This window comes from Botryllus schlosseri, chromosome 7, assembly GCF_051294905.1.
Source record: "Botryllus schlosseri isolate E-star chromosome 7, Bs_hap1, whole genome shotgun sequence".
NCBI lineage: Eukaryota > Metazoa > Chordata > Ascidiacea > Stolidobranchia > Styelidae > Botryllus > Botryllus schlosseri.
The window spans coordinates 6,536,612-6,665,669 of NC_137242.1; the positions used below are offsets into that span (position 1 = coordinate 6,536,612).

The window sequence follows — 129,058 nt, forward strand, 5'->3', positions numbered from 1 at the left end:
AATGCTTGGAATGCTGATCAATTTGTAGTGGTGCTGTTTCGTTGCTCTTGCGTTTGAAATATACGTGGCCAAACATCGCTTATTGAGGTATCTCTAATATTGCTTTCAAAACTGCATTCACTGCAGTATAATTTATTAACTTGCAGGAATTTCGTATGCCCCTTAGACCCCCCCTTCCGATACCTTTTCACCGCTACTTCTCGGCGAAATTTTTGTACCGTTCATTTAGTCGTTTGGTTTCGAATAAACCGCGCGAAGCGCGAAAATATTCCATAATTCATGATTGAATCGGTCAACATGATCGGGAGTTGCATATATATATATATATATAATATAGCTGTATATTTTTTATGCTATCTCTGCTCATGCATTCAGATTTATCGGTCGAGCTGAGTGAGGCGTTTCGGAATATGATATAATGTTTCTAAAAAGTTGCATAAATTTTCAAAAAATACTCTATAATTTATGTTAATTCACGAATAGTTTTGGCCCCCCTTCGAGCTCCCCCCTCAATTATGGTGGTTTGGTGTACGGCAGTTACAGTCCTGCATACGTGTGTATAAAGAGCTGTCCCAGGGGTTGTTTATGCCTGGCATATTCGGTATATGTGAATTGTGAATAGTGAACACGCAGCATTAAATTCCGAGTCCATTCGTACTAAATTCATGTCAATCCGACCAAAATTGTAGAGTTTATGACCGTGATAGAATTGCTTATGACAATTTTAGCAATTAGGCTACCTCGAAAATAAATGTAGGGCATTTTGAAACACTCCAGTTGGCGATAATAGGGGTTTTATACCTGGCGTGATTGGTATCAAACCAGGATGATGCGACAGATGTGAAAAGCATACCCGTTTTGCCTGTGATACTTGCAACCAATTGGTTTGCCCAAGACACAGAAAATCTCAGGAGAACCAATAATGCTTGGAATGCTGATCAATTTGTAGTGGTGCTGTTTCGTTGTTCTTGCGTTTGAAATATACGTGGCCAAACAACGCTTATTGAGGTATCTCTAATATTGCTTTCAAAACTGCATTCACTGCAGTATAATTTATTAACTTGCAGGAATTTCGTATGCCCCTTATCAACAAGAGGTAACGGCACAATATGAAGCATATAGAAAGAGATTCAAACGAAATCCAAATTGGCAAAATTTGACGTAACAATGCAATGATAAAAAGGAACAGTAGCTGGCCAAACTCAGCTGTACCGGTACTCCGGTAGTCATAATATAGCAGTGGTTCCCAAATGGTGGGGAATTCCCCACCAGTGGGGAATTCAATGGTTTCTGGTGGGGAATAGACGCATTTGTTCAAAATTATATGCAGGACAGTCTACATATTAACGGAGACACATGCGCAATTACCGTTACCAGTTAACTGCTCTGGAATGTATATATCGAAAATTATATTGCGTGTTGCTCATAAAACCTCATATTTAACTATGGATGGCCAATGATGGCGTCACAAACGCATCCAGCATAATGGCGTCGGCCATTACTGCGCCACGACGCACAAAGAGTTATAAAGTTATAGGCCATGTAACATACGACACAGAGAAGTGTGCCAGAACGATCAGCGGCGAGAAGACCTTGGCCGAGAAGGAATGCCCTTCTGGTGACCGAAAACTTCGATATATTACAATATACATTATACATATATGTTTAATTGTCCATATGCGGCTAAATGGCTGCCGCCGAATGTTCCTGTCTTGACGATCTCAATCCCAGAGGACAATTGCCATCCTGCAGGAAAAATTTATTTGCCAGTAAAGCAATAACAATTTGAAATCGTGTGTGCCTTTTAGTTTTGGTGATTTCCATATCTTTTGACATAGCAGGTGTAGGATGTCACGAAATGCCCGAAAATGTTTAATTCTTATTTACGAGCCCTACCTTTTCCCACACAACTCACTCAGCTCTACCGGTAAATATGATTACGTGAGCAGAGAGGTGGTAAAAATTGATAGCAAAATATATGCATTTCCCGATCATATTGACCGATTCAAACATTAATTATATAAATTTTTCGCGCTTCGCGCGTTTAGTCGAAATAAGGCGACAATGTAGCTGATAAGTAGCGGGAAAAAAAGCGTACAGGCCCAGGGGGCTTTGCCCTCTAGAAGTTGGGTTTATCACCCTATGGGGAGCCCAAGACCAACGTTTTTTTGGGGGAGAGGGGTACACGAAGTGCTGTTACGGACCCGGTGGGGAATGACGGCTCGGAATAAATCTGAAGTGGGGAATGAAGACAAAAAGGTTGGGAACCACTGTAATAAAGGGATAATAGAGAATCAAATTATACAATACTCAGAAGACGTTACACAGACAATCAGCGGAATATATTAATGGAATATTTAAAGATTGTATACAAACTCTTTATCCTTTTTATGGTGCCGTTAATTCTTGATAAGGGAAACCCGAAAAGTCACCGAGGTAATAAATTCTACTGCAATGAATGTAGTTCTGAAAGCACTATTGAAGTTGAGTGCCGCCAGTCACATAATTGAGGTATCTTTAGGGATGGTGTGAACCTCTGAAAGGTTCAGGTTCGTGTGAACACGAACCTTTTTGAAAGGTTCTGTGTGAACACGAACGTGAACCTCATGACGTCACGTTACGTCATACTGCCAATTCAAACCCTATCTTTCAATGAAGTGATAGCCTCTATCAATGTACGCGATACCTAGCGACCACTCGGGCCACATAATGCCACGATGCCGAAATACATATTGGCGTCTTAAACGTCGCTAAATGTATCAACTGAGCAATCAAAGGACATAATACTCCCTTTAAAATCAATATCTTTCGCGCTTTGCCAACAATTTCGACCCCATTAACGAGTTATATAGAAGTAGCCAACACCTCAATCGCACGGATTAGGTTATAATGATGCAGTAAAGATTCACCACGTAACGCCTGCTAGATTTTTTGCATCAGAAAACGATATCAATCTCATTGATTGGTTGAACATTGAACAAGAATCATTCGCTGACTACGTATCCCGTTCGTGATGTCGGGTGATTGCGGGTCAAACTCACAGCAGACAGTCACTAAATATTTGCAAATGGAAAGCTGGATATTCTGAGCAAACTTTTGTGACAAAGTAAGTAAAACTTTTGAGATTGTCAAGGTGCATGCTCGTTTAGTGTTGATTTATAATGCCGCCAGCGCCTTGCATAGAGTGGTCCGCAATTGAAATGCAATAAATTTGAACCAAAGAAAGATGTTATAATGAAGTGAAAATTGCAATATATGAAAAAAGTTCACAGTGCAGAACCTACCAAGGTTCTGTTGTGAACGCGAACCTCTAAATTTCCGAGGTTCACATACAGAACGCGAACGTGAACCTCACGTTCACACCATCCCTAGACTATCTATGCATTTTTTATGACAGCTATTAAGGTTACTAATATTTAAAAATAGGTATTTTGCGAATCATGCAGCCTAATCTCAAATCGGAATTTGACGAAACCGGACCAGGACGGGGCCCATTCACTTTCGGACCAAAAAGCTATTTTCTCCGTAAGGCTGCAATGACTTTGGTCCGAAAGTGAACGAGCCCCGTAGGTCTGTCAATTACATGTTCCGAAATCATATCTGAAGTGGAAGAAAAAGTTGAAAATCTTGACATTTTCGTGGATTTTCGATTTTTCAATATAAAACTAAGTCCGTAGACCCCTAAATTTGGATCCATGATCGATTCTTGAAGTTTTATCGATATAAAATTACCTAAAATATTAAACTCACTATGAGACTGGCGTCTTTTCATTGAAAAACCCGACGAAATTCCAGGTTGACAATCTGTCAACGTGCGTGCCGAGCCGATTAAGTTACTTAAAATTCCTGTGCTCGCGGACTCACCAAGGCCAAAGAATGACCAAGGCCATTCCGCGGACTCAAATGAGTCCGCGGACTCGGGGTTGAGAAACACTGCCCTATAGTGTGGGCTCAAAATTATTTTTCATTTGAGCTGGAGGGAGCTGAAAACATGTGCTTTCGGTCCCGGTTACACAACCACACAGCCCACATACTCCTGAACCGGATCGTGACCACCCCTGGTCTAGGAGCAACGCTTTGCTAGTGTGACGTCATGACTCATTTTTAAATCCACTAGTGGGCGCTAAAGAGTGTCCGGAATTTGGGTTGCTGAAATATGGTAACCCTAGTCTATACCCGACGAGAAATCCCTGAATTACCCACCGGTTCGAAACCTCTGCATTAGAATATATCTTATAATATAAATTTACATCACTACAATCATTTTGGTACAGCGGATCGAATGTTTATTTTTCCCGCCAATCTGTGGGCCACACATTGGATTCATTAGCCAAGATCAGGGTGTCTATTCTTTTATCAGAGATAACCCAATTTCAAGAAGTTTGCTGCGTGTTGGAGGCCGGCATATCGTAACGTAGCTCCAAGACAAGCTACATATTTTGGAATTACAATGATGGTTATGTGAAATAGATATTGCGTGATGATCAACCTACCAAAGCGCAGACAATTATTTCCAAGTTCAACAAATTGATATAAATAATCATGTAACTTTTAAATTCTCAGAACCTACGATTTTAAAACTACCAAGGGAGTTTACGGAGTGGAAGTTATGATAAGAGAAATGCCAGTTATAACGCGACAGCGGTCGAATATCGTTCGTTTTTATATTTATATTTGAATTGATTTGAATATTCATTATTAATATTATTTTCGTTCATATGCGCGTAGCTCTACTTTGTTGTCTTCAAATAGACGTCAACCGGGGTGGGTGAGTAATAAATCGCAATTTGAGATATGAGCATATACACTGAGCGATTTTCTGAGGTGTGCAATCAATTTGAAAAATTGAAAGTAGGATCATTGTCATGATTCTGGTAAAACTGCCAAAGTATGGAAAAAGTATGGAAGTATGGAAATAACATTCCATACCATACCATACTTGGGCAATTTCCATACCATACCATACTTGGGCAATTTCCATACCATACCATACTTGCACTCTTCCATATTCCATACCGAAATTTCGTTCCATACAATACCATACTTCCATACCATACCATACCAAGCCCTGGTCAGGGGTAATAGTCAGCAACTAGCAGATAATTGAAAAGAACATAGTGATCGCATCACCCAAATATGACGTCACAGACAGGTTGTCATTAACGAAGTGCTTCTACTTAGTCAGAGTAAACAAGTAGTTACCACTACTCGGAGTACATTTAATCTTCTATTTCGACAAATTTTGTGACTTACTTTCCATTATTTACAGTTTGTCAAATAGAAGTTAAGTGTACTTCCGATATAAGAGGAAGGATATAAGGAAATTGAGAGTGTTTTCACGGAGAGCCAGGAACTTTCGTCGTACTTCGCGCGAAATATATTTGGAGTGACCAATATATATCCACGAAAGTCTCTATCAATAAATTTATGTAGCGGTTGCTCTATTGATAGTACGCATATAACAAAACATGATTGATCGTAATTTAGACCTCGATTGGGTCACAGAAATTACTGATCGTCGATGATGAGTTGGTATATATAACGCAGAGCGAATGTTTGTAGATGTTATACTTGTGTAATCTGACTCCAGAAGGTTACGTTTACAATTCGTTGCGTGTTTCTTTCCGTTCGACGGACCGGCAATCCACACCAGTGGATTGACTCGCTGGCTGATGTACCACAAAGCCTGTCTATTGCGCACGTATTCGATGATCACACAGTCGAATGTTTTGTTTCTGTCTCCACGACTTGTAAGTTTATTGAATCAACGTACGACGACGTAACAGTACTTCCGAATTTGTCAATTGAATAGAATGAAAAATGACCCTCTCTACGTGGTATTACAGGCGTATATATAGTATAGCCACGAGAGATTATATGCACCAAAACATCGTACGATTTATTTCTCTTATCTTTATTCACAACAACTCACAAAGGTCTTATTGGGTTTTCGCTTCAGGGAATTAAGTAAGGTTCACAACACTCCCTATTGCTCAAATCTTAAAATGGCGTTAAGAATATATTTCGTTAAAGTATATTATATTACGACCGCACATTAAATTTATTTTCACTCTTGAAAGTATTATTCGCTTGCTCAAAAACAGTTCAAGGTGGTTGGTATCGACCGAAAATCCAATATCGGTCGGGCTGTAGAATATACCAAAGATTATTTGCTGCTATCTTTGCGCTCGAATGTCCTGCAGCGATAAAGTGCTTTAAAATCCCATTGGAAGTCGGATCAATATCAATAATCGTTGGATTATGATTTTCATCTGAAGAAGTTGCACACGATGTACAATGCGATAAGACACAATGCGATGTAATGAACAGACAGGAGGATATCGAACGATACGCAGTTGCGATCCTTTTTAGACTGACATTCACCTCGGCCTAGAGTGCCCGATGTAACAGTTCTTCCAATGTTGATCTTTTAAACCTGCGGCCCTTTCTAGTTCTTTCCATTCCCTGTGAGTGCTTTCGTCGGGTCTTTTTCTGGGCTTTTTTTTATCGCCGTAAGAACGGCAACGGCGGGGGAAGACGAGCCCAGATGAACCTCCGACGGGAATCGAACCGGGCCGCCGTTTCGCAGGCGCTTCGCGTTACCACTACGCTATCTACCCCACCTATAATGTGTCCGTCGTAGATGTCCGTGGCACTAACATAATAACAGAAAGGGAAGTCAAATTGATGGATGAACTTTACCAGAAGTGCAAAAGGACATATATTTGAATATTTAATGTGTAGCAAAGAATAGCCTACATTGGCATTGTAAATTTTTCTATATTTGGACCAGTGTCGAAAATTAAAGTTAGTTTGTGCGGTACATTTTTTTCGATTTGATCAAAACGATTATAATTTATAATTATATAATTATAATCGTTTATAATATAATTTATAATTATATAATTTATAACAAAATGTTCATTAATTCCTATAGCTGCTACAATCAAACAAAAAAATTGTAGTCATAACCCTACTGTACACTGCACAGGTAAAAAATTGTTTGTTGCTGCACATTGCACAACCTTTTACTCGTTGAAAACCGTATTAGTCTTTTCTCCTTTGTGTAACTGACGGCTATGTCGTGCCTGGAGCAATAGGTAACTGAACTGGCGACTGGCTGTCTTTAGGTTGGCGACTTCTTAACCCACAGTTTTACTCGGTACGGCTGTATTGCAGAAGAGATAGGTACGTCAGGTAGCGTGGTAAAATGAGTCTAAAGATATTCGAAATAGATCGGGTGTTTATACCTGATGGATACGAAAAAGGGTGTTGTGGTTTGCGTGAAAAAGGGTAGCCATGCGCAGTGCGCGACAGGATAGGGAAGCTGGCGCAATGCGCAAGGGGTGATTAATATTGCGTAATAAGCAAAAGGATTGTAATGGTAATTAGGCAATACGCGACAAGAGGATTACGAAGCCAGGATATGGTGCAATCGTATGTGGGTCACATGGTAATCCCAGTACTACGAGCAAAGTATAGTTCCCTCGTAACAGATACCTGACGACATTGCACTAAGGACCAGCGGTCTGCTACATCGGTCATCTCATGGAACAGTGTCGGGGGTTCTCACAGAGCCTGAATTTATTGATGTGGCAATATCATTTGTATCGTAATTTTTGCACTTTGTCATTATCAGTGACCTTGAGCATTTTTCAAATGATTATATTTGTTCAATAAATGAAATTTCCAATCATACATGGATACCAGCTGAAGCCGGCATTAGACTATCGAGCATACGTTGTATTGTAGCCATAGTTGCAGTTGCCTAAAAAAGGCATCCTTGATTTTCTCTTGTTTGGGCAGTCGACCAAGGGTGCACTCCACTCGCAAATTTATTTAGTTTGGTACGAGATTAATTTTAGTGTATTTATTCATTTAGTATGTTATATTTTCGTTCAGGTCTGCATGCCGGGAATTATCATGCTACAGCAACGAAATTCATTACTTCTATGAAACGGATGACGGTAGCTCATTTCCATATCCCATGCTAACCTCAATTTGATGACTCGGAATATGAATGCATGGAATCACTCTCAGACTCAGAAGTGGCTTATACTTAGGGCTGGGCAAAAGGATTCGAGTACTCGAATCTGAATCGAGTATTAATATTTGAATGATTCAAGTCGAGTGGTAAAAGACGATATGTTTGAGTACTAAAATCGTACGCTCCTCACAACTGAAAGTTATTTTATCAACGAGAATTAGTTTCGATCCTAATATTGACTGTTAAAGCCTTGAAACCTTGATAGGCCGTATCGTAACATACGAAACATATAGTACAAAGCTTCGAATATAATTTAGATACCGGGTTTCATGGTTCCGTTCACACCGCATTGTCCACTATATAAAATATTTCATCACAGTAAGTATGGCCCCAAAAACGTTTGAAACTACCGTTCCGCAATCTAGCAATTACCTTTTATACCAAGCAGTCCATGACGTGTCCTAATCTGGAAAAGTGGACTTTGACTTTTTATTAACGTTAGACCTGTTTTAGCAGACCACAGTTGAAACTTTCTCGCAAAGGGCATGAAATACATATTCCGCTTTTGAGAAGTAGTATTTGTATTTTTCTTTCAATTGCGGGTATTATACGTTGAGTTCTGATTATATAGTTTCAGTTCTTTTGTCTGGAGAACATAGGCCCTACACGTGGAAGTATAAAAGCAAGTGTAGCAATGCCTTATATTTTCCGAAAATAAATCTATACACTATATGGCATTTTTACGGCCAGTTATATTTTTAATATACGTATACTAATCTCGCAAAGTGTTAAAGCCGTATCCGACACATCTCCGTATTGCTCTTCGACTGAAGTAGGAGCCTTATAATATGGGGGATGGCGCCATGCCATGATATTCTTTAAAACGGGGTGTTCGAGTAAACAAAGGTTTAGTATCGAAATTCCATATACTATCATTTATATCGCATGATGTGGACGATTGCTTATGCTGTCAAAAATTGACACCTCCCGGAGATGCATCAATATGAATAAAGCTCTCTACACCTTCCGCATAGCTCCATTTGCAGCTTTTGACAGTTCATGCGAACGAATTACGATCGTTTTCAAAACTACTTCCTTACTTGAGTAGATTTAAAGTCAGTCAATTCTACTTCGACTTCAAGTAGTTTTAGGTTGCTTATGAAAGAATTACTTCTACTCGTACTAGAGTAGCTTTCTTGACTATAGTCTGACCACCTCTGGAAATTATAAATCCGCTAATATCTGCTACCTGGCCCTGGCGGGTTGGAAAATTTCACCAATCGTTCATTTTGTCGTGGTGCACTGGTTAATGCTCGTGCAGACAGCCCATAATGAACCAGATGCGACATTGATGAATATTTAGTCATAAACACCAGATAAAAATCGGAGCAATGAAAGCACTGTACCTCAGAACCAAAAGCGTATAAATACAACACATACACGTCTATCATTGCTCTATCAAGTATGATGGACCACACCTGTGGAACAGTATCTCGACAGTCGTCAAACATTTCTAGGTCACATACAAGCAGTTTCTACTGAATGAATACTATTCAGCCTACAGGACTGTGTTCTGATATTTCGATCTCTCCAACTGACACTTTCATTTTATGTAGCCTCGATGTTGATGATTGGAATTTGGAAGAATCTGATGCTGGCGTCAATATTGCTGTTTTGAGGTTTGGTTTCATTTATACCTCCTCCTTCAAACCTAAAAACAGCAACATTGACACTAGCATCAGATTCTTCCAAATTCCAATTATCAGCATCGAGGCTACGTCTTTCCACCAAATTGTCAACTTAAACATCAAACATATTGAACAGCCGCCTGCAATCAAGACCTAGTCAGATCTCGAGCTAGAAAACCAAAGATCATCACCAGCATTATGACTTGGTCATCCTTGCCACAACCAGGCAGTGGAAAGACATGTCACAGTGGTGACTGAAGCATCTGTCCATGTTTCAGGATTCAAACGTAGAGATGGCCTCATCAGACAAAAACTGAAATCTAGAAAGCGTATGAAATCTTTCAATACCAAACATGATTGTAATGTTTGTGCAGCCTGATAACCTGTGATACTACAAAAAAATTCTGTTTCCAATATAGAATTGATATCTGTGTTTTGAAAGTGGATTTCCAATTTTTGTGTTTTCAATCTGACGTTTTGTGATACATGCGATACAAACCTTGCAACAGCATGCAACAGCATGCTGGTAAGAAATCTCTTGACAATCACTGTTTTAAACTTATCGATATCGCGAGGCCACACTACAGATGAACGCCGTTTTAAATACAATTTTAGAAGTCACTATATCCCATGCCCGAGCCCTATTTATACTTGTAGGGGGCTTCATTTGTTAGAGCATGTTTTGAAAAGCAGTTCTAATTGATGGGGTATGCTGCTCACCGCTCAGACATAAAATCAATCACTACATGCTTTTGACATCATACCCACTGCTTCAGTACTTAATTTTACCTATAAAATCAGTAATTTGCCTGTAACTTTTTTCTGTTCATTTTTAAGAGTAAGTTATATGGAAGCAAAATAGAATCATGTTGCTTCTGCGTCTTTTAAACTCCAAAACTAGCTTTCTAGTGTAAGCGGTTATCAAGATATGGCTATTTTCGGCTCGTTCGGTGAAAATGCACTACCACTAGAGGGTGTACGAACCCAAAATTATGATAGAATTAATTTATTTGCTATTTGGCACCATATATCAAGACACTTTTTCGAAATTTTTATTTTTTATTTTCCACTCCACTCTAATTTACATGATCTTGGTCAAGGGGGGGGTCTGATCATGAGGCTCCTAAGGTGGGCGATTTTGAGAAACAAGGGGGCGAAAATACCAAAGGAGGCGACAGGGGGCGATGGGGGGCGAAAATGTTAGAGCGACCAGTGAGATGTGTTTAACTATCATGGCAAAAAATGCACTTGAAGACGGTTTATTCTGCATATGACGCGACGAAAGGTCAACTCAACGACAAGTAGACGCGAGAAAGGGTAGAGGGCGTAGTTTATTTTTGTCCATGGTGTTTTTTTGCGGCATCTACACCGACTCATGATACACATACACACGATCTGGGGATAAGTACACCATGAGTGGATGATGTGCATATGCCGCATGACAAGGAAGGTGCAGATAGCCTTGTACGGCTTTTTAAAATCATGCTATCCCAGTAATGCATGATCGCCAACCGAGGAAGACATGGATACCAGCGTTACTAATCAGGTCTTTGGTCTGACCTGGCCGGGGATAAAACTCACGACCTACCGATCAAGAAGCCAGACGCTTCACCATTTCCTAATCTGAAAAATGATCTGTTTTTTAGTATATTCAAAAGCGATCAGAGTTAGTTGAATAAATGTCCCGTTTCTGTGTCCTCATTTTCGGATCAATGATTGGGAATCACTCAGGGTTCCATACTATTACCGAGAATGCTATTACCGAGATGGGCATTACCGAGAATGCTACTACCGAGAATGGACATTACCGAGAAAGGACATTACCGAGAACAGACATTACTGAGAACGGACATTACCGAGAATGGACATTACCGAGAATTACCAATGTCAAGAATCTGGTTTACTGGGACGGACGTTGTCGAGAAATTTATACCTCAGAATCGATAACGAATGTGGCCACGCCGTCATGCACAGGCATGTTCATATACATAACATGCCTGCATTGCATATATTGCGTTCTCGGTAACGTCCTTTCTCGGTGGTGTCCATTCTCGGTAATGTCCATTCTCGGTATTGTCCATTCTCGGTCATGTCCATTCTCGGTATTGTCCTTCTCGGTAATAGCATTCTCGGTTATAGTATTCTCGGTATTGACCGGACACCGACCACCACGAAGTCATATTTTCACGGCGGAATACACAATTGTGGCGTCATTCAGACGATTAAAATTGCGTACACCCCTTGCCCCACCACCCTATATTGTCACAAGCCGCCGCTGGAACCACTGCCCTATATTAAAATGACTGCATGCTACAAATCAATTAGACACCGTTCGATCTTTTTCCTTATATCACGATCTTGTGATGTTTTGATCCGATGAAAATTTCAATAGGATGACTCTGACCATCTATATTTCGAGTCATCCAAATACATAGATCTATCACAGAAATCAATTGTAAATTTATTGCCAGTTTGTGAATTGGTGAAGAGGAAACGAAGAGTCATCAGAGAGAGAAAGCAGTATGCTTGCGGATGTGCTGCAAGCAAGGCCGTAACAGCACTTCGTCAGCCCCCCCCCCAAAAAAAACGTTGGTCTTGGGCCCCCCGTTCTGGCCCACTTATTGGAGTCGCGTGTTGCATGGCCTAAAACTTTATATGTCTTGGTGCATCGCGGCGCGGTAATGGCGAACGCTGATATGCCAATTTCTATAAATCTTGCGTATTTTTTCTTGGGGGAAGGGTACCCATTAATCCATATATCTGGCAACTTGAAATCGCGCACAGCGCGAAAAAGTTTTGCAAAAGTTGAATCAATTTAAAAAAAAATACTCTATAATTTGTGGTAATTCACGAAATAATTTTGGGCCCCCTACGAGCTCGCCTCCCCGCAATTGGGGGGTTTGGGGTGCGGCAGTTACGGCCCTGCCTGCAAGGTCCTGCATAAGACGACAACAATAAAAAAAACTATTTCACATCGGTGGACTTTTAATATAAGGTTTCTGCATGTTTAGTCTAGTCTATTGAATAAAAGTTGCTGCAGACACGCGTTTAGACTTGAAGGCTACTGGGAAATCCCGTATCGCAGAGTGGTAGTTACCTGCTTGCCGGTTGTTTCTTCACTCTGTGAGTACTTGTGTTCCATTGGGCAATGACAGCATGTCATCGCATTCGTGCGACTATGGCGGACTGAACTGCAAGGTCATGACCAGCAATAACCCTGTATCGCGACTAGTAATATTTTCGCTCCAAGCCGAAATTTATATTGCATCACATATAAGAGACATTTCGTTCGTTTATAAATATTTCGTTTCAATGTAGTTGAAATACATACTACATTCCTTGAAATCACACACAGCCAAATAATTCTTGAGAAATAACCGATAAACGTCGAAATATATGGTCAGTAAGCAAGGATTTCCATAACGGCAGGTTAGAGCCGACGGACTTTTGTGCAACATTTTGCGCTCCAGTACTATCCTAACATTGTGCTTATTAGTCGAACGACTTGTCATAGTTGAGTGAATTTGATCTCCACATGAGGCAGGCCCACTGAGCAGGCCGCATCAAAACATTTTATGCCTCGAGGTGTGGCGTAGGCGTAGGCGTATACTATGGGTCTCTCTGCATGCTAGTTTTCAGTGAGTGTTCTAGTAATGCGTAAGGCGGAACGCGCGTTGAGGTCAATGGGCAAAACATCAAGATCATGTTGGTTATATTTGCACATTTAGAACAATGGAAGCATAGACCGGATAAACCACGAAGGGAACAGTAGTTTAGACATAATCGGCACTGTCATCCGTTACATCTGGATGATTTGCTTGGTAGGCTACCGCTTGGTCCATTCTGCCTCCCTTTAGTTCTGCGCTTTGTTTCTTGCATAAGATAAATCACAGATACATAAGGCAAATTAAAGCTTCACTGTACCGTATTATCCGAGGTGAGTAATCTAACGTTATACAATTCTCACTGAAGTGAAAGAAATATGGCATATTTCGAATGGGATATTCTAAAACTCCACCCCAGTGCCGGACAACACTCGCTTCAAGTGGTCATGAGTTGGATATTTTTTGAATTAATGACCCAATTGTTGAAGCCTTACAACAAGTTCCTGTTGCCTCCTGGTAGATCATACTCTTCTGCTGAAAAAGACGCACTGATCGCAAGGTATTAGCGCAATTGTTGTATTTCCGAAACACGGTCCGTATACTGTTACAGAGTGATTTCATCTATCCATTCTGCAATCGTTTGCACTATCTGCGTATACTGTTTCCTATATGATGATGCATCAAAGCAGGATGTCTTTTGGTAACTTACCTATACCGCTTACCTACATGAATTTGCGTAGCTGTAATTGTTTTCTATATCTTCAGGGGCGATTCGTGGTATATCAGAACTAACTTGTCCATCTCTATTGGATTCTTTCTGTCAGGTATGTATACCTTTAGTTAGAAATCCCAATTTCTGCGGTGACTTATTGCATTATACACTTTGAATGTACTTCATGTCTTATATTTTGGCGTGAATAGTTCAATGGTTGTATATCAAGTTTTATTGCTGACCGAGCCGTACTGCGTCGTTACCAAATCGCCGTCACTGTGATATGAATGACACTGTGACATGACTCTGTCGCTTGACTTCAATAAAATAACTTCAGTAAAATATTCTTGCATGATATGCAATCTAATGATATGTGGACTATTCATCTGATTAATGAAAGTGTTGTGTGATTTACTTAGTACGTGTCTCAGGCTCGTCCACCGTTGCGATGGAGCAAACAATAAGGACCTGGCTATTGTTTTAGGGATGTTTGCATAAGGCCATTCTACGTCTATGGTGTCAATATGGATTTATGTATCCTATCGTGCTTTATAATGCCTAGAACCTAGCAATTACATAATATTTATGTTGGAGATTATATTATGATATATGTTTTCACAATTAGGCGAATTATTTCCGAACCGGTTCATATATTTATAATAAAACTGTAATTCAAATTCACTGCTCTCTGTATTTATTGTCGAATTTAAATCACCAGACCTCCGATACGTTCTCAGTCACATGGACGAAGATGGGGGTTGGGATTACGTGGCCCATCATTTGAGTGCCCTGTGGCCTTTTTCGATGGTCGCTGTGAGTATGTATACCTTTAGTAACACCCCGATTCTTTGTAATTTACGAATTCCCAATTTCAGTTTGTTGGATGCTTGTCGTATTTCGCCAATTTTCGCGTTCTAGCTGAATTTTCGTCGCCGTTATTGGCTATCCGGTAATCATAGAATATATTTTGACCTGACGACCGTTTTATAAACCCTAATTTTTCCATTCCTAAGGTGGTACTTGTCGCTTATTGGCAAGAAGGATTCGAAGGTCTATATTTATAATGGTCTCGTCATGATGGGTGTGTTTTTTCTCTGTCGGATCGCTAGTCTGCCGTTTTATTGGTATCAAGTGTATCAAGCAGCGTTGACGGATGAATTTTTCAGGTAGGCCTGCATAGGCATACCGAATTCAGTTTTCTGACCCGCGTTCCATTGTGTGTTATGTGATGGTATACTTAGCGAGTAGGCTCCTACTGAAGTCTTGCCCACCGAAAGCTACACGAAGTGTTTTGGGTAAAAATATTTGCATAATTAGAAGTTGAGTAGTATATTCATATTGAAATGAACCCGAATATTTTCGGCTGACACTCGCCAGGGGTAACCGTCAGCAACTAGTGGAGATCGGCAATCGGCAAACATCTGTTGGATAATCCGATTTGTGCGAATAATTATCGAGACGACAAATTTCGGGTTATTGGGAGGGGCCGTTCACACTTCCGCTTGTGTGCCCTGGAGTCGACTTTTATCAAAATACACCAACCAAAACTCTGTCAACAGAAGGAGTTCGTGTACCGCCTAACAATGGTGCACTGAACGCTCTCTCTTTCATGCTGGTGACGTCATATTTTTTGATACGACTGTTGATATACAATGTTCTTTCTTATTCTCTACGAGTAGGGCTGGGCAAAATCGAGTACCTGAGTGATTCGATTCTGAATCACCTAATATGCTTCGAGTCGAGTCGAGTAATCGAGTATCACTCATTATGACGTCACAACATATTGTACTATGTCGAAGTTCAAATATGTACCTTTTATGCCACCACAAAGAACATTATGGCTGTTATCCGTCACATTAAAGATGCTTTGGTATTTCTTCGACCATACCCATTTCATTGCACTTTTTGACAATGTTGTGGGATGATCATGACTTGGGAAATGTGCTATTTCCAGTAGGCCTAACGTTTGTAGCTTTTGTACTATGTCTGGTATGCTGCGACACGGCCAATCAAGGTTTCAAGGCTTCCTCTCGTTAGTAAATTAACTATCAGTTGCGAGGAGCATATAATTTCAGTACTCGAAAAATCGTCTTTTACTACTCGACTCGAATCATTAAAATTAATACTCGATTCAGATTCGAGTACTCGAATCATTGTGCCCAGCCCTATCTACGAGTTGGTGACGATTACCCCTGACGAGTGTCAGCCGAAAATATTCGGGTTCATTTCAATATGAATATACTATTCAATTGTATATTGAAGTTCTGCACTTCCAAGAATCTCTTCAAATAATTAGGAATGAAATTGTTGGAATGTCGGTAACACGTGGGAATTATATTTCGGTAATGGCAGCCTCGCAAATGACTGTTTTAAATATTCAGTTTAGTTTGGGTGCTCATAAGTTTTTCATCAATCCTACACCTCAAAATCATGATGCCATCAAAAGATGCCATCGCCCATCCCTGTAGCGCTGTACCGTTTGAGGTAATGCATTTTCTGATATCGAAGATGTCCGCGGATGCCGTAGGCTATTGGCAAAACATATTTGCAGCTATTGATCGATCCACTTATACTTCAAACCATTCCAACTGTAACCGAAGTTTATAGTCAGGGCCTCAGGGGCCGCAAAGAAACGCGCTACCACTATTTCGGATTGATGAGAACGCCATCTAAATAAATCACCAGTGACGGATGTTACTTATCGCTTCTCGTATCAAGTTATTTCCGATGCATTTGTCTAAATTAAAATGTAGTCACGTGGGATTACTCTCGAGGTTAGCAAACGACATTTGTTTGTATAGAAACAATAAACAACTCAATCGGGTCTTTACAACTTGAGGAAATAACGTGAAGTTTGCCTGTTCGGCGCGAAATGTATAATGTATAGTACCTATATCACACAGATAGGGCGTGTAGTTTAGTGCGTGCATGTCAACACCGCGCGACCTTTGGTCACGAAAAATATTCCATCGCCGAACTCGCGTCTCTTACCTGTGATTGTGAATCGACCGCAAAAGGAGACACACGTCTGAACTCAAAACTACCATACATTCGATCTAACAAGGGTTTGCCGCGCAGAATACCAACTGGCAGCGATATGTCTTTGTCTAGCCAACCTAATTACTCCAAATCGCCGCATTATTAGTCGCCTCCTAGTCTTCGGAATAACTCCAATACTCGTGGTTTTATCAAGAATCACCCTTGTCGCATAATTACCAGCTTGAATTCCGTATATAGTTTGATTGATATGGCCCATTCTCTCTACGAAAACACGTACAAATGCGGCTGTTAGATACTAGGTCACGCTGTGACGTGTTTCCGCGGCCCAAAGCGTCCATAAATAAATCGATAAGATAAATAGCATTATTGCAAGTTTATACTTAGTTAGAGCTCGCCCTGCTGTTCAGCCATAGTTTGTGTCAAGATCTGAACAAGCTTGGACTGATGGATTGTCATTTGTCGTAGGAATATAGCCATTAATCACATATCCATTATACACGCTAATGAATACTCGACATAATTTTACATAACCGCAAGCTTACAATTCGAAATCCAAAACGAAGCTATACTACCTCACACTCGTGGCAGTGTAATCGCTAACGCACCTTTCACGTATCATACCGCGTACCGAGTTATTGTTAACCGCAGATAAGATAAGTATTGGCGAGTAGCCTATATATGATAATGTAATGGAATATAACTCTGATCTCGGAATAAAAATATGCTCCTGTCAAATTTACTCCGTGAAAACGTTCCGTAACGACTCAACAGTTGATATAGGCTATCAACCCGATTCCGCTATGGAATCTAGATAAAAAATAACCGAATGCATGTCTTCCTGTATTAAATAATATATATTAGGTGTGAAACGCATTTTCGCTGTCTGCGACTGCGATATACTCCGATTTCATTGTTTTTCAGGCTGGGGCTGCCGGTTCTGGTTTCGTGGTTACTGCCATGCGTAGTGCTGGACGTCCTGAACATACTCTGGCTACGTAAAATGGTTCTGGGGGCGTGGAAAGTGCTTGGAACGCCTAAAGTGGAATTAGAAGCGCGGCCTGCGAACTTTCAGCATGCAAACGACAAGAAAGCAGAATAACGTACGGAAAGCGCTGTTATGCGATATGTGGGCGCCTTTCGAAGCTCGCGTCGCAAGCTCCGATATCCGTACCGGTGTTTTCTAAATTTAACTTAAGCCGAAAGAGCCTCATGAACCTTGAAGCGAGTGTTACCAGAATGGTAATGCAATTGTCAATTACGGATTTTACAATTTTGTGTACGCAATTATGTATGTACCTATTGATATGCTTCAACCTTCACCGTGCAATATTCTATCAAGTTTTAAAAGCATCTTCTTGCATCAGCGTTTATGTGCGTTGTGCACTGTGCGGCGGTAGAGTGTATTGTAACCATGACGTACTACCGGCAGCGTGCGGCCAGGGGAGAAAAGTGAGGCAGTGCCGTGCCTGTCGCCAGCAAAAGTAAAAGAAAATTGTGAAACCTACAATGATTACGTAGGTATTTTATGTCTATGTTGACGACTCACCAATTTTGTACATTTTTACACCCAGCACGGACAGCTGATGCAGGATTATATATGAGTGCCAATGTACGATATACGTTGGTCTTTGATTAAATACTGTGCATGAATATCACGTTATATGACATTGTTTTGTGACTATGTGCGATAGGGATATGAGAGAGAGTCAGGGCTCAACACCGAAGTCTTCTTAGCTTTCAGATACTGGTCTTACAACGAGTTGTTAACAATTTGAGATAACACTTGCAGAATTGTGATGTAGGCTACGCTAAGTCCGAAGTAGAACATGAAGTCTCTATACTACACGATGTAGAAAATTTCCAGATCACTTTATAATATAATGTTTCATTTCCCTAAATGATGAAAAACGGCCGAGAAACCCTGTTCTATACTATTCAATTTGCATCAGTGCTTCTAAAATCTAGACTGGATCTTGAATTGCGGCACGATTCTCTGCTATCTTTTATGCCAGTCGTTCGCGAATTTCATAATAGGGTCCTTTCCCTAACAACGTCCCCTCTAAGCTGCGCGCACTGCGGACAAAGACCGTGCGCACAGAAAAATCTGCGCCGGGCACAAAAAGATTATCACTATATCTTTCGCAGAAGGCACTGATTATCACCAGGCCAAACTGAAGATCATTTTCTATGTAAAAATGTAGTAAAATGCGATGAAAAACTCGACTCCGACGCGGCGAACGTCAAAGTTTCGGAAAAAATCGTGGAATTTGGGAGTTTAGTCAAAGTAATGACCCTTTTTTATCCCAAAATGTTACGCGCTGCTGTGCACAATGTGCAAAGGTACCGCGCAGTGAGTTGGTGAGTGCGCGCAGACTAGTGAACATTAGAGGGAACATTCACAGGGACCTACACAATTATTACAACTATTCCTGGACTATATATTCCCATCGACCAACCATCGTGGCAGCTTCGTACTAACGTCAAGGGATGACAATCCGCCAGCTACTCAGCTACAGCCAGTGAGGCTCGTCGCATTTGCGACAACTGATTAAAAACAGCAGTTGAATTACTCGTTAGCGCCACCGCACGCATCCACATCTCGGCAGCACCCAGCCTGTGTCGCGACTCCAACTTCAGTCCAGGAATCGGCGACAATGTAGGTTCGTCAGTCGCAGTGGCGGCTCGTCCTATAGGGCAAGTGGGGCATCGCCCCACCTAAAATTCGGTTCAATAACAATAATTTATCATTTATAGACGCACAGCAATCAATATATACCGACATCCCAACGCAAATCGCATTGTGCTTTCGCTTGTTAATGCCCATTAGGGCGGTTCAAAAATAACCTTTTTTCCTTAATCTTGCGGGCTACGTGATTAAATCGTTAGGTTGCCTTAAAAAACGACGCATACCAAATTTGAATTCATTTCAACCAATATTCGCGGTTTACGTAGAGTTTGAAAATTTTGAATTTGCCCTGAAACGCAAAAAAAAAAATTTTTCAAATTTTTCTGCCAACCCCATGAAATTGTTCGGCTGTCTTCAAAGACTATGCAAAACAAATTTTACTCAATTCCAAGCCGTAGAAGCGGAGTTATTCCAGTTTTTCGATGAAAATTATTGGATTATCCACCGATCAAGGATAGTCCCAGAATTATCAAGGAAAAACTGATATAACTCCACTTCTACGGCTTGGAATTGAGTCAAATTTGTTTTGCATAGTTTTTGAAGACAGCCCAACATTTTCATGGGGTTGGCAGAAAAATTTGAAAAATTTTTTTTTTGCGTTTCTGGGCAAATTCAAAATTTTCAAACTCTACGTAAACCGCGAATATTGGTTGCAATGAATTCAAATTTGGTGTGCGTCGTTTTTTAAGGCAACCTAACGATTTAATCACGTAGCCCGCAAGATTAAGGATAAAAGGTTATTTTTGAACCGCCCTAATGCCCATATATAGCGAAGTCTCCGCGAAAATCGAATTCTCTTCTGTGTTTTCGCTTTGCGAATGGCTAGCCGGGGCATGCCCCGGTAGCGCTCAAAACAAGCTTTCACTGTCTATTATCTCAAAGCTATTGCGAAGAGAAAAGAAAAAAAACAATGATTTATTCTCTCCTATTCATAAAATTACCGAGCAGGTAGGACAACATAGCCTCGTTGCCCCTAAGGTGTGATGTAACAATCGTATCTATATCTGAACTCGGTTACCGTCATATGCGTGGAGTCGGTCTTTGCTGGTATAGGTCCATTTTGACGGTGTTTCACACCATGATAATTCTTGAAACTTGGTGTGTTCTGTCGTGATGGTGGTATTTAACACTGCCCCAAGTTTCAGGGTTGGTACTTGAAGATAAGGGCAGTAATTCCGTTTCCGAAATTGAGTGTGTGCTGACCCGTCATGTATCGCAAACAGATTTTACTCATAAGCCGGTATTGGTGTCCGTCCATTGATTTTGACGACGTTCCATACCGAGATCGGTAATGACATTCGGCACGGTAAGTCTTAATGATAGTATCGAACGCTGTACCAAGTTTTAAGTTTGTCACTGAACTGTGTTAGTGGTAATTTCGTTTCCTAAGTCGAGTGAGAGCTGACTCGTCATTTATCGCTAACAGATTTTACGCAAAGCCGGTATTGGTCTCTATTGATTTTAACGATGCTCCTTACCTAGATCCGTCATGAGCTTTTGCACGGTATGTCTTGATTTTAGTATCGAACGCTGTGCCAAGTCTCAAGGTTGACACTCAATGATTAGGGCAGTAATTTGGTTATCGATGCCGAGTATGGTAGAGATGTGCGCCGATCTGACACTAAGCCTACCTAACACATTGCGGATTTCACGCAAAAGCCGGTAACGTTAACTGTGTTCCATACTGAGATAGGTGACGAGACGATGATATCATGAAACATTTTACTAACATTCTCGTTTTGCATTCAAATACTTACTTTTATTTTATATTCTCCAATGTCAATTTCACCGTGAAATTGTGGTCTTCAAGCCATTTGCTTACAACCCCCTGTCATGCGCGATATTTCGTTTTCGATGACGGCTAACAGCTGATCTGATCACTTGATCAGCCTTTTCCTCAGTAAATTTTACACAAAATTCGGTGTTGGTCTGTTCCAAACAGGCTGTTCGTATTAATTTTGACAGTACCATACCGAAAAGGGTCATGAGGCTACTTCTCGATGATGTCATGTAACAGTGTACTAAGTTTACAGCTTTCATTCACTTATTTATTCGGTAATATATTTTCCAATGCCGATTTAGCAGCACTGCAGCAGGCTTCTAGACAGTAAGCCATTTGTGTTGGCCTATGTCACAGTCTCCAGTTTTAAGGCCAAAATCTCCTATGTTGTTCCGAGACCGAAATTCCGAGGCTGCTTTCGTCTTACTTTTTCAAATTTAAAATGATGTGTTGGATTCAATTTGGCAGGTCCAATCTATGAGATAACAATGGCGTTTGTGTCTGAACTCGTTGACCTTTGCGGTTAGGCTATAAAGGTTATAGTCTTATGTCTGCAGATTGTTAGCCAGCGGTCAATTGCGAACATGAATCGTGTTGAATTTCTGCTCCTTACGCCGTTTATGCAGTTTCCTTCAGAGCAATAATTAGAGGTAAAGAGACACGGTCCTTATCAGCCTAAAAATTGTCCATTGATCTAATTGTACGCGGGAGGAAAGCGCACTCTTACCTTTTTCCCAACATATTTCGATAAAAATGAAGTACTGAGGTCACTGGCGTAGCAGCATGTGCTGCCGCCCCTGGCTCTCGCTTAAAATGCCGCCCCCCTAAGTAGACCGCAGCATATTTCGACATATAGATTTACGATCAAGCAATCTTATCAATGAAAATAAATACAAATAATATGCCGCGTCTCAGCCTCACCGTCTCAACGTTAATAAGGCCAAAAATAATATTGACAAGAAATAGCGAACGAATGTATTGTGCAAATAGAAAATCAATAGCCGCCTCAAAGCAAAATCAGCAATAATATCCTCAAATTCACGTTTTTGAACGTAGTCTCTTTCTATAGACAAAATGAATAAAGCTGATAGCCGATCATCATTCATGGTAGAACATAAATAAGACTTAATCAGTTTGAGCTTTGAGAAGCTTCTCACACAGTTCGTTATTGAAACACCAATGGTCAGATAAAGTTTCAGACTCGAGCATAAATAAGGTGTCGAATCAAGTAGCTTTGCATTAACTAACCACTGTAAAACTTCAAGCGCTGTTGCACCACGATCAAACCTGATTTCACTGCTCCGCACCAACTTCTTAACCCTTTTAAAATCTCAATTTGAACAACTTCATATGATCATAGCTTAATTTGTGTTCGTCCTAGAGGCCTCATATTGGTTTGTACGAAAAGCTAGCAATCTTCTGATTTATACGAACCCAAATTCAAAGGTAGGCCTATAAGGCATGACAATTTTCGCAGCTAACTCCAAAAAGTCCACCTCGTCGTCATAGGTGCTTCTAAAAACGCTGGTGAATAAATTGTGACTTTCGCTTTGCAGCAGTGCGTGGGAATTCAAAAATCCAAACATATCATTTTAGTGGTGTATGCCGGTAAACCTAGTTTCAGCTTCAAGTTTAAATCTGTCCGAAGCTTGAAACATGCATCGTCTAACTTCTTCAACAACACTGATGAGGCCAGCATCTTCTGATTGTTCGCCAGGCATTCTCCTTTTTTTGCGAACTCTCCGAACAATCGGCCTTGACGGCTATATCGGAGTGGCTCCGACGTCATGTTAACATATTAATTCGTGTTTTTGGAATCAGCGCGACACTAGCTTTCGATTGAGAGCTGTTTGATTGAATTTCAGCTCACGGGACGCCAGCTATAGGTCTACCAATTAGACTTCTTTAAGCCGGCTGTGCACACTGTGCTGAGCGAGATATAGTGTGATGCGTCCGGTTTCTTTATCGGTAGGTCGTGGGTTCGATCCCCGGCCGGGTCAGACCAAATACTCGAAAACTGGTATCCGCGGTTATCCCGCTAGGCGCTCAGCAATCACGGAGGAGAAAAAAACGGGGGTGCAGTCTAGATGCCCTTACTGTAAAGTCCGTATCGCATCTCCGTCGTCAACGCATCTCGATGATGCAGGCGAAAAAGAATACCATCTCTCTCTCTCTCTCTCTCTCACTGTACAGCCTGATTTTGCCGCCCCCTTGGAGCCTGCCGCCCCTGGCGCAGAGCCAGAACCGCCAAGTGGCTGCTACGCCACTGGCTGAGGTATAAGCGAGGATAAGGACGCCTTGTTATACACTTTTACACTGCTGGTGCCAGAGGCAGTTTATCTAGTTGGAACAAAATTGGGTATCGTGATCAGAATCATGAGGTCTCTACTGCAAACGGTGTCTCGATATTACCCGATCGTCGACATTACTCGGTTAGAGTTGACTGGCTTATATTCCAATGCATCTTTTTTTTCGAAGTAGTAACCTGTGGTGAACTTTCAAAATTCCTATAGTTGAAAAATCGCTTTCTATCAACTTTGCTGCAGTAACTGGCTTTTTTAATATCATATTGGCCACTCCGATTTCATCCGAAGAATCCAAGCGTGGTTTCAGCACATTATAACGCATCGAGACTTCTCTTAGAATCGGGATGTGAAAAGATATAGGCTCGATGAGTTATAGTAGATGTGCTCAGGATTATCAGCGCTGTCATTATGGGTATTCCAGATTTCAATGAATTCGTCATTGAACATCTTGCAACTATGAAATCACGCCGCGCGCAATACGCCTACTGATACAAACGTTAAAATATGCAGGTATGAACTACTGTACTTCATATTTTCTTCCGAATAATTTGAAGAGTGTCAGCTCGAAAAGCTTCGGGTTTTAATATATTTCTGTCATGAATATATTATTAAAATTTGAAATGCGTAAGCCTAGTTAACCATGCCTAATATCTATACACCATACAAACTGTGTGTGACGACCACGAAGTCACATTTTCACGTCGGAGTACACTATTGTGACGTCATTTAGATTATTAACATCGCATGTACCCCTTGCCCCACCACCCGATATTGTCACGAGCCGCCACTGGTCAGTCGTATATTATTTTACTGTTGAAACAATTTTTCGATGTGAACCAGGAAAATGAGCCTGTTTTTCGATTCGCATTCCATTAGTCCCCAGAGTCGTCCAAACACATAAAGTTGTAGACGGTTGGGGTACAACGAACACGGGAGCCTCACACGTAGAGGTGCAATTGATTTGTTACGATGATAGGGGTCGAGGTATACCTGATAGAGCGACTCGATCAGCCGACTCAGCGGTTTAGATATGCTGAACGTTCAAACTTGATGCTTGTAAGCTTGATGCCACCGCTATATATTACGACAATCCCAAACAATTTGCAAAACACAAATGCCCATACCCATACATCCATGTTGAACAAAATTTTTGCTTTCGCAATGTTCAGTATCATTAAAAGAGCAACAGTCACAATTTTCATTCGTCAAACAGTTAAATCCGTTCGATTGTGTCAAAATCACGCAAAATGGGCCTATCGCCCTATCTTGGATGAGAAATTGTCGTTTTTATCCTATTGCCGTTGCTAATATCAGCGGAATCAGAAAACGCGACCTATTAACATTCGTCACATTCCTCGATAATTCTATATTATGGGTTTCTATATATTATAATTTAATTGTATTAGTATGTAAATAAATCGCGGTAATGTGCTGGGGTTGCACCGAAGTAGCAAGCTGATATTTTTCAAATGATAAAATGACACGAAAGTGTATCTATGGTTGTTAGTAATTGAAATCGGGCATAATCAAGTAATGTCAAAAATCAACAAGCATCATTCACGTGAGATGAGTCACGGTCTTGTTGCTACAAATTTCTCTGCCTGAAGCGTTCACTAGTTTTAGGCTTGCATAAAACAACAATTATATGTCCTCCGGAAGAATATCCTATCCATATTGATATCATTAGATTGCTTGATTGTATAACATTTAATAGTAAAGTTATAAATTTAATTCTTAGTCGGTAAGTCTAGGTCGCTGCCCAAAGATAAGGAATTGTACGTATAGCCTATATATGTACAATGCAAATATCCATAAGTGATATTAGTGTCGTCTTACTCATTTAAAATCGTTGTTCTCATCATATTTCGCTAACCATGTTCTTATTTTCTGTGGTAGGCAATCACAGCATGTTGAAGGCTTTGCTCTGTTTTATCATAACAACTGTGGTGTCGATTCAAAGATGCACGGGCTACACGCGAGCAGGTGTACCTGACGACTTCATGCTATGTCGCAAAGTCCCCGATATTTTCGGCTCAACTGAGGACGACGATGAGACAGATGTAGAGGTTGCGAAACGGGGACCGGTAGGAATTAACGGTCCGACTGGTAGGCAGGGCCTTCCTGGGCCGAGAGGCGAGCCTGATTATGCAGAAGTGTGGGAAATTCTCAACAAACAATCCAACATCCTCAAAGGTATGATCCATATCGTAGTATAATTGCTTCCACTACATGTCCCGTCTAACGCGCAATGTATTTTATGACAGCTCGACTGGATAAAATGGAAAAAGAACTGGAATATTTAAAAGGTAGGATCATTTACAATCTGCATGAGTACTTATAGCCCCAACTAAGTTAGCCATCTTATATGGCTAGAACCTCCAACAAGATAACCCAGTTAAGGCGATGTGTCATTAGCGTACACACGGCTTTTACCAGATTCAACCATAAATAGGAATACAAAGTTGGGATTAGACAAGTGGTTCCCAACGTGGGAGATTTTGGGAAACAAGGGGGCGACTGGCGGCGATAAGGGGCGAAAATGTTAGAATACCCAATGAGATTTCTTTAAGTAACACGATCAAAAATGCGCGTAAAGACGGCTTATTCTGCATATGACGCGAAAAAAAGATCAACTCAATGGCAAGTAGACGCGGTAACCGGGTTTTCCGAGCACATACCATCTCGGAAAATGGTCTTTTTTAATGAATTCACCAACGATCATAGTTTAGTGAATAAAGTTCCCGCTTACATGTCCTCTTTTTCGGATATGTATACATGTGGGGCGAAAATTTGTGTCGAAATTGATAAGGGGGCGATGAGTCGGAAAGGGTGGGAACCACTGGTTTAGACGATTGTTCAACAAAGATAGGTTAAATATATCTCCCACCCATTGCTGCCTGCAGCGGCGTGTATATGGTATCATGCGCTTTCATATTTTTATTCTGCAATAGCGAATCCGCCTACAGTCTCTGGATCCGTCTACACCGGACCTACTGAATCGCCGGAACAGATAAAAAATAGTAAGATACGTCATATTCGTCGGATATTGCGTGGTGCTTCAACACGGACCATAATATTTCTGTTTCACAGATAGAAGATGCATGAATAAATTCCTAGCTCCTATTAGCATCGGAAATAGATGCTATGCATTCCATGGGAGCGATGGAGTATCATTGACCTACGAATATGCCCAGGTGAATATAATTCGTATATGAGGGGTTATGAAAAGTTAGTTTATTACATTACACGTCCTATCTCTGCTAGGGTTACTTCAAATTGTGCAGTTGCATTTAAATTATGTAACGATAAGGGGGTTTGCGCAACGTTTAGCTTTTTGGTTCAGTCAAACTGTTCAAAGAACGGAGGAAGGCTTGCAAATCCCGATTCCAGGGAATTGTATCACAAGATCTATGATTTCGCGGATAAAACATTCCACAATGTCGTCCAGGCATGGGTCGGACTAAAATATGAGGTACTGTATATTTTCTTTCCATTAATTGCTGCATCAATCAGTTATCAGATACCTACTGCACCCAACAGTCAGCTGGACTCGCGGGTGTAGCCGCAGAGAGCCGTTCCTTGCCACCCTCATCTTGTACCGCCGACATATTGACGTCAGATTTACTCACTATAGTCACTACGACAGTCACAGTACTTCCGCGATTTACGTCCTTGTTAAAGATTACTCTCCACGTCAAATTTCAATCCGAGCAATGTCACAAGAAAAGTTTATTGGAGTTGTCCTTCATATACTTAGAAATTCACTATTCTCGTTGGTCGGTATGGCTATTAGTAGAAATCAGGTCACATTGAGCGCTTGTTTCAATTATTTCGCCTTTCCGCATTACGTAACGCTAAACGTGCTTCACAGGAAGACAAACTCATACACAGCGACAACAGCAATTCCACGTTCATGAAATGGATGCCCTACTACCCCAAAAAGGGAAACAGCTATTCATTCTACCGACAGTACACCGGCGTAATCATGTACATCGACACCAGTTCTTTCGTCATCGGGCTTCAGAATCTGCGACCGGAACGAAGGAAGTACTCGCACGCCATTTGCGAATACGACCTGGAAGGAACACTGCCGACTCCAACTAGCTTGACAACTACGACAACGGAAGATCCAGATGATTATTACGAATATTAAATCGTCAAATTGAATGAAACGATGTACAAAAAGATATTGTTTGCACAATATAACTGTAGTTTGCGTTGCGTCTGTTGCTGAGTAAAATTGTTGCGAGCTCATCTGCAACCGAAGCAAACCATCACTTCTCGGCCTAAAAGAACCAAATCATGATACAAAAGCACTGCGCTCACTTTTGAGTGGATATCGACTTGATAGCAATGACAGTTTCACACGAGTGAACGTTGAACGGTACACAGAACATAAAACTTGACATAAATAACACCATCTTAGCCCCGAATATTTCAATGACTTCTTTACCTCTGAATCAAAAGCGCACAAGTACAACACACGCGCGTCCACGTCGTCCAAATATCATATGATCGACCGAAAAGATCATCGCTCCATCAAATATGCCGGACCTGATGTGTGGAACAGTATCCCGCCGGCCATCCGACAGTCGACGAGCATGTCCACATTTAAGTCGAAATACAAGCAATTACTACTAAATAAATACAGTCCATCCTCAAGATTACCGGACCACGACTGACCTATCGATCTCGCTTCCCATGACATGCCGCCCTATTTCTTGTCGCTTTCTTTTTCTATACTGTATTCTTTACTTTCATTCAGTGTGCATGCCTCCTCTTTACTACGCCTAGGCCAAGGTGGGTGTCCGATTCCATTGACAAATCCAAGTCGCTTCGACATCTTCCTGTCTATTCATTGTATCGCATTTTTTGTGGTGTATTGAACTGATAAAATTGCTAATAAACCAATGATGAATGATGATGACAAAGGTATTTGCATTTCAATTTCTCATTGTTCGCTGCTTCACTTCGGTCTTATGATAAGATCACTGAACCAGATACACCCGTAATTATTATTTTGCGTAAAACCGTTGCATGGACGGTTCTGGTAAAATACCATGATTTGGAAATCACACTTGTTATACTAGTGCCGTTCCGAATTATTCATCAGCGGAATTGGTAAACGCAACATACGAAGATTCGTAACATGATTCGTAACAATAAATTAAGTTAGGGTGATAAGCAGGCTCTCACCAAACTCGCAAGCTGATATTTTTCAAGTGAAGATGATACGAGACTCAGAGAATATATCTATCTATATATTCTATAGTAATTCAAATCGTTTATAATAAAGTGTCATCGACATGACATGGAAATTAAGAAAGAATCGTTTGCGTAAGTAACGAACAGGAAGTCACGGTCTTGTTGCTTTTACAAATTTCTCTGCCTGAAGCGTTTGCTCGTTTTAGGCTTGCGTAGAAATAACTATTATTGCCCCGGGAAAAACATTCCTTCCATACATAGAAGAGTCGAATTTCTATCGTTGAAGTGTTTGGTTGTGAAAATATTTTTAGTAAATCCTGTAAAACTCTTTATATTAAAATTAACAGTAAGTAGGTCTGTGTCTATGAATAAGCCTAAGAACTAAAGTAAAGAAAATGCATGTTCGTATCTAGAACTAAGATTAGTGAGTGTCGCAATCGTTGTTCGTAACATATTTCGCTAACAAGATTTTTATTCTCTGTGGTATAGGCAATAGGTAATCGCAGCATGTTGAAGGCTTTGCTGTGTTTCATAGCAACAATTGTGTTGTCGGTTCAGCGATGCTACGGATATACGCAAACAATCGTACCTAACGATTTCATGATCTGCCGTAAACTCCCTGACATATTCGGCTCAACTGAGGACGACGATGAGGAGGAGGATGTAGAGGTAGGGAAACAGGGACCGGTGGGTGTTAACGGTCCCACAGGCAGGCAGGGCCTTCCTGGACCAAGAGGCGAGCCCGATTATACAGAAGTGCAGCAAATTATCAAGACGCAATCCAGAATCCTCGCAGGTCTGATCCATTTCGTAGTAGAATTGATTTTACTTCGTACCTCAATTTAACGCCTTACACATTTAATGACAGCTCGACTCGATAAGATGGAAAAAGAGCTGGAATATTTGAAAGGTATTAGGACTATTAACACATTGAAGGCATGTATATAGTCCTTACGAAGTTATAGCAATATCTTATACCTAAAGAACAGCCAACAAGGTAACGTCGGTAGAGCCCGTTCCTAAGTAAATGATACATTGGTCTGAGTATATAGATAACTAACATACGGTGGTTAGTTATCTATAGTCAGAGGCAGGACTGTGGAGTCGGTAAACTATACCACCGACTCCAGACAGTTTCAATAGACCGACTTCAACTCCGACTCCCGAATCTTTCAACGCACCGATTCCAACTCCAGCTTCGACTCCCACCATTAATTTTTCACCGAACTCCGACTCCAACAGTACTACAAATCTACTACGAAAATTATAGGCCATAGTGACGGTTAAATGGTTTTAATATAACCATGAAACGTATGAACACATACTAATCATGATGGCACCGTAAATAGTTTCATTTTGGCGCCAGTTGAAATCCTCACTGTGCAATTAGCATGGCTGTATTCATGTCACAATATCCATCCTTGTTTCATACAGTATGAGAGACAAGCCAGGAATACTTTAATGTTTATGATTCATTGAAGATGAAAAAATATATTCCATCCTGTATAATTAGAATGTGGATAAAAAATAACAATCAAATTGTAGCTGTAATGTAGGCTACGAGTAATACTAATACAGAAATTTCCAAATTCTCATACCACACACTACACTGATGCCAAGCGCATGCACACTCTCTCCCTACGAATAAATGGTGTTGGTCACAAACAAAATTTAAGGAGTAGTCGAATAGTCTTTATCTGCATGTATTGCTGAGTCAAGTTTTCATGAACTACTCACAATATTTGTTCGACCCAAGCGGCCGAGCTACTTCCAGAAATGTTTTTGATTTTGACTAGGAAGCACTGTCCGGTTATATTTGCACCAATTTTATGATGTTGCTACTTACAAAACTGGACGATGGATTTAATATTTCACAGTATCAAGGTATAATTCCAAAAGTTCCATCAATTTGTGAGTCATCAGTAATTTTGTGTTGGTCACGAAAATGCATCTAACAATTTTCTTTCTCTGTGCAACTGAAATCCAATTTACAATAAATAATTTATGTGTAAGTTTTTCAATAATGTCAATAATATCGATAATAATGGTTGGTACATACAAATGGTATTATTTACTATTGGCAATTTTCAGCGACCTTAAAAAGTATTTAACTTATAGTGAAGTACATGTAGTTGGAATGAGTCGGAGTCAGGAACATTTTTACAAGCTCCGACCCCGAGACCCCAGCCATTATTTTTTCCCGACTCAGACTCCAATCCCGATTCAAATGAGCGCTAATACATTTTAGTGACTACATTGTGGTATAAATTAGCGAAACTCGGACTCGGATTCACAGTCCTGGTCAGAGGTGATATGACTATAAGTCAAGGCTAATCGACTATATTACACACAAAATCAGCTTCCAAGCTCCTGTCTATTACTGCATTGGGGTGTATGGTATCATGCGCTTTCATATTGCGCTTTTGTAACAGCGAACCCGCCTACAATTTCTGGATCCATCTATACAGGACCTACCGAATCGACAGAACAGTTAAAAAATAGTAAGATGCGTGATATTCGCTGAATATCTCTTGCTTCAGTTAACGCCATTATATTTCTGTTGTATAGATAGAAGATGTATGAGTAAATACCTGGCTCCTATTAGCATCGGAACTAGATGTTATGCAATTCATGGAAACGAAGGAATATCATTGACCTACGAATATGCCCAGGTGAATATATCTAGCAGAGATGAGCATGGATTAGGATTAGAATTCGAAAAAATCGTATTTGTGAAATTTTTTCGGATTAGGATTAGAGATTTTTCTGAACGTATTAGGATTGGATATACCAATTTTCTGGAAGATTGATATGTCGTGTGGCGAATGGCGCAAACTTTATTCAGATCAGTTATTAATGTACGTATGACACATCAGCACTACACTATGGTACACTCGGTGCCAACGAACACGAGAGGTGCAGTCCTATGCTAAGTTATCATAAATCAGGGGAATTGTTGGTTGTGAAAATTCCAATTCCTCCATTGCATAAAATAGCATTTTTTCTGAAATTCAAGTTCGAATCGGATTAGGATTAGACACGGAGTTGAATATACAAAAGTTTTGGATTAGGATTGGATCAGGACATAGAAATTCCAAATCCGCTCATTTCTGATACTTAGTACATGGCGAATTAGCGGGTTTATGAAAAGTGGCGTGTTAGAGATCGTAGCTATTTTATCTTTTAGTTAATTTTTAATATAAATAGTTCCTGTATATGATATGGCGGCAATTAGCGTAACGTATTGATTATTCGTTCAGTCAAACTGTTCAAAGAACGGAGGGAGGCTGGCAAACCCGGATTCCAGAGCATTGTATCAGCAGCTCTACGATTTCGCGGACAAAACTTTCCACAGTCTCGTCCGGGCCTGGGTCGGCCTCAAATATGAGGTACTACAATTCTTTTATCATTACTTGCTGTACCACTCCCGTCACAATATTATCGTATTCAAGCTGCGGTTACAGCAATACTCTCGTGAATCAAATACCTGCGTCAATGGCCCCCGAAAGTAGGACATGGCGAGCAGGCACATTTTTCAACTTGATATGTCGGTGTAGCCAGATTTGCATTATTTGCCACTCAAATTCTATAATGACGCCACCGTGACGTCGCAATTGCTTGCTGAGTCATCGTATACCCGTGCCTTGTCTACACATCAGTGTTTAAAATTCGTTTACGTCTTATAATTTCCATCCTGGCTATGTCACAGGGTTTGGCTTTTCGGCCACGGTATTTTAAGCTTGACTACTTCACAGGATGACAAACTTGTGCACAGCGACAACAACAATTCCACGTTCATGAAATGGATGTCCTACTACCCCAAAAAAGGAAAGAGCTATTCATTCTACGCAGCGTACACATACGTAATCATGTATATCGATACCAGTTCATTTATCATCGGACTTCAAAACGTGCCAGCGAGACGGAAGTACTCGCACGCCATTTGCGAATACGACCTGGAAGGAACACTGCCGACGCCAACTAGCCTGACTAGTACTACAACGGAAGACCCAGATGACTATTACGAATATTAAATAAATTGATTGAATGAATTGATGTACAACGAGACCACCTTTACACTATATACCTAATAGTTTGCATCGCGGCTACCTAGGTATGCCAAATTTAATGTGAGCAAATGATCGCAGCCACAATCTCCGTTCATATACTAGTCATACAAAGCCATTAAACAAACCCAATACAATTAACTTCCCCGTATTGCCAATCGCAGAGGCGAATTCGGGGTGTGTACATAAGGCTCGAACTAGATAGTAAGAGCCCGTTCACGATGGTTGTTATGACAACTTTGATTCAAGGGCGTAGCCAGCAAAAATATTTGGGGGGGGGGCGAAAATTCCATGACGTAAATGAACATTAAAGATAAAGAAAAATAGGCAAAAAACGATGGACTTGGGCCCTTATTGGATGATTAACATAACATCTGGGGTGATCGTTATATATATATTCCATTCACAGAAATGATGTGATAGTATGATGATTGTGGAAAACCCCGACGACAACATCTTCGCGCGAAGCGCGAAAATTTTTCTTGGTTAATGAATGAAATTGGTTCATTATATTGTTATTTGCATATTGCAAATACGTTTTCATTAACAGATTTACCGGCAGGGCTGATAGAAGTGGTGTCATCAAACATTCGGGGGGCGCTTAGTTATACATCTTGAACTATATATGTTCCATATGAACTATATATGAATGTTGATAAACTTTTTTTACTCTTCCGATAGGAGCGTACCGGATAATAGGTAACGGTGAAAAGTTGCCGGAGCTAATAGTCCCCAACCCCCATACTGAACTGACACTCCTATAGACTCAATCAACCCAACGACCTCGGGCTACTCTAGTGTATCTACTGGTACTGTTGTATTTTCATAATAGAGAATGCAACTAAATTCTATAATGGGTATTGGCGGAAAGAGTTCGTGATACCGATAATAAAATCAAGACATTAATGGACAATAAATCGCGCGAGGCGCGAAGAAAATTTTTAGGTTACATACATCTGCCCCAAAATACTGTAATATCTATTGATTTTACGAAAATTTTCTAAAAATTGGGGGAGGGGCGACCGCCCCTTTCGCCCCTCCCTGGCTACGCCAGTGCTTTGATTTGATCCCGAGTATAGCACATACAATTATCATATCGTTAATTAGTCGAGCGGACCTCGGGCGCGAAACATTTCCAATAGTAAAGTCCCAACCCGAAAAGACCGACCGGACTTCGTCTTCGTCACATGACTCTATTTCTATAACTTGTGATAATTCTATCGGGGGTCGCCAACCCCTGGCACGCGGGATGATTTTTCATGGCACGTCAAATGATTTGACGTGAACGACATATCATAATCATGTTTTAGCAAAAAGCTCGTAGGCGACCCAAACTTATTTCGAAAATGTACATAGAGTCTTTTGAGACAGATTTTATTTATCTTGAAATTTTTTTCCGCGCTTCGCTCGATATATTGGAACCTGATTTTTTTATTATAATGTGGGAACCAAAGTTCCCTCTAATTTTTGACGGGTCTGCGGCCCAGGGCTTTGGAGCAGCCGTAAATTTAAACTGCTCCAGCTCCGGAGCTTTGTTTTATCATACATTAGCTCCGGAGCAGCATTATTACCACTGCTCCGGCTCTAAAATTATTGAATGGGCCTGTCTATATCAGGGGTGGCTAACCCGCGTGCCAAAGGTGGCCCGCGCGAGAGGGTTTTGCGTGGCCCGCGATGTAATTTCCTTCCTATTATATTATCGAAAATGAATTGCTCAGATTGCGAACTTGCAATGCCAACCAAAATTACAAGTCTGGCTGCGACACTTGGGATGTTGATGACTAAAAGATCAGTTCCGACGCATTGGCAGGTCCAGGGTCGGTCCAGTCAAATTTTCAGTAAATCGTCGTACATTACAATAAACTAAAATAGTAGCGAAATTTTTCTTCACGCTTCGCGTGCTTAATTGTCACACGATTTCTTGCTTGGTAGCCTACCCCCTACTGAAAATGAAAAAAACGACTAATTTACCCGATTGAGTCTATCTGTATTCTCAATTACGGGAGAAAGTCTTTTCGCGTTTGCGCTCGCATAAAGATCGTCGACGGTGAAATTTAGGCAAAAAATGATTGCCGCATATCATCGGAGACCTTGGATATCGATGTGGCCAGACGCCGAATAGTAGTGTCCTTGCAAACTGAGCCTAGCATGCGGTATACGTTACAGTAGACCCGCAATATACTCTAGTAATAATATTATTGACCTAGTTTATATTTAAACTTCGTAAATTTTACCTGCTTGGCGCGGCTAGTGGACCGCGCACTCGATCGTCAATTGCATGTGCCCTTATAGAGCAGAAGGTTGGCCGTAGGTTAGTTATCTATAGAATCTAGAGTCTGTCAGCCGTCAGTAACATCTGATGTATTAACAAAGACATAGGTGCCGCCGTGCCGGCTTGTGACGTCATAATGGATACTTGCCAATTGTCGATAACATCATAGTTGCACTATAGAGTACTCTATAGTTGCACAGAACGCACTTTACTCTATGCTATTGCTGCGCAGAGCATTAAAATTCAGGCCTGCTCTTCAATTTTGATAAATCAACAGATGTGGTTGTTGCATATATAATAGCATCTTATGAAATACGTCGGAGCCGGAGCTACTCCTCAAATAACGGGCTCCAGCTCCGGCTCCGGCTGAATTTTATGTAGAGCTCCTGCTCCAGCTCCGGTGAAAATGCACGGCTCCGGGGCTCCGGCTCCAAAGTCCTGGTCCGCGCACACTCACCAACTCACTGCGCATACCCTTGGACGACAGTGCGTAACGACTAAAAAGTAAGGTCATCACTTCGGATATTTTGTGCGCAACTTAGATTATCTGTACGCAGAGACCGTGTCAGCACTGCGCATTTGCGCACGTGCGCAGCTTAAATGGAACATTGATGGGGACCCCCACGAAATATGCATAATGTACAGTACATGTACATAAATTAGTCCAACCGTATTAGCAATTATGAAAGGAGGGCAACTTAATATCGTATGAAACCGTTTGGATGATTTAGTGTAGGAAGTGTGCACTGTGCAACGTGCGGGACAGCGACTACGATATGAACTGGCGCTGGACATTTTCACCCTATAGAAGACACGACCTAGACAATGTTTCTGGCGACATGCGACTCCGTGCTGTGAGTGCGCTGCCAGAATGATTGGCGGAGATAAAACCTTGAAGTAAAATTGATATGTCCATGTTCCGAAATGACCAGCGCCCGCAGCTTGAGCCATACGTATCAAAGGAGTAATAAGATTACCGGGCAGGAATGCTCCGAACTCCTTTGACGTCATATCAGCCTTATTCCAATACCACCTTGCAGCCAGGTGGAGACGCGCACCGTATCACCACACAAGAATAGACTTCATGAGATGGCCTACATTTATGGCGGAAAGTATTCGTATTTTTGAATTATTTTGTAGTGGCTTTTTAAAACTAAGATTTTTGGTATGCGGCTCGCGCATGAAAGCAGGTCTACCCACCCCTAGTCTATAATTATCATTCAGAATAGAATGCGAAACCTCGGAAATTTGATATAAATTGATGCAATACACCCCCACATCAGACATGGGGTAATCGCGATTAGTAATCGTAATCGATTACGACGATTACAGCATTTTCAAGTAATCGTAATCGCAATCGATTACTTTCGAAAAAAATCCGAAGTAATCGTAATCGTAATCGACTACTTCCCATATCTAATCGATTTCTTTGTGAAATAACGATTACTTTTTAGTTGTACAAGGACTATGACATACACTGAACATTCGTGAACAAGGAAGATGTATTATACCAGGTTCATGATAGCACAAACGTCTGATTTTTAAATGCCATTGCTCATTATTACGTCAGAAGTAGCCTATTAGCTTTGCTAGTCATTGCGTAAGAAGTATCCATAGTAAATAGATATTCGATATAGGCCTACTTCAGGTACATTCGTGTGATTGTAAGAACACCCGCCGTGCTGTATATCATGTTATCAACACGTTTCACACGCCAGTACCCCGCAGCAGGATAATTAATCACCACTCTACCTAGTAACTTGTGTATTGATGTATGGGTATTGGGTATGCAAAGGCAGTTTGACCGTTGCTGCTTGGCGAGCAGTAGGCCTATGTATTACGTACGTACACAGGACAAAGATTTGAAATTTTGTACTCGTCAAATAAAACATTACGGTTTTCACAACGAAGCAATAAAAATCAACAGTCGCTGATATATATCACAACCGAGCCGTTTTTGCCGTTTCTCGTAGCGGCAGCTTAGAGTACATTATCTGTATTAAGTTGAAGGCAGAATTTTATGTTCTCTTCATCTTATTCTCATATGACTCTACTTTAAACATCCGCTAATCGTTCTTTCATAATTCTTTACTCAACATTGGGATCTGCCGACGTATCCATGAGCTTATATATCATGTTAGCGTGGGTTGTAGCTAGAATCAGGACCGAAACAGCTATTCGACCCCCAGTCTAAACGTTAGTCTTTGGTACCCATAGGGTGGTAATTTCAAGTTGAAGACTGAATTTCGTCAATAAGATTCGTAATCGCATTACATTATTATTAATTTTTTATCCTCTCTCTCTCTCTGCCCCCGATGGTCAGATTTACCTGTAGAGCTGGGGGCACGTAATTCATAATTATACCGTATGTTATCTTGTCATAATTACTTTAGTGTGTGTTGGTAATTCGTGACTTCCGGTATGTTATATAATCAAAAGATATTGTTGTATCCCTAACGTAGCAGACTAAAAGAAAAACTTTCGTGAGACGCACACACAAATTGTCATGTCTTTAATGCTCTGTGGGTGTCCGGGTGGCATTTGCATTGTGGGCTCGGATTGGAAGGACCGGACTATTAGTCACGCCCACCCAGCGCGGCTATTGACAATGGACACATACCCTAAGTTTCGGCCAAGGTCTTTCTTCAGTAGCACACTTCGTGAAGTTGCGCGTTGGTCGAAATTGCATATGCCTTTTGGTGTGTCGTGGCACTGTATTGACTGGAACTTAAATGCCTATTGCTATAAATTAGGGTTGCATTCAAAACAAAACTAAATTTAAAGCGATCATGTTTGCAACAAGGCCTTCGTTTAAAACATGTTTTTATTCTTTTTGTTGTTATTGTTTTTTAAGCCTTGACGTCACGAATGTGGATTGGCATTGAAAATTGAAAATATAGGCTAAATATAGCTCCTTTGACGAAATATCTGTACTATAACTATTGAACCGACTATTTTGAGGGGTTCCAACCATCCCATATCGATATATGTCGGCCAAACCGGGTGGTAATTGTGGAATTATGGCATAATTTTACAACTTAAAAAACTCTACTTAGTTTTTTTTAAAGCCTTTGTTTAAAACACTGTTCAAAACATGTTTTAAACAATGTGTTTTAAACAACAATTTGTTTTAAATGCAAGCCTACAATAAATTATGTAGGCCTATGCTTTTTTTTTGTTGGGGGGGACGTATGCATTCAAAAATCAAGCTTATCTATAGAGAGAATTGTCAAGTTAATTAAATCTCTTGAGAATACTCTATAATTTATGTTGGTTTACGAAATACTCTTGAGTCCCCTCCAAGCTCGCTCCCCACTCTATTGGGAAATTTGGGGTGCGGCAGTCATGCACGTGGCAAGAATGCAATTCGTTGGGTGCGATAAATCGTCCTCTATAAATATGGGCAATGGGTACATTATGACGTAACAAGCCAATGACGCATCTTTTTTTAAAGGAAGTTTGTTATCTCATTAGGCCTTTTCAGCGCAATCCATGTATTGTCTGCCAATATAACTTCTAAAATGCAAAATAAATGTAATCGTGAGTAATCGTGATTACTTTTCCAATGTAATCGTAATCGTAATCGACTACTTCCTGATTTTGCTGTAATCGTAATCGCAATCGATTACATTCATGAAGTAATCACCCCATGTCTGCCCCACATAACACATCCATGATATACAATGTTAGCCTGCTTGTTGACGAGTAATATAAATAAAGCTGGTTGGTCGAAGGTGAGCGCTGCGACCGATCTATAGAACAGAGATACATTGCAATTAGATTATACATACTGCAAGAACAAGCCATCTGTGGTATAGAGCTTCATAATAACGCGCAACAATAACTTCATATGGATAACTACTTACTGCAAGGTAACTGAAATCTCTGTTCACTTCGTTTGCGGTCAATTTCTAGGTGACATAACAATGCGGGATTAATAAAACGCAGTCAATAGTCATTGAATGACCGACTGCTCTCACAGGTCACAACACTGCGAAATGCAATGGTCAACAGAACGCTGATGCTAGCTAGTATAACCAGGTACGAATGTAATCTGGAGCCGAACACGATTAGGTTCGATCAAGAATCGCTGTGAAACGTTAGCGGCAGCGTCAGTTCCAATTCCGACCGCCTCTTCACGTCCCACAAAACAAAACTACACCCTCAACAGCTCAAAAACCACGTCCGTGCATTGAGATATTTATTGCAAAAATAATAAGACGTGTGCGACACGACAGACTCGTGATAATTCTGTAGCAGCAACATGAAAAATGCGAAAACATGGACGTAGGCGCTCGTCAATATTCCAAAGACGGCAATACATGATAGATACGATAGTTCGCAAATGCGCCACCGATTCCCACTGAGACATTCCCAATACGCTAATAGTCGAAAACTGAGTGTAGCGAGGAAGATGGCAGAGTGGCAAAAGAAAAATATGCCGCTGATCTGGCGTAATAGTCATAATCTCCTACTGATTATGTCACAACCGGTACAGCACACATGCTTTCAAACCCTGTAACAGACAATGTTATATACCAGTACACAGGACGATGTTTTGTGCAATTTTGAGAAGACTAAACAATTGGCGAGAGTGCTACCCGTGGAGGCTACATCCACGGATGCCAGGCCGGGTCCATTCTGCATAGATTTTCAAGCGAGCTGGCTTCAGTCACGAGAGAGTTCACCCGGCTTTCGCCATCGTCAAACTGCGCCAGGGTCTGCAGACGGTCCATAATCTGGTCTACCGCGCAGTTCACAAGTCCGGATAACTGTTCGCTGTAGATAGTATTGATATCGGAGTTAAATATGTTGGAGCTAAGCAAGGATTCAGTAAATGGACAAGGTAGGTGTTTACATAGAGCCCTTTCCATTCTACCATTTAGAAGTGGAATTTCCTATTTGACTTCGTGGACCTAATGGTTATTATCACTCGAAAAGAGACAATTGATAAGAAACACTACGGGAAACCTAGATTTTATTCTATTTACTCCATTAAAATCTTTTGGAAGGTTAATAATAATAAATTGGTTTGAAATGGAACTGAAAATTTCTCTTATCTCGGGTATCCGGACATTGATATAGCGCTCACCTGGCTATGTCCGGCAGCTGAGAGTTGGGGGCAGTGTTAGACGCCTGCGATGTATCGTCGCGTTTCTTCTTGTGCCAGGCAATCATTTCGTCTCGAAGAAGAGCTTTTAAAATTCCGTCGACCTGCGGAATCAGGCGAAAATGATTTATACAAGAGACCAAATGTTAGGTACACTGAATATGATGTGGTCTCAAAATAAAGTTGAAGGTGTAAGTTTTTCGAGCCTTTTTCCTCGTATTCGCATTGCAACTAAAAGATTTTCACTAGTGGTTCTATTGCACTCTATCAATCACTGGGCCCATCGAATCTTAACGATTTGCAAACTTCTGGGACACATTTCTTCACTGTTGCACTTTCTCGACGCAATCAAGCAGTCAGGCAGATATTATCCAGAAAAGATGCTGCACCTTGGTACCACAGAGATTGATATGCCACAGTAGGCCCCACTCGTACAAACCTTTTAGCTACAGTTTGTGTAACTAACTTCCTGATTTAATCTGAGACCTCATTATACTTAGAGTGCAGTGACCCCTTAATGATAACTCGGAAGCACACGAATACCTTGAAACTTGGTTGCATGAAACACCGTGCCGTAGCTACCATTGCCGCCGTCAAGACGCTTGCGACACCGAGAGGCGAAATGAAATTGACGATATTCGGAGTCAATCGGAACGGGATCGGCCTGTTGGACTCCAGCTCCCCGGAAGTGTCACCGACATCGAACCTGCCAAACAAGTCAACGTTAGCTAGTGATATAAGCAGGGGTGTCAAACATACCGCCCTCGGAGCAATTTTGAGTAGATTGGAAAATTGTTTGCATTATCCTGCACATATCTAACAAATGTTTAGAATTTTAGTACGAAAAGTTATATAATCCCACAAAACAACAAATGTCGAGTGTTCATTGTTCATATGCCTCCATATGACTATCCGACAGCGGTATTATGGTTTGACTCTAGTCACCATTAGGAACCAAGTCGCTAACATTGCACCCAATTCCGGAAATACAAAATCTGCACACTGAGTTCAGAGGTTCATTAAACATGGACCCTAAAGTAGTTCTTCACAGAAGCGAATATTGTACATGCGAAACAGTAGATGAAGCTAGTATGGAGAATAAACGTCACAAAAATAGAATTCAAACATCTGATGTCGCAACCTGCCAATCGTCGGACTTTTGCCAATTCCATTGTTTGCGAATCAAGGTGTTACTAAAAGAGAACCCTATGATCCGGAATTATATCATCATGCATCCAGGCTTGTGACCAACGAGGGCGCGGATTACGAGGTAACATTTTTGATCAATTTGGCCCGCGACCGATCTGAAATTTTGAATCCGGCCCGTGACGCAAGTTGAGTTTGACACCCCTGATCTACAGGCTTGCCTCGGTAAACGAAAATATCTATTTTTCCCCCTACCTGATAGCAACAGATAGGATATATATTGACTACCCAGGAGGACCTATCATTAGGAATGCATTACCACAGTTTATCCGTTAATTCGCGTGTAGTAGGTGTGGCGAAAAAAACTACAAATTATCTTTACTTGGTGTCGAAATGACGTCATTTTCTTAGCGGTCGCAAAAAGAGCACGTTACTTGAACTCTCCACATCATCCATACTCTTATGACGCCATACTAAGTGCTACAGGAATACCCGACTAGACCCAAAGCCTAATTATCGATTCATTATGTACAATCATGTACTCTGTTTTGCCTAGCCTTAGATACTGGCTAGACTGTAATATACAGGAAACAAAACAAAAGCCGCACACCAAAATGATCGGTGTAACCGAATCAACAAAAAACCACCGACAGTCACCTGAAATAAGCGGCGTGAAGATGGCCGGAGTCCTGCGCGATCTGCAGCATTTCCGGGTTGAGCCTGGTGAGATGCAGCACGAACTCGGCGAAACCCAGCAGCGCCAGCTGGAGGGTGACCGTCTTTCGGAAGGTCCAGTAATCGGTGGCGCCGGGGAATGTGTGAATCGCCCATTCTTTCAGCATGCCGCGCGGGACCATGTTGGTTTGGACCTCGGTCAGGATGTTTTTGAGGGCTTGGTGGTCGACCTGGTCGGGCAAAACATGAATGACTGTGTAGAAGACATGCCAAAAATACTTCAAATATGTGTGAAATTTTCTACGGTTTATTGAATTAACAGCTGCAGGGAGACGGATACAGAAGGTAGCAGGAAGGATGGATAGATATAAATATCAATTTTTTTTGCTACCAAAATTAAATTGCTAGTCATTAACATAGTCTACCACTAATCACGGATTTTGAGCCACAGACCTGTGTTCCTCGGGCTTGAACCGATGTCAACCTTTCGTAAAACCGTCCGATGGGAGCGTCGTACTCGATGTTTTTCTTGGAACATCTTAAAAAATGGTCCACCGTTAATTCACAACGCGACCTGTGATTAGCTATTTATGAAAAACTTTTTGGACTCGAGTCGGCAAGGTGCTAATGCTACACAGTCTCACTGCTTCCGTAGTCGTATTGAAGGAATGAGAGTGTAGTCTGATTTATTCTTCCCCATCATGTTCGACTTCATTGTGATGACATAACATTTGTGATACTTATTGATTTTTCATGGTCGAATTTTGAAATTTTATGTAAGAATGCACACGGCAAGTCAATACGCTCCAACACACCACTATGTTGTTATTAATAAATTGTAATATTCAGTTGTTGAAAACAGCGGCTCTCGAGTTGAAGTAGTTGCGTCTATGTCTTGTGTACGAATGTTGACAAAATTGCAGCGACGCGACCAAACGGCCATACAATGTTTGCGCAACATACGTTCACAACCCAAGACAAGAAACCAGAACTCGGCACGGATTCACGAAACATTGCTCGGACGAGGGCCGACATGCTTAAGACCCACGAATGAAACAGCAGTGGTCGTACTTGTATTTTGTCCTGTAAACAACGCCAGCTATTCCGTCGCTACTAAACTTGGTCATTTAGAGTTCTAACCCAGATATTGAATCCACCATTGGTCGTATTAAGCTACATACGGATGATTTATATCAGAAGCCATGAGCTACCACAACTGTATCTATAAGACATAAATGTTTGTTTACACGAGAAAGTAGGTCTAGGTCACCTTGACATGAGTCTTACTCCGGCTAAAACAACATCTGTCTAACAATAGAAACCCCTGAGTCAATTGAGTTTGATTTCGATTTAAATCGTACTTTGCTTGACACCGAAAGTAGCATTTCATATGAGTACGATTGGCTAATATCCTACCTCTGTTTGTAGATATGCAGTAGGGACAGCGACGAGGGATTGTCTTCGACCAGTCGCATCTGAGGCGACACGGCCACGACACGCGGTACCGTGAACAGCAATTGCCTTTTCGCAGTTTCCTTCCGCTTCTCCAGTCCCGGATTCAGCAGCCTTAGCAGTTGCAGGACGCGTTCTTCGCGACGCGACTCGATCAGACAGCCATCGTTCATTACCTAAAACAGCAGAGAATGGCTGTTTCATCGGAGAACCATGATGTGACTGGAAAATTTCAAAACGGGTGACAGTAGTTTAAAAAAATGATAAAGCTTCTGGTTCGCAATTGATTGTATTTCCTGGCCTAGAGCACTTACTTATTCATATCGAGAAGCGTTTTCCATGACCAGCACAAATAACTGCTCCCCATGAACACACTAAAATTTAGTTTCACGTGATCATCAAATTATTCTTGCTCTCCATGTTACAGTAACATTAGAACCCCCTTGCAGCGCTGACTCGGCATTGTTTGAATAAGTCTTCCTCTAATTACGACAGAATATATCGCTAACCATAATCATCCTTTTTGAGCCCGTTTTCCGAATAGGTTGCACGCAGGTGGTCAATTTTGTTGATGAACCTTCCGTCTGTCAGAACTTATCATTCACGCGTCGTAAGTATTGGTCTATCGTCTCACAACCACATTCTATATACATGGACTGCTACTTTCAAGGGCTACTCTCTTGCATTTAATATCCAGGGGTTAGCAGCAGGGCTGTGGAGTCGGTAAATTTTACCACCGACTCCGGCTCCGACTCCACACATTTTCAATATACCGACTCCGACTCCAGCAATATTACCAATTTACTTTGAAAATGATATGCCAAATTGTCGGTTGACTGACTATCATACAACCATTAAACATATTCAAACATATGAATAACGGTGGCATGCTAAATTGTTTCATTGTAGAACAGCTAGAATTATCCACTATGCAATTAACATGAAAGAAAGATTTGCTAAGTATCCTTCCTTTTTCAAGTTTTTATAACATGGACTCTCTAATATCCTGAAATGTATGAATCATTCAAATATGGCAGATAACCAATCCTGTATGATAAAAATGTAGATAAAAAATCCAAGTGTAGCTCTTGTGTATGAGGTAGCAACCAATAAAAGAGATTGAACTTACTAATTTTGTCATTGCACACTATCCTGATTACAAGCACACACACTCTAACTACTAATAGACATTGGTCATAAATGGAATTTAGTCAAGTAGTCAAAGACCATAGCCTATGTCTAGTCTACATGTACTTAATCAAGTATTCAAGGATTGGGACTTGCAGTCTTTCTTAATCATTTGTTCGACCCAAACAGCTAAGCTACACTACAAATATTTTCAATTTTGTCAAGCGGGAAGCATCGTTTGGTCATATTTACATCATTTTTACAATTTTACAAAACCAGCCGACGCATTTGCTCTGTCACAGTATCATGGTATAATTCCCAAAATTGCATCAATTTTGACTGCATCGCGAAAACGCATTTTGTGATTTTCTTCCCCTGTGCAACTGAGTTGTAATTTGCAAGTAATGTCTAATTTTATCTATATCAGGGGTGGGCAACTTTTTCGGCCAAAGGGACACATGATATTTACGAACCATTGCGCGGGCAACTGGAATGTTGATAACCTTGTTTTAGTCGTCCGATAGGAGCAAACCGGAATAGGTAACATTGCAAACAATACTTATATTAATACGCTCTAAAATTGATAACAATATGTCATGCAACTGCGCAGTGCGCAATGAGGCCCTTGGCGTATAAAGCGCGAAAATTTTTTGCAATATAATGACTGAATTATATCAATAAATATGTTGCTACCATACATTGGGGGTCGCATTTGTACACCACTGGGCTCATTTAGCAAGGACAGGATTATTCGATGTTCAGACATAGCAAAATCGACGGTATCAGTGAACATGCCTCTATCATTTTGTGCAAATGTTTTGTCGACGATCTCGCTGCGAGTGCACAAGCGAAGTCGCATGTTGGACAAAACATTATCTCCTAATTGCGAATATAGTTAGACTCAATTCTGTGAATAATATGTATTTATAATTTTCAGAAGGGGGCTCAAATACTGAATGCAAGAAATCTAGTGACAATGAATCATGCGAAGTACCGAGAAAAATTTCAAGTCAAATAAATCAGCAATGAAACATTCTACTTTATGGTCATATACGAAGATCTGGGATAAATGTGGCTGGCCTCTGGATACGTCAATGCGTCAGAACTGTTGTTTTAGTCATCATCAAATTTCGCGGTCATGCTAATCAAATTTTGGTTGGCCTTGCAATTGTACCTGATGTCATAAATAATTTCAAGAATTTCCTCACAGGCCACACCTAACCTTCTCGTGTGCCAAATTTGGCCTGCGTGCCACGGGCTTGCCGCACCTGATCTGTATGGTTATTAATAACAGTGATTGGTGGTACATAAAAATTCTATTGAAAACTCTTTGAAAGCAAATGTTTTCATGATAGAGAAGTTGGAGTCGGAGTCGAAGTCAGGGTCATTCTCACAAACTCCGACTCCAGCTATTATAGTTTTCACGACTCCGACTCCATCAAGCGAAAATTACCCAGACGCCGACTCCACAGCCCTGGTTAGCAGTACACCATAACAAATTATGGAACAGAATTTTTCTGACTAACACCGAGCTATTTTTACATTTTGCTACTGGTCCTTTCAGCCGGTCTTGTCATTTTTGGCTGGTAAACGAGATTAGGGACAAAGCCCGTATTGGAAAATACGGATAGAATCCACAGGTCGAAACGATTACCATAGAATTTGGCATGTTGAATTCGGCATTAGAAATGTAATAGCTATTTATGTATTAATATATTCAACAATGTCAAATTGACTGGTAACCGTATCAACGCCCCAAAATGGAAATTTTCACCATAAAAATAGTATAGAAAACAGCATCTACCAGGTACGGATAAATCTTCCCGTTGTGACCACGGATGTACAATCGCCGCGCGGCAGTGTTGTGTTTCTGCACGATTTCGACTTTGGGCATAAACCGAGCGATCTTCACGTTGTAATTTGTCGTTTTCGGCATCAGATACTCGCCGGGTATCTCCACGTCTGCCGTGCTGGCCGAAAAATTGCTCAGAAACCGACATTTCTCCTCGATGAGGAAAGATTTCGGCAAAACCTGAAAGATGACGGGAATGCGATTGGATTTGAGAAAAATTCACGAAAACAGAGGAGACAGGGGAGTACAGAATTTCAATATAAAATTACTAGAGCTTTTAAAAGAACTTTGTATATCAACACAGCTATAAAAAGACAGAGGAGGAGGAATACAAACCTTTGTGCGCGCCTCTAAGATTTTGATCCACTTTTTCAACTTCTGTATCACGTTGTGGAGCTTCATCGAGCCTGGGATCGCAAAGTCAAAATCGGTGGTGAACTGCGTCTTCATCTTTTGGAACACAGGGTCCTGCGCTGTGGCCTGGAAAAGGAAATGTGCAATGTTGACGAAATGAGAGTGTAAACACACTGCAGGATTCCGAAGCACGAGTCGCTGTGGGCAATTCGATAATCTAGTAATTACGATCCCCACCCACGACATGGATAGAAATAATACAAAATATTTGCATGCAAGATGTATCTGAATAGGTGACATCGGTCACTTTCGGCACAAGATCTAATGAGAAATAATGAGAATGTTTCAAAGTATTTGTGGCGAACAATGTGTGAAAATAATATAAAAAGGCTAAAATATCGATTTCCTACAGACAAGACAACGCAAAGTTGCGCGAGAAAAACAGTTACAGAAGTCTGAATAACAGAGATGAGTGGATGAATATCTTCATATCAAATTCAAGTTCAAATTCGGCATTGGCTGAAATTTATTCAAAAGTAGCATCGAAATTGAAAATAAGTAGAAATTTCGCGTCCGAGCCCATATCCAACTACAAAATACTCAGAAATTCAAAGCTGACCCAAAAGAAATTTCGCAAGTCCAAATTCAAATCCAGCCAGGGTTGTAATGACTCGAGTCATGACTCCAGTCATTTTCTCAAAATACCGAAATCTGTGTATTGACTCGACTTGGACTCGAGTCATTGGGCATGACTCGAACCAAGTCATATGACTCGAGACTCAGACGACCAAGACCGACATTTGATTGTAATTTTGAAGAATAGTAAGTAACCGCACTATTGGGATTTCGTCTATAGGTACAGGTACTTGAAAATGCGACCAGAAACTGCTAAAAGTGAGGAAAATTTGTATGTTATAAATGCGAACCATTCGATATCACCTAACAGAGTTATAAAAAGTGGGTTTAACAAGACTTTAACTGGAAACTGAGCAGACAACACCATGTCTTGGACTCGGACTCGAGTCATAATAACATGACTCGGACTCGTGGTGAATTGAAAATGACTCGAGTCAAAACTATAAAAGTGAGATTGACTTGTGACTCGGAGCTTTGTGACTTGGTTAAAACTCTGAATCCAGCATCAAAATACTCGACATCAACATCCCGCCAAAATCATGCTCATCTTTCATTTGCAGGGAAAAGCGCTCTATACTACAAATTTTCAGACTCGGCATACCTGCACCCTTCTTGCCAGCGACTCGGAAGCGGCACTCGAGAAAGTCTGAGTCACGTTCGACACATTTTCGATCCCGACACCGAACGTGGACACCATCTTCCTGACGAAATTCAGCGTGTGCGGCGTGATCTTGGCCTGCGACACGGCGGCCCTGTTCTCAAACGCCACCGAGTAGCATTTCGTCAGACCCTGACAGAGCTGACGCAAGACCTGAACGAATGGAATGCTAAATTAAAAAAAAATTGCTGTGATCGCGAAATTTTAGAAATTGAATTTTGGAGATGAGTGGAATATGCAGACCAGATCAGAGGTCGTTAAAGTAGTTATCCTAGTAGAAAACAAGGTAAATATTAACGCACATGTAGCAATCTAGAAGTACAAGCAACATATCAAGAATCGTAGGTCCCATTTTGCTTAAAAACCGAAAATTGTCAAGTATTTTTGGTAAAATGCCCAGACTCCGACTCAAACTGTTTTAAAATCTCGAAATTACTTCAAATATTGGCAGAGTTTCACTGATTTAATTTCCTTCTGCAAGCAAAGCGATTTTTTCAAATTAAAAAAAAAACGTTTGATTCACTTGGTGATAATAATAATAACTAAAAATGTAATCAAAGTATGATTTTCTGAAAAGATTTACAAGAATGTTGGACTATTAGGGGTCGTTGGCGGTGTGCTTAAAGTTTCCAAATTAGGAGTTCGAGTCGGTATATTGAAAATGTCGGGAGTCGGACTTGTTGTCGCTGGTAAAGTGAACAGACTTCACAGTCCTGCCTAGCACAGGCCGGCCCAGGAAAGGTAAAAAATGATGAGAAAGTGTGAGAAAAACGATTCAAAAATTCAGAATGTGATCCCGCACATTTGCGTGACACTACATTTGTGTGGCTGGAAGTGAACTGAAATTTATCGTGGTTTATACGAATTAAATACCTCTTCGTGCCAGTTCTCTCGGAACCAAACCATCTGGTCCACGATGCCCTCCAGAGACGAGAGAAGCGTAGGGTGCAGGTCGCGCTGCATGTGCATGATCCTGCTGCAACGCCACATCGACGGGGTGGCCCGTATCGGCCCCGCCTCTGCCCCGGTTGTCTGCTGCGACTGAGCCGGCTGGTTGGCGGGTTTCTTGTCGTTGGCGTCCTGAGACTGGTCGGTTGCCGTCGAGACCTGGACATGGGTAAGCAATGCTTACTAAGCGTAGCCGTGCAATTAATTATACAATAGGGTTGTTTCTAAATTTCATTGGCTACACGAAATAATTGTTCGGCTGCATATAAAAACCATGCGCACCAAATTTGGCCCAATTCCAACCAGTAGATACGAAGTTACAACTTCAATTACGAAACTTTGAAATTGTAACGCATATCCCAGGGGTTTCATTTTGAAATGGGCCTGTGATAGCGCTTGGATAAATCATTGCGAATAAATTGAAAATATTACGACGCCGAGTTGCTGGAAATTAACTCAGAGAGAAACGGTAGTGATGGAATTCGCAATGAAGAGGAAACAAACTAGTAAGCATATATTATTCCCAAGTGATGGTCAATATCTGGAAGCAGCTTGTAGATTTCACTTATTAATGTGACAACCTCTGCTGAAATGAGACAACGAGTTCAATTCTACGTACGATCCAGCTTTGCAGAGTTGGCAGATTCACTCGGACACTATCACAAACAGATTCTAAAGGTAAGGGCACCGCAAAGCTTCAAAAATCTCTAAAATTCGTGTAAAATTTGGTCCAAAAATATAAAATAAAGCACCATTGTCTGGCGACATTTCAACTGTAGCAATATCAACGACAAAAACAGTTGGTGACTACAAAATTTGACAGGCCGGCTAAGGCCGACGCTACTTAAGTCAGCAGACACTCACCGCGGCCTGAGCCTCCGTGCTCTTGTACCGTTCTCGTTGCTCTATCTTCAAAGTCAGGTACAGCGTCCTGATCGGGAAGTAAACCGCCTGTGGATGCACTCTCGCCACCTGGAAGCACGCAGAACGTTACGAGTCGTCATTTTTACGCAGAGACGCCCGTGAGACTCACGTGACTCAGCAAATTCAACATCTTGGCCCCATTGCTGCAGACGAGACAGGTGAGAAGCTGCGGCACCCACGCCAGCCACTGGATAGGCGGCACTCCGACGGAATACTGCTGAAAGAGCGAAGGTAAACTAGAGTCGCGGGGGGAATGGGGTCGAAAACCCCGAAATTTGGATTTGGAGTTTTTGAAAATATCGGAATAATTTCCTATCTGAACGGGAATTTTTGAAAAATTCGAATCACGCCCGGTACAAAAAAAAAGTTAATTCTGGAATTTGAGTATGATTTCGGGCAGATTTTCGAATATAAAATCTTGAATTTGCGTAAAATCATGAACCAGGCTGTATACGAGCAAAAATCAAAATCCTTCCAGATTTCAAATATGATTGTAAGCGGTTTTCGATTATAAAATAGAAATTCTGCGTAAACCGCAGCTAAGGGGGTGAACATGGGAAAGCTAGACTGCCCTTTGAATAAGAAGAATCGGTACTAGCGATGTCCCTCGATATTGTAGTCAAGTACAGAAATGCAAGCAAAATCGAGCACCATTTAAAAAATACAATAGTTGAACAGCTTCTTGGAGGTACAGAACTTCAATATACAATTGAATAGTATATTCATATTGAAATGAACCCGTCAGGGGTTGCTGACAACCAGTTGCTGACGATTACCCCTGACGAGTGTCAGCCGAAAATATCCGGGTTCATCTCAATATGAATATACTATTCAAATACAATAGTACAGTTTATTCCAGAGTGCAATGACTTGCCTTGTCCACTGCGTCGGCCAGGGCGCATTCGCCGTCGTCGTAGCTCAACAGCCATATGACTTTCGCCAGATACTTCCTAGACTTGTGCTCGTTCTGGTGACGGCAGGCGTGGAGGTAGCAAGTAATAGCGGAGACTCCGGTTTTGAATTGAGTCGGTTGCTGAAAGGGAGAACGTGTTACTTGGCGAGCATGGTCAGGGGCGAACTTTCAAAGATCCTAATCAACCCATAAGAAAATTACAACACGTAAGTATCCAACTCGCAATAAAGAATCAATAATTTAATGAGATGCTTGTTGCTGTCAATTTCATAATTACATCTGTTACGCTTGGTTCTATTGATGTTTACGAGAGGTAAAAGTCCAGTTAAAACCACCATCTAGTTTTTGACAGTTAGCTTCCTTGTCAATGAAACGCAACTTCGCTGTTTGGTAGACTCCATTATACTCTCAAATGTCGTTAAACCGTACTGTTGAATTTCATAAAATTTCGTTTAAAATGTCATCTTAGCTTTCAAACATTATTGTCTTAAAACAACTTTTAGGCTACTTTTATACAGTTTGACACGACACTTGAAGCGCTGTAGCGTAGCATAACTCGAAGATAGACCAGAGAGTATTCTAAATGACATTCTAAATTTCTAAATCTGTTTTAAATTAATGTTTCATCAATCTAATTATTACGAGTCTCCTATGTTTTGGAATTGGAAATTAAATAGAAATAGATTTGGAGGTCTTCCCGTTAATATCGTAAAAATCTATCTGTATTTATTGCGTTTACTCACTTGCACAAACACATTTTCGAGGTAATCGCCCCACAGAGCCCACGCTTTCACGAGCACGTCGTGCATCTGTACGGCCGCCGAAAAAGCCTTGTTCGCTTCCTCCGACTTCCCGATTTCCGCCAAGAACATCCCTTTCAACGCGTAGAACTCGGCGATCATCTCTTTCGTGAAGTATTTGAGATTCGTCGACTCAATCACTTCCAAACCCTGGAAAAACGCACACCGGGAAAAGTTATCACAATATCAATGCAACATTAAAACAAAGCGTCAGACAGAAAAACAACATTATTACAGCAGTAAAACAAAGAGTGAACAGAAAAAACAACACCGATAAAACGATATTATAACATTAAAACGAAGATCTCGCTTGTGAGAAATAACGCGACGCTTGAGTTTTAAACTATAGAGGGCCGAACGTACTTTGCTACTACACTCGATTTGAGTACTGTAATTTTCCATGTATAACGTACCCCGTAATTGTTATTATAGAGTGTAACGCGCTGCCAAATACAGAAGCGTGTTGCCAATTAACGAAAAGCGTGTTGCCAGCTGCACAGCACGCGATCTCTTGCTGAGTTAGTTTGCCGTTTGTACGCTAGCGAAATTAGGTCGCCGATTGCTACAAGCGTGCGCGGCAATCCTTGTTGATTCATCGCGTAAACGACATGCCTTAACAATCGCATACACAAGAGGCCATGTGCGTAACTATAATCGCTTGCGTAATCAGTCGCATCTCCAACAGGACTGGTGCGACCGACATAACCGTAGGCATGAGCCATCGCATCTGTAATTGTAATAGGCCTCGTGTGCAAGATGTCGTGTGTCGCTAGCCTGAACTATCGTGTCGCCGGCCTCGCAGGCTTTGGCTACTATCTACTCTCATTTAGAGACAATGCCGTACATTGTATTATGATTAGCGATGGTTATGTCATCATTGTTCGACAGTGACATCGCAAAACAGAACAACATCGTGTACTAAAACACAACTATTCATGTTCTGCGAATGCAGGGTGCGTACTATACATGGGTACAGGCTTTTTCCCAGAATCTACACGCCATTTTAAGGGTGTGTATTATACATGGGGGCGCACTATATTCGGTAAATTACGGTATGTTTTTCTCAAATTGCGGGAAAAGTTTGTACACATCTGATGTGGAATGTTAATTGTTACACAAAACAATACAATAGAATGAGAAACAGTTCATATCCACGCACTGCCTATCGTACTGCTGTAACTTAAAAAAATATTCATTTTCATTAAAACGGAGCCCCCCATATATTACCGTCATCGGGTAAATAACAAGTGTATCATATTTGTGCTCGAAGATCGTTGAGTCAAATATCGTACTGCACCAATGAGCGAGCACAATGAATGAAACCACAACGCATCCAAAACCACCGCCTCACTCTCAAGGCAGGCACAGCAACGTGCAAGTGTTTCCGAACGCTCGAAAATATCCACAAAACCACAAAACCAACTCCCGGTCAAACGAAATGAATTCAAACAGAACTCCCGACTCACATGCATGCATTCACTCTTTCCAATTACCCCGGCCATTTGCAGATAGCACTTGACCTGCTGCCGTATCTTCTGGAAGCAGTCCACGATCGGCACGGACGGAATGGCGTGGATACGGGACAGGCAGTCCAGGGCCGAGTTGATCTGGCCGTGCTTGCGGGCTATCTTGCCGTAGTGTATGATGGCGGAGGCTGACGCGTGGACGCCGAGCATGGCGTGGTTGGCGTTTGGGTCTACGGTGATGGGGGACACGTCTTTGTAGGCTTGGACGATCGCCTGAATAAGGAAAATACGTTATTATTAGGGCGGTTTTTTTTTGACCTAAAAAAAAGTAAATTTTGACCTAAAAAAACTGAATTTTGACCAAATTTTGACCTAACGTATGCAAATTAGGCGTTTTCCCATATAATGTCAAAATTGTACCAGTTATCTACATTTCCGGTTGTAACTGGCTGTCCCAATATAGTAGTTTGGCCTGAAAAAACGTTTTTGGCATAGAAACAGGCAACTTTGTACATATAAAAAACAATATTTTAACGAAATCTGGCCCTATGAAGAATTCCAGTTGTTGCAATACGTATTATGGTGGAAATAATTTTTAAAAAATTTTTAGTACAACGAGAGATACTTTCCTATATTCGTGGGTAAAAAGTGCATGTCCTTACTTGCCAAGGACGTTCAACAGCAGCAGCTGTTGGCTGACAACACCTAAGTTGTGCATACACTACTGGTGAAACACCATGTTGCTTCATTCTGACAATGTTATCTATTACAATTTTTCATCATGCGCTACTCAATATAAGAATGATGTTCCAGTTAGGATATTGCGGTACGTTGACCATAATACCATGTCCACCTATTTGTTTTATTTGACCGTTGATGATTCAGTATGAGCAGACAATTAGCCGTTTACAACAGTAGGCCTATAAAGTAGGCTGCAAGCTGTAAAATATCAAATGATACGTTCACCGACAGTGCAAAATCTACGATACAAACGAAATAAACACGTCAAAAAAATGTTGACTTTATGAACAATTTTGACAAATTTTGACCTAACGCTACAATTTTGACAAAATTTTGACAAATTTTGACATGTCAAAAAAAAACCGCCCTAGTTATTATGTTGTCTGTGGTCAGACGAAACACGGGTGCACCTACTTTTCAAGAGTAGTGAAGTAGTTCTGCCTGTATACTAGGGTTGTTCAAAAATAACTTCTTTCCCGGAATCCAGAGATTCACTGATTAAATTGTTAGTTTGCCTAAAAAAACGATGCACAACAAATTTGGCTCAATTCTAAACAGTAGAAGCGACCGCATGGCCAACTAAAATTTTTGAATTTACTTTAAAAAAATTTTTTCTTCAAATTCTACCGTCAACCCCACGAAATTGTCAAGTCGCCTAAATGAACGATGCATAACAATTCCAGCTCACTATCGACCCGTAGAAGAGAAGTTATCGCAGTTGAAACTTGCGGATATGCAAAAAATACCATTGACGGCGGGATATCCCATCTAATTATTAATTAAAAACTCAAATAACTTCGCATCTACGGGTTGAAATTGCATCAAATTTGTTTGGCATCGTTTTTGTAAACAATTAAACAATTTAATGGGATTGGCATAAAAATTTGAAAAAATTTGAATATTTCTATAGTAAATTCAAAAATTTCAATTCTACTTCTACTTATGCTACTATACTGTGTAGAATTGACCCAAATTTGTTGTGCAGCGTTCTTTTACGCAACCTAACAATTTATTCAGTGAATCCGGGAATAATACTTATTTTTGAACAACCCTACTGTATATAGATTGCAAACGCACGGACAACCGTCACATAATCACGATGCCCACACGCCCAGCAACGAACCACAGTTTAGCACCCCTTTAAAACTGCTACAAGACGAACCATTCCGAACCTGGTAATGGTGGTGCCTCCAGGTGAAGATATCGCTCCAGTGCGACAAATCGTCGGACGTCATCGGCAGTCGGTTTCTCCACGTCTTCACAATCGCCTTCATGTCGTGGAGAGAATTGTTCCGGCCGAGATTGGTAGGCTGCAGGCTCTGATGTACCTGAGCATTTATGGGAAAGGGCTCAGTGTCGTATAGGATATGGGGATGATATCCAAATCCAGATTTTCAGACAGTTCAACAGTTTTTCACTTCTATTGTGGTAAATCATTGGAAAGAATACATACAGAATCGAACACAGTAACTCTTGGTTTGCGAGATAAAAATTACCGAATACCTGCGCAGCCTCTTGAAGCTCGATAATCTGTTGCGCGGCCTGCAGCAGAGGAGTGTGAATATGAGACACTACTCTCGGCAGTCTCTTCCATTCCTGAAATAGCAGGGTGGTGTAAAACATTTAGCGAGAAGATACACAAATGAAAGCGTCGCATTTGCGGCCGTACCTTGATCGCCTGCGAGCTGGCCATTTCCACCAGCCGCTCGATCAGATGCAAGTGATGTTCGTCCGGGTGGCAGATGGCCAGGAAGCCCCGGTACATGTTCACTTTCCACGCCATCTCCTTCGGGCAGGACAGCTCGACCAACGCTAATGCGCCTGCGATAACACAAATTTTACGTGACTGGACTTGAAATACGGCGAATTACAACATTGACAATGGTGTTCCGGGGCAGTGTTGTGCCGAAAATTGATTTGCCGCATGCTATGATATAAATATGAAATGAATTTTTAGAAAGACTCGACTTGAATCGAGTCACTATCTTAAAACGATTAATACGAAAAATCGTGTTTCCCCAAATTCTTGTCCTGGTTACACCTATACATTGCACACGTCCGACAATACATCTCCATTTCTTATCAAACTTCGTCATAACGTTAGAGTTCGCTAGTACCTTTCATAATGCCCCAATCGGGTAGGCGCCAGGCGCAGTCCAGTACTAGATGCGGGTTGACCACGACGTCACAGTTTCCATACTCTGTCAATATTTCCCACTGAAAAAAAGAAGATAATCATAGAACAAATGATAGCCATTTTCCCTGTCGAGTGAACCAACGCTAGTATCGGATCGAACCGGTGTATTTTAGTAGTAATGCGAGATTATTATTCCTTACATAATTTCCAGATCTGGACTTCAGGACATGAGGCAATACAGCACATGGAGAAAGAGAGATTTTGTTCATCATATCACAAACACATACATAATATATAGGTAAGGTAATTGTGTGATGAAGCTCCGGCAAAATGATCTGGCGATCATCAAGTACTATTGCAGCTGTTAGGAGCAATTGGATCTATAACAGTGAATATGGCTTAATACAGAGAGTACTGCAAAAATCGATTCAATTATTTAAGAAAAAGACATATTTCTTTAGATCAAAACACAGAAATATGTTGGTTAAAGCTACACTAGTGTAGTCTAGTGAAAACGACATCAAGGTATATGAGAAAACGCGTTTTTCGGTCACCTGGTTCAGTTCCTTGCAGCACCGAATCCAATGCTCTTCCCAGAGCTTGCTTTCTGGAAGGCTGCTGATTGAGCCGTTGCCTTTGTTCAGGTCCTGCCTGCTCTGTTCCATTAGGCTTTCGTAGCAAGCCTAAAACAACAGCCCATGCTATGATAAGAGTTTGTGTACCAATATGTTGTGAATTCTTCTCAGGGACAATCTGCTACAGTAACTGTAAGGATAACGCCATTCAGATTGAATATCATGAGCAATAATTAACGCAGATTTTCGTGCTTACAGATCGAATAGCACATAACTGGTCGGTGCAGAGTAGTTACCTGTGCCTGTTCGAAAAATCCTTGTTGCTCAAACGCGATGGCTTTTGCCGTGTCGGGATACTGGCATCTCTTCTGCCACAGACCGGCCCACATGTCTTCCTCGCGCATGAGAGAGTACAGGTTGCAGAGTGCGTTCATAATCTAAACCGAAAGCAGAGGCCACTATGACTCGGTCAAAGGCAAAGTCTAATGAAGGGATTGTAGCAGTAGACCACTTCCTAGTTATTATGTCAAGACGTAATCAGCTCCCATGAAACTACCGCTGATAGGACTCTCACGATATACTGTGCTTGCCATTAACGCATAGATAAGGAGTGTTTTGTAGTTAATAATCTTGTATTTGAGTGATACAATATACATACATATTTAAATTACGGTAACACAACAGGCCACACTGTGAGGACCGTAAACAGCAAAGTATGTGTGGACTCGATGTCTGTGTCTACGAGACAAGGCGTTGACACACGCGAAGCCCGGTGAATAATATGCAGTAACCTTCTTGGGTCAGATCATTAGAAGATAATACACACACTACATTCGCTATCCTAAGAATATACAAAATTAGGTGATGTTCACCTCTTGCTGGTCTGGCGTTATATTCTCCGGCAGATAGTTGGTTCCGCGCTGTTGTTGGTTGGTAGAACCAAAGTCGAGTCCTTTCTCCAGAGACACGTTCTCCAACATCAGAGCGCTTCTCAGCCAAACATTGTGTGTTCTGGAGAGATTGATGTTTGTTGAGTGAAAAAGAATTCCATCAGTTACAAAGTAATAATTTCAATACTTTCTTTCCACCATTGAAGCAACCTAGATTGGCTTCATCACACCATAGAATATGTAACATGCAGCATGAGGCTACGCATGTACAGTGTACATCAGGGGTTCTCAACCTGGGGGGCGCGAGAAATTTTTGTCAATTTTGTCAATGTCTGTATAAATTGTTACTAAACATGTGCTTCACAACCATTCTGAAGAGCGATTATTGAAAATTAAACTTAATTTGTATTCTAGAAAGCTTGCCAAACTCAAACTACAGCAATCGCGCTCAACGGAGAATAGGCTGACTTCAACTTCATTTGAGAAAATTTTTGATATTCTTTGAAGATTTAGAAAAATTCCTACATGCAAGTCATTCATTACTTTATAGCTTTGGCAGTAGCCTAAATCTCTTTGCGCTAGGTAGCTGTTGTTGATAGCTGGCGAACTGCACTGCCTAAGACAGACTTAGATGCAATATCGGTTGCCCGGTTTCGCCCTCAATTTGGCTATAAATCAACACAATTTAATTCATTTCCAAAACTGATCAAATTTAGTATGGCAGGACAGAACGACGCCGTGGTCTCTGTAGTCATTACCAGCATCAGGATTAGTCTCAGTGCAACCTACCTTGAAATTAATTGATGTCCTTTTCAATGTTTTTTGGTTATTTTCAAACAAGTTTGGGGAAGTTTGTCAGCAAGGCAAAAGACTAAACAACTGGAATGTGGATTCAAAATTGGCGTAAGATATACCTCATGTATACTATTAGATCAGGGGTGGGCAGCCCGTACGGCCGCCTGCGGCCGTAGAAGGGAATTTGTGGGGCCGTCGACGCCTAATTTAATTAGTATGTGTCGGCAGCCGTGAACATGCAAATTGCAATTACGAATTTACTCCCGAATTTTCGAGAGATTTTATTTTCATCTTGAAATTTTCTTCGCGCTCCGCCCAATTCAACAAGACTTCATTTTTCGATTTTAATGCAGTAGCGCCCTTCTTACTTGGAGCAGGAATGGGAATCCTCAACAAATAACAATTAATTCGCCGCTCTGAAAAATTTTCGCGACAATATGCACTCCCAGCAACTATTCATAACATTCCCACTCGCAATTTCTGTGCGTACAATAGGCCGCTGTGAAAAGTAGAATAGTTCGGAGTTCACCGATAATGGATATGGACAGTAGGTATTTTGCGTCCAGATCGTTCATTGCGGCTATGCCCTGGAATGCGGCCTTAGGCTACATAAGAAATCGAAATGCGGCCATGATTAGCAAGAAGGTTGCCCACCTCTGTATTAGATGAGGTTCTCTTTTTGACATGACGATAAATGTAACGCGGGTCAGGGGGGGCGCGATTTTTATGACCATCGCCAAGGTGGGCGCGTGTCAAAAAAGGTTGAGAACCGCTGGTGTACATGGAAACAAACTCTTTGTGTAATGACATTGTAAAGAACTGCTATGGTCGTAGGTATGGTTTATAAATGTGAAGATATCGATTTTGGTAATTGTAACATGCAATATATTCTTATCATGTATGATTGCATAATGAATGGTGCTGGAATACTTTACACGAATCTTGATACATGATTTGTCCCAGCCCACGTTATAACACAGGTTCTCGTTTTGAGATTGCGAGCGTTCTTTTTTTCAATGTGAATGTTACAGACAATTTCCATGTAATCAGAACTCACTTTCCAAGGTACTGTATAACGCACGGGCGCAATTTGATCGGCGGTATGCATTGCGACACGGCTTCCACGAAAGTGTGCAGCGCCGACGGCTGGCAGTCTTTCTGCACCAGATGAGCCCCGCTACAGAAAAATGGACCGATTTCCCCTCGGACCACCTGTACGAAAGGGCAACAGCGGTCGCACAAGTCCATAGTGAAAGGCGAGATGCCTACAGTAGGTTTTCTTCGCTACAGCAAGCCTGATTCAATTTTTAATCACTTTTTCACTGGCGGCAACAGTTTTATTTATTCAGTATCATAAAATAAAGTCAGTGACACGCAAGCATTAGATGTTGTCAACTGTCAAAGCAATTACTACTAATTACTAGGCATGTCAAAACTACATCAGGCAGAAATAGATCATGAGGGCGAGAGGTCTGAGTAGAACTAGGGTAATAATTTTGTTGAAGCAGCATATTGGGACGACGACTCACATACTTTCTTTGAAAAGTTCACAAAATTATAAAACGAATCTTTGCGAATAACAAGTGGCGATGGAAATAGTTGAGATTTTTGGCGTTATAATCTATTTCTGTCATCTTTACGGTCAGCATTGCCCGATTTTCATGGCCATATTTCACTGATGAACGTGATAAGACTATGAACAAACAAAGCTTTCCACTTGACAAACACCAGAAGCGAAAAAAGTAAGGGGTTCGACTTCAAAACTCATCGAAGTGGCCCCAAAAGCATAACCACGCGAGTCAATAGTGGGAGTAGACCAAAGCAACATGAATACCTTGAAGATGTAGAAGTGTTTCATAACCGATTGCCTCTGGTTGTCATCAGGTAAAATGTTAGCATGTGTGAAATTTTCAACGCTTTTTTTAGCCTACACAGCAGGCGAGTTGTTACAGTAGGCCTACTCACGTCTTGCTGTTTTTCGGTGAGCACTTTCCACAGTCTTGGGAAGATCTGTATCCAAATGGTGCTGGCAAGCTCAGTATCGTTATGGCAGAGCTGGGCGACCGCGCTCAGAAAGGTGTGAGTCTTCACCTCCCGTATGGACCGGAGGAAGCCAGTGTGTCTGCAAAGAACAGTGAAAATTCCAAATGCGGTAGATCAAGTCAGAGGGTAACGCTTTACAAATTAAATCCAGCGCCGTGAAGGGTCCCGTGAGCTAGTTTTAGAGGATATGTGAAAGGGCAATGTTCAACGACTGGCTCAAGAAACAACAAACCCAGATTATTATCCTTTGGCAACAATGCCATAAATGGGGCTGTGACCACATTGTTTAGTCATTAGTAGGGCAAGTTTTTGTTGCAGTTGAATCCGTGGAAAGTTGCATTTATTCACTTGTTTTCGAAAAAAGTTGCAGAAGTTGCATTTTGACCACATTTTGCTCGGTTGATTAAAAAGAAAAGGTCAATTTTCCGGCTCAGCTCCCGAAATACCCGTAAAAGCGTTACTTCGGTGCTGATTTACGATGTTTCGGTCGAATTTGGCCGTGTAACTCACCAACATCGAGAATACTTTCATGAAAAATCGAAAAAGTTGCATGAAAAATAAGGACAAAAGTTGTAAAAAGTTGCACTATACGATTCCTTCAAACTGCTTAAAACAGCATTCTACATATCTTACGAGTATTTAGGAAGCTGTAAAAAAAAGTAGAAAAAGTTGCAAAAACTTGCCCTAGTCATTAGTTAGCCTATTTTAGGCATAAAGAAAAGCCTGAATAAAGTTGCACTTGATGTGATGTCGTCGGCTTCTGAATTTGAAATTGAAAGGGTTTGTGATCAAAAAGTTTACCAACGCCGCACTAATGCAATCATTTTTATTTGCTACATTTTTCACGTTATCATAATTTTTCGTGTAAAATCGATTAAAAATCGAAGTTATTACCACAGAAAAATAAATTTCAGAGAACCGAAGTTAACATCGGATAAATGTAGCTTATATGCGATACGCAACACTGCCATCACTCACCTGGTCAGTAAAGTGGTTAAGATTTGGCTTTGATCTTTCGGTTTGCCCGATTGCTGCATTCCGACAGACCTCGGCCTTGGAATGCCGTTCGAAGAATCAGTGTCCATACCGTCGTCCTGCAAAATTTTTTGTGTCGACTAGACTGGCGTTTCGGAATACTCGACCTGGCCACACACCGTGTTCCCGAGATGTAATGTGTGTCAGTGGTTCTCAACTGATAAATACACTACAATTTTATATCTAACTGCGAATTGCACGAAGTTGGACTCTTGTCCATTAATAGAACAAATGAAACATCAAATTTTGAATCAATTGGGCCGTAACATAAGAGTATATGGTCCACTAAAGACTTAACGTATGTAACACTGCTGCAAGTAAACCGTCTAAAAGTTACCTAAAACTCGTCTAACGCCAGTTACATGTGAATTCTAAAAAGACTTTTAAAACTGCACTCGTAAGATTCCAACAATATAATTTCACGGTTTAATGAAGTCCAGCCAACAGCAAAGTCACAGTTCATTCAGAAAGTAAAGGAAAGGACGTAGCTTATTTTTGTCCTTGATGTTTTTGCGGCATATACACCGACTCATGATACACATACACACGATCTGTGCATATGCCTACCATGAGTGCATGATGTGCATATGCCGCTGGACAAGGAAGTGCAGATATAGCCGTTACGGCTTCCTAAGTCATGCACCACCCCTCCATGCTATCCCAGTAATGCATGAGCGACAAGCAGGGAAGTCATGGATACCAGTGTTACTAATCAGGTCTTTGGTCTGACCCGGCCAGGGATTGAACCCACGACCTACCGATCAAGAAGCCGGACGCTTCACCATTACACTATCTTGTCGGCAAGTTGCATGAATTTGTTGCTACTACATTTAGAGTTCATTTCCATTTGTAAGGTTCACCGGTCTGCAAATTTTGTTTCAATATTTCACCGGTCTCACGAGCGAAAAAGTTTGAGGACAACTGGCGTGCGTGATTTACTTGAAACAGTAACGCTAAAATGCAAACCTCGTCCTTGCAGTCCGCTTCGACGTCCATTGGCTCGCTTTTTATTCGGCTCAGCATGAAAAATTTCTCGCGTTCTTGATTGTCGGCGAGGTTTATGACTTGGGTCACTGTGGGCAGCAGGTAGGGCGTACCAAGACTGTGTATCGGGGTGCTGCGGTCGCACACCAAGAAAAACAACTGGAATACAGTCGTAAAAAATTAGAGAAGATGTTGAATATTGTTCACAAGGTGTTTCGCGTCATGAGGAACGATCAGTAGATCAACAAATGTTTTGTAAGTATTATGTGAGTTTCCACCCACTCAATAGCCAACTCAACATAGGTAGTCAGTTTTAGTAGGCCTACTCTATCGAAACTATAAGTAACACCATAGATTTCTACACAATTAGAGGCAGAAGTTCCTATTTCCAAGACACGCCTAAGGTATGTTGAGTGGGAGTACAAAAATTAAGGTCACAGATGCACCCAAGCCACTCAACATTGGAGGCAACACTAGTATCAGAAGCAAACATATCCCAAATCAACGTTCTGCTTTCCTTTACATTTCTTCAGATTACTTGTGAAGCAATTTGCCTTCGTTCCCTACTTGAACGGTTGTACCATTGAATAACATATTCATATTATTCGATTGTATATTGAAGTTCTATACCTCCAAAGTCTCTTGAGCGGCTATGGTTTCCGATCACTTCCAGTGTTTTAGGCATAACTACTCACTTTTCACACATTGGATTTTCTAAATTAAAAAGTAGTTTTGCCTGAAACACGTTGGAAATAGTGTGAAAACGTAACCACTCAAGTACTGTAACTAGCCAAATCTCACTAGAATACTCCAAAACAAGAAGAAGGAAGTGCTTGAATATCGCGCGGAAATGAGCGAAACAAAATTCCTCACCTCGACGCACTGCTTAATCCAAAAGTGGCTACCCATCGCCTCCCAGTTTTGCGAGCACAGAACATACAAGAGCCGGTCGTAGACTTTACGCTTTATGCTCTGGTCGAAGACCTCCATAAACTTTTGCCGGATTGTCGGCTGCTTGCACCGCAGGCCCGCAAGAAACGCGGGCTCCAGCTTGCTGGTCAGGTCGCTGCCGACGTACATCTCGTCTCTGAAAAAAGTCTAACTGAAAAATCGCCCAACACACGTGACAATACCAGATAACATCAAGCGTTCATGGTCGAACGTGCAAATTGTAAGGCTGTATTGATACTAGAGGTGGTATACTATTAATATCATGAAATGGTGAATGAGAATTAGTGCATATATGTTACAATAACTTATAACCGAATTTATAAAGAGAATTATAAGTTTGTAGCGACACTGCCAGTTTAGGCTTAGCTATTGCCAGAAGTAATAGCAGGAATAAGAACTAATAATATTATTGAAAAATGAATGACCATTGGTTCATATACATTACAATAACTAAAGGCTGCATTCACAAAGAGAATGGTAAGTCTGTATCGATACTGCTGGTTTAGACTTAGGTTTTGCTCGGAGTAGTGGCAATCTATTATTATTATGTGATAGTGAATGAGCATCAGTGTGTATATGCGTTATGGTAACTCACAAATGGCGTTTACTCATTGATATAGTATATAATCTGTGTGTAATATTGCCGGACAATTTGGCTGTGATGCCTATTTATTCCAATCTTAATCATGGACAACCATTGGATAATAGGGCCATTTTTAACAATTTAGCTGTGAAATGGCTGCAGCGGAGATCAGAAAATATATAGATATGGAAAAGACGATACGAAGACTGCGTTCGGGCGGACCATAGCCTTGCTTGCAAGGACAATTGAGAAAAGCTACCTGTAGATGAAGTTGACCAGCTCCAGAAAACTGGCCTGCAGTTCGTTGTCGTCCGGGAACCGTTTCTCGATGGAAGTCATCATTTTCAGGAGCATCAGCGATTTCTCGCGTAAGTTAGGCAGCTGGTTCGGTTCCCTGGGCATCGTTGTCTGCAAGACAAGAATCGTTACGCCTACTCGTATTGAGCGTGCAATGATTACTGCTAACATATCTGATATCATGTTAAAATATTTGATCCCCAACATGGTTGAACGATATTTGAGCATGAGGAAGCAACACAATGAAAAATTGCCGTTGAGCAAGTGACAATGTAGCGCGCGACCCAAATAATCACAAACTAACCGTGACATTGATTTTAATAATAGGCATTGAGCCTCCATAAAAGCAGTAGCGGTTCGACTGAATACTGGAATATGTATTTATTTTCATTTGTTATATTTTTATCATTCCTATTATCTCTCTCCAGTCATAACCCTGACATCAACCAACATGTTCGCGCGTCCCTGACCCCTGCAACATACCGTCAGCCAGTCTTCCAGCAGTCTCGTGATAGTTTTCAAGACCTTGGCCTCCTGCGACTTCTCGATGAGCTGCGCCAGGATATTCTGAATGAGCGTTTTCCGCAATTCCGCAGACAACACCGCCAGCCTCGACTTCACCAGCTCCACGCATATGACAATCAGGTCGCCAGACGCTAAAACATACAAAAATCGGGTGAACATCCGAAAATCGCATTTTCACAGACGGGCGGCAAATGTACCTGGATTGGGTTCAGGGGTCGACTGTCCACTGGACTGTGACGAGGACAAATGATCCTTGACCAGCTTCAAGAAAGTCTTCATGAAAATTCCAATCAGCCTGTCTATGTAGCCGGGGTTGTGAGTACACGCAGACTTGAGAATCAGCAACGTCGGGAACAGGTCTGAGCGGAAATTCATCACTCATAAAATACACAAAAAGGCATAAAAAAATTTTTCAATAACTTTTATATAATAAATAGAAACCTTTTTCTCCTGTAGCAATGCGGCTACTGGTTGGAATTGAACCAAGTTTGGTGTGTAGGCTTAAATTAGGTAATCTAACAATTTTATCAAGTAACCAGTACAATTCAAGAAAAAAAGCCATTTTTCAAACACCCCTGCTGGATATTCTTTTACTATTCACCGATGGGATTTGAGCTCGGGCCTGTTGATCGCTCGGCTAGTGCCTTCATCATTGATTTCGCAATCGTAAAATATCAAGAATTGCTTCACAAGAGTAGGTATCCATCTCGAATCGGTTAGAAATGACTGATTATGAGTTTCTAGAGTCTAGACAGTACATTTTATTAGGCGACCCAACTGTGTTCATGAGTTGACTATTTGGTATTTATGTAATCCTGAAGCATTCATGACCATTGCCACCAAAATATCACTGGCTGAACCTGAAGTTAACAAGTGGCACTACAATATCAGTTATCGGCATCGCACTGAAAACAGAGCAAGCATCGAAATTTGTAATCGCTACCCAAGTAGGATACGCGAATATCTCACTCGCGGTCGTGGCGCTGGCCGTTTTTTCGTAATTCGAAAGTCCCTCTTGAATATTCTTGCCGACAGCAGCGTACAGAATCTCCAACTGCTCGTATTTTGACGCCACAGTAGACGGCGCCTTTTCCGTCGGAAAAATCGACATGAGACGCGACAGGAGCATTTGAACGGAGCGAATAATCTGCAACAGCAAATAGGTGCGATGTCATTGGAGATAGGGTGAATTTATTTACCAACGCAAATAATTCAATTGCGGAATACAAAATTTTGTAAGACATGCAGTATGCTGTATGCTATTGGCTATTGACAATCGAATACTGTGATTAAAAGAATAGTAAACCTTAGTCACATATATTCATCATCTTTACCTTAGTCGTGGTGCAACTGATGCATGCCGCGATTCCCGCTTGAAGGGGTTTGAACAGGTTTAGGATGGATTCTTTCGGTAGGTGTTGGAGTAGAAGCGCTAACAGCTCAAGTCCCGTACAGATATTCGCAGTGTTGCTCTGAAAACGACAAGACAATTACAATAACAACCGAAAATTACCATGATATGTCCTGAGCAATTCATCCAGGTCCAGGACATCAGCCGCTATTAAGGTTATCAAGGCTTTTGCCGTCAATAATTTATAATGCAGAACAAATAACGAACACAAAGAGAAAACAATCTGCAAATGAAGTGCACCAAATACATTTAGTAGTGCATCACTACATTGACAGTTCTCAGATCTCTATAAATACCGAGGATTTTTGACAATATACATCGAGTGTACTATGTGCATAGTACTGCTGATTTAACGGAGTGAAAGCCTGAGATACCATATCAAATCAATGATTGAAACAATATATTAATAATATCGCAGTCTTCAAGCATATTCATGACATATTTAAATACGCGTAATATACTACACAAAGACAAAGATTAATCAGCAAAACGAACACTAGAAGAAACCGCTTATCGGCAACGGAAGAGCATACCTGTTGGTACGTCTCGACCGTGGCGAACAGTTTTTCCAACCACGATAAATTGATGTCGGCGTACAGCCACACCTCCACCCGTAAAGCTTTCTTCAACAAAGCGATGCAGCGACGCGCCAGAATTTCACTGGCAGTCGCACCCGCAGAGTCGCTACCCTTTGAATAGCAAGCAGAATATTGTGTCACAACCTCCGACTGTGAACACTTGACGGATATGATATTTTCGGGTCACAGCAACCCTTCAATGCGTTTAGGTATCCAATGAACATTCTGTTACCGCGATGAAGGGATCTTTTGACCATAAAAAAGATGCAAACACATCACAAAACGAATTCTACCTTTGCAAAGCCAAAGTGTAAATATTACCACAAGTAGGTTCGTGTAAGAAATTTAGAGACATAACGTGGAAATGGTGTAAAAACAAAACCATTGAAGTAAATAGCGCAGGCATTAACCTACTTGAGTGCTCTAAAAAGCAGAGCTACTTCGTTACTGAGCGTGCAGCCGATTATTCTCAGCAATTTTCACAGTTGATCAGAAAAAAAAAATACCTGGCAAGTCATTCTCAGCAAAAAGTTGACCACGGTATCCGAATGCTTCTTGTTGACGGGCATCACAGTTTTTTTGCTCTGTTGAAAATCGCCCATCGGGCTCTTCGTGGCGGACGGCCCTGCTTGTTTTGCTGCGTACACAAGACGTGTTGGGGTCGCGACCTTTGACGGATGCATTATTTCGAATTCGCACTTACAGTTGTCTTCAGACGAGTCCAGAATTCCGGCCTCGTGAAGCCGGCGCAGCTCCCATTTCAGCAACACTTCGGCCACGTCAACGGCAAGCCTGATAAAGGCACAAAAAGTGGTAAAGTCTCGTATTTTAGAAATAGGACGCTATATATTTTTGCGGCATACACACTGCCTCATGATATACAAAGTACATACACACAATCTGTGCATATTCCACCATGATTCCACGATATACATGTGCTGCTGGACAAGGAATGTGCAAGAAATAGCCTTGTAAGGGATTGCACCACCCCTCCATCTCATCCGATAATGTCAGGCACCAAGCACTTTTACTAATCTGGTCTTTGGTCAAACCCCCGGGCGGGGATTGAACCCACGACATACCGATCAAGAAGACGAACGCTCCACCATTAGTCCTATATTGTATTAATTCACGGAAGGTGACAATACAGCCGAGACGAGCATGGATTTGAAGATTTGACGAATTCGGATTGGATATGGATTAATGCTTTTAATGCTCAATTGTGATTTCAACACAATGGAATTAGAGTAGCTTAGGTGCACTAACATATTGGGAAAACCATAAAATGTGACGAACATAACCATGGTTAATGTATTTGGCCGATAGAAAATGGAACATTCTACTATCCAAGAAGGACTACAATCGGATCCTAACTTTGGGTATCTGAATAATAAATATCAGATCTGCAATTTATGTTCCAAGACACCTCCCCAATACGCTACTAATGTTCAGCTGTACCAAATGAAATTTTGAATTCTGCGACAACAATTCAGATCTCGTCTGAAAGACTATGATCTGCTGGTCATAAATTAGAGTTGAATGGTAAGAGCTACATAGTGTATGCAAGTATCAGTATAATTTCCATTCCACATTACTTTCTGTGATCGGCGTTGATGTTGGGAGCCAGTCCCAGTCTTTGCATTGACGCCACCATTTGCTGAATCAGGCCGTTGTTGACGGGATAGTACACCTTTGAAGAAAAAAATGGTCGGCATTGCAGAAGAGACGCAAAGGGAAGCCAACGCTATTACGTGAGATAAAGAAATAACGAAAAAGCAACAATTGATTGGGAAGAATAATAATGCCGCTACTCAAACTAAATTCGAATTTAGGATGTGCGGTTCCTATAAGTCAATAACACTGAGGGATATATCCAAATTTACAACAATTCCAACCAACCAAGACAAGCCACAGGAAATACATGACAACACAGGTACTTATAAGAGATCCGATACTCGACCCCAACGTGCGCTTGACCCTATATTGTACACCAAAGGTTATAAAAGTCCCAGATGCGCATTGGTATCGCCGTTTTAATACACATTCATACACGGTCACAATTTGATGGAATTTTCAAAAATAGTGCAACGATATATAGTGTGAAATTTCACATCTGCCCAACATGCAGCCTTACCGAGTGGTGTCGTACGATCAGCTGCAAGACGTGCATCAGTTGCGCCAGCGTATGCCCCTCCTCGACGATGATCTTCCGAGTCCAGTGGGTCAACAGATGGTTTCCGTCCTCCATACGTGAAGGCATGGAGGGCGTCAAAATATCCAATGCTTGCCGGACCACAAAGCGCGCTTCAACAGCGTGAGCCTGAAGCGTGGAAAGCTCTTATAATAGTAAAATAATAATGCACACAGCGCCGCGTATAGAAAAATACCATCCCTAAACCGTCGAGCTCTGTACACAAGTCTCAGTAAAGATATAAAGACACATATAACATTTGTAAGCAAAGAATGAGCAGACTCTCGTAGGTACAGAACTTCAATATACAGTTGAATAATAAATTCATTCTGAAATAGACCCGAATGTTTTCGGCTGAAACATGTCAGGGGTAAAGGTAAGCAGCTAGTAGAGAACAGAGCATTGTATATCAACAATCGTATCACCAAAAATGATGCCAAGGGTATGAAAGTTTGAATAACCGAGGCAAACAGATGGCTTCAAGCTCAACAAGTCAACATACTATTACGTAAGGCGAATAGCGTAAATGGAGCATGAATATAATAATACACAGTATAATTGAAAATTCATAAACACAACCCACCTTGAGCAGCGAATAGAAAGTCTGCAGCACGATACGCTTGTGAATCGCAAACTTCGCGATGATATGCGACAGCAGCAGGTGTCCGTGGTACTTGGTGGCCGGGTCGATGCAGTTCTTCGACAGCAGGCAGGGCCAGGCGAACGTCATGATGCGACGCAGCTTGCTGCCGTGCCGCTTGTGGGTCGGGTCGTGAATGTGGGTCGAGGCGTTTTCCACTAGCAGGGCCAGGAAACGGAGCAACTGGATGCGTACTGCGTCCGAGACCCCGTACGGCTTCTCGGGGTCAATTACACTGCAAAACGGAAGTTCTTAAGCAAGTCTCGATACCATCTTACAAAATTAGGGTAAGGTAAACAGATTTTGTAAAATTCCAGTTCCGAATCAAAGGGGCACTGCACTTTAAATATGCTGCGTTCTCAAATGCCAGTTGAAAGTGTGAAAAACATTTTGGCATAAGCCATTTTCTTCAGAAAGCCACTGTATCTGAACTGCAACTAAAATATTCTCACAAAAAAGGTACCATTCCAATCTGGCCATCTCTGTTGAGAAAGTGCAACAGTGGCAGAAATTTCGAAAAGGGCGCACAAAGGGGTACATGTTACCTCGATGCCAGAGAGATAGATGAATTCCAATAGTAACTTTTGTCAAAATATTTCAGCCGCAGTTCGAATACCGTGGCTTTCTCGGGAAAATGATAGCTGTTAAAATGTTTTTCACATCTTATATTTAGAGCTGAGATTTAAGACGAGATCAAAAATAGTACGACCTGCTCACATAAACGCACAGACATCACGCTAGTTATCAACAGCGGTGTGCAGATGTTAGTTTCGTAACAAAGCTGAGATGATTATGCAAATACAGTCATCTCAATAGCAGGTATTGATCAAGTTTTGGTTTAGAAACTTGTTTTCATGAAGTTTATGAGCGAAAAATTGTCATAACGACCGGACGAAATAGTCCCTGCATGACATCCTGACATTTACTGAATATATGTTCAAAAATTGTACCAGAGAGAGAGAGAGATTAGAATTATTCTGGTCTGCCCTATCAAGATGCTTTGACGATGGAGATGCGATACCACTTTTAGGTAAGGTTATCTAGTCGGCACCACCATGACTTTTCTCCTCCACGCTATCCTTGAATGCTAAGCGCCGAGCGGGATAGCCGCGGATACCAGTTTTAGAGTCTTTGGTCCGACCCGGCCAGGGTCTGAACCCATAACCTACCGATCACAAAGCCGGACGCATCACACAATTTGCAGTGACATCTGTCGTTTTTGAAGCAGTCACTTTCGACCGACTTATATATATCGCTAAGGGGAAAAAGTCAGCGATTTGATAACTCATAATTCAGCAACACCCTTACCGATTGATAAACACGCCGATACAGTCGTTCTGACTGTCCGCTTCTGGATTAGGCGGGCCCCCGATGAGCAGTTCCCCTTCGCCAGCCTCGAAAGTCTTCTTAAACATCGGAAAGAGTAGGTATTGCAAGGAAAAGGCTTTAATCTCGACAGGAAAAGCGTCGTCATGAAACAATTCCACATATTCGAAGAAAAGCTGAAAATTCAGACTAGTTAATCTCACATCAGGTACATTTTCTCAAAATTATTCGCATCACCTGTCTTTTCTGCGATATCGAATACGTCGCTGGTAATTTCTCCCCGAACCAGACTTTGAGAAAGGTGAAATCGGCCAGCGAGCGTTCCGTGAACGCGCGCAACAGCTGAAAATGCAGCTCCACGTCTTTGGGATTGTTGACGACGTATGCGTTCAGTATCTTTGCAAGCACTCGCGGCTCGTTGAAGTGCGTGGTGAAGTAATTGTCTGAAAACAAACGAAATTGATGGGAAGCGCTATTTTGAATTCTAACTTGAATGTCGTCAACGACCACGACGAAAAATGAATTAATCCAAACGTGATTTTCTTACAATACACAGTGGTTTGATTCAACTCCAGTCACTGCCCTAAAATGACTCAACATTGAGTATCACACTTGAAATTGTCTCAAAATAAGATATTTGCGGTGACTTGATTTGGCTTTGACTTGATTTGGAGTAAAAATTTGCGGTGACTCAAATGACTAGCTGACTCCAAGGTAGTAACTTAATCCCAACAGTGTTACGACACAAATCTTCTTCCAGCTTAACGCATCAATATATAATTACTACTCACTGAAGTAACATGACGGGCAATCTACCCAAGTGGTGTGAAGCCGACGAAAGGAAACTATTGCTTCAAAATGACAGTTTGCCGTCAAAATTCGGAAGGCAAGCTCAAGCATCTGATCATTTGAAACAATATTTCTAATCGCGAAATCTAGGCAGCATCAGAATTATTTTAGGGAATTTAACCCCAGTCCAGAGATAAATCTTTTTCTTCTCATGTAGATTTCAAAAAGTCCAGAATCGTTCATCATATGCTGCCACCTATATTTCATGCTATGTTGTCACAGTACACGATAATAACACGTTTACATACTCTGCTGCCATCTCTTCGCGAAATCCGGGCTGACCCAAAGCGCTTTCAGCCTCCGAACAGTGTCGGGATGCTCCATCAAGAACGAAGGATTATTTTTGACTAAGATCCAGATGATCTGAACAGGAGCGGAGTCGGAGATAAGCGGACTTAACATCTTCTAATATCCATGCACATCTTTGGAACTGGAATCAGTATACATTCGTCTGGAAGAGAGAAAGCTTACCTTCAACGCTTGGTGATAGTGCTGTCGGCCGAAGCAATTTTCCAGCAGCGTGTTGGCCTTGCCCTCCATGGTGTGGCACATGAGCTTCCCGTTTTCGTTTTTCTTCTTTAAAAAGTGAATCTGCGGAGGGAGCAGCAAAAATTTAACTCGTTAATGGTGCGACCGCCTTATCTTCCCCGTGGTTGCGAAAATGTTTACGCTAAATGATGGATATACGCTCCTTCGATTAACTTTAAAATTAACTATCACGTCGATTAAGTTTAACTAAGTCGTTATAATCAATTCAATTATAATCTAAGATTTAATCGATATGCCGGTAAGGCACACGCCCTTTTCTACATCCTAAATTGCCATTTTACATCATCTGTCGCCAGAACCTATCAGCTACGAGGTACTTCTATCGATACAGAGTACTGAAACAGATGCTGCTTACTTTCCCCACTTACTTCAATACCGGTCATTTTCTATTTTTGTTCAAAGTAATTTCGACAATTCTCGAAAAACTCTCACTCGTGATCGAGCAGGAATTTCAGGCGATACATCTACTACTACACGTGTAGCATAGCTGACCAATTTGACCGCCTTTGTTCATCTCCGCAACAAATAATTGGCGAGACGATATTGCTTGCACTCACCAGGAGCCTGTTCCAGTGCGTATTCGTGACATGGTTTTCGTGTACGAAGAGATGCGCGGCCGATTCCGGGTGTCGGCACACAAACTTGAGTAGCGGCGCGCGCAACGGGCTGCCTATTTCAATGGTCAGCGCCCCTTCCGTCTTCACCACGCTGGTTATCAGCGACTCCAGCAAGCTCTGAAGAATGCCATGACATCAGTAGTTCTCAACGTTTTGTCAAAGTCAACTTTCCAGACGGTCCGCCAAATAAATTTTTATTTTATTCTCAATTGAAAAATGTAACCGGGAACAACATGTCTATCAATTAAATAAACAGATATGCCATTTTCCCAAACGTGCGTAGTCTTGTTTCGCATGTTTCGTATGCTGCGATACCACCAATCGAGGTTTACAGCCTTCCATAGTGGAAAGTAGTATTACAGGAAACTATAATTCTCGTTGATAAATTAGTTCTTGGTGGCATAGAGTGTAAATAACGATGATAGAGTCAAGAACCACGACTTACACAATAGAAGCAGAGCTTCTCAAAACTTTAATATACAATTGAATAGTATATTCGTAATGAAATGAACCCGAATAATTTCAGCTGACACTAGTCAGAGAGGTAATTGTCAGCAACTAGTAGAGAATTGGAAAGAACGTCGTACATCAACAATCGTATCACAAAATATGACGTCACCAGCATGAAATTTGGAATAAGAGAGCGTTCAATGTTCGATTTTTACATGGCACACGAACTCCTTTTGTTGACACAGCCTTGGCTGGTGTATTTTGATAAAAAGTCGACTCAAACGCACACAAATGAAAGTCCCTCCCAACGACACGAAATCTGCTGTCTCGATAATTTTTCGCACAAGCGGGATTATCCAAAAGATGTTTGCCAATGGCAGAATTTATGGCCTTTGATTGCTCAGCATCAAAAGCTTGAGTGGATGAGTCGAGGGTGAGCTTTTCACCGAGCGTAATGCGCATGTTCTAATAAATCTAGGGACATGCTGACGAGTGTCGGCCGAAAATATTCGGGTTCATTTCAATATGAATATGCTATACACTAGAAACAGTAAGCGATTCGTACGCAACGAACTACGAGATACTCACCGACGGCGCCAACGGAATCAGGTGGAAGATCTCCAGTATGGCGACGCACAGCTTCAGTTCCGATTGCGTGTCGTTGCGCCCCTGGTGCTTGTGTATCAGCACTTCCAGCCATTTGGTGAGGTGCGTGTACAGCTGCTCGCAGAGCTTTTCGTTGAACGAGTTCGGAAAGAGTCGAGACAGAGTGGCCAGGTGTCGAACTACGCTCAGAGTCAAGCTCCTGAAAATGCAATGAAAGCCGCATTAAAACCGGTGAGATTCCAGCTTATTACTAGCGGCCAGTAAGAGAGTACTGGTACTTCTTCGAAGCCCTCAAGTACGTTTTTCCTATATGCATCGTGATTTTAGAATACTTACTTTTTAATATACAATTAAATAGTATCTTCATTATGAAATAAACCCGAATATTTTCAGCTGACACTCGTCAGCAACTAGTAGGGATTTTAAGAAGAACTTTGTAGATCAACAATCCCGCCTCGTTTATTTGAACTTTCATACCTCTGACAACATATTTGTGATACGAATGTTGATATAAAATTTTCTACTACCGCTAAATTTTAAAATGGGGTGGGGGGTGCGCATTATGCATGGGCGCAATTCTTGGAAAATCTCCCTCGAAATACGACTTGAAATCACACCTTTATTCTGTTTTGTTGTCAATCGCACATCACTCTCAGTCATCCTGCCCAGTAATTCGTAATATTAGATTTGTCTGCTCTGCACAACAGCAGCTGAGTTGGTTTGCCACTTGTACACCAGTGAAATTAGGTCATTGATTCGAACTGTCATGCCCATGACATCACGTTTTGTGATACGATTGTTGATATACAATGTCCTTTCCAATTCTCTTCTAGTTGCTGACGATTCCCTCTAACGAATGCCAGCCAAAAATATTCTGGTATATTTTAATACAAATATATTACTGAATTGAGTATTAAAGTTCTGTATCTCCAAGAAGCTCTTTAAATACCAACTTTTTACTTCAAAATCGATACTTCGACTTGCATGTGAGTAGAAATTTACGCGGACAATCGAATTTGGTTCATTATTTTAAAATCACTTTTCCGGTTTCTACAGACCACATATATTCACATTATAATATTTGTGTAACTATACTTGAATTTTCTGTAATTTGCATACAAGGATTTCACGTAGGCGTTTTCACCTGTGCATATGACTGATTTCCAATCCATTTTTCCAGAAAACACAGAGCTTGAGCCTTGAGCGTGCACTTTATTGTTGCCTTTCGTGATTCGGCGTCGATGTCTTATTTGTAACTACCGTAATTTTCCGAATATAGTGCGCCCCCATGTATAATACGCACCCTTAAAATGGCGGGTAAATTCTGGGAAAAAGCCTGTACCCATGTATAGTACGCACCCTGCATTCGCAGTACATGAATAGTTGTATTTTAAGTAGACGATGTTGTTCTGTTTTGCGATGTCAGTGTCAAACAATGATGGCATAACCACCGCTAATCATAATACAATGAACGGCATTGTCTCTAAACGGGAGTAGATAGTAGCCAAAGCCTGCGAGGTCGGCGACGCGATAGTTCAGGCTAGCGACACACACCACATCTTGCACTGCTGCCCACCACAACTACTATTATGACCAATTACTGAATCCAAAGATCAATTTTTTTGGTGATTTCCTTGAGGAATAGAGATTAATTTGAAAATCCAATTTTTTATCAATCATACTGCTTCAAAGTACATTTTGCAATAATTTTTTTTGTGTAAACGGAATCCCACATGGATTTTCATGTCCGCTCCCCCCCAATTTTGTTTCGTCCGTAACTTTTTTTTCTTCGAGTTTAGAGCGAAAATGTTGATTTTTTTCAATTCCTTGGCCTCAAAATTGTATAATTAGACATTTTAATTGATTCTCCACCATCATTACAGCAAAAAATATGAATTTTAAAGATTTTTGCATGTAGCGCCACCTAGTGACACGAGAAGTTTGAATTGCATTATCTTTTGAACAGCTGGAAATTTTTCAATCTAATTTTTTTTAATGTACCCAAAATCCAAAAAAGAACAACATTTGTAAATATTGGACAATTCTGAGGGTATGCATTACAGCCCGTTAAGTTATAATGGAATTAGCCTAATACGAATTACGGGACACGTTGGCTAGAGGTGATGCGCGATTGGGAACAAACATGCAGAGAGGTGTGAATTCAAGTTTTTGGTCGAGGGAGATATTTTTCAAGGCTTGCTGTACCCATGTATGATACGCGTATATTAGGGCAAAAAATTGGTAAAATTTTGCGCATTATACATGGAAAATTACGATATTTGTAACTTATTTGTCACGATGATTAGAATTAAAACACAAAATTGACCTCGAATTGTCATAAATTGATATCTAACCACGCTCAACGTATTGACGGATACGTGCTGGATAATACAAGCATATTTTTCATATACTCAGAATGGCCGGCATGTTTGACACCCCTAGTTTAGACGCATCATTAAAATTGATACTTCGACTGGAAAAAGAACAAGAAGCCGTACCTAAAAAGTAGATTTTATCTAAAAAAAAACGTAACGTAGGAGCGGAAGCGATCTAAACCACTCGGGTGAATAATGCAATGAGTATTGGAGCGGGTAAAAGCTCATTCACCTGTGGTCGCCCATTTTGTACAGTGTCGGCCGCATGGCGTTGTGGATGACCTCACTGTCGACCGGTTTGCCTTCGTCCTGCGTGCCTTTCAGGAACTTCTTGATGCACTCCTCGGCCGTCTTCATCAGTTCCTCGCTTTCCGACCCGAGAAGCTTGAACAAGCCCTTGATAATTCGATCTTTTACCTGCAAAACGAAAAGTTATCAAAAACCCGCAAAAACAGAGTTTCCTGGAAATCTGAGAAAACAAAATTTTGCAGAAATTCGCAAAAATATTTTCATTTATTAATTAACAAAAATCATTTCTCATGAAATCTGCAAAACCAATTTTTTTCTGAAACTTTTCAAAATCCCAAAAAACAGGATTTCATGGAAATCTATAAAAACCAAAATATTTTCGAAATCAATGTAAAAAAATGCAATGTCTGGAACCTGAAGTGAAGGCACCAAAGTCCCCCAGCTTCAACATAACAAAAGTGATACCCTTTAACTACAGGCCGCCATATTTATCCACTCTGTTGCACTGGAATTTTTGTCCCTGATTTTTTGTAGCACATACACCGATAAATAGAGCAGATACTGTCCACAGAAAGCTTGCTTACTTGCGGCATGTAATAGAGCACGGACAGAACATTCATGGCGCTGATACGTAGCGGGTTGAGCGAGGTCACGTGCTTGTAGCACGCCAGCTTTTTCAGCGCCGCGTCGTCCGCCTCGCAGATGTTGAAAAGCTCCGTAAAAAACACCTGAATATAGAACAGGTAAGTACCGATTCCAAAGAATATATCCAAACGTCGGTCGATAACTGAACCTACTTAATAGTATCATTTTATCACTTTTATCAATACAAGACAGCGCAGCAATTTCAATACAAGACAAGATGGAGTCAATCAATCAAACTTCCAACTTAGCCTACACAAACAATAACCAAAACCTAAAAATAACCTATAAATAGGCTAAAGAATTATCAAAACACGGCCAAGCAATGGCGAGGCACGTTACAGCACTGGTGAGGTCGTTATGTCGAAAATCGATCCAGTAACCTCAATATGTACGCTAGCATTCATTCAGCAGCAACCAAACACACTACCTTGTGCTCCACGATCGTCAGGTCCATCGTGAACAATCTCGGGCTGAGCGTGTTGCAGAAGGTATTGCCGTCCATCAGTCCGATTTGCGTGTTGACCGGCTGATGACGCAGCAGGTGTTTTTTTGGCGGGATCATATCGGCTAGGACGTCCCGATGCGGAGCCATCATGGCCGTGACTGTTTGTTGAGAGGTTTCGGCCAGCGTGTTCAGCGAGCTCATGGCCTGCGAAGCACGAGCGATAATTTAGAGGAAAATTCTCTTTGATGTAGAGAAGTTGGATTGAGAACTATAAATTATATCAATGTATGATAAATTGTAAATTCTATTACTATATAAATTATATTGGACCAAAAGCAACGTGCACAGCGGTACCTGTTCTCTGACCAGTTGATTGGGCGAAGTGATTTCGCGCACCAGCTCACGCATCACCCTATTAAACGAGGTCTTCTGCAGCTGGACCATTTCCTGATCGTCCGAAAGCGCCCCGATCAGGGGAGAGGCGCATTTTTTCAAAAGACTCTGCAAGACAATATTGATGTAAAGGAACAGGCGGACAAATTTATTCTGGTAAAAATGTTGAACAAAAGCGTGTAACACAATAAGCTGTGGTCGTGAAGTTTTCGGCGCGTAAAGAAAGATCGTGATATTACTGTACGTCAAAAGCAAGATGCACGCACTGAGACTGGCAATATCGGCTAGTATTTAGAATATGATCAAACACGAGGTCACACACAAGAAATGATGTTAAGGATCAACATTTTCATCACCTGGAGGATGTCCTTAGCGCGATCGATGGCCCCAGCAGACACTTCGTTCGTCAGACTCATCATAACAAAGAGCAAGGCTCTCAAAAAGACGTACTGCTGCTCCAAAACCCATTTCAACGGCATCTAAACCAAACAGAGTCACATCACACGATTGTAAAAAAGATTAACACTATCCATAAGATATTTTTCATAATGTCTACCATCTCCGCCACATCCTCTATTCGTATATCTGCACATCTCTTATAAAAAGACTTGTTCTATTCCTCTAACTATCAGTGATTATATCAAAAATCACTATATATTTCCACACCTGATCCATAAGATACTTGATGGCGACACATCCCCCGTATTTCGCGTACCACGCCCTGTCGTAGCAGCAGGAACACATTTTCTCCACCAGATACGAAAACAACGGCAGTTTAGACGCGCGTTCACGCGACCCCAGGACCGTGCCTGAAAAGGGACATGTAGGTTTAAAATCGAGGCACATCTTTTTTCGCTCACCTTGCAATGCGAAAATGTTCACTAGTGATCAGAATAGACTGGGTTACTTACTTTCAACATTCTCAATCACAAAAAGAATCAGCTAATTTGAATCTAAATGGTGCAACGTTCTCATCATCATGGAAAACCATATATTCCGTATATTGAATTCTGGGGGATAACACAAATCAATGATAAACACATGATTTGGTCATTGTTTCTGGTACAACATTGAATTCCAGAAGGAGAGAGATAGAAATGATTTATGCGTCAACCAGGATATCGGCAAAACCATGTTCGTGATTATTGAGGCTTCATGGCAGCAAAGAAACATGACGGAAATATCAACTCAGAGACTGCACCAGTCCAGCAGAGCTGGGATCTTCTACAGCTCGAATTAATAGTTTCAATTCTAAACAATGTCATTAATTCATATATTACCATTGGAAAACCGCACACGCCATAGGTTCTAGCTATCTTACAAATTTTGAACCAATATATAGATCAATTTATGCATAAAGCTTAGCACTTAACACACATTGTTAAGCACGATCGACAAGCGAAAATCGTGGATCATCGGCAGGGATAAACAATAGCATACTTGAGACTTCGACGATCAAACTTATGGCTATATTGCCGAGCTTGCACAGCTCCTTTTCCTCGTAGGCCATGCACTCGGCAATGGAATCGATGAGCACAAGAGGGTCCATTCCAGTGCAGTACCCTCTCGAGCCGGAGCAATAGCCTGAAATGTAAGCGTCTAAAATTAGCAACAGCAGCATATATGTCACTGGCAATCATGGGCAGTGTTACTACAGGTACACAAAATTAGATTTTTAAAGGCTTTTAGTAGAGGCGGCGTGACAATTTCCATCCATGATGGGGTAGCGGAAGGGTTCGAGTTTGATATTATCAAGTCTGTGTCCGAGCTTAAAACCCATTACCCAATACCAAATTCAGTAGATAGGTATTTATGGACATAGATACCCTAGAACAGGGATCACCAACACGGTGCCGGTAACGTAGCCCGCGACAACCAAATGAGTCGCGGTCGGAGTAGCAAATATTTAAATGAGAGAATTGAGAGTCCAAGCTAAGAGGGTTTTCATATGAGCAGCAGTTGAACATGGGTCAGTCAACCCCTAAAGGACATACGAACGCAGTTTTCGACCAGGGCGTTAAAGGTCTTTGCCCACGTCGAGATATAACGGGAATCTAGTTAAAATTCCAGTCTCGACGCCGAGATTGGTGCGACAACTCAGCTGAGCCCGGAGACGCTGGTGTGAGTCCCGGTGAGTGAAAGTTTTCTGGTCTTGGCAAGGGAAGGAAACACTGCCCCTTGCTCTGAATGTCGAACTAAGTGAAGAATTCCAACATAGCACGGATAAACAGCGTGAGCAACTGGTAGCCTGTCGCATTAATCAGTACCCAAAAAATAGCTTTTGGTTTCAAAAAGGTTGGCCACCCCTGCCCTAGAATAACTCGCACACTCGGAATAAGAAGTGTTATCTAGAGTGGAGATCATTCAAAACTCCATTCAGAACGAGTCAAAATCTCAAGAATTTGTTTATCCAAGTACAAATACATGCTCATTTGCATCTCCCAAGGGTTCCACTATTATATTGCACATGCACACCACGTGGATGAAACAGACAACCTTGGTTTGGGCACAGATAAACAAATATATTGTCTCCGTCATCAAGACTTTATTTTCGAGCTTTATTTAAAATGGAACTGGGATATTGAGGAAGAGATTTATGCATGCAGTACGAATCGTAATATGTTTCATTACACAATAACAGACATGAAGCAATCAGTGCACCGGATAAGAAAATCGGCAAACGCTAAAAGCTATACATATATCTGCATTAAAGTCAAGGTAGCCTACTCACCCATCGAGCTCTGTTGACTTTGTTGTTTTGCCGTGATCGGAAAAGGCCCGGCTTGCTGTGCCAGAGCAACGAGGGTGTAATGGCGGACGACATGGGCCACGAACGGTAATGCTATCTGCCTGAGATCTTTAATTATTGCACACACTGTGAAAAGATTAAGTTACACTTACAGGCAATCAATCTGTACCAATGCAAATTTCGATTCTATAAGTGACAAATTACACAATACAGCGGTTTATATGCGTGCGGACACCAATTTTAATGAAGCCTAGTAAAAACGAATGACATCACAATGTTGAAAACACAATCACAACCCTGGCAACGCCCCTGCATTGTATACACACGCACACAATCACAGATAAATAATGTCCGCATTAATGACACTGAGGAAAAACATGTCTAATAATTTTAGTAAACATTAAATGTTCGGAAAGCCGACAATGCTTCTTACAAGAGCTTGCCAGCATCGCGCTAAGAAAAGCTGTAACCGCATTTTCACGTCCGCTGTAATGATTTAATCCTGCAACAAATGCCGTACTCACACTGCGCCACTGTTTGAACGTCGATCGGCGCATGCGCAGGGCTGTATGACTTGGCACAGTTCTCATAGACAGAGCACACAACGCTGTGCCAAGAACGCAGGGTATGCTCTCATCATTGAAAAATGCAAATTCAGAGCCAGACAGGTATCTAATATAGCGGTTACCTAAAATCACAAATCTTCCTTTCGTAGTAAACACTTGAGCATCGCCAATACACTCACAAGACCTCCAGTGATTCAGACTCGCATGACTTCATGAAAATACAACTAGTTGTAGCGCTTTTCTCAGAAGCCATTAACTTACCGCGCTACAGTTTAAGAACAATATGCAGGTAGGAAGACATTGCGGGAAGTTTATGCAATGGCTTGTGCGCGCAAAAAATCAACAGCGATTTCCTGAGAAGTTTTCGAAAAACTTTACAGTACCTCGGTCTTAAATTGCAATGTGCTGTTCAAATGGAACTCATATTGTACTCCTTAAAAAAGACCAGACCACTAAATGTTGGATGACTTCCTGAATCTCAAAAAATATAATTAAGTATATCCATATTGAAATTAATTCATATATTTTCGGCTGATACTCGTCAGGGGAAATCGTCAGCAGCTGGCGAGTGTCAGCCGACAATATTCGGGTATATTTCAATATGAATATACTTTTCAATTGTATATTGAAGTTCTGTACGTCCAAGAAGCTCAAAATGTGCAAAGCAGTACTATCAGCAGTAGCTGATAGTAAATTGCCTATTATGAACTTGATAATGCTCAAAACACATAAACATTCTAATTTATAGCAGCAAAAGACTCATATTGTATACAAGTTACAACTACATTCCATCACCTATATGCGATCATCTCTACAATACCACCCCTTTAAATCATCAAATTCCAGTAGAATGGAATCTCAAACCCATCTGCACTATTCTTTTTCAACTACACCGGACAAAACCGGTTTCATATAGACATGGGTCAACAACGCCTCTCCTAACGCTCGATAGGACATTCACAGTGGGTGTGTCTTGCATCAAAACGATCTCGTTCAATAGTCGTTTACACTTTCGCGAACCCTCACTAAATTTTTTCCTCTGTTCACGCTACTTTTATGGCCCTTTTCTGGAGACGAGGTAAACACGAACAATATCAGAAGTTGAACATTAATAAGTTCCAAGCAAACAGCGGGCAGCTATTACCAGCGGCTCAGAATGATTGCACGCGGTGTAACAGTATCTGGTCAAACATGTTGTCAGTTTCGTACCCTGCATAGGCAAGATACCGCGTACATTGTCACCAAACAGTGCTCACCCCGATCCCAGGTTTTGACCACGTATTATGCCAGACGCGGGAGGGTTACTTGCGGTCGGCAAATTAGTTTAACCCGGGTGTACTATGAACTGAAATTCGATAGCACCAGTTAATTCTGGTTGAAAAGGTATTCCGTCCATCCCAAAGGATGACTTGTTGAGAAAATATGTAGCAACAAGTAGGCGTTCGGTAATGGAGTACTTCATTTTGGAGTAATCAAGTAGGTTTACATACTTTCACTACCAATCAAGCAGTTTTATTACAGACTACTTCCAGATTGACTTGAACAGTATTATAAGCAAAACCATTATTTACACTTTGAAATTAAAAAAAGTGGAAACTAATTTCGCCAAGTTGCACCACTTCGTCAAGTGGTTAGGTCCGTAGAATACTTCTACTTCTACTTGTACATAATGTACAAGGAAGGGAGTACCACTTAATTTATATCATATACTTTGACTTTGGAAAGTAGCAAGTGGATGAAAGATAGGTTTGCATCACTTTCAAGAGTGAACTTTCCGAAGAATCATGTGGAATTGTTTCATTATCATAGTAGCTAAGTATATATGAGAATTTCGCAGGTAATTGCAATTTAGTAGCCACCTCTGATTAAATGCTCAACGCGTGCGACCCCTTGTCCAAAATAGCTTGCTCTCCTGGCCTTTCACTATCTACATTCGAAGTAGTATTGATAAATCTTCAAAATTGATACTTCTACTTGTAATCATATAGAAATTGACAGCTGTAATTTACTCAAGTAGCGCCACTGCCTATTAAAACGCTTTCTGCATACTGCAAACCAACATCACATAATGATCCCAATAATCGAATCTCAGTCTGCAAACACATCTATTCCAACTTACTGATAGCGGCCGTCAAAGCTTGCTTGAAAGTGTTCCGTGTCACGGAGTCCGGGCAGATAGCCAGGTCGGACACAGACGCGTTCGGAAATTGCCCGGAAGTGAAAGTCTGATGCTTTATCAGGTGCGGAAACTGTTCAAGGTGCGCCTCGTCACAGCTCATCATACTGATCTGAATAGGAGATTATGTGTGTCATGGAATCGGGCTCCAAAACACAGCTTACGTACCAAGTAACATTTCACGACTTCAAACGACTGCTTTCGGTAAAATGGATCGGTCGACGCGTTCTTGAGACACTTCAGAGCGTTTGATATCACGTCAGAGACCTGAGAATACGAACAAACAAAAAATAAAGGGAAATAACTTTTAGGTACGAGTTGGTGAGTTGTGCTGTATGTTAGAAGCATACAGCCTTTTTGACAAGCGGGCCCGATATAATTAACGCAGTGAAACTGGGGGACGCACATAGGCTGAAACTGATGACGAGATTCATAAATAAAGTTCAATATCATACTGTATCGTAAATAGTTGAAGAGCTGGTGCGAAAAAAATAAAGTATAAGCTAGATTAGAAACCCCTTTCGTGGGCATCACGTACCAGAGATGTTTTGAAGTTGGGTTTAGGATCTTAAAATTTCTGCCATTACCACAATTGGACATGGGTTTGGATACGAGACAAACCAATTCCGGAACCACATGTAGACTAGGATTCGAAACACGCCCCTGACGTACATAAGCCGGAAGAGCACTTACGGGAACATGAACGGGCGGCTTGCAGTCGAGGAAATCGACGCGCACGCACGGACCCGACGATTCCGAGTCGTTGAATTCCAGCCGTTGCGCCTCCTTCAGCATCTTACGGTTCGAGCCGCCAAACTTTCCCAGAACGCGGAAAGCCACGTGCGCGATTCCGTCCGATGGATTACGCAGCGTACGCCACAGCGCTTGCATGAGTTCAGCCCGAACAGGCTGAACAAAAACAGTTAAAGTTAATATCTGGCCGTATTTTTCGATAGTTGGCCGTGAAAGCTCAATGTGATGTAGCAACCTTGTGTTTGAAATCTACACAAGCAGTCGAATAATAGTTTCACATTTTCATGCCCAGTCATGACCCCGTTGCCGAACAATTACAGTGACCAATATTTCTGTTGCTCCAGTTATCCAGGGTTTCCATGAACAATCAAGGAAAGCCAAAAATTCTGAGTAGCCCAACTGCGGAAGTTGTAAATTCGTTGACGGCTGAAAAAATTCTTACTCAATTTTGTCCTAATCACGGACAGACAAACTAATGACACATGTCGAAAATGGGACAAATCTCATCAATAAGGACATTGTAGTTTTATACGAGCCCACCCTTCAAAATTAGGATAAATCCTAGAAATCAGGATGGTACGGCAAGTGTCAACCTTAGACATCGGTCGAGCTCGAATAGCTGCACTTCGAAAAACACTCACTTGAATGTGATCGTACAAAAAGTCGGGTTGCAAATTATCCACGCAGAGCTCCAGGGTGCGCAAGCCTTGCGTGATCAACGTCTGAGACCCGTTCAAGGCAGACACGAGCGGGTCCATCAGCATGGGCAGGTAGGGCAGCAACGAGCTCAAACGCACCGGCACGGTGAGACACAGCTCCACAAAAAGGTCCTTCATATGCTGCTTGTGCAGTCCGCTCTGCAGGCTGTTCAAACCTAGAAAAAAAGCGGGAATGAAGATTTGAGTGAAAAATAATAATTCGAGCTTAGGAAGGGTCAATTTCATTAGACCGACAATGCCAGTGATAGTTATTTTGATTCAGTTAGGGGCTCGATTCAGTGATTGAAATAGAAAATGCCAGGGTGTCGCTCAAATGCTCATTTCTGAGACTCGGTCGATCAAAACAAAGGTTTTCATTGCATCACTAAAACAACTCCTCACTCAAACTATTAAAACAGCACTCTCAATGCAGGGTTGTAATGACTCAACTGATGACTCGACTTGACTCATTTTCTCAAAATACGGAAATGACTCGACTCGAGTCAATCTGTGTATTGACTCGACTTGGACTTGAGTCATTGCGCACGACTCGAACCAAGTCATATGACCCGAGATTCAGGCGGCCAAGACCGACATTTCATTGTAATTTCGAAGAATAGTAAAGTAACCACCCTATTGGGATTCCGTCTATCGGTACTGGTACTTGAAAATGCGACCAGAAACTGCTAAAAGTGAGGAAAATTAGTGTATAATAAATGCGAATCATTCGATATCACCAAACAGAGTCATAACAAGTGGGTTTTACAAGCCTTTTACTGGAAACTGAGCAATCAACACAACGACTTGGACTCGAGTCATAATACCATGACTTGGACTCGAACCTCTGCTCGATGACTTGGACTCGGACTTGACTCGGTGGTGAATTGAAAATGACTCGACTTGACTCGAGTCAAAACTATAAAAGTGATATTGACTTGTGACTCGGAGCCTCGGGACTTAGTTACAACCCTGCTCAAATGTGCCAATTAGAAAAAAAAAATGTCACTCAAACAGCTCGGCTGTGATATACGACCAGTCGACCACGTGACGTGTGAACATTACAGAGCGGATCGACAAACAAAAACGTACCTTGCAGCAGATTCGGTAGCAGAGGCAAAAATTCCTGGTACAGGCTGTCGTGGCTCCCGCCCCCGATGGAACGAAACAGCGCTCGCAACAGCAGGAAATAGTTGAAGGGGTCGTGAGCCGTGTTTGCGAGTTGCATCGACCTCGTTACGATCGTGTGCAGGTGCGGTTTCAGCATCTGTTCGTTTTCGTTCGCGAATAGCGATACGGAGCCGAAAACAAGCTGTGAAAATACAAGCCAAATGATGAAAATCGTAACAAATTCACGTTTCCACTTTTGATAGGGACAATAAGTTTCGAGGACTGGAGTTTAAAGATTACAAGTTCTACAAGTTCATGCGTCGGTGATGTAATCTACCGATAATATTACTTTCCAATTCTACACACTAAAATCAAAGTAACTAGGCTGCAAAAACTGTTGGAGCAAAAGCAGTCGAAAACCAAAACCGCTAGAGTGGAAATAGAAAAAGACGCAAGAATTCTTCGGTACAGTAGATCTACTTCAAGCATGACAGGGCGGATTGGTCAAACTGCGAAAATACACATTCCAGCACGTCAATGTTTTTGTTTTAGCCAAGTTTAATGTCGTCTGCACTATCACGGGCCTTTGACGGTGGAGATACGAAGAAACCGTCAGGCTAGTGGGGAAGCCGTGGATACCAGTTTTACGCAGAAGTCCGACCCGACCGGGGACTGAACCATGACCTACTGGAGGTTTTACAATAATGGTATCTAATCGAATGTTACACATTTCATAACGCCAATGTTTCAGCGGATTTGGCAATAACGATCCAACAAGAGTAAATGCTTGTGAGTACTTATCCTTGAAGTGGATTATGATAATGACTTCAGGGCTAAAAAGTGCCTGCTACAAATTATCTTCTAGGACTATTTTACCACAAGTTCGACTGATCACGTCCCACCTTGAACAATTTCAAGTACAGATTCGACCGTTCGCCTGGCTGACCCATGTCCTCCAGCCTTTTCAGCAAATATTCGACCAAAATTGTGGCAAACGTCGGCGAAGTGTGCGGGCTCGCAAGGAACGAATTGGCAACGATCTGAGAAAGGAACGTAAATATGTGCCTAAAAGTAGTATTGACACAGAATGCTTGTGGCGGGAAGAGGAACACAACGCTCCTCCAATTCGCTGGTCGCAGTTTGTCGACACGCCATGTGATTATGATCAATTCAGCGGTTGTAAATCCAAGAGCTTATTGGAGGTACAGAACAGAATAATTCCGGCTGACACTCGTCATGGGTAATTGTCAGTAACCAATAGACAATGGGAAAGATCATGTATTTCAACAATCATATCACCAAATACGATGTCACCAGCAATAAATTTCGAGGAGATCACTTCAGCTCAATGTACTAATCGATCTCCATGCCTCAATTATTCGAGATTTCAAGCCGGTGAAGTCACATTTGGTGATAGGATTGTTTGTATACAATGTTCTTCCCAATTCGGATTCAATTCATCGTATTATTGAAGTTTACCGATGATGAGGGTCAGTCAAAAAGCTTTTAGTGAATAAATTAACGGCACAAGGTTATTGTTGTTATTCAACTGTATACATGCCAAATTCATCACCTGTAAGGCATAGTTCCTGTAGACGCGCTCCGCAAAGTACGTGATCGTCGTGCTGAATATTTCTTTAAATGTAGACGGGTTGAGAATGGTGAACACGCCGGCAAAGTGTTCCAGAACCTCCTTTTCTTCCTTCATCCGGACAGTCGGACAATTGGCAGGGCGCAGAAAGGCCTGCCCGTTTCCAGACACAGTCACCTGCACAGTGAAATAGCCGGATAACTTGAAATCCAGAGGCGGCTAGCCATGTAGTATCACTTCACGCATAACTTCTAATTAGTAACATGAATTTGAAAAGTACAAATTCCATATCAACTTCATTTATGTACAACACAAACTGCAGCAGAGTAAAATAAAACTAGCATTTCTATCTCCACAAGTAGGATTGCTGAAAATTAAGCACCTGTGTGATCCATTTGAGAATCAGTTCCCAGCCAAGTATTCTAGCACGACTCATGACCTTATAAAAAGTATGCATGATGTGGAAAACTCAAATATGGCCCTTTTACGCGACCCACAAAGAAAATAATGCCAGTTCCGAACCAAATAAAGATAATTTGGTATTTTCGACCACGCCTATTTCATTGCACTTTGTGACAATGCTGCGAGTCAATAGCGACTTCACATAAATGTCATTTCCACTGATTTGCTTACTACTTAGCTTCGTGCATCATGTTTGGGATGCTGTGATACCACCAATCGAGGTTTGAAGGCTTCCACGGTGAGACAAAAAGTAATGAAACTATGATTCTCTCGGTAGAAACGAGGTGTTTGATTTTAGCGCTCAAAGAAATCATTTTTAACTACAGGCCTTGAATCATTAGAATTCGGACTTGGGTACTCGAACCTTTGTGTTCAGCCACATTGAAATGGCGAATATTATATCGTGGTTAAAGAAACACAACATCATTGGACAGGGCAGCAGAAGACACCATGTAATTCAACACATTTTCACATTACCTGATAAATTTCCAAAGCAGGCAAGGCGTACTGAACGAGTTTCGTGAAAAGCACGGTCTCTTGCGGCAGAAAGTGCTGGTTTTGAGGCCCTTGCTGATCGGCCTGCGTCTTGAACGAGACCACGCCCCACGTGATCGTCTTCACCCCGCACACGAGAGTCTTCACCAGGCTGCGGCAATCAGAGGCCGAGATCGTGTTGGGCTGTTTCTCCTCTGCTGAAAAGGCAGTCGCATATTTTTTTTCAAATCGCTGGTAGATAACAGGGTTCCGCAGTCTTATAAACGTAGAATGGCCCGTGACATATCACAACATAGTCTCTGCTTGGATTAGGGCATTTTTCCCCAGTAATCCATACACTGCTTCTAAATTAAGACCATGCAGAACCCACATAAAAAGTGTACCGTACTGTGGTAGTCAAGTAAGGGACATGCAAAACTCGCAAAAGCTGCCGGCTAGACACCAACGAAACTATTTTAAAGGTGAGGCATGTGCAGCACTATTTTTGAAGATTATAATCGAATTCAACCGTACGCAAAGCCCCAAGGCCAACACGCTAATAATGTATATCCATGTAATGTATGTTTCTCTTACATGGACTTGTGCGGGGACAAGATAACATGAAAACGACCGAATTAAACCTTACACAAAATCTCGTAAACGCTCCCCGCAAAGTAAAACCTGCAAATCACACCAATCACACTTGCACCAACAACATGGTTACCATTACCGTGTTTTGAGTCCTTGTCGGAATCCGTACTTTTACTGGAAGTCGGGGCGCTAGGAGTTGTCGGAGTCGTGGCATTGTTCTGTGTCAGTAAAAAAATGGGGGTCAAATTTTGTAAAATTCCGTATCGATCAGCATAGCATAACGGTGACCGGAAGTTACGAGACATGGCAACAAGTCTCCCTAATCGAAAACTTTTCGGAGCCTTAAATATCTACTTCCACTTGATGTAATTCTGACAAGACTACTCCTCTACTCCTACTTGATTACCTACGTTGACAATTCGACCACCTGTAATCAATGATCAGAAACGTTATTTTCTAACCGAGAAATGACGGCGAGATTTTGGCAGGCATCAGAATATTTTATAAGGGATACAACCCCAGTCCAGAGATATATATTTTTGTTCTCATCATGAACATTTCAAAAAGTCCAGAATCGTTCATCATTTGCCGCCATTTTCGCGTCAAGTCATGAGTTACTTTTACTCCGACTGGAGAGTATCAATGAGTATATCTTCTTTACAGAACCCAAATTCTTCCCCACCATTTAGTTTACAACTTCCACTTTAAGTAGTTTTGAAATGCGGTAAAAACTACTACTTCTACTTGCGGAGAAACGCAGACTACCTTGACCACCTCCGGATGTCACCAGAAATATTTTCCCTCAACTTACAGCTGGGTTCGGAGTTGAGGAGCGCGATGGTCCGCCGCCGTTCGAGCCATCTGACGAGTTGGCCTCGCTCTGCGGCTTGCACTTGGCTAAGATCCCAGGCAGGTGATACTTGGTCAGCGTGTGAAATTTTAGCACAAACACTTCCAGCATCATCATCAGCACGTCCCGCCCTTGCTGCAATGAAGATAAAGCATGTAACTGGTCGTATATCTATTATCCACTAATTTTCTGTATGATTCTCTGAAGTGAAGCTTCTCAAACCTTGACACTACGAGATGGCATTTTAGAAAGCAAGATCGAGTTGGGCACAGGCCAGAGGTTTCAAACTGGGGGACGATGAATAGTCGCTATGATGCTTTCCGCCAATTTAGCTGTAACGTTCTGCAAAGTGAAGCTTTTCAAACCTTCACGATAATCGTTGGCATTTCAGAAACAAATTTATAAGTGACTCATTGTTTGGCACATGACAAAGGTTTCGAACTGGTGGGTGGTGGTCGGGTAGTAGGCAATGGTGCTATGCATGATGGGCCGACGAACTATACAACATAATTCATTTTTGCATACAGCTGAATCTTATAGTGAAACTTGCGTTTGGGCATGAAGCGTTCTTTATAGACAAAGTTGATGGCGCAAATGCTTGTTTTACGCTTAACGCATGATATGTTTTATGGAATGAGGCATAGTGGATTACCATCAATATATTCCGAGTTAAACAGGCTATGAGCAGGCTATATTTCATATATATACCATGCTGTAACGATGTCAGTTTAATGGCAAGGCTATTCGATGCCTAGGAGTTGCAGCTGAACTGCCCTAGCAAACGTTTTGCTGTATTAACGTGACTTGACAAATTATTGTAGCGATCATCATGCAGCAACCTTACTCAGCGTCTTTACTTTTGATTTGAGAATCCCCGTCTCGGGTGTATTTTTGTGTCAGGCTCAACTATTGAAAGGTCGCACTCACCGAATTGTTTTCGCTTTTCTTCGTTATTCCCTCGACGAGATTGAGCAGGAGTTTGCACGACATGGTTTGAATCGAGCATGGCAGAGAGTCGTCGTGAACGTTTTTCGAAAACAAATGAACGGCCGACGTCAGCTAGAAGATAAAAGGGTGCGGTGTCACGCGCCGGGCATTGGAGACATCGCTAGCATTTCTACGGTTTGTGTCAAACCGTCCTAGACCATGATAGAGTAAATATTGTTTCTTTTACCTGCGACAGAGACAGCTGAGCCCTGACATGATGGGCCAGATCAGCCAGCGTGCTGTAGGCGAGCGGCCTCAGAGACTCCCTGGCCGACCAGCCCTTGCTGATGAGAACGTTTTCGTCTATTAAGGAATCGATACGTGGGACAAATTCTGAAAAAAAATAACAAGATAAAACAGGATTAAAGTTTGGACTCGGTGGTGCAAAGATTCAAGCGCCCGAATCAAAATTCAGAATCAGGGTTGTAACCAAGTCACAAGTCTCCGAGTCACAAGTCAATCTCACTTTCATAGTTTTGGCTAGAGTCAAGTCAATCATTTTTAATTCACCAAGTCAGAGTCAAGTCAGAGTTCAAGTCAGCGAGCAGAGGGTCGAGTTCGAGTCATGGTATCATGACTCGAGTCCGAGTCCAAATCATTGTGTTGACTGCTCAGTTTCCAGTTAAAGTATTGTTAAGCCCACTTTTTATAACTCGGTATTGTGATATCGTATAGTTCGCATTTATATTATACTAATTTTCCTTACTTATAGCTGTTTCTGGTCGCATTTTCAAGTACCAGTACCGACTAGACGAAATCCCAATAGCGCTTTTACTTTACAATTCTTCGAAATTACAATGAAATGTCGGTCTTGGCCGTCCGAGTCTCGGGTCATATGACTTAATTCGAGTCATGCGTAATGACTCGAGTTCAAGTAGAGTCAATACACAGATTGACTCAAGGCAAGTCGAGAAATTGTGACTCGAGTCGAGTCATGACTTGAGCCATTAAAACCCTGTCCAGAATTAACTTAGTCTCATGTCCAAGTCCAGTGTTGTCGTTTGTTTAAAAGTCGCAAACACCGTGTCCTACTTGATCTGAGTTCCGTGGCGAGAATGTGGCGGACAGCGATCAGCAGCTCTTTCCTGAGAGACGCGACTTCCGGCGGGCAGTTGGTGAGAAGCTGCAGCATGGCGGTGATCATTTCCTCCGTGTATTGAATGATGCTTTCCTGCAACACGCAACAAAACACACATTGGTCGATAATGCCATATTTACGGTAGGCAAATACGGAATTATTTCTGCTCACGACAAACTGGCAATATCTTACTGGCGGTCGAATCAAAGGTGCATATTTCAGCTTTTCCGCCAACGTAGCATGTAAAATCTTAGAGTAATAAGTAGGGCAACTTTTTGTTGCAGTTAAATCCGTGAAAAGTTGCAGTAAAAAGTTGCATTTATTTTTTCACAAAAGTTACACTAACAGATCACATTTTGCTCGGTTGACTAACAAAAAGGTCAACTTTTCGACTCAGCTACCGAAATACCCGTAAGAGCGTTACTTCGGTGCTGATTTATGGTATTTCAGACAAATTTGGCCGTGTATTTCACCAAAATCAAAAATACTTTCGTGAAAAATCGCAAAATGTTGCAAAAAGTTGCATGGAGAAAATGGACGAAAGTTGCAAAAAGTTGCACTATAAGATTCCTTCAAACAGCTCAAAACAGCATTCTACATATCTTACGAGTATTTAGAAAGCTGCCGGAAGCTGTAAAAAAGTTGCAAAAACTTGCCCTAGTAATAAGCCTACATTGAGCCCAAGCCATCTGTGCGTCTCGATTATTCGAATTTTTATGCCAGTGGCATCACATTTCGCGATACGACTGTTGATTCACAGTGTTCTTCTGAAATCTCTACTATTTGCTGACAATTACCCTTGACAAGTGTCAACCAAAACATTCGGGTATATTTGAATATGAATCTATTATTCAATTGTATATTGAAGATCTGAACCACCCAGAATCTCGCCATACTAATTGCGAACAATCCAGCAGAACTGGCAATATTTTATCTGTGGTCAAATGAAAGGCACATATTTCAACTTTTCCTCATCGTGTATGAGCAACAATCAAAAACAACCAGATACTCGATTTTGCACAGCACTAATTACAATTGATGCTCAACGCATATGCTAGCAGTGTCCAGGACTAGTGTCCACGACTACTGAAAACGCATACAAACTTTTAAAAACACAATAAGCTCCATCCCGTTCAACTTACATGGTAAGGGCGTACGAAAAACGCCACAAACGACAGCGTCTTCACTTGCGCCGCCGTAAAATCGACAAACAGCTCCTTGTTGAACGCAGGCGAGGCGCGGGCGGCCTTAGTAGGTTGCAGTAACAACGTCGACATGATCAACGGGATGAATTCCGCGATAGTGCTCTGCGTCGCGGTTTTGTAGAGCTGAAATTAGAAAGCACACACTGACACCAAAGAGATAACGGCCAGTATATGCTGCCTCAAGTGGAGGAAGTCTTTTGACTTTGTTTTTTCCTACGATTAGTAAACGTAGTATACGTCGTGTAACGGATTTTCTCTCTCTCACCCTCTCTCGGTCATTCAAGTAATTTGATGATGTATTCGTTGCAGAACCAAATTTAATTTGATTGGAAAATCGGAAAGAATCCACTGAATATAAGCAGATGTGGTCTAAGTAGTCAGCTTTGGTACACGGATAGAAGTAACAAAATAAATTTCCGCTCTGTTGCAAGTAGAAGTAGCAATTTCGGAGATATGTCAAACCTACTTCAAGTAGAAGCAGAAAATGAAAGGTAGGAAAGTACTCAAAAAAGTGGTTTTGAAAAGTATATTCGGTCGAGGGCCGCAAACTTTTAGCGGTTCATCGAGATTACATAATGAAGCTGAAGAATGGTGAAAAAAATGAGTAACGAAACTACAAATAAGTGCCATTTTAAAAAATATAAACGGCTACAGTGATACAGGGCTATTGCTCCCTATCTGTAGGACAAGTTCAATCGTTAGCCTGCCCTAAAGTGATGCAATTATACCCCGAGCTACTTTTTCACAAAATACCAAGTGTATAATGTCAGTAGATTTACGCAAAAAACAGTTAAGTGAAGGCAGGGTTGCAATAACGAGTTGCGATTTTATGGTGACTCAACTTGACTCGAGTGATTTTTTCAAATGCGTAAAATGACTCGGCTTGAGTCAATTTTTGTATTGATTCGCCTTGTACTCGAGTCATCGTGCATGACTCGAAACTAGGACGGCCAAGACAGACATTTCATTGCAAATTCGAAGAATGGTAAATCGACCACATTATTGGTATTTTGTCTGTCAGTCCTGATACTTGAAAATAGGGCCAGAAACTGTTTAGACCGAGGAAAATTACTATATTATGAATGCGAGCCATTCTATATCACTCGAGCAGAGTTAAAAAAAAGTGGGTGGAACTGGATTGAACTGAAAACTGAACATAATGACTTGGACTCGGACTCGAGTCAAAACATTACGACTCGGATGCAGGCAAAACATATTGAAATACTACGAATAAGTAGGAGTGCTTCGTCATTCACCACCTCTGCTGTGACCCGAGCTCAAGTTACTAAAATTCATATACAGAATATCACATATTAATCGAGCATGATCAGATCATGCTAGGTGATTTCCACCAACTGCGTACGAGCAGCTTGCAAAAATTCCAACCTATCATTTGAGACCACATGTAATAATCCTCTAGGATTCGCAACAGGAAAAATATCGATCGATTCGCATAGAGCAAGCGAATCTGAGCGTGTGCCAGTAGTATCACACAAAAAGCATTCTAACAACAGGGTAGCAATTTCAAGTTGCCTCGTACATGAATATTTTGCATCGATCGATTTAAAAGTGATAATTCTCCATCTACGCATAAAATCAATACAATTTTCAAAAGGATGGATTGTATTCAAGAAAATCCACCACGGTGGGTATTGCACTAACACAACACAGCAAATCTAACAAGAACTCTTGTCTGCGTCATCAGCACATGATTAAAAACAATCAACAGTTTTTCTTACCTGATACATCAGCACCACAGTAATCGGTATTTCTTGCAGGACTTTCATCGAATTCAAGGCTTTTGGCAGGAAGGTTTTCTAAAATGATATGAGGGATAGGCAAGTCGTTATTGTATCGCAATCAGACTTACATATATAAGCCAAAAGCTTGCCGCATTATTCATTATATAACAGGGGTTCTCAAATGGCTTCCAGTTTTTAGAATTGTGGTCAATATAAGAATAACAGCTGTGCAATAACGAGCTTGAGCTTGTCAAACCTTCAAATGATATAACACTACTGCGCTTCAGATAAATATCCCAAGGCTTTTATGGGTTCATCAGATCAGGAAGTGGGGCATAAAGATCAAATGTTCCATAGAATCCCAAAAGCCACAGTTTTTGTTGTGATTGCAGAGATTGGATCATTCCAGTGCCACAATGTCAGAATAAGTTACTGCCAAATTTACCAATATTAAAGGTATCAGGGTCGCATGCTCAACACAGGGCCCAATATTGAGTATAGTTGTTTACTTGACATGTCTTTCAAGTCAAGTTTCATTCATTCATTGATCTATTTACGTTTTTTTCAGTTCCATCAATTAATCACTTCTAAAAGTAGTTAAAATTGCGATTTAATGAGGAAATGCTTTTTATCACTGCATGTTGATATCAAATTGCATGGTACATTCCACGGAATTACATACCAACAAAAGGTTTGCAGCCGCGATACCTCAGAGGTCATCCCAAAATGTAGCCTAGCCTACTTGATATCTCCTGTTCTATTTAAGTTAATCTCTTAGTAAGAGACTCTTACAGTTACGGATTGGGTCCCGGCAGCAGTAGGATTTCCGCGAGCGTCAGCTCTGTAGTGAACTTGGGTGATAGTCCCGATGCGAGTAGGGTCCGGGTAACTTCCGTCGGAAATAGTAGGATTTTCGAATAACCATGTCTGAAAATATTTGGAAGTTGCAGTGTCAAAAAGTTCCACCTGCTCGCGAGGAATGGATTACCATGTTTTTCGGTAGTTCCGCGTAAATCCGTTTCACAAGATTCAAGAAGTGTTGGATCTGTAAAATAAGATCATGGTGGCAATGTGTAGAAATTATTGAGCAAAGAAACTGAGCAAATATCGATTCGAGTATCAATTGTAATGTCACATAGATAGTGGGATTCGATTATTTGGATTATCAAAAATAAGCCACTTTACACAAAGAGCTACTTTATCAATATGTGACATACGGTAGTTACTTTTAACCGAAGGAGCCTTCCTCGGTTTGCTGTATCACATTGTACAAAATATCTAGCCTATAGCAGCGCAAGGCATGGAACGTACAGAATTTGTGGTAAGTAGTGATCAAACCACTGCATTTTATTGGCTAATTCAGCACTGACAGTCATCATAACTCAATCCGATAAATCCCTTACCTCTGGCGAAATTTGCGGTCTGAACTGTTTGTGAAGTTCGATTAAAATCTTCACGCAAACTTGAACGTTTTCTTCATTGTCGACCTAAAATATGAGCCAAAAAACCAATAACCAGACGTCGTCAATCAAGTAAAGTATCAGTAACACACTCAAATGCTATCGAGACACAAGTAAAAGTAATCATTTTCAAACCATGACAAAAGTACGTCGCTTCAAGCAGTAAAATGGTTGATGGATCATTCGTTTTCAAGGGGCATTTACCTCCAGAAGTTGGAAGCACAAGTCCAAAATCATTTTGACGTGCGGCCGGAGATAATCGTTGGTAGGGATCCTGTGCAAGATGTCGAGGACGAGTTTGCGGAGTTGCTGAAAATTAAATATAATCAAATTACAGCAAAAAGTCAGGGAAATGCAGCTGTAGATCTGAAGTAGATCTCAAAATTACTAATTTATGGATAGGCCTGGCAACGATTGCTGTAGTTAAGGCTGGGCATAGAGATTTGAGAATCAATTTTGATGATTTGAGTCGAGCAGTAAGGGCCAATGATTTTCGACTATCAAAAATACACCTTTCTTACTAATTAATGAGCAAAAATCGTCATCCCGATCTCGATACTTGGGAACCTTCAACTTGGATGTGACGCATCATATCATTCAATACATGCAGCAGAAAGCAACCTAGGTCCTGCCTCAAATTGTAATGACAAGTTACTGACAGCAAACTTGAAATAATTCACAAACATATGTGTAGCTGGTAATATTCACTTTGTGGTAGCATAAAAAGTGTGTGTTTGGACACTTCAATATCCTTTATTGTTATGTCGTAATAAGTGACAATACTAGAATACTCGACTCAGGTAGCCTACTCCATTTCGCGCAGCCCTATGTCTAGTTGTCACACCTGACTCGGATTCTCCGACACAAAACTAGGCTCTCCATCTTGAAGGAGCTTTACAAATCTCGGAACGCAATGATCGAGAAAGCTTTGATACTGCGGGCTGTGCGCAATGTCCTGAAAGAGATTGTAGAGATATGGGTTAAACCTGAAGTCGAACCAGATAGTAGGCTACCCGGTACACACCTCGAAATGCTCACTAATTTCCTGAGCGACTTTCAATTTGCTTTCATCCTCTGCAATAAAAAATGTAATGGATGTATCATCGGTATAAAGGGGCAGTGTGTCCTCAATATGATTTGGACTCAATAAGATATAGTTCGAGGAGTGAAAACATTATTGGGCCTCAACAACAGCCATTTTCTTCTGAAAGTCACCATATTCGATCTGCACTTGAAAGATTTTCATGGCTTGTCCCATTCCACTCTAGCGAACCCTGCGGTATCGAGATCACACCCAAGCGCCAATAGCAGACTCCTTGAACACCTAATCAGCAAGCTGCTGCTGTCGTGATCATTGAGGCATAGCCGGTTAGCCAATCAAGAGTCGTGGTTTCGTGATTGCTAGTCTTTTCGCCATTCTATGGTCAGTGGTAAGTTGTAGCTACTTTCAAGTGCTTTGCCCAAAATCTTAACGACTTTCCTGTGAGCTTCATTCAGGCTTATTTGTTTTATCAATAATCAATAGAATGAGATATTACAACGGAGCATTTTTGAGATTTTCCAAAGTTTGGGCGAACCTAGCCAATAACAAATATATACATAAACAGTTGATTAAAATAAATCAGGATCCAGGATCAAGGTGAGATGCAGCGTAGTAAAAAGCAAATTAGTGGTGCGCAATCGAGATATGTTTGAGAAAAGTTAGAGAAAAGTATTGAAAAATTAGAAACGGAAAAATTATGCTAGCGTTCCCTATAACATTAAAAAATCTAGGCCTAATTGACCAATGAAGCATTACTCACGTGCGTTTGGATCAATAAGCAATGTCGTATATCCCTTGTATTTTGTAATCTCCTGGTTGATATCCGATGTGGTTGCGTGCAGCATTTTTGCAGAGGACCGCAGAGGAAGCAAGCCCCCAGATCTGCCTCCAGAGCAATTATGTTACTTTATTGGTAATCTTATACCTGGCGTCCACACCTCAAAATGCAACGAAACCATGTTTAATCGACGGTCGGTGTCCCACTGATACCGAAAAGAGAACAGGCGTCCAGGATACCGGGACTGTGGAATCTGGGCCAGGATACCGGAGCCCTAAATGAAATCGCCGCAAAAGCTGAAATTTAGCGCACTTATGAACAATCGAAAAATGAGATATTGACGGTGTCGATATTATATTGATTATTAAAAACAATGCTTAAAACAAAGTTTTTGAAGGAATTCACCACGACTCCTGCTCCAATTCGCATTCACACTGGAAAGCGGAAACGTCCCCCAAACGAATGAAACGATAGAAAACCAAGGCATTTTTCAAAAATTGTTACCCTCAAAAGTCACATTACATGCTTATTATATACAAATATAAACAGTGGGTGCTTATAGGATGAATAGGAAAAAGTCGTTTAACATTCAATTCCTACGTTTGGCTTTTGCGCTGTTTTCTATTTCTGTTCAATTCGTTTCAATTTTTTTTATAATCCGACATGCGCAAATTTTACAGTTATTCTCCGCTAGGTCTTCTATAAACGTCTGTGACCTATTTCCGTAAGTTTTTCGATACATATCACATTGATAAGCGTCCCCATGACTATAGATCACGAAATGTGTTCTGATATGGCTTGGACTCGACCATTTGCTAACTGACATGGACTCGAACTTGACTAAGTGCTCAGTTGAAAATGACTTGACTCGAATCAAAAATATACAACTAAAATTGACAATCAATACACTAACAATATACGCCCCCTGCTTTCTCTGGTGCTTCTTTCTCGCAGTTGCCTCGCCGTTTCATTTACCGCACAGCATTTAGTCAGTGGAGTCGAAAGGTGGCGATATTTTTGTGCTGCTTTTGTTATTTGTACGTTACACAAGGCGTCTTTTGTTATCCTTAAATTCAAGATCAGTTTAATACATTTTAATATGGTGATTAAATTCCAGGATATCAATATGTTGATTATTCTCTATTGATTGAATACCCGTATTAAGGGTACTAAATGTTGTCTGCTAGATTAATCTGCTGGTGGCGCTCGCGAGTGAAGTCACCGGGAAAAGTGAGCTATCTAAACCTTGGGTAGACAATTATTTTCCTCCGCGAGCCAAATGAGAAGTTGAAGATACGTTGGCGGGCCGAGTGAAAAATTCTAGCTATATTCTCAGCGTATTTTAATTATGTTTATAAATGTTGTTCAAAAGCTGTTGTTCAAGAGTTGTTGATGCTGTTAGGTAATGAGAAACTGACGGTAAATAAAAAATCTATTTGCCGTCATGATTCGAAACAATGTTAAAAATGATACATCTTTTAAATCTTGAAACCGCATTTGGCCCGCGGGCCGCACTTTGCCCAGGTCTGATCCAAACGGAACAAAGCAGGGGCGGGCAACATGCGAACAGACGTCAGACAGTTTTATCTGGAAAGAGAAATTCCAGTCTGCAAGCATTGACAAATTTTATGCGTCACTGAATGAATCCAAGTTTGTCAACCTTGTTTTGTTCCGATACATTGCCGAGTCAACATTTTCAACCATGAAGTTTGTGGCATGGATATTAACAAGACCATAACAATGACCCTCGTGTGGTTGCGATTGTTCAGAACAATGCCGATTTTCAGACTTATATGTATATTTCGTGGGGGTTCCATTGCCCTGATCAGAATTTAATGTAGGGTAACCATACGTCCTCTTTTAAGAGGATTTGTCCTCTTTTTTGAAAGTTTGCTCGGAGGACGCCCTTTTGTCCTCTTATTTGAAAATTGATCTCACATTTAGAGCAAAATGCGAGTGATATGCCGTAAATTAGCACAGAAGTGACGCTCCGGCGGATATTTCGGAGTGAAAAACGGTGATTTGAGCTCTGAGCGAAAAGTTGACCATTTTTTTTAGTCAACCGATCACGAAGTGGGAAAAATTGACCGATTTTTGAGAATTCCTCTCCTGTTTTGGAAGTCTCAAATTTCTGAAAAAGTGTCCTCTTTTTAGATTTCCAAAATTTGGTAAGCCTATTTTAATGTATATTGTCGGAATCAGTGCAACAATATATAGCTTTAAAATAAGATCAATTTTAAGTATTTTGAGAGCTCGGGTCGACAGGTATGCGATTAGCAATTATGTTGCTTTCATATTGCTGAGCAGAGACACTTTCAGATACTGAGCAAGCAAGCGTGACGGTGGGTGTTACGTATCTCTATCCGTAGGTTCCAGAGATGAGCATGGATTAGGTTTTGAAAAAACAGGATTTGTGAAATTTTATCGGATTTGGATTGGATTTGGATTAGAAATTTTTTTCAGTACGGATTAGGATTTGGATTGGATTTACCTATTTTCTGGGAGGTTGAAATGTCGTGTGGCGAATGGCGACAAACTTTATTCAGATCAGTTATTAATGTACTTATGGTTACTAAGTTATCTTGAATCAAGTGAATCGTTGGCCGTGCAAGAAAATTTTCGAATCCCTTCATTGCATAAATTAGTATTTTTTCTCAATTTCCAGTCGGAATCGGATTAGGATCGGACATGGACTTGAATATGAAAAAGTTATGGATTAGGATTTGGATTTTGATTTGGAGGTTCGGATTTGGATTGGATTAGGATATAGAAATTTCAAATCCGCTCATCTCAGGTAGGTTCAAAGAACTTGTTGCCAACTTTGTTTGATCGACCACAGCGATGTCTTGTCGCCATCAACAACTGTTGAAGTACATTACGTAGATAAATTCAATAAATGCTGGCTTTGGTATCAATGCTTTAAACATGAAGCCAAGATTAAATACGATTTGTTACTTGTATAGGTGGATGTGGAATGTGGATATATACTCGACTAATCTCTCGATAGGAATCTAGCCCGCCAAGTAGGCCTACTGCTTCATTTTCCCAAAGTCGGCAGAAGTTGGCCGCCCCTGCTTCAAAGGCATCAGGCATCTGTTCATTACATCAAACTGTGTGTTTTGTACATAGCATTGTACATTATGTATGTGTCTTGGGTAAATATAAATACAATCTGTCCATTGATTGATTGATTGGTGTTCGTGGGGATTGTAAATTTTAACAATGATGGGGGCTTCAAAATCATTTCCTAACCCTTCAATGAATAAGATACCATAAAATGTTGCTCGCAAGTGCATAAATCATATATTTTGTACAATTCTCCCAGCTATCAATCTTGGCGAATAATCGTTGTAAATATTTCTAAGGTTCATAGGCAATTCATCAGGAACACTTCACGACTTGTAGTTTATATCGAAGAACTGCCGAAACGTTTACCAGGTATATTTTGAATAAATGGGTATTGGTGGAGGTTTTTGCACACCCCAGTGTGAAAATGCCTCGCCACGACGCAACCAGCTATTGAGAGGAGTACGACGTATCACGCCAGGTCGACGGGAACAATACCAACTTTGGAGTGATTATCCTCAATGTAATTCACGTCTCTAGTGCATTGTTTTGCCGATGCAATATTGTTCGGAACAATGCCGGCTCTCATCATCGATGGGGATTCAACGCCCCCACCCGGAGTAATATAGTTGAATATATTAACAACCATTACAATGATAGTTTTCGGTTAGATCCGATTTTATATTATGAAGGTATTACAGTCAGGGATACTATAGGCCTACAATATAAAATTTCTTGGTTGCTCACACAATCATCGTAATCAACCCTCGTCTTTTGATAAATCAGGTGGCGTAAATGATGCCAGAAAATTTTCAAATCCTCTTTTCACAATTTTTCCGGGTTCTACACACATATATTGGCGCTTACCCACAGTATCACTTGATTTTTTAGGCTATGTCGTACATTCATGTACGCCATCGATGCGAAAATGCGTAGCAGATAGTATAGGGTTGCGATATGTCCGGATTTTCCCGGACATGTCCGGAATTTCACTGCTAAACCTGCGTCCGGGAGGAATTTCTAAAATATGCCTAAATGTCCGGAATTTTAAAGGCTTCAAGTATGGTCACAATTTTTTTCGTAAATCAACATAAACAGTATTATTTTCGGGCGGATATGCTACAATAATTTTTTCTTCGCGCTGCGCGCGATTTAGTACCACATATATTGGTTTTAACATGGGGACTACCACCCTCGCAAAAACTGCGACCAAAATTTAAAAAAAGAACATTCATTTACAAAAATAAGTCTATTGTAATCGCAATTACAATACAACGGTATATTCATAGCCGGTTTAGTTCGTTTGGATGCTTATTCAAAGATAGTGGTTCTAAACCTGGGGGTACTTTGCCTTTATTTTGGGGTTCGCGAATGTGTTGAACGTAATCAGCTTCTAAAATCGGCCGTGAGAAAGTCTGGGCAAATGTGCCGACATTTAATTAGTAGTCAGCTCATGAAATTTTGCGCTGGGCCACGGAACATCTTAAAATTGGAAATGGAGTCACGACCATAAAAGTTTAGGAACCAGCGGATGTGCGGTGTTTTTATATAGCTCAGTGGTGCAGTGCGCACCGGCATTACCTTATCGGTGTGACATGAACATGACTTACCAATGTACAATTACGCTCCTTGACCACCTCTAGTCGATAGACAAAGCTTTGCGGGTGTGACGTCATATTGACGACGGTATGCTCACACCTCATTTTGAAATCCGCTAGTGGGCGCTAAGGACCGTCCGGAATTTGTGAAACAAAAATATGGTAACCCTAAGATAGTAGGGACTTTGGAGCTGGTGCGCGAAGGTCCTGCGGAAATTTTAATAAATTGCAGCTCCATTACGGTCGCGTTCTGAAGAAAATGGCTGCAGCCGATGATTTTTCGTTTTGCCCTTAAATTTGAGACCACATCATTTTTAGAGCGCAGTGCCCCTTAATTTAAACCAAAATAACGTCAAATGCGGTAGGTTTCTCGTACGCTGTTGTATCCTGCACTTGCTGCACAGTGCAGATGCGCATTCTTGATCAGCAAGTAACGCAAAGACAAGTGGCATCGTATAGCATATATTTTCGATTTATAAGCGGCACATAATTATATGTATATTTCCCATTTAAAATGAAACGCGTCGCCATAAAAAAGTATTAAGTAAGACTGTAAGAGAATGCAAGAAAAGTGCAGGAGTAAACGCAACTTTGAATTAAATCATTTGCTTTATCGACGGAAATTTTACACAGAATGAAAACTAAACATGTTTCGACATGCAGAAGTTGATTTTGCGAATGTACTAAGAATATATGGCTGTTATGGCCTTATTTAAGTATCAATTTCTGACATAATCATTTCCATATCATGTAACGTTTGATGACAAACGATTGTTCGATTGCAATATTCTCATTTATTTGCCATCGCTTTGATTTCGATTAGAAAATGGAGTCAGGGAAATGCATGATACAGTAAAACAACACAACACTCTCGCGAGCACTCGGACACGGCGCGGGACATCAGGCCTGACCGTACTAATCGTACCCTCCACTTGTTCTCTCAAATTTGTTTACCTGCAGTCATTTCAAGAAGAAACTTGTGGCAGTATTGTGTGCATAGGCTATTAGTAACGGCCCTATCAGTTTACAGTGCCGATATTTCAGCAGCTCCCCCGATCTCTTTAACGTCTGGTTCATCCGAGGTCTTGCCGTTCGAATTGTTCGTTTCGCTCGGGGGTTCCGGTGCTTTGCTTTTGCACCTGGGGCTGGTAACGCCGTTGGTCTTTTGCGCAGCGCCGTTATCAGACGAATTGGGAATTTTCCGTTCATTTCCAGGAGTGGTGGAACCGGACGGTTCGATTTCGTTGGAAGTGAAGTAATCCACAACCTGAACCGGTATGTGCTCGAGAAGGCTTTTTCCCAGCCCTTCCAACGACGACTGTGGAACAAGTACGAGGTAGGCATTAGAAATAGAGCTTGACCGATATTGTAGGTTTGAGCCGATAGCGATAAAACTGATTACCAGCGCTTTCCAGGATAAACCCGATGTATTGAGCCCATATTCAAAAGATATGGAATCTAGCTTAATGCTCCAAAACTTCAGATCATTTATTTGAACATTTTACATCCATTGCCATAATTGGAAAATGGTCATAGTAGCTTACACTATAGTAAGGCTGCGCCTGGATTCGCGAAACCTATAAGAATTATATCAACATTCCCAATCCACGCCAGTGGCAGTCACATATAATCTGATTCCGTACTACAATGTTCTGCCGTCACAAAAATTTCCGATATTTTTTACCTCGAACAGCCGATACCGATACAATACCGATAAATCAGTCTCGATCTAATTACACCTATCATAATATGGGGTTGGCTCTGTGCGCGTGTCTATCGGGGTTGAAGATGAAGTTAACGTAAATCAGGCAGTTATTTAGGGTTACCATATTCTAGGAATCTGAAAAGACACTTTTGTCAAAATCTTCAGACTCACAATACGGGAGTAAAATCCGGAAAAATTGGTAAATTTATTCAGAGTTTGTAGTTGGTTGACTAAAAAAAGGTCAACTCCCTTGAGTACTGATTTTCTATATCTCAGTCGAATTTTAACATAAATTTAACTTATATTTTCAGAAAATAAGACAAATTCTAAAAAGAGAGGACATTTGGCCGCGTCCTCCGAGGACACTTTCAAAAAAGTAAAAAAAAGAGGACAGATCCTCTTAAAAGAGGGCGTATGGTCTCTAATATTTGTAGTCATGAGTATCGATGTACAATTGTACATTGTACAAGTTGATTGTTGCAAGGAACAGGCCACTGACAATATTTGGGCTTAGGCACTCCTGGCCGTGATGATGCCTGGTTGGAAGCTGCTAGTATGTGTGCATGTATGTGTATGTGTATGTGTATGTGTATGTGTATGTGCATGTGCATGTATGTATGCATGTGCATGTGGAGTATGTATGTCTATGTGTATGCAGGGGAGATGCGGGGGAGATAGTGCCCAGCACGCAGGCGAACCGCGTTCGATTCCCGTCGGAGGTTTATCTGGGCTCCTCTTGCCCTGCCGTTGCCGTTCTTACGGCGACAAAAAAGCCCAGAAAAAGACCCGACGAACGAAAGCACTTACAGTGAATGGGAAAGAACTAGTAGAAAGGGCCGCGGCTTCAAAGAGATCAACATCGAAAAAGAACTGTGACATCGGGCACTCTAGGCCGAGGTGGATGTTAGAGTAAAGGATCGCTACTGATGCGTGTCGTTCTACATCCCCCTATCTGTTCATGACATCGCATTGTGTCTTATCGCATTGTACATTGTGTGTGACTTGTTCAGATAAAAATATAACCCAACTATGTTATGTTATGTGTATTGTGCAATTGTGCATATGGATGTTATTGTATGTCCTGTGTACCCTACATACGGTATGGATTTTGTAGGTCGTTTGGTTTAGTGTATGGTTTGTGTCAATCACTATAGGTATTACGTTATGTGCTTATAATAAAACCGTATATGGACTATAGCTCTTGCTGGTAGAAATCGCCAAGACACGCAATCTTGGACCGATAGTACAGCAACCTTCCTTCAAGTCTTAGTAGGCGATGTCAGGGACGCTACAGTTAGGCGTATCACAAATTCCACTCTGGTGAGCTAGTAATCATGTCAACGTTCTAGTAATAAACATGCATGCCCAAAAAATTTATAGAGTTAGATTTACCAGGTCAGCTTTTCTGTATGTTACGAACTTCGCTATGTCGCGAACCGCATTGTCCCCGTTGGTGGATTTGATTCCCTTCGCGCCCTTATTCAAAAATTCCATAGCTACAAAATCGGCGTTACCCACGCCGACTATAATTATGGATATCGGCAGTTTCGACGCTCGAACCAACGAGTCTTTCGTCTCCTCCATGTCGGTAATGACGCCGTCGGTGAGAATGAGAAGAACTTGGTATCCCTGTAACAGTATGGCTGATTAATAACCAGCATCCAATAGGCTAACAATCCCAGATGAATGTAAATTTTTGACTTGGATTGAAAAAAGATTTCATTCTTATTCATATCTGTTCCAGATTCAAGGTTATTGTTAAACAGGATTAACATAAATGTCGAATGATCCTAAACTTCCACACAACCTCGAAAGAGTTACTAGTTATCACCCTATTTCAGGGGTGTCAAACTCAACTGACGTCGCGGGCCGGATTCAACACTTCAGATCGCTCACGGGCAGCACCAAAATGCCTCAATCCTCAAATACCTCAAAATACCCGTTCTTGTTTTTTATTTGAATACTTCATTAACCAGCCTACAAACACAATAATAGCATATTATATTATATTGCGGACCATAGGGGCTCTATTCTAGCTGCAACTTTGTTCGCAACCAGTGGGATTAGCAATAATACAATGATTGCGCGGCTGAATACAGTTATAAACTGACAAAACAGTGGCTCGAACGATCACATCAGTTGGCTATTTCTATGCTCACTTCGTTTTAGTAATATATTGGCATCACCCCTGCGAATGCGTTGTGAGGAATGCAAATGATTTAAGTGTAAACGCGAACGTTGGATTTTGCTTCATATTATTATATCGCAATTCGGGGTTCTCTCGTCTCGAGGCTGGATCTATCATATATTCCATATAACCTGCATATATCGGTTTCGCATCTCTTCTGTGAATAACTAGTTTTGTTCAGTGAAATGAATTCGCACTTTCTTGCCTTCTCGGAATTGGGTGTCAATGTCTGCGACCTGTTCATAATGGCGACAAGAAACCATAACACCGCAGGGGGCGGTTATAATGTCGCCTACATAAACATGCTTGGCATGTGCTGTCTTGACGGACTATGGAGATATTCCTTACTAAAAATCTCTACATTTGTAAGAAATGTGCTGGATAATACACGCATTTTTTCAATCTACTCAGAATTGCTTAACGGGCCGGATGAAATGATCTGGCGGGCCGTATGTTTGACACCCCTGCCCTATTTGAATACACAATATACTTATCATTACTGAATCCGGATTCGAATTTGATAAATAAATAGCATATATCTTTTGTTTAATCTGAATCAGCTTCCGGAGAGTTCAAAAGGAAATCGTGCACGTTATACGGTACATAGGCCTACATGAATATAAAAATAACAGTATAAATGAATCGACATGTCATACCATTTCATCTTTCCCCGTGGCATCAATGACTCGGTTGATAATAGGGGAAAAATTGGTAGGACCCCATAACTTGACTGTTTGGAGTGTCTTGCAATAGGTTTGAATAAGTTGCTCCAAACCTAAAATAGGAGTGATTCGTATAATGTCGAGAATTGCAATCACCGCAAGTCACTACCGAAGGTTTTCATTTCATATAAGCTGTATAGTGTATATAGTTTCAAATAATGTTTCATTCATTAGGAACAAAGATTACATATATGATGCGGGTATACATTTTCAAGGTGGTGTGTGAGTTTCCATAACGGCAACAGTCCACGACTATCAATCGCCTAATCAATTCGCGACCTCGTGAAACGTTGGTAGCTAAATAGAGGACCTAGGCCCTGCAGTGGTCGGGACCCTTTTTTGTCCGAAGAGCCATATTGGCTCTATTTTGTCCATCTCAACTCTCAAAGAGTCATACATGACATTCAACTGTTACGGCACAATTGAAAATTCGTAACGTCATGGTAGCACTAATTCGAACTCACTATACATGGCATTCCTCGTGTGCGCAATGTTTTTGTCCGTAAAACTGGTATTTACTGTTCGAAAATAAAGATAGAAACGAGAGGTATAGAGAGCAGACGGGCCAAGCCTCACCATTGATAACGCAACTCATCTTAAGTAGCTTAGAATTTATTATAACAGATATAAATCGAATGTGACTGTCACACTGATTCCGAAAATATTAATACTTATCGACTTCTCAATTCTAAAAGTATTCGGCGGTAACATAATGTTGCGCTACACGCCTACATTTGATCGCCGGTACTACACAGAGCTATACGTACCATAATCAGCAACATGGATAGCTGTGACGCTGTTTGTAATTCGAGTTTGTAATTGTCACATCCACAACGGTTCATTTCGCGCGGTAGATCAGGAAGACAATCGCATTTGATAACTGCGTTTCGAAATGGGCGCCGCCATGTCTGCTATGCTCTTTAATTAATCAACGTATCGCACAATTCAAGATTTCGAGTCGGATAAATAGAATTCGCGAGAGATATTGGCCGCAGTCGTGACAGTAACTTAAATTTAATATTTTTGAAACGAGGGGGTCCGAGCCGCTAAACCTGAAAACGACACTGTCTTCACCTCTCTGACACATGTTTATACTGTCACGAGAATAATTATTCTGGCCGTGATGAAAATTTACCAACAAGTCGCTGCCATATTGATCAATTCAGTAAAAACAAAATATTTGGCAAAGAGCCATATCGTAGGCCTATACCCAAAAGAGCCATATCTGGCTCGCGAGCCATATGTTCCCGACCACTGCGTCCTATGGTAATATTATATTTACCCACAAGCAACGGGCACGCATTCGACTGGTGGTTCGAAGATTTGACAACCACTGGGGATGTGGAAAGGATTAATTGCTGCGAGGCTACGTATTCGTTTGTCATTTGCACTCACCGTTACACATAGGACTGTCAGCTTCCAAATTGAGATGGAAATCGTAGGATACGTTGTTGTCAGGCGGAATTTTGGCGCCGTAACCGTAAGCAGCTATTTGCTTGTCTCTGAATGTAAAATTATACTGCATCAATATTTGGTTCCACTGGGCGAATTCAGTTGAAGCATCAACCGCACAATGCAGCCCTATAGTCAAGCAAGAGGGCGTAGGCCTATTTGTGTCGTAAATATTTACCCGGTGTACTCCTGAAGCACTGATCCTACCGCTCGCAATGTGACAACATATCCATTCGGATTGGTACTTCCAGTATAATGGAGCGAGGTGTTCTCCTGTGGGTTTCCATTAGATGCGGTAAAATCAATAGCAGTCTGTAAGTAAACATACCTGGTATTGATAATGAAAAATGAATTGGATAAAAATATAGAGGCCTAACCACTTACCCAGGATCATAAAATGGAAGGCAAATAAATTAACAAACAGCCAGGTATAGCGTATTACCAAGACACACTATCAATAGCTCATTGCTTATCCGACAGCTGCCGAACTATCTATGTGTAGCAGATGTATACACTATACATTGTACACTTGTACAGTTGTACAATGTACATTGCACACTACGTGTACAGGCTACTTGATTGCTTTGACCAAATTGAAACAGCATGAAAGATGACTACTGGCTATGAAAGTTAATACTCATGACAACGGAACGAACAACTAACATGTTCGATAAGAATCACTTACTGTAAGGTAAATATTGCATCCCCCGAGCAAGTAGCTGATAAATGATGGTTCTTTTTTAATCTAAATGGAAACGATTACATTGGCGATAGCCGATAATCTTCCATTAGTTATTGAAAAGGCGCTTCACAGAAGTAGGCTACCTTGCACTTTCTGATGACAAGCCTGCCGAGACCCTTCTTTTTGTGCTTCTTTTTGGAGTTCGTCAACACAAAACTCTGCGAGGAGCTGATTTTCATCATTTGTGAAGGAGAAATGAAGGCTTCGCCCACGAAGTCGCTGCCGCTTCTGTTGTAATCGTAACAGGCAAACTGCAAGACAATGACCGTCGTAGTAAATCGACCAGTGGTAAATTAGAAGTGATCGAGAGTATTAATTTATTATTATTAACACACTATTAGTGAGGTTGTCAGGAACGAATTATTCTTTTAATTGTTCGGGCGATCAATTAGGCTTTGACTATACTTGCACTACTTATTCGCTATGTTTTTAGACCAGTTACGCTTCTAATTAACAGTCGTTTAGGCAAAACAGCTTCGTTTTTGACTTCGGATTTTGTAAAGTAAAAGATTGTTTCAAGGTATTTTGCATTCCTTTATAAGCGAAATTGCAATTATGTGTTAGTCGCGAAGATACATCATGCAATTTTACGCAAACGGTGGGGGCTTTGAAAACTGTCGACGATTGATTACCATACGTCTGCGACACTTTGTCCTTATACTTCTGCAAACTACTTATACTTGACTGCTCATCGGTAGGCCTACTTTATACTGTACGTCGACTTGTAATCGACTGGAGATGTACGATGTTACTTCTCTTTGTAATCCTTACATGAGTACCAACAACGACTAATTTCACCACAATTGCTCATAGGAGATGAAGTTATATATTTTTGTCTTTGATATTTTTGTGGCATATTTACCGACAGATGGTATATAGCATATTCACGACCTGTGCATAATGCATACGATGAGCGGATGATATGCATTATTGTAGTTATGGAAATGCATAAAAGTACATACAAATGTAACCATAGGCCTATTACATAACGATGTGTATAGCATTCACATAATAGTAGAAAATTATCGACTGCCATGCCAATATTTGCCTTGGTAGGCCTATTTGTACCTATTCTGTGCCATATATCAAATCTCTATATGTTAAGTGGGGAGTTTAAGCAATATCTCGTCACGTAATACACGCACACCTTCAAGCGTTAGTCGCACACACCCACTTACTTTGATATCAACTTCAGCGTCATTGCCGCACAGCAAATTGTAAGGTAATATGAACTCCTTCCATTGAGGGCTCTGTGTATCTTTGAGGTGCTGCAAAGAAATTTCTGGCTTTCAATTCATCTTGAGAGGCGTGCCAAGGACTCCGTGCCCGGTGTTTTATATTAATAAGACTGAGGAATATTTTGCTATAATTTATAAGTTATATTTGGAAACCAAATCGGGTAGGACACAATCAAATAGTTTGCTTTGAACATACCAATTGTGACGGAATTACGAATGAAACGTATTTGTCATCGAGGCGTTTCCTTTCGTACGTTTTATGACAGTTTGCACAGGACATTTCAAAACTAATTCCGGCGATTTGATCAAGGTCTACCCTCTGTTTGAATTTACCTACAATACGCAGTTTATCGTCGGAAGGTTCAAGAAGGAATCGATGTGCCGAGACTTTGTTGTTAACCAGTTAACCCAACCCCTTTTCCACCAGCACCCAGGTGCAACAGGTCCCAATTTCAAAAAGCCATGTAAAGGCTGTAAAGGCTGTATTATTTCGTGGGAGATATCACTCGCATCTACCACTGTTTCGCCTCCTTTCGGGACTTGAAGTTGACATCCAATACTTTTTATTTACTTACACTCGCCATATCCGTGTAAGCGGTGTCTTATAAAAAGCCTAAAAGTAGGCCGTGCTACAGGTCGGCAGTTACAGAAACAATTGAAGAAAATTGGCCTGGTGTAAATGACCACAGTCGTCGACAACACCATGAATACTAACTTATACTAAAGCTTTCGTCTACAGAAACAACGGGTTGAGCGATTCGGTAGAACCTTTAACGAGCACCAAGCGATAGGCAATCTTAACTTAGAGGTCTTACACGTGATTGCCATATTGGTGATCAGCATGACTAAGGTGGAATGACATCTACTCAGGACCGTAACTGCCGCACCCCATAACCCCCAGTTGGGTGGCCCGAGCTGGAAGGGGAAATAGCATAAATTATAGAGTACTTTTTTGAAAATTTATGCAACTTCTTCAACTTTTTTTTCCCGCTGTGCGGAATTTAATGATTCCAAATATCTGGGTTATTGAGTACCCTTCCGCCAGGGATATATAGAACTCCTCCATACGTCCTCTTTTAAGAGGATTTGTCCTCTTTTTTGACTTTTTTGAAAGTGTCCTCGGAGGACGCCCTTTTGTCCTCTTTTTTGAGATTTTGTCTTCTTTTTTGAAAATTTAGGTGAGATTTAGAGCAAATTGCGAGTGATATGCCGCCAATTAGCACAGAAGTGAAGCTCATGCGGGTATTTCGGAGTGAAAAACGGTGATTTTAGCTTTTAGCGAAAAGATGACCTTTTTTTTAGTCAACCGATCACAAAGTTGGGAAAAATTCACAGGTTTTTGAGAATTCTTCTCCGGTTTTGCAAGTCTGCAATTTCTGAAAAAGTGTCCTCTTTTAGATTTCAAAAACATGGTAAGCCTAATATATCCCTGCCTTCCGCCAAGAAAACATCCGCATGATTTAGAGAAATGAACACTTCGGCCACTACCGCGCCACGACACACCAAGACATATGAAGTTTCGGGCCATGTCACATGCGACTTCGAGAAGTGTGCCATAACGATCGGCCGCGAGAAAAACTTGACCGAAAATGACTGCCCTTATGCTGACCGAAAACTTGATATATATATACAACATGTATGTTTAATCATCCATAGGCGCCTAAATGGCTAGCGCTGAATGTTCCTATCCTGGCAATCTGAACGGCACAAGGCAAATGCCATCCCGCGAGGAGAAATTATTTTCAAGAGAAGAATATAAGCACCAATTTGAAATCGCGAGCGTGTTTCAATTTAGTACGTTTGGGCGAAATAAATATTTTTTGATATTTCATTTGACATTATGACATTTGCGAGGGAGATATCGTAGTGGTGACGATAAGCGCCAACGAATCGGATGGTCCCGGTTCGACTCTCGTCGGAGGTTTATCTGGGCTCCTCTTCCTCCGCCGCCGCCGTTCTTAAGGCGACAAAAGAGCTCAGACAAAGACCCGACGAAAGAAAGCACTCACAAAGAATGGAAAGAACTAGAAAGGGCCGTGGTTTCAAAAAAGACCAACATCGAAAAAGAACTGTTACATCGGGCACTCCAGGCCGAGGTGGATGTCAGTCTAAAAGGATCGGAACTGCGTGTCGTTCGATATCCTCCTATCTGTTCATTACATCGCATTGTACATTGTTTGTGACTTGTTCAGATGAAAAATATAACCCAACGATTATGGATGATTATCAATGATGGCAGACAGGAGGTGACGATATAACATCACGTAACGAAGTCGTTATACCAACGGGTCAACCCGAATATGTTTAAATATTATTCACGGGTCCTAAATTTTCCAAAACATCTCACTCATTCCTACCGGTAAATCTGATTTCGTGAGCAGAGAGAGGATAAAAAATTGATAGCAATATATATATATGGAATTCCTGATCATAATTACCGTTTTAATCGTGAATTAAATAAAATTTTCGCGCCTGGCGCGTTTTGAGCGACATAAGCTGACTTACTAAACAGGACATGCAACAAATGTCGCTTACAAGTAGCGGTAAAAACGTATTGCGATATGCGGGGTCTGGGGTTCGAAGACCCCCAGATGTTTGGTTTACCATCCTAAGGGAGGCTCAAGACCAACGTTTTTTGGGGTTGCTGACGAAGTGCTGTTTCGGTCCTGCATCTGCTGCGATATAATAGTAGGCTATATATAGGCCTATACGTGACAGAGTATGCATAAATAGGCTGCAGACGCTGCCCCGTGGGTTGTACCAACATTGCGTGTCAATGATGGTTTATTTGTTTTCTTCAATTACCGCAAATTCCTTACTTCCGTTCTATGGATGACAGCCCACGATCCATCGGATTCTTTACGCGAGATCTCCAGATACGGATCCGTTTTACCAAACAAGTCTTTCTTTTCTAGCTTCTCCGCACTGACGCTCATTGTTACCGATCTGTAGTCATCTATAGGCTCCGTCTCGACCTGCAAGTGGGTGTGTGTAGCTATATTGTAGAGATTCTTCATGTTTTTAACGTTAACTAGTGATCAGTCATCAGCAAATCCGTCCACAAACGCAACCATCATTAATTCCCAAAACTCACCTGCAGTTTTCCCACATTGTTAGAGAATTCCACTTCAATGCTTCGAGTTGAAGCAATCTGCAAAAAGATCAATCTCACATTAATCTTTTCTCAACATTAAATGTCAGACCTTGGATGTTTTAGGGCTATGTGCCTTATGTACCAAGGACCGAAACAGGAGCAAGCAAGAGTCAAATGCTCTGCCTACACATTTGCACATGCACATGTACAAGTATACCAGTCATACAAGACGAGTGCATGATTCATTCTGAATTTAAAATAATGTATATATCCGTAATAAGAAAGTAAGATAATGATGTCACCGAAATTAATTCTGAGTAGAGGACATAAATGGCCGTGGACTCAAGGCAGATTTAATTACGTCTGGTTGATTCCAAATCGTCAATACCCCACAGATGGAGCTTTTCAATCACTATTATATCCCAGGTTACGACATTGACATATTAGACAGGGGATGTTGTATGGCGAATACTGTAAATTTTTGTCGATAAAAAAATCTTCAGAATCCCACACTGGTATCCAGCTGTGTTCAGTAGGCTTACTAAAATTCGCCAACTTTTTCGACGTAATCAATAAGGTTTTGTCCGCTTATTGCCGTTCGCGACGCTGTGTACTCGTTATTATTATGTCATAACGGTAAAATTATTTCTATAGTTATAGTTTGGTTTACCTCATTTACTGACGTTCGCTCCTGATGAGAGTCAGTCGAAAAGCTTGGAGTGGAACAAATTTGGCAATATGATAATATTGATGGTACTATTCATACTTGTATTTAAATAAGAACTTATGGCGTTACTTCTACATCTGTTTGAGTATCAGCGCCCACTACATTGACCACATCTGCTGATACGTATAATAGGCAGATGAAGATTCGACTCACAACCCCCAGCGACACAATCGCAGTTCCCGCCTCCTTGGGCTCCGCGTCCTCTTCGTCCCCGATGAAATAAGCCACGAATTTCAGCTTTTGCACGTCCGTGAAGTGATACGGTATCTGAAGCGACTTGTCGATATCGTGTTCGTTGTTTTCCACCTTTATGCAACTCGAGCGTCCGATCTGTCGACGGAATGATACACAGGATTCGAAATCCGAGTAATAGAAGGATTCGCACAGTCATACAACCTCAAAGAATGTCCCCTGTCCGTTTTGCAGTTCGACCAACAAGATCAAGTTTTTCGCGGTCTGTGGATCGCCGCCTTCCGCAGAAGCGGATCGAAACCTGCCCAGCTTCAGCGGGACCGTGTTGGCTACTCCTGCGTTCATGACGTTCCCAATCAAATTGCCGATGGCCCACATTTTCACGTCTTGAAAAACTAGCCTTACAATAGGTACAAAAACTCTGTGTCAACAGCGAAACAATGGGATACTCTTGCTTTGCTGTCTAACGTGATCTCGGAAAACTCGCAATCGGTACGGAGTGATTGCCGCGCCCTTTGATAGACATTCGTCCGTTGTCTATTGCGTCAATGCGTCAAGCCCTTTTGCGTGACTTTGCGTCGCGTGTCAATAGCCGTTAAGCGCGACGCCCTGTCGAACAAACATTGTTAGACATACCGCCCGTGAAATGTTGAAGCCGCTTGTTTATGTTTGTATACGTGATGTGACATATACATTTTAACTTTTAGCTTGATATTGACGGCTACATTTCCCATTGAAGTGTGGGACAGCCGCAGAGGTAATGAAAGTAGTCAGCTTTGGCACTCAAGTAGAAGTAACGTGATTAATTTCTATTCAAGTATAATAAGGAGTGGCAACTTACAAGACACGTTAAAACTACTTCCAATGGAAGTAGATAACAAAGGTCTGAGAAGAAGGCCTACTCGAGTAAGTAATGCGAAAAAGTCGCTACCGCGGGTCGCATACTTCCAGCATTTAATTGGAGGTTTCCACTATATTACTTACAAGGTGCCTCTCGGCGACTTTACGCAAAATGACAGTTGTTGAAAAACTTTTATGCCAAACAGCGACAAACACATCTCCCAAAGTGGGTGAATGGAAATGCGCATCAGGAGATTCCATTACTTTTCGACTGCTTGAGTGCCCTTCGAGCGATTCAGGAAATGGAAGTGAAGTCCCATCACCTTATCGGCAAGATTCTGCAAGGCATCCACGCATTGAAAGGAACAGCAATCGGTGTCGTAGGGGGATGGATTCCTGGACATTGCGGAATTCACGGGAACGAGAAAGCAGGATCTCAAAGCGAAAGCGGAAGCCGACTCGCCTGTTTTACAAGAACACGAGCCAAGCCTGACTTCGAAGGATATCATTAAAATCATACGAACACATATGTATGAGAAGTGGAACTCGAGATTTGCAGGGTCGGAAGATGCAGAACATTTCAAAAAGTTTGTTACCGATGTTTATTCAACTGTTAGCCTCACCGAAATGCCGAAGAAAGCCAGTCAATTCTATTCCGCCTACACACCAGGCATTGTGGATTTAAGAGCACATCTCAACAGAATCCAAAGTGATGACCTTGTTTTAGTCGTTACGCACTGTTGTCCATCGGACCTCGTAGTGAGTTGGTGAGTGCGCGCAGACTCGTCAAAAATTAGAGGGAACATCGCTCGCACCTCAAAGTACCAATGAAATTCAAAGTCCTTGACAGACCCACGGCTCTTCAAGGATGTCATAAATTTTACTCTATCAACGAATGCAATAATCGAATGCATGAACAACAATCGCGAAAATGGTGAACAAAACCATTGAGTTAAAATGGCCAATCAAATCATACTCATCAGCCAAAACAACAACATGCCCCAAACTATTGTCTTCAATATTAAAAGTGTAACAAGTAGGTAGTTTTATCTTGAAAACCGTCACTTAGAAGTGGAAGTATAGCCTACTTATAAAATTTACCACTTGAGTGTAGTGCAATTGCTAAAACCTACTCGAATATAGTCCGAATAGTGGGGCCTACTTGACTGCTGACCGCAACTTGCTATATGATCCATGTGGTATTCTAATCGGAATCCTTGGACAACATAACATACCCTTTGTCAGTCTGGTTCTAACGAAGGGATATATAGCCAAGGGTCAAAATCGCAAGCATTATAGTTAAGTGCATGAGTATAAACACTACCTATGAAGTCACATGAACCATACATGTGTAATGATCACGATTTTTCTGAGATTCGGATGTGGCTCGCTGTATCTGGACTGTTGATTCGATTTCAATTCTCTCCCCACCTCTCGTTTCAACATCCGGATACGAAAGATCTTCTGTCACTTTTTTGATGTGATCTGAGACCAGCTTCCGAAATGAAAATACGCCAGATTCTTTTCGTGATAACGTACGAAAAACTGGCCCTGTCCATCTCTACATGCTCTTACACTACAGAATCTTAAATTCCGGTATGTAGGCCTACCCAGAATAATATATTGATACCCATTGCGTATCTATTTCTACGCGAATAATTCTTTCCAAGGTAAAAAACTCCGGATCATCAGTGTAATAGGTATCGCAGACTGCTCAACACTGTGCGTACTTCATTGGCAAGCACAACTTATGGCAAACACGCCACGAAACTCGTAAAAATATTCGCACCACTCTCATTGATTACATTAATATGCAGATCACCCTGCGCACTCACTGATGTACCGGAAATAATAAGCATACACTTACATCGGGCAGGAATGAGTGTTTTCTCATCCGGTTGAATGGAATCCGGGAATATTTACTCGGCTATCAAATAAATGACATAAATAAAAGCATGTTACACATTAGCATGTTAAACGTCATTTATAATTCATGGGTTTCGAAGTGAAGGATAATATTTGTATTTAGGCGGGCATTGTGACGACCGTGAACATCAATCCAGCTAACAATTGACCAGTGTTAAGGTTTGTGTATATTAGGTGCATATCTGTGCGTATAATCTACGCTTGAAACATGCTTACAAACACATGTTTTGAACAAATCGCTTTTTATGTTAGTTTTTACAGTTAAATCTTCGAGATTATATGCAGAGGTGGTCAAAGTAGTCAAGAAAGCTACTCAAGTAGAAGTAGAAGTAGCGACGAAAATATCTACTCAAGTACAAGTAGAAGTACTTCTTCCATAAGCAACGTAAAACTACTTGAAGTAGAAGTAGAATTCACTGACTTTAAAAGTACTCAAGTAAGTAAGTAGTTGTGAAAACGATCCTAATTCGTTCACATGGATTGTAAAAAGGTGCAGTTTGAGCTATGCGAAAGGTGACGAGTTTGATTCATATTGATGCATACCAACAGGTATCCAATTTTCGTTATATTTTCCGGAAGTTAAAGGCATTACTACACTTGCTTTTATACTTCAACAATCAACATGTATGTTATCCAGAAAAAAATAACTGATAATAATTATAACTCAAAGCATATGATACTGGGAATTAAAAGTAAAATGTAAATACTACTTCTAAAAGTGGAACATGTATTTCATGCCTTTAGTCAGGGTTGTAATGACTCGAGTCATGACTCGACTCGAGTCATGATTTTTTTGGTGACTCAACTTGACTATTGTCATTTTCTTAAAATTGAAAAATGATTCGACTCGAGTCAATTTGTGTATTGACTCGACTTGTACTCGAGTCATTGCGCATGACTCGGAGTCCGAGTCTCGGACCAAGTCATATGACTCTAGACTGCGTCTACCAAGACAGGCATTTCATTGTAATTTCGAAGAATAGTAAAGTTATCACACTATAATTATTTTGTCTATCAGTAAGTACTAACACTTGAAAATGCTACAAGAAACTGTTATAAGTGAGGAAAATTAGCATATTATAAATGCGAACCATTCGATATCACCAGACAGAGTAATAATAAGTGGGTTTAACAAGACTTTAACTGGAAATAGAGCAGTCAACACAATGACTTGGACTCGGACTCGAGTCAAAACACTATGCCTCGGCCTCGACGCTCTACTCCGTGACTTGAACTCGGACGTGACTCGGTACTGAATTGAAAATGATTCGACTTGACTCGAGTCAAAACTATAAAAGTGAGATTAACTTTTGACTCGGAAGCTTGTGACTTGGTTACAACCCTGCCTTTAGTCCAGATAGTTTCAAAGGTGATATGCTAAAGCAGCTCTAAAACTAAAAAAAAGTCAGAGTCCACTTTTCCAGATTAGGACACGCCATGGACATGCTAGATTACGATATGACAAGTAAATGCTAGATTGCGAAACATCATTTTCAAACGTCATAATGAGTCATATATACTGTGATGAATTATTTCATATGGGCGAAGGACGACAATGTGGTGTAAACGGAACCACGCCAATCCGCGACCTAAAATATATTCACCAATACTTTCGTGAAATCATACTGGTCACAGCGTATCCACTGCGCGCGAAGCGCGACGCAAATTCTTCGCTTTACTCAACTTTTATGAAAATTAAATGTTGATACTCCGTGAAAACAGCCCCGAAATTTCTCAGGCTATCTTTCTGATTAGAAGATTGAACTACTTCTACTTGACAAACTGAAAATAGCGAAAAGTAAGTAAGTAGATCACCAAATATTACGAAGTAGAAGTAGAAGTAGCGCAAATCAGATCTACTTGAGTAAGTACCAGAAGTAGAGGAAAACTACTTGAGTACTTTGAAAAAGTAGAAGTACTTCGTTACTGACCACCTCTGATTATATGCGGCCTATATCCGAAAATGTACAAATTTCGAAGACAATTTGTACTTACTGGGGCCAGTAACAAGATTCTGAGTCTGGGTCCATGCACATTAGGGTTGTCCATAATTTGGAAAATCTTAAAATTTATGCCTATCCCTGTCTCATTCTATAGATTATAGATATAACAAACCGTCAATGAACCTGCAATAAGCGCACAGGAAATTCGTTAACATTTGTCAAAATGCGCTTGAAAGTAGCTGCCGTAGAGTGGGCGTGTCAGCGACCATAGAATGGCAAGCAGACTAGTAATCATGACATCACGGCGATTGATTAGCTAATCTGCTATGCTTCAATGATTACGGCGGTGGCGGCTTGCTGATCAGCTGGTCAAGGAGTCTGCTAACGGCGCTGTATCAGTAAGCGCATTGTAGGCTGGTCCGTAGATAATGATTTAAGATTAATTCAGAACATGTTGAGTGACGAAATACATGATAAACAAAGCTGCTTCGCATGACTGGATGGCTTATTGTGAAGGTAGCCGTTGTAGCCTGCTGTATGCCTTGTTTTCATTGAGGGAAAGCACAAAAACACGCGAAGAAATATTTAAAAGGCGCTTGTGCAAGTAGCGAACGAATTTCTAGTTTCAGAGGAAATGTACCATCATTGAATGCAAATATAAAGGTTGACTTTGACACTACAATTTGTCTGATCTTATTAGGCTCTTGTCGTGGTCACGTATATAATTGAAGTAGATGAATCAGCCATTTATGCTTGGCACTGGTCAGATTCTTGCAGGATAATAAATCTGCCCGCGAGTGCTGCCAAAGTTCTGAATGATGCCACGGAAAGAGGTCTAAAGATAAGCATAGACTATGGTGGTTGGACCAGCAAAAAGACTGTTTGCTTGCATTGCTTAGCATGTTCCTAATGAATCTTGGATAGTTACCGGCTGCATCACAACTAATGCTTGAATCAAACCGGACATGGACATAAAAAAGAATGTATTGAAGCGGTGCGGTAGTTACACTTCCTTAGAGTTCCATTGTAAGCTACCTGGTCGGCCCACATATCTTCCAAGCAGAAAGGACTGTGTCCAGAATCCATCTCATATCGGGCGCTGCACCAGTTTGGCGATGACTAATGTACCTTACCTGCACCCAGAAAAGCAGGACCACTTTACGTAATCTCAAGCGTATCAGATAGGTATTTCTCGGATCCATACTTAGTTATATAAGTTCTCACTCATTCGCTGTTTCACCTCTGTCATGCCTGCAAAAGGCTATCGTTGCTCTAAACCAGTGGTTCTTAACCTTGCCCCCAGCGCCCCCCAGGGGGCGCTGGCGATCTTGAAGGGGGGCGGAAACGCTCAGGGGGTGATATGGGGGGCGCTGGGCTCAGGGGGGCGGTATGGGGGGCGCTGGAGAAAAATGGCTTCGCAGTAGATGATGTGGTGATATGACATATCCTTAATGAGTATTCAGAGCAAATTAACACCGAAAACTTCGTTACATATAGCCTTCAAAATACATATAGGTTTAATTGTACATGGGCGCCTAAATGACTGACACCGAATGTTCCTGTCTTGGCAATCTGAACCCCAGAAGACGAATTCCATCTGGCAGGAAAAATTATATGTCAGTGAAGAAATACCAATCTGAAATCGTGTGCGTCTTTTAGTTTAGTACGATTGGGTGACAGGGATATTCCTGTTGGGCGATATCCCCGTTGAGCGATTCTATATTTTTTGATATCGCAGACAGGGGGTCTCGAAATAACATCATGCAACGGAGTCATACCAACGGGCAAATATGTTTCATTATTAGTAACGGGCACCACAGTTTCCAAGAAACCTCACAATGTTCGCTTTAAATTTTGATGAGTCTGCGCACACTCAACAACTCACTGCGCTGACCCTTGGACAACAGTGCGTAACGACTAAAAAAAGGTAATAACTCCGGATTTGTTGGGCGCAACGTAGATTTTCTGTGCGCAGAGACCGTGTCAGCACTCCGCACGTGCGCAGCTTAGAGGGAACATTGCACCTCACTCAGCTCTACTGGTAAATGTGTTTACGTGAGCAGAGAGAGGATAAAAATTGATCTCAAATTACATGCAATTCCCGATGATATTGACCAATTCAATCATTAATTAGTGAAATTTTTCGCACTTCGCGCGAATAGGCGAGAATAGCTGCCTCATTAAATGGACACCCAATGTAGATACCAAATAGGCTATCAGCAAATAGTGGACAGCCTAATGGGGGTCTGGGAGTGAGGTCCCCCGGAAGTTTGGTTTATCACCCGATTAGGGCCCAGGACCAACGTTTTTTGTTTTTTTTTTGGGGGGGGGGGCTGACGAAGTGCTGTTACGGCCCTGGTAACGAATAATTGTACCTGCGGGCACTCCCGAATATGTTTAATTACTAATTACGTGCCCTTTATTTTCCTATAAAACAGCTCACTCAGTGCTACTGGTAAATCTGATTACGTGGGCTGAGAGGATAAAAAGTTTATAGCGACTTATATATGTAATTACCACCTATTCATTCATGCATTATGGAAAATTTTGGTACCTAGGGCGACCAGGCCACACAAACTTTGCTGACCATCAAAATCACGATATGGGGTTGGTGGGAGCGAAGCCCTCATAAGTTCGGTTTATCACGCTGTGGGTGCGCAAGGCAATCGTTTTTAGGGGGGTTAACGAAGTGCTGTTACGACCCTACCTCTTACTCATTGTCTTTATTACATTCCTTACGATATGAAGTATTGGGGGGGGGCGCTGGAGCACAAACATTTTTGAAAGGGGGCGCTGGAAGAAAAAAGGTTAAGAACCGCTGCTCTAAACCTATCGTTACCTAGTTTTAACACTGAAACATTCAATGACCAGGTTTTTCATTTTATTATTAGATCACCACCGTACAATGCCCTTGCAAACTTCTTGTACTAGTACAGTGGTTCTCTACCTGGGGGCACGAGATGGCTCTCTGATGGAGAATGGGGAGGGGGGATGGGGAGGGGCGCAAGATATTGACAAAGTCTGTATGAATTATGACTAAACATGTGTTTTACTACCATTCTGAGAAGACGATTTTTGAAGATGAAACTTACTTCGTATTCAAGAAAGCTTGCCAAATTCCAACTCCAACATTCGCGTTCATTGGAGTATAGGCTGATTTCAAATTCATTTGAGCAAATTTTTGATATTCTTTGAAGATTTAGAGCGATTCCCATGTGTAAGTAAGTCATTCATTAATTCAGAGCATTGGAAGTAGCCTAAGCCTAAGCCTATATTGATGTCCTGTTCAATGTTTTTTGCTATTTTCAAACAAGTTTGGGGAAATTTGTCAGAAATGTAAAAGACTCAACAACTGGAATGTGGATTTAAACTTGGCGTAAGACATACCATATGTATACTATTAGATCAAAGATGGGCAACCTGCGGCCGTAGAAGGGAATTTGTGCGGCCATCGACACCTAATTCAATTAGTATTTGTTGGAGACCGTCGACATGCAAATGGAAATGACGAATTCACTCTCAAATTTTCGAGAGATTTTAATTAATCTTGAAATTTCCGTCGCGCTCAGCGCAATTCAACAAAACTTATTTTTCGATTTTAATATAGTAGCACTCTTCTCAATCTGAGCCGGAATCGGAATCGAGTGCTCCTCGCGAAAGAAATTTGTTTGTGGTACATTTGGGCGATTTCAATTTACTTCCTCTATTTTCACCACCGACACAATCGACAATTCTTATGGGGGTCAAGAAATAACAGCATGCAACAAAGTGATTAATAACAATTGGCCCATCCGAAGATGCAATATCATTTATAACTTGCCCTAAATTTTCGAAAGCACTCACTCATGAACCCTACCGGTGACCATGATCACATGGGCTGAGAAAGGATAAATATTTGATAGTAATATGTGATACGGCTACTATTAATTACGGAATTCATTCGTGAATCTGAAAAATTTTCGCGCTCCGTGCGACAATCAGAGGTGGTCAAAGTAGTCAAGAAAGTACTCAAGTACTCAAGTAGAAGTAGAAGTAGCGACGAAAAAAATCCACTCAAGCACTAGTAAAAGTACTTCTTCAATAAGCCACATAAAACTACTTGAAGTAGAAGTAGAATTGACTGACATCAAATCTGCTCAAGTAAGTAAGTAGTTTTGAAATAAGTCTTAATTCGTTCGCATGGACTGTCAAAACCTGCGAATTGAGCTATGCGGAAGGTGCAGAGAGCTTGATTCGTATTGATGCATCCCCGGAGGTATCAATTTTCGACAGAATAAGCATTGTTTCGCATCATGGGATGCAAATTATAGTGTTGATATGAAAATGCGATACTGAGCCTTTGTTTATTAGAAGACCCCGTTGTAGAGAATATTATGGAATGGCACCCTACCCCATATTATGAAGCTCCAAGTTTAGGCGGAGAGCATTACGTAGAAGTTGTATCGGCTACGGTTTCATCACTGTGCGCGATTAGTAAACGTTAATAACAAATATTGTGGATCGTAAAAGTTATATTTAGTGTAGCTTTATTTTCGGAAAATAGAGGCTTAACTGCACTTGCTTTAAGCTTCAACGTGAATCTTCTGCAGACAAAAAAACTGCAAGTAATTAGAAATCAAAGTATGATACTCGCAATTGAAAGTGAAATACAAATACCACTTCTAAAAAGCTGAAACCATATTTCGTGTCTTTTGTCCAGAGGTGGTCAGTAACGAAGTACTTCTACTTTTTCGAAGTACTCAAGTAGTTTTCCTCTACTTCTGGTACTTACTTAAGTAGATCTGATTTTCGCTACTTCTACTTCTACTTCGTAATATTTTGTGATCTACTTACTTACTTTTCGCTATTTTCAGTTTGTATAGTAGAAGTAGTTCAATCTTCCAATCAGGAAGATAGCCTGAGGAATTTCAGGGCTGTTTTCACGGAGCATCAACATTTAATTTTCATAAACGTTGAGTAAAGCCCAGAATTTTCGTCGCGCTTCGCGCGCAGTGGATACGGGGTTACCAGTAAGAATTCACGAAATTATCGATGAATATAATTTAGGTAGTGGGTAGGGCTGGGCACAATGATTCGAGTACTCGAATCTGAATCGAGTATTTATTTTCATGATTCGAGTCGAGTAGTAAAAGACGAATTTTTCGAGAACTGACACTATACGCTTCTCGCCATTGAAAGGTAATTTATCGCTGAGAATTATAGTTTCGATACTAATTTTCACTGTGATTGGTGATTTCACTGTGATTGGTGATTGGTGATTTCACCTTGATTGACTGTATTTTTACAAACGAAACATATAGTGCAAAGCTACGAACGTTACTGGAAATAGCACATTTCCGAAGTCATGATCAACTCACAACATTGTGAACAACTCCAAGGAATTCGGTATGGTCAAAAAATACCAAAGTATCATTAATGTGATGGAAAACAGGCATTGTAATATTTCTGGGTGCATAAAAGGTACATATTCGAACTTCGACATATTGTATTCTGTTATGACGTCATAATGAGTGTTACTCGATTACTCAACTCGACTTAATACGTGATTCAGAATCGAATGACTCAGGTACTCGATTTTGCCCAGCCCTAGTAGCGGGTTGGCGTGATTCCGTTCACACAGGGATATCTAGAACTAGATATCCCTGCGTTCACACTGTCGCCCTTTGCCCATATGAAATAATTCATCACGGTATATATGGCTCATCATATCGTTTGAAACTGATGTTTCGCAATCTATCATTTACTTGTCATATCGTAATCTGGCACGTCCAAGCCTGGAAAAGTGGACTCTGACCTTTTTGTTTTTTAGTGCTGTTTTAGCATATCGCCTTTGAAACTTTCTGGACTGAAGGCATGAAAAACGTGTTCCGCTTTTAGAAGTAGTATTTATGTTTTATTTTCAATTCCCAGTATCCTATTCTTTAAGTTATAATTAATATCAGTTCTTTTGTTTGGATAAAACACATGTTGAAGTATAAAAGCAAGAGTAGTAATGCCTTTAATTTCCGTAAATAAAGCTACACAATATGACATTTTTACGGTCCCCAATATTTTTATTAACGTGTACTATCGCTCAAAGTGTTTACACCGTATCCTATACAACTTCTTCGTATTGGTCTTCGACTAAACTATGGACCTTATATTATGGGGGATGGCGCCATACCATGCTATTTTCTAAAACGTGCTGTTCGAGAAAACTGAGGATAAGTATCGCATTTCCATAACAATACTATTATTTTCATCCTATGATGTGGAGGAATGCTTATGCTATCGAAAATTGGATACCTGCTGGTATACATCAATATGAATCAAGCTCGTCACCTTTCGCATAGCTCAATTTGCACCTTTTTACAATCCATGTGAACGAATTAGGATCGTTTTCACAACTACTTACTTACTTGAGTACTTTTAAAGTCAGTCAATTCTACTTCTACTTCAAGTAGTTTTAGGTTGCTTATCGACGAAGTGCTTCTAATCGTACTTGAGTAGATTTTTTCAACGCTACTTCTACTTCTACTTGAGTAGCTTTCTTGACTACTTTGACCACCTCTGCTTTTGTCCATAAAGCTTCAAAGGTAATCTGCTAAAACGGGTGTAACGTTAAAAAAAGCTGGATTTACCAGATTAGAAAAACACATAATGGGCTGGTATATCACGATATAATTGTTGATTGCTAGATTGCGAAATGGTAGTTTCAACCGTTATAGTGGGTCATATTTACTGTGATGAAATATTTGATATGGGCGACAATCCGGTGTTAGCGGAACCAAGCATTCCGGTACCTAAATTATATGCACTGTTACTTTCCTGAAAACATACCCTCCACAACTACTGTGCGCGAAGCACAACAAAATTACTGGGCTTTACTTGACTTCTATGAATATTAAATGTTGGTACTCCGTATATAAAGCCCCGAAATTCCTCATGCTATCTTCGGTATTGGGGGATTAAACTACTTCTACTTGACAAACTGAAAATAGCGAAAAGTAAGTAAGTAGACCACAAAATATCACGATGAGAAGTAGAGAAAATCAGATCTACTTGAGTAAGTACCAGAAGTAGAGGAAAACTACTTGAGTACTTACAAAAAGTAGAAGTACTACTTCGTTACTGACCAGCTCTGGGACAATATGCAATCCCGGCAACTACTCATAACATTGCTACTCGCGATTTCGGTGCGTACAATAAAATGAAAAGTAGAATAGTCCGGAGTTATTCACCGGGGATGGATATGGACAGATTAACATAGGTATTTTGCGTCCAGTTAGTTCATAACGGATAGGCCCTGAAATGCGGCCTTAGGCTACACAAGTAATCGGAATGCGGCCGTGATTAGCAAAAAGGTTCGACAGTCGACGAGCATGTCTACATTCAAGTCGAAATACAAGCAATTACTACTAAATAAATGCAGTCCATCCTCAGGATTACCGGACCACGACTGATCCATCGATCTCGCTTTCCATGACATGCCGCCCTATTTCTTGTCGCTTTCTTTTTTCTATACTATCTTCTTTACTTTTATTCAGTGTGCATGTCTCCTCTTTACATCGCCTAGGCCAAGGTGGATGTCTGATTCCATAGACTACTCCAAGTCGCTTCAACATCTTCCTGTCTTTTCATTGTATCGCATTTTGTGGTGTATTGAACTGATAAAAATTGCTAATAAACCAATGAGGATGATGATGATGATGATGATGAGGTTGCCTGACTCTGTATTAGATGATGTGCTTGTATTAGATGATGTGATCTTTTTGACATGACGATAAGTGGAGGGGGGGGGGATCAGGAGGCGCAATTTTTTGACCATCGCCAATCAATCAGGTTTATTATTATTTTCATCGTTTCAAAAAATCACAAGACTGCGATATACAATGAAAATATAGGAAGGTGTCGAAACAACTTGGAGTAGCCTTTAAGATCAGACACCCACATTAGCCTAGGCAAAGTAAATAAGAGGCATGCATACTGAATGAAACGTAATGCAGAGAATATAAGACGCAAAATGAGGTGGCATGTGGCGGAGGGCGAGGTCGGTGTTAGGTCGTGGTCCGGTAATCCTGAAGACTGGCTACTAGCGCCATTCATTATCGGTTTCGGACTAGAATGTGACACTGACACGAATACAGGATTTGCCGATTTGGATTGATCCCAAATGCAAACCAGGTTAGTGCAAACCGTTGCTTGCGAGATAGATGCCACCAAGAACAATAAATCCTTGACTGATAGTTGTTAGCGAACCACGGGATGTATCGGTGCCGAATCATATAGGTCTATTTTGACTGTTACTCATTTGATGTTCCAACATACCACTATTCGGCCTGCTTACATTTTTAAAAATATATTTATTTATGACGCAAGACTCGAATTGAACAATGCTTAATTAGTACTCCATCAATGCAGTTGGTTCCATACTATTACCGAGTATGCTATTACCGGATGATCCGCGGGAATCCCTAAGGATCGTATCGCGGCAGCATGTATTATATTTTTATTGCAATTTTGTTCAATAAAACTGTCTTTCTGTCTGTCTGTAGGGTTGTATAAGGAAAAATCCGTATATTAGTGTCCACTGTCCAACTATCCATCGACATCTAGCGTCCAAACTTGTTAACACGATTTCGCCACACCACCTACCGGAAATATCTTTTCCTCAAACTGTATCTACATCAGGGGTTCTCAGCCCTTTCTTGGCCGTGGCCCATTTTCCGGTTTAAAAATGTGCTGTGGCCCACCTGATATCTTAGAGTCATAATCCTGTTTAATGCGTGGTCAACTGGTCATAGACAGCGCCGATATGCCTATTTCTCTCGAATATATGTGCATTTCTCTCTAACTGATATCTAAATCTCGATTTCCCGGGGTATGAAATCGCGCGAAGTGCGAAAAAAATTCTAGTTGAATAAATATCCTCCAACAAACGACCAACGACTTAATCTTGGGCCCCTTCGAGTTCCGCAATTGGGGGTGTGGGTGCGGTAGTTACGGCACTGGTAGATTATAAGCTATAACTCCTAAGTAGATTATTTTCGTCTGCTGCTCCATTCGCGTTGCGAAACACAATGATCA

The 129,058-nt window shown here is 41.1% G+C and overlaps 5 protein-coding genes across 8 annotated transcripts; 3 read left to right on the forward strand and 2 right to left on the reverse strand.

Moving 5' to 3' along the window:
• The first annotated feature begins 13,316 nt into the window (after positions 1-13,316).
• Positions 13,317-18,657, forward strand: LOC145443376 (TLC domain-containing protein 4-B-like). Its single transcript, XM_080321348.1, has 7 exons — positions 13,317-13,839; positions 13,891-13,980; positions 14,046-14,104; positions 14,711-14,805; positions 14,868-14,941; positions 15,006-15,158; positions 17,914-18,657. Exons 1-7 carry the CDS (start codon positions 13,658-13,660, stop codon positions 18,089-18,091), a joined length of 831 nt encoding a protein of 276 aa, XP_080177474.1. The 5' UTR covers positions 13,317-13,657; the 3' UTR covers positions 18,092-18,657.
• A 6,968-nt stretch (positions 18,658-25,625) lies between these two features.
• LOC145442737 (uncharacterized) lies at positions 25,626-28,695 on the forward strand. Its single transcript, XM_080320718.1, has 6 exons — positions 25,626-25,957; positions 26,029-26,070; positions 26,716-26,784; positions 26,855-26,958; positions 27,108-27,236; positions 27,636-28,695. Exons 1-6 carry the CDS (start codon positions 25,639-25,641, stop codon positions 27,915-27,917), a joined length of 945 nt encoding a protein of 314 aa, XP_080176844.1. The 5' UTR covers positions 25,626-25,638; the 3' UTR covers positions 27,918-28,695.
• Positions 28,696-28,833: 138 nt separating this feature from the next.
• Positions 28,834-33,187, forward strand: LOC145442738 (uncharacterized). The gene is made up of 6 exons (XM_080320719.1): positions 28,834-29,765; positions 29,838-29,879; positions 31,402-31,470; positions 31,538-31,641; positions 32,230-32,358; positions 32,725-33,187. Exons 1-6 carry the CDS (start codon positions 29,477-29,479, stop codon positions 33,001-33,003), a joined length of 912 nt encoding a protein of 303 aa, XP_080176845.1. The 5' UTR covers positions 28,834-29,476; the 3' UTR covers positions 33,004-33,187.
• A 6,309-nt stretch (positions 33,188-39,496) lies between these two features.
• Positions 39,497-99,501, reverse strand: LOC145443562 (transformation/transcription domain-associated protein-like). Of its 4 annotated transcripts, XM_080321507.1 has the most exons (74): positions 98,542-99,500; positions 97,764-97,813; positions 97,584-97,694; positions 96,944-97,048; positions 96,683-96,766; positions 96,268-96,324; positions 96,072-96,206; positions 95,277-95,354; positions 93,475-93,660; positions 92,287-92,425; positions 91,442-91,587; positions 91,195-91,326; positions 90,229-90,402; positions 89,557-89,635; positions 88,830-89,044; positions 87,873-88,067; positions 87,202-87,339; positions 86,282-86,501; positions 85,136-85,368; positions 84,435-84,650; positions 83,910-84,008; positions 83,685-83,853; positions 80,982-81,125; positions 79,691-79,834; positions 78,917-79,059; positions 78,607-78,729; positions 78,212-78,358; positions 77,840-78,061; positions 77,352-77,495; positions 76,751-76,935; positions 74,126-74,342; positions 73,028-73,204; positions 72,393-72,512; positions 72,170-72,284; positions 71,310-71,515; positions 71,055-71,248; positions 69,690-69,981; positions 69,050-69,235; positions 68,511-68,605; positions 67,619-67,707; positions 67,422-67,552; positions 66,871-67,026; positions 66,261-66,398; positions 65,896-66,073; positions 65,124-65,285; positions 64,885-65,057; positions 64,364-64,512; positions 63,444-63,657; positions 62,553-62,729; positions 61,530-61,645; positions 60,474-60,630; positions 59,566-59,720; positions 57,696-57,834; positions 57,120-57,260; positions 56,803-56,931; positions 56,229-56,328; positions 55,781-55,932; positions 55,615-55,707; positions 55,284-55,439; positions 53,371-53,643; positions 51,848-52,054; positions 51,066-51,224; positions 50,301-50,405; positions 50,132-50,239; positions 49,193-49,426; positions 48,263-48,472; positions 47,008-47,151; positions 46,624-46,851; positions 43,656-43,867; positions 42,693-42,777; positions 42,222-42,469; positions 40,962-41,124; positions 40,401-40,522; positions 39,497-40,087 (listed from the first exon to the last, which is right to left on the reverse strand). In XM_080321507.1, the coding sequence occupies exons 1-74, from the start codon at positions 98,624-98,626 to the stop codon at positions 39,919-39,921; spliced, it is 11,472 nt and encodes a 3,823-aa protein (XP_080177633.1). In that variant the 5' UTR covers positions 98,627-99,500; the 3' UTR covers positions 39,497-39,918. The 4 variants fall into 4 exon arrangements, with proteins under 4 accessions (XP_080177633.1, XP_080177632.1, XP_080177631.1 ...); XM_080321506.1 differs by having other exon boundaries at positions 53,398-53,643; positions 67,422-67,707; positions 98,542-99,501; XM_080321505.1 differs by having other exon boundaries at positions 67,422-67,707; positions 88,830-89,041.
• Positions 99,502-103,669: 4,168 nt separating this feature from the next.
• Positions 103,670-116,022, reverse strand: LOC145443857 (copine-2-like). The gene is made up of 12 exons (XM_080321819.1): positions 115,488-116,022; positions 115,245-115,421; positions 114,365-114,421; positions 114,090-114,245; positions 111,211-111,300; positions 110,116-110,283; positions 109,976-110,035; positions 109,469-109,602; positions 109,234-109,340; positions 107,773-107,891; positions 106,321-106,557; positions 103,670-104,541 (listed from the first exon to the last, which is right to left on the reverse strand). The coding sequence occupies exons 1-12, from the start codon at positions 115,659-115,661 to the stop codon at positions 104,248-104,250; spliced, it is 1,773 nt and encodes a 590-aa protein (XP_080177945.1). The 5' UTR covers positions 115,662-116,022; the 3' UTR covers positions 103,670-104,247.
• Between the last annotated feature and the right edge of the window lie 13,036 nt (positions 116,023-129,058).

Bases quoted from the DNA above. Each gene is read 5' to 3' on its own strand.
- LOC145443376 (XM_080321348.1), top strand. From the start codon at position 13,658: ATGGCATATTTCGAATGGGATATTCTAAAACTCCACCCCAGTGCCGGA. The intron at 14,806-14,867 runs GTGAGTATGTAT...TCCCAATTTCAG, and splicing joins GGCCTTTTTCGATGGTCGCT to TTTGTTGGATGCTTGTCGTA. The intron at 14,942-15,005 runs GTAATCATAGAA...TCCATTCCTAAG, and splicing joins TCGCCGTTATTGGCTATCCG to GTGGTACTTGTCGCTTATTG.
- LOC145442737 (XM_080320718.1), top strand. From the start codon at position 25,639: ATGTTCTTATTTTCTGTGGTAGGCAATCACAGCATGTTGAAGGCTTTG. The intron at 25,958-26,028 runs GTATGATCCATA...ATTTTATGACAG, and splicing joins ACAATCCAACATCCTCAAAG to CTCGACTGGATAAAATGGAA. The intron at 26,959-27,107 runs GTGAATATAATT...TTTTTGGTTCAG, and splicing joins TGACCTACGAATATGCCCAG to TCAAACTGTTCAAAGAACGG.
- LOC145442738 (XM_080320719.1), top strand. From the start codon at position 29,477: ATGTTGAAGGCTTTGCTGTGTTTCATAGCAACAATTGTGTTGTCGGTT. The intron at 29,766-29,837 runs GTCTGATCCATT...ATTTAATGACAG, and splicing joins GCAATCCAGAATCCTCGCAG to CTCGACTCGATAAGATGGAA. The intron at 32,359-32,724 runs GTACTACAATTC...ACTACTTCACAG, and splicing joins GGGTCGGCCTCAAATATGAG to GATGACAAACTTGTGCACAG.
- LOC145443562 (XM_080321504.1), bottom strand. From the start codon at position 98,626: ATGCTGCACGCAACCACATCGGATATCAACCAGGAGATTACAAAATAC. The intron at 96,767-96,943 runs GTAAATGCCCCT...CTCATATTTTAG, and splicing joins TGTGCTTCCAACTTCTGGAG to GTCGACAATGAAGAAAACGT. The intron at 67,027-67,421 runs GTATTTTTTTTT...TGCTATTCAAAG, and splicing joins TGCTGAGAATGACTTGCCAG to GGTAGCGACTCTGCGGGTGC.
- LOC145443857 (XM_080321819.1), bottom strand. From the start codon at position 115,661: ATGTGGGCCATCGGCAATTTGATTGGGAACGTCATGAACGCAGGAGTA. The intron at 111,301-114,089 runs GTAAGGAATTTG...ATTTCTTTGCAG, and splicing joins CTGTCATCCATAGAACGGAA to CACCTCAAAGATACACAGAG. The intron at 110,284-111,210 runs GTAAGTGGGTGT...ATTGTCTTGCAG, and splicing joins ACGCTGAAGTTGATATCAAA to TTTGCCTGTTACGATTACAA.